General features: G+C 40.6%; 5 protein-coding genes and 17 non-coding genes across 22 annotated transcripts; 7 read left to right on the top strand and 15 right to left on the bottom strand.

Moving 5' to 3' along the window:
* Window positions 1-1,841: 1,841 nt before the first annotated feature.
* TRNAF-GAA (transfer RNA phenylalanine (anticodon GAA)) lies at window positions 1,842-1,914 on the bottom strand. Its single transcript has one exon. It is a non-coding gene; the product is annotated as a tRNA-Phe (tRNA).
* A 1,269-nt stretch (window positions 1,915-3,183) lies between these two features.
* LOC101123333 (olfactory receptor 2B11-like) lies at window positions 3,184-4,128 on the bottom strand. The gene has a single exon (XM_012101076.4). It carries the CDS (start codon window positions 4,126-4,128, stop codon window positions 3,184-3,186), a length of 945 nt encoding a protein of 314 aa, XP_011956466.3.
* Window positions 4,129-10,268: 6,140 nt separating this feature from the next.
* On the bottom strand, window positions 10,269-10,342 carry TRNAT-UGU (transfer RNA threonine (anticodon UGU)). The gene has a single exon. It is a non-coding gene; the product is annotated as a tRNA-Thr (tRNA).
* A 3,655-nt stretch (window positions 10,343-13,997) lies between these two features.
* TRNAL-AAG (transfer RNA leucine (anticodon AAG)) lies at window positions 13,998-14,079 on the bottom strand. Its single transcript has one exon. It is a non-coding gene; the product is annotated as a tRNA-Leu (tRNA).
* Window positions 14,080-17,957: 3,878 nt separating this feature from the next.
* On the top strand, window positions 17,958-18,030 carry TRNAM-CAU (transfer RNA methionine (anticodon CAU)). Its single transcript has one exon. It is a non-coding gene; the product is annotated as a tRNA-Met (tRNA).
* Window positions 18,031-20,786: 2,756 nt separating this feature from the next.
* TRNAT-CGU (transfer RNA threonine (anticodon CGU)) lies at window positions 20,787-20,860 on the bottom strand. The gene has a single exon. It is a non-coding gene; the product is annotated as a tRNA-Thr (tRNA).
* A 499-nt stretch (window positions 20,861-21,359) lies between these two features.
* On the bottom strand, window positions 21,360-21,431 carry TRNAA-AGC (transfer RNA alanine (anticodon AGC)). The gene has a single exon. It is a non-coding gene; the product is annotated as a tRNA-Ala (tRNA).
* A 7,129-nt stretch (window positions 21,432-28,560) lies between these two features.
* On the bottom strand, window positions 28,561-35,860 carry GPX6 (glutathione peroxidase 6). Its single transcript, XM_004019052.5, has 5 exons — window positions 35,676-35,860; window positions 33,198-33,351; window positions 31,250-31,367; window positions 29,975-30,074; window positions 28,561-29,227 (listed from the first exon to the last, which is right to left on the bottom strand). The coding sequence occupies exons 1-5, from the start codon at window positions 35,760-35,762 to the stop codon at window positions 29,021-29,023; spliced, it is 666 nt and encodes a 221-aa protein (XP_004019101.4). The 5' UTR covers window positions 35,763-35,860; the 3' UTR covers window positions 28,561-29,020.
* Window positions 35,861-54,079: 18,219 nt separating this feature from the next.
* GPX5 (glutathione peroxidase 5) lies at window positions 54,080-62,752 on the top strand. Its single transcript, NM_001267883.1, is given in 5 exon segments — window positions 54,080-54,160; window positions 56,967-57,120; window positions 60,042-60,159; window positions 60,640-60,739; window positions 61,852-62,752. Coding segments are annotated over 5 exon segments (660 nt in total). The 3' UTR covers window positions 62,059-62,752.
* A 3,526-nt stretch (window positions 62,753-66,278) lies between these two features.
* On the top strand, window positions 66,279-66,372 carry TRNAI-UAU (transfer RNA isoleucine (anticodon UAU)). The gene is made up of 2 exons: window positions 66,279-66,316; window positions 66,337-66,372. It is a non-coding gene; the product is annotated as a tRNA-Ile (tRNA).
* Window positions 66,373-69,243: 2,871 nt separating this feature from the next.
* Window positions 69,244-69,316, bottom strand: TRNAR-UCG (transfer RNA arginine (anticodon UCG)). The gene has a single exon. It is a non-coding gene; the product is annotated as a tRNA-Arg (tRNA).
* A 5,230-nt stretch (window positions 69,317-74,546) lies between these two features.
* TRNAT-UGU (transfer RNA threonine (anticodon UGU)) lies at window positions 74,547-74,620 on the bottom strand. The gene has a single exon. It is a non-coding gene; the product is annotated as a tRNA-Thr (tRNA).
* A 2,907-nt stretch (window positions 74,621-77,527) lies between these two features.
* SCAND3 (SCAN domain containing 3) lies at window positions 77,528-98,107 on the bottom strand. Its single transcript, XM_004019051.6, has 4 exons — window positions 97,095-98,107; window positions 85,420-85,567; window positions 81,615-83,110; window positions 77,528-79,670 (listed from the first exon to the last, which is right to left on the bottom strand). Exons 1-4 carry the CDS (start codon window positions 97,512-97,514, stop codon window positions 77,754-77,756), a joined length of 3,981 nt encoding a protein of 1,326 aa, XP_004019100.2. The 5' UTR covers window positions 97,515-98,107; the 3' UTR covers window positions 77,528-77,753.
* Window positions 92,851-92,923, top strand: TRNAK-UUU (transfer RNA lysine (anticodon UUU)). The gene has a single exon. It is a non-coding gene; the product is annotated as a tRNA-Lys (tRNA).
* Window positions 98,108-100,416: 2,309 nt separating the features above from the next.
* Window positions 100,417-100,488, top strand: TRNAQ-UUG (transfer RNA glutamine (anticodon UUG)). The gene has a single exon. It is a non-coding gene; the product is annotated as a tRNA-Gln (tRNA).
* Window positions 100,489-106,590: 6,102 nt separating this feature from the next.
* TRNAS-GCU (transfer RNA serine (anticodon GCU)) lies at window positions 106,591-106,672 on the bottom strand. Its single transcript has one exon. It is a non-coding gene; the product is annotated as a tRNA-Ser (tRNA).
* Window positions 106,673-107,202: 530 nt separating this feature from the next.
* Window positions 107,203-108,166, bottom strand: LOC101102096 (small ribosomal subunit protein uS2). Its single transcript, XM_012101057.4, is given in 1 exon segment — window positions 107,203-108,166. A coding segment is annotated over 1 exon segment (882 nt). The 5' UTR covers window positions 108,093-108,166; the 3' UTR covers window positions 107,203-107,210.
* Window positions 108,167-110,869: 2,703 nt separating this feature from the next.
* On the top strand, window positions 110,870-110,941 carry TRNAA-AGC (transfer RNA alanine (anticodon AGC)). Its single transcript has one exon. It is a non-coding gene; the product is annotated as a tRNA-Ala (tRNA).
* Window positions 110,942-113,359: 2,418 nt separating this feature from the next.
* Window positions 113,360-113,431, bottom strand: TRNAA-UGC (transfer RNA alanine (anticodon UGC)). Its single transcript has one exon. It is a non-coding gene; the product is annotated as a tRNA-Ala (tRNA).
* Window positions 113,432-117,149: 3,718 nt separating this feature from the next.
* On the top strand, window positions 117,150-117,221 carry TRNAA-UGC (transfer RNA alanine (anticodon UGC)). Its single transcript has one exon. It is a non-coding gene; the product is annotated as a tRNA-Ala (tRNA).
* A 2,938-nt stretch (window positions 117,222-120,159) lies between these two features.
* TRNAT-CGU (transfer RNA threonine (anticodon CGU)) lies at window positions 120,160-120,233 on the bottom strand. Its single transcript has one exon. It is a non-coding gene; the product is annotated as a tRNA-Thr (tRNA).
* Window positions 120,234-125,812: 5,579 nt separating this feature from the next.
* TRNAA-AGC (transfer RNA alanine (anticodon AGC)) lies at window positions 125,813-125,884 on the bottom strand. The gene has a single exon. It is a non-coding gene; the product is annotated as a tRNA-Ala (tRNA).
* Window positions 125,885-131,605: the final 5,721 nt, after the last annotated feature.

Below are 131,605 nucleotides of genomic sequence, written 5' to 3'. Positions count from 1 at the left end.
GTGGTTCATGGGGTCACAAAGAGTCGGATACAACTGAGCAACTGAACTGACCTGAAAGAACTACAAACTAAATGCTAAAATCTCTGTTAAAAATGAACTCACAGTGCCAAATGTTGCCGAAGATTATAGAGCAATGGAAATTTGCATACACTGTTGATAAGAGTGTAAAATTGGCAACACCATTGTTGGGAAATTCTTTGCTATATCTACTGAAGTTGAACGTGTGCATATTCTACGACACAGGCGTTTCACTTTTAGTTATATTGCTGCCAGCAGTGTATATATATTTACATATGAAGACACACTTTAGCTGCATTTTTTATAGTTCTAAACCAGAAGTGAAGTCGCTCAGTCGTGTCCGACTCTTTGCGACCCCATAGACTGTAGCCCGCCAGGCTTCTCTGTCCATGGAATTCTCCAGGCAAGAATACTGGAGTGGGTTGCCATTTCCTTCTCCAGGGGATCTTCCCGACCCAGGGATCGGACCCAGGGATCAAACCCCAGTCTCCCGCATTGCGGGCAGACGCTTTAACCTCTGAGCCATCAGGGAAGCCCTTACAGCAATCCAAAAGTCCATTAACAGCAAGATGAATACAAAAATGGAAGTTTATTCATAAAATGGTATGAATGACGAAAGTGAATGAACTACAGCTACAAGCCACAGTGATAACTTTCACAAACGTAATGATGAATGAAAGAAACCAGACACAAAAGATGCGTATTTCATGATTCCATTTATATCAAGTTTAAAACAGGGAAAATGAATCTCTGTGTTAGAAGCCACAACAGGGAGAGAGAAAGGAATAGTTAGGGAGGGAGCACAACTGGCGTCTTCTGGGGAACTGGTAATGTTCTATTTTTCGATGCTGGTGGTAGTTGTGTGGGTGATTTCACTTCAGGAATTTCATTTAGCTGTATACCTAAGATTTGTGTACTTTAAAAATAGATATACCAAATTTCAATAGTTTGTATTTTTTAAAATCAAACCATTTCTACAGATGAAGAAACTGAGAAATGGATTTAAGTTATTTTTCCTCAAGGTTTTTAAATATTATTATTATTACTGAAAAATATTGTCATTACTGAAGTTTAGTGAGTTTAAGGACACTCCAACTCAGGAGTTTCATCAGTTCTCATTCTCCAGTTTCCTCTTTTCCTTCTCCTTATTCTATTCCTCCCCTCTTAATTACCACTAGACCACTGTATCTCCAGGTTCTCATTTTGTTCCTTGCACCTGTTATCATTCAGTCATCCATCGATTCACTGATCTTTTAGCAAACATTCATTAAGAGTAGGTACATGCACTTTAGGACTCAAAATGCCATGACTTTATTTAGGACTGAGGCAGGCTGTTGATTGCCCACTAAGTAAGTAGCTCCTTTTTATTAGATATCAGAACTCGAATTTTTTATCTGTGTCCATTGGCACCTGGAATAAAAAATTAACTGAGCAATGAAGTTTGGAGAGCTTCCTAACTGGTGACCGCACTGAGATGCAGGAAAGGCATGCCCTGAAAGTGAATGGATGCTCTGCCCACTGCTCCTCCCTGTCATATCTTGCCCTATGCATATCTTGAATTTGGCTATCCCTGAGTTATATTTTTTTATAATAAATTGGTACGTGTGTGCTAAGTCATGTCTGACTCTGAGATCTATGGACCATAGCCCTCCAGGCTCCTCTGTCCATGGGATTCTCCAAGCAAGAATATGTTGGTTGGGTTGTTGGAGTGGGTTGCTGTGCCCTCCTCCAAGGGATCAAACCGATGTCTCTTAGGTCTCCTGCATTGGTAGGCAGGTTCTTTATCACTAGCGGCCTGGGAAACCCCAAAAAAAGTGCTTTTCTGCCAAAACCTGGGATTGAACCAGGCACCTTTAGATCTTCAGTCTAACGCTCTCTCAACTGAGCTATTTCAGCCCCAAGATAAGTTGGTAAAAGTATGTAAAATGTTTCTTTGAATTTTGTGAGCTGTTCTAGCAAATTATCAAATCTGAGGAGGGAGTTATAGAAGCGCCTGACTTTATAGTTGGCTGGTCAGAAGTACAGGTGGTCTGAATTTGTTATTGGCTTCTGAAGTGGAGGTATGAGAGCAGGTAGTTAATTAGATGTGAGCTGAGAAAGAGGGTGGGGGCAAGAGCCAGGTGACTGGAAATGGTCCATCTTGTGGTGACAGGAGTCCTAGAGGCAAAGAAAGGATGCAATAGATGGGAATTTCTGGTCTCTGAGTGTCACCTTTTGCTCATTATGCCCTCATTACAATGAAGTTAGCCTTACAGAAAAGAAGCACCCATTATGTACTGACACCATGACACTTCTGCTCAAGACTAAAGAGGGGTGAAAAATCCCTCTTGCCCTGGGGAAGGTAGAGTTGGGATGAAAATCAAGAGATTTGACCTGAAACCCCTGCCTCTTCAATGAATATTGTCTGTGCAATCATTTTCACATTCCATATAACCAGCTTGCCGAAGGACCTCAGAGCAGCTGCTCACCTGATCCTGCCCATTCTCCCTCCTGAGAATGTACTATTGCTTAACAAATTCTCACTTTGCTTTCTCTGTCTCAATTCTGAATTCCTACTGCAACAAGAAGAGAACCTATTCTCCAAGAGTAAAATTTTGTGGAATTGAGCCCTTAATCTGTGAGATCTATGCTAACTCTGGGTAGTGTCAGAATTAAATTGAGGGGGCTTTCCTGGTGGTTCAGTGGTTTAAGAGTCCACCTTGCAATGAAGGGGACACTGGTTCCATCCCTAGCCTGGGAGGACCCCACGTGTCCAGGAAAACTGAGCCCATGCACCACAACTAATGAGCCTGTTCTCTGGAGCCCATACTGAAGCCTATGCACCCTGGATCCCGTGCTCCACAACAAGAGAAGCCGCTGCAACGAGGAGACCTCTCACTGCAGCCAGAGAGAGTAGCCCCCACTTGCTGCAGCTAGAGAAAGCCTGCACTGAGCAAGAAAGACCCAGCACAACCAAAAAATAGAAGTGAACTGCAGGACATCCAGTTGGTTTTAGAGAACCGGTTATTGTGGGGAAAAAACCCAATGTGTTTGGTATCAGAAGTGGTAAACACAACACACAAAGGTGTTCTTAACTTGACTTTTGAGCATGATTTTGATGGAACATCTATTTAAAGGAGGATATATTTCACGTTATTGTTGAGCTTTCCTATTCAGAATAAAGCGTCATATTCTCTTGGACAAAATGGCCCTCCTCAGAAGTCTCCTCAAAGCTCCTTTAACATCCTTGTTCCTCAAGGTGTAGATGAATGGGTTGGCCATGGGAGTAATAACACAGTAAAACAGCGTCAGAACTTTGATAAGGTCTTGTGGGCTGTCCCCTGAAGGCTGCATATAGATGTAGATGCCAGGGCCATAAAATAAAGACACCACTAATAAGTGCGAAGAACAAGTGTTGAAGGCCTTAAGTCTCCCATCAGCAGAAGGGATTCGAAATACAGCTTTTGCAATATAACTGTAAGAGACAAGAATCATAGAGAGGGGACCCATTATCAGGAAGGCGGCCACCACCGCTAAAGTAAGCTCGTTGACTGTGGTGTCCACACAAGCCATCTTAATTAGACCAGGCAGTTCACAGAAGAAGTGGTCCAGTTCTTGGTTCCCACACAGGGGCAGCTGGACTGTGAGTGTGGACTGCAGTAGTGAATTGGCCAGACCAATGAGCCAAGCAGTGCTGGAGAGCTGTTGGCAGAGCTTGTGGTTCATGATTACAGGGTATCTCAGAGGCTTACACACAGCCACATAGCGGTCTAAGGCCATGGTGCCAAGCAGGACACATTCAGTACAGCCTAGCCAGTGAAATACATAGGCCTGGGTCATGCAGCCTATATAAGTGATGTTCTTGTTGGGTCCACCTAAGTTGAACAACATTTGGGGTACAGTTGTGGTGGTGAAACAGAGGTCCAGAAAGGAGAGGCTTGTGAGGAAGAAATACATAGGACTTTGGAGTTGGGAATCTAGTTGGGAAACCAGAATAATAGCAATGTTTCCCAATAGTGTGAACATGTAGGAGGTTAGGAGGGCAAAGAAGAGAGGAACATCCAACCATGGATATTTGGTAAAGCCCATGAGAATGAAATCCTCTGCAAAACTTTCATTCATGTGCTTCATTGAATTTTGATGGGAGACACCTGCTAAAATGAAGAAAAAGAAGGATGACTTTAAAAACCCTGATCTGGGACTTCACTGGTGGTCCAGTGGCTAAGACTCAGATATTCCAATGCAAGGGGCCTGAGTTCAACCCCTGATCAGGGGTTGCCACAACTAAGACCTGGCATAGCATGCATGAATGAATGAATGAATAAAAACATATCTTGAAAAACAAAACCCGAGTTGGCAGAAGTTTTGACGATACCAGGGGAAAAATTATACCTTTATGGGGGAGCAATGAGTATATCCTCAATAGAAACATTAAGGAATATAATAATTAAAATTAATATTAAAAGTCACATTTGAAAAAATCCTCTCAGTAGAGAAAGTGGCTTCATTTCCCCCCCCGCCCCCCAACCCCACCTCCCACCCCCCACCCCCGCCCCACCCCATATCAATGCCCTATGTGATAGGTTAGTGGACATTCATCACTTGTGTTGGCTCTTCTGTATGATTAAAGAAGCCACTGGGAGGCGGTCTTCTCCTAGCTACCTTGCAGCTAAATGAGTGTACGACCTAAGAGGTGGGGGCTTGGGTAGGTGCTTAGATCACGAAGGTAGAGCCTTCACGTAAGGGGTGCTCTTATAAAAGAGAACCCACAGTGATTCCTGTTCTTTCCACCAGATGAAGTTACAGCTATAAGGTGCTATCTATTAACCCAAACGTGGGCTCTAATCAGACACTGAAACTGCCAATGCTATGATCTTGGATTTCCCAGTTTCCAGAACTGTGAGATAAATGTGTAAATAGGTCCCCTGGTCTCTGACATTTTGTTACAGCAACCCGAATGGACTAAGACATACGTCATCAGGGAAATGCAAATTAGAACAACAATCAGATTCCACTACACACCTATTAGAGTGCATGGAATCCAGAACAGTGATGCCAAACGCTGGTGTGGATGTGGTGGGAATACAAAATGGTATAGCCACTTTGGAAGACAGTCTGGCAGTTTCTTACAAAAGTAAACATACTCTTAATAATGTGATCCAGCAATCACACTCCTGGGTATTTACCCAAATGAGCTGAAAACTTATATCCACACAAAAGCCTGCACAGAAATATTTGTAACAGCTCTACTCATAATTGCCAAAATTTGGAAGCAACCAAGATGTCCTTCAGAAGGTGAATGGGTAAATTAACTGTGGTACATCCAGACAATTCAGTGCTAAAAAGACACAAGCTGTCAAGCCACAAAAAGACAAAGAACTTCGAATGCTAATTACTAACTGAAAGAAGCCATCTGAAAAGGCAACACAATGTACTGTACGATTCCAACTATCATACAGTATGTTTGGAAAATGCAAACCTATGAAGATAGTAAAAAGATCAGTGGCCAGTGTTTAGGAGGAAGGGAGGGATGACTAGGTAGAACACAGAGGATTTTTAGGCAATGAAACTACTCAGTATGATATAATGGTGTATGCATGTCATTATACATTTTTTCAAACCCACAGAAGGTACAGTACCAGAGGGAACCATAACATAATTATGGATTTGGGGTGATTATGATTTCCTGGGTAAGTTCATCAGTTGTAACAATTGTACCACGCTGGTGAGAGATGTTGATAAAGGAGGAGGTTGTGCACGTGTGGGGAGTAAGGGTTATATGGGAAATCTCTGTACTCTTGCTCAGTTCTGCTGTGATAGTAAACTGTTCTAAAGATAAAATCTTAAAAATCCTAATACTTCCTTACTGAGTGGGATGCAGAGTAAAAGGAACAATTCTCCTCATGGCCCTCTCCGCCAAGTAAACAGGGTTAAGATTGCTGCAGGCTCTCCCAGGGCAAGAAACACTACAGATCCTTGCTAATTTGGGGCAGAAATTTGCAGACAGTATACGAGAATGAATTCTGAGATTGTTAGACCAAAAAAATTAGATATGAATTTGTTATCATTGTTACCTTTACCAGAGAGGCTTGTTTCAATTTACTGCCTGGAGCCATGGGTATGATTTTAATTTTCTTTTTCCTGTTGTTTTAGTTAACACTAAAATCTGGGTTTAAAGGGTCCCACCTAAATAATGTTGACTTGTCAGAATTCCCTTAGCATATAGTAGAAGGACCCCGAAGACATGTGTGGGTTATGTAATATTTGCATTAACTTGATTGATGAAAACAGACTGGTGATGAAGACAAGATTTCTTGTAATGTCTCCAAAAACAAACAAAAACAACAGGAGTTGTACAATTTGATCATCTATGAGAACTGAGAGATTTATTTTTTAGGTTACAGTTCATTACATGATTCCACTGTGGCTAATGTTTATAGGGTTGTGAAAGTGTATACACTCCACGGTGATCAAACCAAAAAGATATAAGAGGATCTGGAGAGTGAAGCATAGATGTCTCTCTCTCACTCTCACTTTTGCTCTCTCTTTGTTATGTAAGGGTTACAAGTTCTCATTTTTTGTAGTAAGTAATAAATCATATTTAAAACTAAAAATGCAGATAGAATAAAAGCATGTTATTAAGAAATATGGGTAAATAGAAGAAAACACTAAGTTATTAAAAATGTGTTACCTCAGGAGAATGGGAATTGAGAGTGAGAAATGATGAGGAAGGGAACTGCTCTTTTTCATTGTAAAATACTATTTTATTTTTTGAACTTTAAACATATATGTCTTTAATATAGAAGAAAATTAAGTATGAAGGAACGGAAGGGATCTGAATATTTACCCATGATGGTGAAGGCACTGGAGGGATATACATTATTGGAAAGCATGGAAAGCACACATCATCAATTACTGCAGCACAGGGTACACAATGTGAGGTGGTGGAAAATCAAGTTGTAAAAACAGCTTGGGTCCAGGATATGGAAAATCTTGAATACTAGGCAAGGAATCTAATCAAATTCCTTTAAAAAATGAATTTTTAACATTCATTTAAAAAAAAAGAAGAAGAGGTGTGAAATGATTAGAGCAGCACTTTAAAACATTTATTATGACTGAATAACTAGGGACTCAAAAAGAGACCGGAAGCTGGGAAGTTACTACAAGAGTCTATGGGAGAGAGTCTGAGAATGTTAGCTCTCATAGTGGTAGTGGGAATGAAGAGCAAATTAAGAATGTCGGAGAGAGGAAAGAGCAGAAAGAACGTTTGAAATTTCAATCTGAGGTGCTGAAAGAATGAAAATTCAGTTAACAGAAAGAAGCATGTATATGAGAATTGATAGGAATACATGATTTAACCAAGAAAAGAGCTCAGAAAAAAAATAATAAATTTAAAACTTGACCTATAACAATTGGCCCTGAAGATCTATTCACCAGAGGATGGATTCCTGCTTCACCCAGACACCTCTAGTTCAACTTGACCAACTGCCCATTTATAAAATATCATACAGCTACCTGAATTCATGACTAGGATGGTTTGTTGTGGCCCTTTAACTACCAAGGACAGGGACACAGATAGAAAGTGGCAGAAGCAGAGACAATGGAGTATGTCTCCAAAAAAGATAATAGACTATATTTGCCAGGAAGTTCATTCATTTGAGTAAAAAATGGCTGAAAACCAAGATCCCATTGCCCCCACTCCACTTTGCAAATCCTCATTTTTGTTAACCATTGGTTGTTTATATTTTTGATCCTCAAATTTATCTTCAGAGTACTGGCCTTCATTCATGCATTTTAAAGCAAAAAGATAAAAATTTTATTACTGAGAAATTCTTTCTGATCATTGGGGTGTAACAAAAATGACAGTATTGGTCTTTAGAGAATTGCTTTTTGGTGGCTTGACCTGCCTTCTGACTCCTCCCCATCTCCTAGACAATTGGATTTTGTTGGAAATAATTCTGGGATTAACATAATTTTGAACAAATGACAACCATTGGTCTGGCATAATGAGAAATCATTTAGCTCATAGAGGTATCTTATCCTGCCTGATCTTGTCCAAAACTCAGAACCTTCATTTTCTATCTCAAAACAAAACTGAACAAAACCCAATATCATCTAGGATGGTATGAATAGAAAGAGACATCACTAGAACTTACCTCTTCTTATTTGAATTTGTATTTAGGAGATGTCTTTAGCTATAGAAGTTTAGTCAGGAGAAAGGTTGCAAAAGAGTTGGATCCCAACAATCCTGAGAGAGGGAAGCAAATATGATAAGGTCAGGGCTTCAGTAAAACTCACTAAGGGTCTCGATATGCAAGTAGGGTGAATGTGATTCTGGAGGCATCGAATAATCTGTATTGGTTCCAAATTTGATTTAAAAGCAGATAAAACCAGTTTGCATCCAGTGTGCCAGTGATCCCATAGGGGCTGTCATTGGTGAATTATTCTCCTTGGAGATACTGTCTATCTTTTGTTTACACTTTTGGTCGCAATTGAAGGTTGCATCAGTTCTTCCACTCATTAATTCCATCTTAATAGGGCTTCCCTGGTGACTCAGACGGTAAAGAATCTGCCTGCGATGCAGGAGACCTGCGTTTGATCCCTGAGTCAGGAAGATCCCCTGGAGAAGGGAATGGTTACTCACTCCAACCCATTCCAGTATTCTTGTCTGGAGAATTCCACGGACATAGGAGTTTGGCTGACTACAGTCCATGGGGTCACAAAGAGCTGGTCATGACTGAGACACCATCATTTTTCACTAGCTGAATAATACACTATGCTTAAATCTAAAGAATCAGGGCATGAAGAGAGCATGTCCAAGGCAAAAAAAAACAAACAAACAAACAAACAAAACCAAAACCAAAACCAACCAAATAACAGAGCCTAGGAGATGGAGAAGATTAATTCAATTTGTCTATATGGTCTGCTCATTTTTTCATGGAGAACCTCCTACATAGACTTCTGAGGTTTTATATTTTCCTCCTCCCTAAGTTAAATGCATTAAGCAACTGTTCACTGGGCTGATTATCTTCCAGCAGAAAACAGAAAGTTATCTCAGGATCCCTAACCAATAGGACTAAGGATTGAGATCAGTCTAAGTTGCTTAATTTTATTTAGCTCTGTGGCCAAAAACTTCATTCTTGACTCTAATGAAATTAGAAGATAGATATCATGAGAAAAGCATGGATTCCAGAATTAAATCTGAATTTGACATTTAATTTTGTCACTTTGTTACCATGAATATTATTGAATTTGTTTCCTTATCTTCAAAGAACTGATTATAACACATATTTGACAGGATTGTTGGGCTAGTTAGATGACAGCATGTCTGGAAACTCTTGGAATGTAGCAGACTTCCAATAATGGTAACTTGATGATAATGAGAGTAAGCAGATGTTCATGAATCAGTACAAAAGTGCTAATAGTGTACAAAAGTGACCTCACTTTCAGTTCTGTTGTGTGTGCAATATTTCAAGCTGGATACTTGCAAATGTGATTCACTTACTTCAAAATCACTTGGAGTGCTTGTGAAAAACACACATCTCTGGGACGTCCACCAAAACAGAATTAAAACCTCTGGGGATGAGTTTTAACTAGTTCCCAAGGCAATTTAAATGTATATTGGGCTTGGGAATCATTGCATTATAGAATCATTTTGTTGTTTTCTTTTTAATTATAAAGTTAAAGGTCAGGTTCTAGAGGGGCCAATTTATGTATTCCCTTTGGGACTAAAGCCCTTCAGTGAAGACTGAAGGAATATAAGCAAATGTAAATTACCATTATTATAATGTAGTAATATTTGGAAAATCATATATAAAACAGATAACATAATGCTGAGTTCCCTAAAATCACTAATAAGTTGCATGGGAGCTCAGAAATAGGCTTTAAGAGTTGGTACAGTTTTGTCACCACCCTCTCCTCCTCACCTCCCAGTAAGAAATGAGAGGACAGGGAAAGATGAAAAACAAAAGGCCATTTTCTTTGTTTCCATAAAGTGACCCACCATCTTCTCTTCCAAGCTTTGTTTGTTTGTTTGCTTGTTTCTGGCTCCAACCCTGCAAGGATGAACCCTCATCTGCATTGGAAGGGCAGTGTCTTGAGGCTGGAACGCCAGGAAGTCCTGCCTTTTCTTTAGAACTGAGAATTTTTGCAGTTACAGCTGCTTCTGCGTGATTGAATCAAAATTTACAGTAATACCTAGTACACTGAAGAATTAGAAGCAGTGGGGAGTTAATGAAGAATTTGGGCCCCAATGAAGAAAAAAAAAACAGAGGCCCCACTGGGATTCGAACCCAGGATCTCCTGTTTACAAGACAGGCGCTTTAACCAACTAAGCCATGGAGCCCGCACGTAAACCCGCTTTATACTCGGTCTGTCCTCACTGTGAGATTAAATATTCTTGAGGCAGTTTGTGGGATTTAGAGCAGTTTGCTGTGAGAAAAGAGACAAACTTCAAGAAGACGTTTTGCTTACTTAGACGCGCTGCAGAACAAGCTGGAAAAGTTTCGGGCAGCTTGAATGTTGGAACCAACAGGACTTCAACTAATTCAATGGGAATCGTCAATAAAAGTCGGAGCTACTCACTTTTTCCAAAAGGGATACATTCTTCTAAAAGCAAACTTTGCTGTTACTGCACCTCGACTTTTGTAACTGAGTTTCTTCATTCCAGTAACCTAAGTGACGGGCTCTAAAAATGGAACTCCACTAACGGGTCTAAGCCCGTTAGACCGCCGAGTCGGGGCACCTAGCGTTCCTACACGTTTGCACTCAGCAAGCGGTGACTTGAAGGGGAAGGACCGCGAGCGGAGAAGGCGGCTGAAGTGTAGAGTTCAGCTAGAGTCAGGCACATCGCTCTCTAAAAATCCAAAAACGCCAGTGTCAAGGTGGTTGTAAAGACTCAGATCACACAACCACAGTTGTAAAGCCCCTCGGAATGCTGAACGGGGAGAGGGCCTAACGGTCCCCTGCGGACCACAGAGTGTTCACTGGATCCAGGTACCATACTCCTTAGGTGGAGAGCCTTACAGTTCCAGAGAACCACCCACTGAACCCTACCCACCAAGGGCCCGCTTTCCAGGGCAATAGGTCCTCAAGTCGCAAAGAAGGCAACGCCTTCTTCCCTCTAACCAGGTTCCTGCACTCTGCTATGACCCGCCCTTCCTTCTCCCAAGTCGCAACCCCGGCGGGGACAGGCCGAGATCTAGGTCTGAGGTTAGTACCCTGATCGTGACTGCGGTCCACCTGAACGTCTGGAAGGCGACAGAGGTAGCTGACTGGGGGGGATCGTGGTAGGATAAAGCAGGTGAGGCTAGCACATGGGCCTCTGATATTCCCAAGGGTAGGAATCAAAGCTCCTATTTTGTACAAAGGAAGCAGAAAAAGCAGTCTATTTAAACAGACTACAGAAGTTTCTTAATATGTTTTGGAAATGAGAAAAATGTTTAATTTAAAGCCCTTTTTGGAGGTAGTGTGGGAGCCCTTCTAGGATGCAGAATTAAGTCTCTCATTTCTTTAGAAACATGGGTTCAGACCCCACTGCCATATCCCAGGCCCCACAGGGCCGAAAATGGAACCTAATAGGCTCTTCCTTAAAAGCTAAAGGAAAACTCCTGCTTCCGGAATTAGTTTAGAGAAGAGTTCTTTCACCGAGGGCAAGTAGCTAAAGGTGTGGGGGTGTGTTTGTGCAGCTCAGTCGTGTCAGACTCTTTCTGACCCTATGGATTGTAGCCCACCAAGTTCCTCTGTCTATAGGATTCTCCAGGCAACAATACTGGAGTGAGTTGCCATTTCCTTCTCTAGGGTGGGAAACCTTCCTAATGCAGTCCTTTCCTCTGTCCTAGTTCATGGAGTTTCTCAGAGACATTCAAACTAAAGAATTACAATGAAATAATATTTTCTATCAAGCAGACTAAACAAAAGTAATTGTAGTAGTGTTGCCTATTAGCACTTGCAGTCATTGTATGAGTTTCCTGTGGCTCCTGTAACTAATTACCACATCTCAGTAGCTTTAAAGAACAGAAATTAATTTCCCCACAGTTCTGGAGGTCGGAAGTCCAAAGTCAGTATCACTGGGCAGAAATCAAGGTTCTGACAGGGTCATACTCCCTGTGGAGGCTGTAGGGGAGAATCTGTCTTTGTCTCTTCCAGCTTCTGGTGGCTACCAGCCTTCCTTGATGTGTAGTTGCATTTCCTCTGCTTTTGTATTCACATCGTCGTCTGTTCCATAATCTCCCTATGCCTCTCTCCTTTAAGAACACTTGGCATTGTCATTCAAGCTCCATCTGGATAATCCAGGATGAATTCCCCATCTCAAGATCCCAAACTCAATTCCCTCTGCAAAGACGCGCTCATTTTTATTTATTTATTTATTTTGCCATATAAGGTAATACTGACAGCTTTCAGAAATTAGGATGGAAATATTTTTTGAAGGATCATTTTTTCAGTCTGCCCTACAGTAGTAACATTCTGATTCCTCCACCTACAGACAAGAGGTTAACTGGTTATAACCTCAGTTTCTTTCTCTTAATAAAATAGGAATAATAATATGAACTTTCTTATATATTACTGAGAATATAAAAGAACTATGACAATATCTGGGGCTTTGTAAGAATTTAATGGCTGTTAATTCTCAATGTCACAGCAATGTTCTATGTGGGTCATGGTGTCAAGGAAACAAGCCCTTCCTTGGCTCTCTGGGGATAAATTAGTAACATTTAGGAAAGACTAAGACAAGAACCACCAAAATTACCATCACACATATTTAATTTAGCAACTGTATTTTCAGAAATTTCTATAATACACACACTTATGAAATGCGGATATTATTTATTTGTGTTGTTTATATTGTTAAATGTGGCTTGTTAAATAAAAATATATCCATAACATGGAATATTTTTGAGACAAAAGAAAAATAAGCTATTTCTATGCTGATATGGAAATGAAGGCTTAAAACTCAACATTCAAAAAACGAAGATCACAGCATCTGGTCCTATCACTTCATGGCAAAAAGATGGTAAAACACTGGAAATGGTGACAGATTTTATTTTCTTGGGCTCCAAAATCATTGAGAATGGTGACTGCAACCGCGAAATTTAAAGACTTTTGCTCCTTGGAAGAAAAGCTATGACCAACCTACACAGCATATTAAAAAGCAGAGACCTTACTTTGCTAACAAAGGTCCCTATAGTCAAAGGGTTTTTCCAGTAGTCAGGTATAGATGTGAAAGTTGGACCATAAAGAAAGCTGAGCACCAAAGAATTGATGCTTTTGAACTGTGGCGTTGGAGAAGACTCTTGAGAGTCCCTTGGACTGCAAGGAGACCCAACCAGTCCATTTTAAAGGAGATCAGCCCTGGGTGTTCTTTGGAAGGAATGATCAGAAGCTGAAGGTCCAATACTTTGGCCACATGATGAGAACTGACTCATTGAAAAAGACCCTGATGCTGGGAAAGATTGAATGTGGGAGGAGAAGGGGATGACAGAGGATGAGATGGTTGGATGGCATTACCGATTCAATGGACATGAGCTTGAGTAAGCTCTGGGAGTTGGTGATGGACAGGGAGGCCTGACGTGCTGCAGTCCATGGGGTCGCAAAGAGTCTGACAGGACTGAGTGACTGAACTGAACTGAACTAAAGGCAAGGTGCAATAGAATAGATTTGAAAAGTGCAAAATATGAGAAAAATAATAGGCTTCTTCTGGTTTGTAAGCAAAAAGCACACCTTTAACTTATCATTCCTTATATGTTTGCATGAGGAATCAGAATCCAGTGCTGGAGTGGAATGAAGTAGGATGAAGACTGATTTTCAATTAAAACACCCTAATAACTATCAACCAATTTCTTCTTATCTAATAACTTACTATCAAAGTTCTGCTTATTTCTTATTTTTGTTTATTTCTTAAATCTGTAAGAACATTTCAAAACCAGTTGACATACTCTCTTCCGTAGAAACTTTTAAAGGGGTCAAACGACTGCTTTAAAGAAGTGGGTCTGCAATAGAGATGGCAGCGGTGGGATTCGAACCCACGCCCCCGAAGAGACTGGAGCCTTAATCCAGCGCCTTAGACCGCTCGGCCACGCTACCACGTAGGCACGCTGCTCAAACTTCTTCTTAGCAGTTGAAAAGACTTGCACAAGCCGGTGTTATTTTCCTAGCGTATTTTCCCCCTCCACATACAACTCTGTCATCTCATCCACGAATAAAATCCGCAAACAGGTTCCTACTTAGGGAGATTCACATTTGCCTTCTGTGCTACTTTTCTGATACTCGAAAGTAAAGGGAGACGCAGCCAATGCATAACATCCCTCAAACTCGAAGTCATAAACTCGAATTAGTCATTAAAAAAAAAAAAAAAAAATTAGAAATCGCCGGCACAGCACCCACCGAAACTCGAGATGCAGAGATCAGGAGTCTCCAATTTGTCAACTGCGTTTGGGAGTCAGCAGTGGGAAGTGATTTTTTATTTCTTCACCAGAAAACAGAGACGCTCTTCTCCCCGCTCACACGGAACTTGGGTCAGAGTTTGTGTGTCTGTGTGATTTCTTACTAAAGAAAACAACCGCGCAAACCGACCTGCTTTTCGCTGAATGTGATCATGGTCTTAATTTACAAAGCTCAGGGAGGGGATCAGTTTGCTTTCAGTACGTGGTGTAGCATACTCTCCAAGCCCAGAGACGACTTGTTCTACCCGCTCCAACCTCATCTATGCGAACTTGGCGAGTCCCCGGGTCTCCTCCCCCACCTAATCACTGTCTCCAGACCGCTCATCCTCTAGCTGAACAGCCTGATCCATTATATGCTGCACCGTTTAAGTGAGCCCTACTATGATCAGGGGAAGTGGTGTGTAATTCTTCAAAAGGTCTGATTATATTCTATACAGGGAAGAAGTGGTCTTTTTTTTTTTTAGAAAAATGAGATTCAGTTCAGTTCAGTTCAGTCGCTCAGCCGTGTCCGACTCTTTGAGACCCCATGAATCGCACCATGCCAGGCCTCCCTGTCCATCATCAACTCTCGGAGTTTACCCAAACTCATATGCATCCAGTTGGTGATACCATCCAGCCATCTCACCCTCTGTCATCCCCTTCTCCTCCTGCCCCCAGTCCCTCCTAGCATCAGGGCCTTTTCCAATTAGTCAACTCTTCCCATGCGGTGGCCAGAGTTTTGGAGTTTCAGTCTCAGCATCAGTCCTTCCAATGAACATCCAGGACTGACCTCCTTTAGGATGAACTGGTTGGATCTCCTTGCAGTCCAGGGGACTCGCAAGAGTCTTCTCCAACACCACAGTTCAAAAGCATCAATTCTTCAGTGCTCAGCTTTCTTCACAGTCCAACTCTCACATCCATACATGACCACCGGAAAAACCATAGCCTTGACTAGACGGACCTTTGTTGGCAAAGTAATGTCTCTGCTTTTTAATATGCTATCTAGGTTGGTCATAAGTTTCCTTTCAAGGAGTAAGCATCTTTTAATTTCATGACTGCAATCACCATCTGCAGTGACTTTGGAGCCCCCCAAAATAAAGTCAGCCACTGTTTCCACTATTTCCCCATCTATTTCCCAGGAAGTCATGGGACCAGATGCCATGATCTTCGTTTTCTAAATGTGGAGCTTTAAGCCAACTTTTTCGCTCTTTCACTTTCATCAAGAGGCTTTTTAGTTCCTCTTCACTTCTGCCATAAGGGTAGTGTCATCTCCATATCTGAGGATATTGATATTTCTCCTGGCAACTTTCATTCCAGCTTGTGCTTCTTCCAGCCCAGCGTTTCTAATGATGTACTTTGCATAGAAGTTAAATAAGCAGGGTGACAATTTACAGCCTTGACGTACTCCTTTTCCTATTTGGAACCAGTCTGTTGTTCCATGCCCAGTTCTAACTGTTGCTTCCTGATCTGCATATAGGTTTCTCAAGAGGCAGGTCAAGTGGTCTGGTACTCCCATCTCTTTCAGAATTTTCCACAGTTTATTGTGATCCACAGTCAAAGGCTTTCTATATTTTTTAGTTAAAGAGAAAATGTATGGAAAAGTATCAAAGAAAAGTGCCGGAGAGCAATTTGAAAGTAGAGACTAGTTAAGATATATTCAGTCTACTACTATTGCTGACATCACTAAATCCGTGATGGAAGAACAGGGATGTTTTTTAAAAGTAACTGAAATAGTTTGTGAAATATTTGGGATCTTAGGGTAAAAAGTACAGCATTTTGAAGATAAACTTTTGTTATAAAGTTGCTAAAAGAACTAAATTATGTAGAATTTTAATGAAGTAATCATGTAACATTTTATCAATAATAAAATATTCCTGTTCAGTAGAAAATTGAAATTTTATCTGTGATTGTTAGTTCTGTAAAATCACAGATGATAACCACTCTGTCACTACACCTTACTAGCACAGGGCTTGGCACATCATAGGTACTCAGTAAAATTTTAGTCAGTTGTATAGTACCCATACATTAAGGTAGGGGTTTTCATCCAATAAAAACTTAACTGAAACCATACAATGTACCAGTCACTATTTTAAGTTCTGGGACGGGAACGGTGAACAAGGAAAATACAAAGTTGATGCCCTTGTCGAGCTTATATTCTAGAAGAAAAGACAGACAATAAATAATGCAGGACGCTGGGGTTTGACCCCTGGATCAGGAAAATCCCCTGAGAAGGGAATGGCAATCCAATCCAGTATTCTTGCCTAGAAAATTCCATGGACAGAGGAGCCTGGTGGGCTATGTAGTCCATGGGGTCACAAAGAGTCGAACACGAGTGACTTCATAGTAGTCATAGTTAAGTGAGCCCAAGTTCTACTGCTTCTCATCTACTGAGTAGCCACAAGCCTATCGGCAAGTCACTTAAACTTATTTGGTCTTACTTTTATCATATGTAAATGATATGACAATAATAAAAGTTGCCTACAGTGATAGATAGATGGCCACTACATGTAACATACATATAAGAGTACCTTGCCCGTAATATGCACTCAGTACAGTTTGCTATCATCATTTTTTGTATCATTTATTAGTATTCATTGAACAACTTTTTTGTGTGTCACATTCAGTCTTTTAAATAATACTGTGAAATATCCTATTTTACAGATAATGAAGTTTTTAAAAATTGACATATTCTCAGAAAAACCAAGTGAATTATTTTTCCTAACTTAATAGATGGCACACACAAGATTTACACTTCAGTCCTACAATATCTATTTTAGGATGTTTTTCACTTTGCCAGATTGAAATCCAGTGTATTATTTCTCCATTTTCAATCATCTCACCTCATTTCTTCCACCTTATCTCGCCTCTGTTTACATTATTCTGGACTTCTAGCCAGAATAGAAAGGCCTTCAGATCATGGACTTGGTCAGACATGGATTTTAAGGGGAATACTGGCAGACGAGAAAGATGCAGAGCTAGATAAGGAGACTCCAGCTTCGCCCTCAGCAGAGCTAAGCATATTTCTGTGTCCCTCACTGTTTCAGTCTGGAAATCTTCCTGCCTGTGGACCCAACTCAGGCCCCTCGTATGCCACTTTCTACACGCGTAGTTGTGAAGTAGGGCACGGTGAAATCTAGTGAAGTCTGATGTCTGCCAGCAGTAAGTGGTATTTAAAGCATGTGTGTGTGTGTGTGTGTGTGTGTGTGTGTGTGTGTGTTAGTCGCTCAATAGTGTCTGAATTTTGCCACCCTGTGGACTGCAGCCCAGCAGGCTCCTCTGTCCATGAGATTTTCCAGGCAAGAATACTGGAGTGGGTTGCCATTTAAAAGCATTGTGGGAGAAAAAATTTCACCGTGTTGCATATTTATTCAAGGATGAAATACTGAAATAATTTTGACCATTGTGACATACTCAGAACAACAGTAAATATGCCACAGCACATACTCTTATCTTGCACTGTTTGAAAAATATAACTTCTCAGAAAATTTGTATAAACATGAAAGAGAATCAATACTTCTACTGAAACCTTCTTGTTTCAGAGCCTTCTTAGCGCAGTAGGCAGCGCGTCAGTCTCATAATCTGAAGGTCCTGAGTTCGAGCCTCAGAGAAGGCACAATAGTTTTGTCACTCCTACAAACTTGCATTTGAGAAAGAAGCAGGGTAACAAACAAAATTCCCTATCCCACCAATCAAGTTCTGTGGGAAATCTAGGCCCCAGGACTAACTCCCAGCCAACATGATGGGATTATAAATGGAGCTGTAGTCCTTCAAGAAGTTTAGCTGATTTCTGAGAAGGAAATGGCAACCCACTCCAGTGTTCTTGCCTGGAGAATCCCAGGGACGGGGGAGCCTGGTGGGCCACCGTCTATGGGGTCGCAGAGTCAGACACAACTGAAGCAACTTAGCAGTAGCAGCAGGTTCCTTAGGCAGCAAAGCAGTTTTTCAATATGTTGCCTATAACCATATATCTGGATTAACTGTCTCTTTGCTGCACTAGAAAATTAGCAAAAATTTATCACCTTAAAATAGCATAAATTTATTATTTTACAATCTGGAGTTCAGAAGTCTGAAATGGGTCTTTTGGGGTTAAAATCAGGGTGTAGCAGAGCTGCCCTCTCTCTAGAGGTCTTGGGGAGAAATCACTCCTTGCCTTTTCTAGCTTCTAGAGGATGCTCCTATTCCTTGACTCATGTTCACATCATTCTGACCTCTGCTTCTGTTGTCTCATCTCCTTCTCTGACTCTGACCCAGCTACCACCCTCTTATAAGGACACTTTGATTACATAGAGCCATCCAAATATCCAAGATAATCTCCCTATCTCCAGATTCTTAATCACATTCCTTTTGCCTGGCAAGATAACATATTCACCACGTTTTAGAGATTAGGAAATGGGCATCTCCGGGTGGGGGGTGCGAGACATAATTACACCTACCATAGTCTACCTGCTGGTCCCCAAAGATTCACACTTGTGCCACATGAAAAAAATATTCACCCCATTCCAATCTTTCCCATCTTAACTCATTTCACCATCAACATATCTGAATCTTGTCCTTTCAAAACTTCCAAATATCATCACCTAAATCACCCAGATTTGGAATGAGTGAGGCTCTGTGTATAATCAATTCTTATTTCATTTTATTGATTGCTTCTTTATGTGCTATATATCCTTCTAAAATATTTTATGTGTATTTACTCCACAAGTCCTCCCATTAACTCTATTAGGTAGGCTTATTACTATTTCTCTTTTATACATGAGGACAGTGATGCCCATTGAGAGAAAGCAATTTACCAAAGCTCCCGTAACTAATAACTGGAACAGTTGAGATTTGAGTACAGGCAGTGGGAACTAGTTAAATAAGTGAAGTGAAAGTGAAGTTGCTCAGTCATGTCCGACTCTTTGCGACCTGTGGACTGTAGCCCACCAAGCTCCTCTGTCCATGGGATTCTCCAGGCAAGAATACTGGAGTGGGTTGCCATTTCCTTCTCAAAATGAACAGAAGTGAGATCCAGGCATTGTTGGGGGGAGGGGCATCAGTTTTCTATTTAATATTGCTACTCAAGTTCTTAGAGTAATAATAGTAGCCACTTCGTAACTATTTCTCATTGAAAAGTTAAAAAATTAAAAAGTTAACATGTCAGTGATTTTATTAAAGAACAGATGACACTCTGTAGTCCAGCTCTATCCTATGTTGTCCTCATACTCTTACATTGCTTTATTCTTCTCCACAGATTTCATCAGTATCTTACATGCTTACTTATTTTATATATTAATTTCTTTATGTTTCATGTCACCCCCAGCAGAATGTGAGATCCGTGACAGCAGTGCTTTATGTTAGCTTTGTTTGCTACTGTATTTCCTGCCCTTAGAAATATCCCTGGGGTAGTTACTGGAGGCAGGGATGAGGGGTGGCAGACAAAATGAGTGAACGTGGTCAAAAAGTACAAACTTCCATTTATGAGATAAATAAGTCCTGGGGATGTAATGCACAGGTTGGTGACTATAGTTAACAATATTGAATTGCATATTTAAAAGCTGCCAGGACAGTAGATCTTAAAAGTTCCCATAATATGGGGAAAAATGTAACTGAAAATAAAAGGAAAGGAAGACAGAAATATGCCTGGTATATAAAAAACCAGCAGCTTACATTGTTGAATTAATTGGTGAATCAATAGGAGACAAAAAGACAAGGAAGCTCCATAAGTCTTTGGGGCTGAATCTAAGTTCCTTTAGATATCTGGCAGAATTCTCCAGCTTGCTCTTTTCACAGCGACTTTGTCCTAGCTCTAGGGTGTTTGTATCTAGGACATTTTTCCTTCCAGTTGATCATCATTCCTGAAATACTCTAATGTTTTCCTTAAGAGAGCATGGGAATATACTATTCTTCCTCATGTTCCCTTCAAAATGTCAAGCACGACCCTGTAAACATCCTAATTTTCCTTTGTAGCTAGTAATAGATTCATTGTTCATTATCTTATTTAATGAAATCAATTGTAGAGCTAGAGATTGTTAAAGTCTAGAGAGATTTATACATATTTTCTGTCTGGATACTTCAAACAGTAACACACTGTAGGTGATCAAAAACATTTTACCACAGTTTAACACAAAACCTATTTGAAAAGTGATTGAGATATAAAGTCACATGCAGTATTAGGTGGTTTGCATTTGAATTGTCATCTCCTAAGAATTTACTTCTTTTTAAAAGTAAGGAATCTGAAGCAGTTGCAATCAAACAACCTGTAACTGTATCTGATAGAGGTCTAGGGCTGTTAACTTTGGTTGAGAATTTGTGGAGGATTAGTAAGAAGACACAGTTAATTAGCCAAAATAAAATTTTTAGGAATTTGCCCTACCTTCAAGCAAAAAGGCAAGGCCCTACTGGGAGTCGAACCCAGGATCTCCTGTTTACGAGACAGGCGCTTTAACCAACTAAGCCATAGAGCCACCTGAGCATCTATAGGAGAGTTAAATCTACCTCATTTTACTTTGCTCCAGTAGGGAGCAGGGGTGGGGAGAGCCTAAGGAAAAAAAAAAAATACACTACCCTGTAGTTGGCTCTGAGATGAATTGAGAAAGTAGCATTGACATATATAAACACTATCATGGGTAAAGTGGGAAGTTGCTATATAACACAGGGAGTCCAGCCTGGAGCTCTGTGATAACCTAGAAGGGTGGGGGATGGGAGGTGGAAGGCTAGGGGGAAGGGAGGGAAGTTCCAGAAGGAGGGGATATGTATATAATTACGACTGATTCACATGGTTGTACAGCAGAAACCAACAGAATATTGTAAAGCAACATTCTCCAATTACAAAAGTAAAAGGTTGACAAATAAGTTTGAGCAAATCAGCACGAGTTATGAGTGAGAAGTTTCAACAGGTAGGAAAAACGAAAAACCATTTTGAGTAGTACTGACGAATCGCTACACAAGAAGCCAAGTCCTAACTGGAGGTGCCGGGGATTGAACCCGGGGCCTCGTGCATGCTAAGCACGCGCTCTACCACTGAGCTACACCCCCCACAATGTCACCTACTTTGTGGAAAATGTTTAATGGCAATAGCTATCTGCATTATTTTTCAAGAGCCCTAGTCTAGTACAACTCAGCTGTGTTCTGGAGAATCTTGTCCATGCATACGCCCTCCTCACATGAAGCTCTTGGCTCTACAAGAGTATGAAGAGCTAGAAACTAGAGTAACATCTATCGACTTGCAGTGGTTTATTCTGTTCTACTCTAGGGATATAGTTGATTTAAGGAAGATTCCTTACAACCTTAAAGAAGAAACTATTGCTTTGAAGATTATAAATTTAGAGCAATGTAGTAACAAAGTAACTAGGGAGGAAATTTGTAAACTAGGAAAGGTCAGTTAAGATTTCTGTTTTACAAGCCACTGATAAATTAGAAATCTGAACAACTTGTTTCTAGACAAGATGATTGAATTACTGGGTGTGAGTGAGGAGGTGGCCAGTATAAAAAGATCCCCAGCTTTTTCTCTGAGGATGATAAAGAGTGGTTATGACGTCTTTCAAAGACCCTGGGGACTTCCTGAGCTTAAGTTTGACCTGAGAGACCAGTGCCCAAACAAACTACTCAGACACTTGTTGAATAAAGTTCTAAAATCTCATGTATTTTGGCTAGAGTAAGACTCCATACAGTCACTGTGATTTCATTCATAGAAAAATCTAGGGCCATTTTGTGATCATCAATGTTGCCTGAAAGACTGGTGAGCTAGAAGATACAAGTAACCACAACATCTTAAAATAGGGCGATTATCTCTTGATTGCTGTCATGGCTCCACTGTTTGAATGGGCAGGAAACTTTGGGAGCAGTGACTGAACACCAGGAACTGATCACAGATTCTCTGCCTTGTAGAATACGGTGGGAGAAAGCTGCTGCTGCTGCTGCCAAGTCGCTTCAGTCGTGTCCGACTCTGTGCGACCCCATAGACGGCAGCCCACCAGGCTCCCCCATCCCTGGGATTCTCCAGGCAAGAACACTGGAGTGGGTTGCCATTTCCTTCTCCAATGCATGAAAGTGAAAAGTGAAAGTGAAGTCGCTCAGTCGTGTCTGATTCCTAGTGATCCCATGGACTGCAGCCTACCGGTATCCTCCGTCCATGGGATTTTCCAGGCAAGAGTACTGGAGCGGAGAAAGCTAAGGGAACAAAAATGTAGCCAATGGTTTCATTGGGATGATTTTTTCTTTCATTGAAATTACCTCAAAATCCCTTGTTCTTCTCTAGAGAGAACATACATTGCTTTACCCATCAAACTAGAGGAACTGGGGTGAGTGTTTCAACTTTTTTCTTGTTTTATGCCATTTAAGTGATTGGTTCCAAACTTTTCTCAAATCTAGTAACAAGTACACTTGAACTGAATCAAGATGTCTTCTCCCAGTGAGTAATAGATGACGCTGACAAAGTAATGCTCAAAATCCTTCAAGCTAGGCTTCAGCAGTATGTGAACTTCCAAAACTGAGGAAGTTCTGGAACTTCTGAACCAAGAACTTCCAGATGTACAAACTGGATTTAGAAAAGGCAGAGGAACCAGAGATTATATTGCCAACGTCCGTTGGACCATAGAAAAAGTAAGGGAATTTCAAACAAAACATCCACTTCTGTTTCATTGACTACACTAAAACCTTTGTGTGGATCATGACCAACTGGAAAATTCTTCAAGAGATAGGGATACCACACCACCTTACTTGCCTCCTGAGACACTTGTATGCAGGATAAGAAGCAACAGTTAGAACTAGACATGGAACAATGGACTGGTTCAAAATTGGGAAAGGAGTACATTAAGACTGTATATCATCACCATGTTTAAACTTATATGCAGAGTATTTATCATGCAAAATGCCAGGCTGGATGATTCACAAGCTGGAATCAAGAAATATCAACAAAAGCTATGGAAAAAATATAGCTTTGTCTATAGGGACCTTTGTTGGCAAGGTGATGTTTCTGCTTTTTAGCAGGTTTGGTTGAGGTTTGTCGTAGCTTTTCTTCCAAGGAGCAAGTGTCTTTTAATCTCATGGCTGCAGTCACCATCCACAGTGATTGTGGAGCCCAAGAAAATAAAATCCTCAGATATACAGATGATACCACTCATGCAGAAAGCAAAGGGGAACTGAAAGCCTCTTGATGAGAGGGAAAGGAGAGTGAAATAGCTGTCTTAAAATTCAACATTCAAAAAACTAAGATTATGGCATCCAGTCCCATCACTTCATGGCAAATAAATGGGGAAAATGTGGAAAAAGTAACAGATTTTATTTTCTTGAGCTCCAATATCACTGTGGATGGTGACTGCAGCCACAAAATTAAAAGATGCTTGCTCCGTTGAAGAAAAGCTATGACAAACCTACAGTGTATATTAAAAAGCAGAGAAATCAGTTTGTTAACAAAGGTCCCTGTGGTCAAAGCTATGGTTTTTCCAGTAATCATTTACAGCTGTGAGAGTTGGACCATAAAGAAGGCTGAGCCATGGAGAATTGATACTTAGGAATTCTGGTGCTGGAGAAGACTCTCAGGAGTCTCTTGGACTGCAAGGAGATCAAACCAGTCAATCCTAAAGGAAATCAACCTTGAATATTCATTGGAAGGACTGATGTTGAAGCTGAAGCTCCAATACTTTGGCCACCTGATGAAAAGAGCCAACTCTTCGGAAAAGACCCTGATGCTGGAGAAGGGCAAGAGGAGAAGCAGGTGACAGAGGATGAGATGGTTGGATGGTCGCATGGACTCAATGGACATGAGTTCAAGCAAACTCTGGGAGATAGTGAAGGACAGGGAAGCCTGGAGAGCTGCAGTCCATGGGGTCACAAAGAGTAGGGCACCACTTAGTCACTGAACAACTATCCGGTTGTTGGCTCAGTGGTAAAGAATCCTCCTGGCAATGCACCAGATGGGGATTCCATCCCTGGGTCGGGAAGATTGCCTGGAGAAAGAAATGGCAACCCAGCCCACTATTCTTGCCTGGAAAATCGCATGGACAGAGGAGTCTGGTGGGCTACAGTCCATGTGTTTGAAAAAGAGTCAGACAGGACCTAGCGTCTAAACAATTACAATCCAGTTGTTTTTCTTTTGCCTTCCGAAACTATGCTGTACTATGCCAGCTCTAGGGAGAAGCTTCACTTTCTAGAACGTGTTGAAGGCAGAAAAATAGGACAGCAACAGTAGTAGGCAGCTGGAGCATTAGACAAGGATATTTCTGTTATCCCAAGGAAAAGAGTCACAGAAAGTCGCGGCTAGGAAATAAGTGATAACGACTATTAATATATGTATTTTTAAAAATATATGTAATCTAAAACAACAACAACAACAACAACCTTCAAGGATCTGCAGGAAATAACGGACCATATGTGATAAAGTAACTCATTTGAGGTACCTGAAGGTGCCAGACTGGTGGGAGGAGGAACCTGCATCTTTCGGGTGGAGCCGAGGGGCTGGACCCAAGGGCCATCTTCCTTCAGCTACAGGTGTCAGCCCGTGCAGTTTCTCTTCAAATCCCGCGCTGTCATTCTCAAGAGCACAGTCAAAATCTGTCGTGACACCTTTCCACCCGGAGCCTTTTGAGACGGGTGTGCAGGTGGGAGTGAGGGAGGATAGGGGTCGGCAGGAACCTCGGCAGCTTCCGCCTCAGGAAATTTGGTGAGCGCTTGAAAAAGTCCAACCCGGAAAAAGACTGTTCACTTCAGTTCCCCCCGACTTCTTGTCCTCCTGTTTCTCTCGGACTCAGGTAGTCTTGAAAATCAGCTCGTAGAAAAGGTAAGGCCTTCTCCCCTCTACCATCCCTGCACCCCGCGGCGAGCCCCTCCCCGGCCCCGGTGCCGTCCACCCTCGGTCGCATCCCCTCCCACTCCTGGGGGGCGCGAGCAGAAAGCCGGCCCAGGGGGCGCTGCGCACAGGTTCGTAGCTGCGCGTCCCCAGCGGGCCCCGCGTGGGAGCTGGGGCGGGTCTGGGGGCCCCAAGGACAGGCGGGAGCTGAGACGACTGAGGTGACGTGGGCAGGGAGGCCCGGGACAGGGGAGGAGAGACCCGAGGAGCGGTCCAGACTCCGTCCTTAGGGTGGGAACCCGCAGAGCCCGGGTGGGTACGAGGATGCGCATCACGGATCCCAGCCCTGAACTTTGGGAATTAAGGCCATGAGCGTATTCCGCGAAGAAGGGAGTCTGTCGCACAGATGTTTCTTTCCATATCTTTTACAACAGGTTCTTTAAAAGGTGGGGCCTCGAATTCCAGGTGGTTAGAGATGAGGCAATGGCACCCCACTCCAGTACTCTTGCCTGGAAAATCCCATGGGCAGAGGAGCCTGAAGGCTGCAGTCCATGGGGTTGCTGAGGGTCGGACACGACTGAGCGACTTCACTTCACTTTCACGCACTGGAGAAGGAAATGGCAACCCACTCCAGTGTTCTTGCCTGGAGAATCCCAGGGACGGGGGAGCCTAGTGGGCTGCCGTCTCTGGGGTCGCACAGAGTCGGACACGACTGAAGCGACTTCGTAGCAGCAGCAGCAGAGATGAGGGGGCTGGGAGTGGGGAGGGGAACTCTTCTGTTTTCCTGTTGCGGACAAGAAATGTAACTTCTTTTCGCTGACCCCTAAACTCCCCCGGCAAACCTGAGACTGTTCTCAGGGGCGTCACAGTTCCAAAGCCAAGTCTCATTATCCTCAGCTCCATCTTCTTCAGAGAATTTCCTTTAACCTAGGGGAGCCTGGTGGGCTGCCGTCTATGGGGTCGCAGAGTCGGACACGACTGAAGCGACTTAGCAGCAGCAGCAGCAGCAGCAGCAGCAGGGGAGCAGTCTCACATTCGTTATTCCTCTGGGGTCGGAGGGAGAGCCCATAGCCAATGATTGATGGACATGAGTTACAAAAGTCCATCCCTCTTCCTTCACGGTGGAAATAATTATAGTGCAATTTATCTGAAGCTAAACTCCATCAGAAATTGCATCCTTACATCTCTCTTTCCCCTACCCTATCTTTATTCACTGGTTTCCTTTAGACTACTCTCTCAATAAATTATGTGTACCTGAATCCTAGTCTCAGCTTCTGTCTACTGGGACCTGAAGCCAAGTCAAGGAGTATTCATGAGATCACAGAATTCAATGTGCTGTGGAAGAGACTTTGGCTACTCTTTATCAGGTTTGGGGAATTCAGCTTCCAGAACTACCGTGGGGACTTTCAAAGCCTATCACACAGTCCACAGGGAAAATACCACATCTCTGCAGCATCTCTCATGGGAGAGACTGTATTGGGGCCTTACTTCCAGGGATGGGCTGCTTAACAAACTGGGAAAGGACAGTTTGAGAAGGTCTGAGTCCTGGTTCTCTGGGACTTTAGAACACTGTCCCCAGGGACTCTCCTCAAAGGTTTTGTGATTAGCAGAGCCTTACCATTCTAAATGCCTGCTGGATGGTGTGTTCTGGTAATAGATTCATGTGACCACACTGGTTTTAGAACCAATTAGCTCAGGTCTTTCCATTATAGATAGTATGAACCTCTGGTTCAAAAAAATAAAAAATTCACAGCAGTAGTAGTGCCAGTAATGAAAATGATGATCACCATGATAGTCACAGTCAAGTTTTAACTGCTGGCTGTAACAGACTAGAGTTCCTGAGACCCTCCTGGGCAGTCTGCCCCTCCCAGGGGCTTTCTCTGGGGCTAAGATCTGTTACATGGATTGGCGAGGAAGGGAGAAGTGGAAAGTTGTATCTCTTGATCTTTTCTTTTTATAAAGACTACCATCATTGTCATCAGAAGCAGTATTCTGATCAGGACTGCTGCTTTCACACCTGTCTCTCACCTGCCCTCATCTCCCAGTGCAAGGGAATTTTTTTTTCATTTCTCTGGTCTTGGCTATCCCGCAAACAACCTCTCTTTTTTCTCTTCAGGGCCAGCCACTGGAGGGCATAAGGGGTATGACATCTGGACTTTCCAGAGCAGTGGCAGGATTGAAACCTCCTAGACACTCAAGTGTAACAGACTCAGGTCAAGCCACAGTTCTCTGCCTTCATCATTTTAGGTCTTCACTGTGGAACAGGGGATGTTGCTCCCCTGGGGCATCCACTTTTGTCCAACTAGTTTCCTGGTTTGGGCTGGACCAGTATCTTGAGAGGATTTTATACATTGTATCATCCCATTATCCTCCACCCACTTCCTATACCTTGAATATTCTGATCTGAAAATAGTGACAGATTTGGAACCCTTCTGAGGACTGTTCAGGTCCTTGGGGTTTCTCAAGAACTGCAGAGATTTCAAGATAACTAAGAAATGAAGCACACATTTTTCAACACCACTGGTAGCTGGTTCTGCAATCCTGTCACTGCCCTAATAACACAGTGCCCAGTAAAAGATGGATGGTGTCTCAAATCCTGTGGGTTATGACCAAGGACAGGCTTCTCAGGTGGCTCTGTGGTAAAGAATCCCCCTGACAATGCAGGAGATGCAAGAGATGTGGGTTTGATCTCTGGATCAGGAAGTTCCCATGGAGTAAGAAATGGCAACCCACTCTGGTATTCTTGCCTGGAAAATTCCATGGACAGAGGAGCCTGCTGGGCTACAGTCCTTGGGGTCTTCTACTTTTATGTGTTTTTAGATTTTTAATAGCGAACAGAAATTAATTTCGTAAACAAAAATGTATGCATATTTGTTGAGAGAGAAAGAAGATTCAAGAAAGGACTCCCCAGGGGATCTGAATGAGGAAGTACAGGGGGCTGACTCCAAGAGTTCCGTGTTCGTGTCACAGCGACTCTGTGCAGCCAGGCCCACCCAGTGATTTTGGATGAGCCAACAAAAAGGTCTAGAGCACTTATGAGAAAAACAAAATACTTAAGAGCTAGGTGAGCTAGATACTTAAGGAAGCAGAAATAAAGTGAGAGGAAGAAGTGGTATGACTCCACACATAATATAGGACTGGAAAAACACCACGGGAAACCAGCTGCTGCAGAATTCTTTTTAATTTGAGACAGTGATAAGGATGAGTTTAAAGGGTGAGGAGAGAAACCCATCATTTCGAATGAAGGAACATCCCTGCCCAGGTGCCATGACCTGAATGCACTAAGGGACAGGCACCAAGGAAGGTTCTGGTTGGGTCCTGCCCACAGGGGCTTTGGGACCCACCATCATGGAGATGCCCCTCCGCTCATGTGAGATGAAGTTTCTGCTCTCACTCTGCCTTCAGAGATCCTACAAGAGAACTCAGAGTGTCAGGGGACTAAATGGAAACTAACTAGGGAGAGGAAGAATTTAACAATGCATGCCTGTCTTGGAGGAGAGAAGAGGCTATTAAGGAGATGCTGAGAGTCTTGCTGCCAGTTTCTTCTTTTCTTAAACCTTCAGCCTTGAGAAAGGATGGACTTCTGAATATTGCGTTTTTAGGGATATGGGTAGTCCCAATCTATAATATGATTTTCCTTTGGAATGGAGTGGAAAAAAATTTGATATTTTGAGATCAGAGAGTTGAGAGACAGGTTTACTTTTCCTTATTTGTCTCTCTCTGTCTCTCTCTTACACACACACACATATTTGGGCTGAACAGGATGGTTTGGTCAAAGATGGGATCCTTAAACATGTTCTTCAGATGGGAGGCAACTTCTGACCGTGTCTGGCCCTTCCTATTCGCTTCTGAACTGCTTCAGGTACTCCAGCATGTCTGATTTAACTGTGCTGACTGAAGCCCGGTGGTACCAACGCATGACAGGGACACCATCAGGCCCCACTAGAAACTTCTCAAAGTTCCAGCGAATGTCATGGACCTTCATGGGCTCCCAGAAGAGCTGACTTGATGAGCCCAAAAGATCAGAGGTTGGAGGGCAGGAGTTCTGGAGCAGAGATAGAGAAATTGACAATGTTTTTTCTGTTTCTGTGTGGTCTCGTCTTATCCCCACCCCTAGAATGTCTACTCAACAGTATGTATTTCAGTATATTAACTAATTGACATGCTCCTAATGAACCATAGACATTTCAATACATCATTACCAGTACAATCAAAAACCAAGAGTTAGTATGATAGCAAATAGAAAAGTTTATTCCTTTCTCTGTTTCTCCCTCAATCCCATGATTATATCATAGTGCTTCAAAGAAAGACTATTGTTTTTTGGTTTTGGTAAGTCATAACACTTCTAAAGCCTCAGTTTCTTTAGCTAAAAAAAAGGGGTCCTTCTGTTGTGGGTTTCTGTGGTTCTAATACTCTGTGACCCTCTTTATTACCTATTTCTGTGTTTGTCTCCCTCATTAGATATGATTTCTTTCAAGGAAGAAATTATGCCCTATTAACATTTGTTAACTCATTGTATAGCACAGTTCTTGCATATAACTAAAGATTTGATAAATGTTGAATAAATGAATCATTACCATTCAGTAAGAAAAGTTAGTCTATATTAGAGCAATCATATTTATATGTTTCCATTACTTGAAGCTAAAGCTTCACAACAAATATTGCCACCATCCATGAACTTATCTGAGAATTTCTTTCCAAGGAGCCCAAACTCAATCCTAGACTTGAGCCCCGTGCTTTCAGGGCATTGTTACCTACCTGACCAATTCTTCCCAGGTTTATCCTTACTTACCTTCAGGAAGGTAAAGACCTTCTGTTCTTTTTCTCCATTCACATCCCCTTTCTCAAAGAGCTGAAAATTGGGAACAAAGCCACCACCTGGACGTACATACCTGCAATGAAGCAGAACAATCCTGAGACCATTCAAATTAAGAAAAGGGTGGATAATAATGGCCACCACAATTTGGCCACAAAGTAAAATTAGAGATAAAGAAAGAGAGGTTGTAGACAGGGAAGATGAGGAAAGAGTGGTCCTTGGGAATCAGGACTTCATGCATGTGCTTTAAGGAGCCAATAGAGAATTCCAAGAAAATTGGAAGCAGGATATTCCTCAGCCATAAAAAAGAATGAAATAATGCCATTTACAGCAACATGGATGGATCTAGAGATTATCACAGTGAATTAAGTGAATTAAGTCAAACAGAGAAAGACAAATATATGTTATCACTTATATATCAAATCTTTAAAAAATGGTACAAATAAACTTATTTACAAAACAGAAATAGAGTCACAGATGTGGAAAAGGATCCTATGGTCATGTGCTCAGTCCTATCAGACTAAGTGCTACTACATGGACTCTAGCCCACCAGGCTCCTTTGTCCATGTAATTTTCCAGGCAAGTATACTGAATCAGGTTGCCATTCCCTTCTGCAGGGGATCTTCCTGACCCAGGGATCAAACCCAGGTCTCCTGCATTGCAGACAGATTCTTTACCGTCTGAGCCACCAGGGAAGCCCAATGTTACCAAGGATAAACTGGGAGATTGGGATCGACATATACACACTACTGTATATAAAATAGAAAAGTAATAAGGACCTGCTGTATAGCACAGGGAACTCTATTCAATACTCTGTAATGACCTATATGGGGAAAGGATCTAAAAGAGTGGATATATGTACATGTATAACTGATTCACTTTGCTATACATCTGAAATTAACACAATATTGTAAATCAACTATACTCCAATAAAAAGTATTTTAAAAGAAAATTGGAAAGCAATATTTTAAGGTTAAAATTCTTGATTCATCTCTATTTCCCAGGTTTTCTCCTTTTTCATGTGCTTCTTTTTCATTAGATTTCCTGTAGTCTTATCATTAAACAACTCAAAGGTAGAGAGAATTGTTGAGCACTACCAGCAGGGCATAACTGAATTCAAGGCATCAAAATGATGTTCTTGAACCAGTTAATTTGTCAATCACCCCAGAAGTCTCCAGAATGAGAAGCTCTAGGTGGAATGTGGAAGGAAAATTCTGACACAGTCTCGCAGGGTCCCAAGCAGGCACTTACTTGAGCCCCATAAGGATCTCTGAGTTCTTTGCTGGCTCTTGTTTTCCAAATTGGTTGCAGGGAAAGCCCAACACAACTACACCGAAAGGCTTCAGCTCCTCCTGTAGTGCATTCAGTTCTGTAAGCAGAGGGAGAACAGCATGGGTAGCTCTGTCTTGAGCAGTAAAAGCAGTATCTGTCTATCTCATGAATAAGCCGAGGACTATGAAGGGAAGGGTTCAAGATCACAAAGTTGGAGGAAACAGAGCAAATGGCTAGAACACAGATTTCCAGAACACATCCAAACAGCTGCCTTTTTTCTTTTGCAGAAGTTCCCATAAGTGGCTCCACTTCGTCATCCAATAGGAGCCCTTCTTTAAAAGCACAGATTGCTTAGACTGTTGTATTTGTGTGTGTTGGGGGCGGTCCCGTTTGATTCTGAAGAGAAGTCAGATTTGAATGCCATTGCCTGCCTTAGTTGATTGATCAAAAAATGTTTTAAGGAATGGCAAACAAAATGGACATTCTATCCCCATCCTCCCACCGTCTGCCCCATGGTGAGACAATGCTACACTCCAGTCACCCTCCCAGGAGCACTCTTTGGTGCCCTAACCTGGGAGTTATAGAGGGAATCAGAGAAATGCTAAGTCTAACTCCAGAGCATTCTTTTTGTCAGTTCCAGTGACCTAAATGCTGCCATTTCCCTGAAAGACTCATTGGGATTCTAAGGCTACAAACTCCAGACTGCTCTTTCCCACTATCAGGAAGCTTCCCAGTGTCTGTCTGGACTCGTGCCATTATTTCCAACTTCAGCGATTTTCAGTTCAGATTTACTGACTTCGTGACCAGCACCAGCCAGTCATAATCAGACTCAGCTCTATCTGCTGGCATCTCCTCTTAGCCTTCACTCCAATTAAACAGTGCATAGATGGTAACTACGTTTCCTCTTCTCTGCCATTTGGAAGTGCCTGCAGAACCCAAGGGTATTTTTCCAGAGGCCCAAAGGTCAATCTTCTCTCCTGTTACCAGAAGTTACTAGTGAGAAAGATAAAATTAGCCCCTGAAAGCTAGATTCTGGCCTGGGAGTTATAGCTAGAGCTTGTTGTTCTCCTCTTGACCATAAACAGTTTCACAGATCAGTATCATACAAGTGATGTTTTACCAGACAAAACATGAACATTTTTCAAATCACAAAAATGACCAAGTATCACCCTATTCTTACCAATCTAAGTGACTGCTGTTTGTTTATCCTTGCTTTATTCCTCCTACTCTGTAGATGTGATTAAGATACCAATCATTCCACTGTGCCTGTTTCCTCATTTCCTGACAGCATCCAATCCAGAACCAAGCTTCAATCCCTTGACCCCCTCCCCAAATCACCTAACACAAGCTCAGATCCTCAGATAAGTCCTTTCTATTAATAACATCTTCTTACTGAGAAGCCCCATGGTTCCCTACAATATATGTTTTCCCTCAGAACATTGAGCAACAAATTCAAATACAGATACATTCCTGGTGGTCTTTGCTAAATCTTTGGGAGAATCTTAGTTCTCAAATCCCAAGATAATTCTCCTAGCATTTCTAAGGAGCAGAGCAGTGACAGGATATAGAGGATAGAGTCACATGATCACCTACCTTCCCCCAGCCTCTTGTTTCCTCCCAGTAACAAATTAGCAAAACCTTCTGGAGTTAGGACTTCCCTGGTGGCTCAGATGGTAGAGGGTCTGCCTACAATGCAGGAGACCTGGGTTTAATCCCTGGGTCAGGAAGATCTCCTAGAGAAGGAAATGGCAATGCACTCTAGTATTCTTGCCTGGAAAATCCCATGGACAGAGGAGCCTGGTAGGCTACAGTCCATGGGATCACAAAGAGTTGGACACAACTGAGCGACTTCACTCTCACTTTCTGGAATTAGACTATGGCCATCTGACAAAGCTAGTTCCAAGAGAGTTGAAGCATGAGTTCTTACCTGGATACTGAGCTGTCAAGCCTCAATAGGTGGCCACATTGACAAACAGGACATGCTTGCCCGCATACTGCTTGAACTGGATATACTCCTCACCATTGAGGGTGAGGGCTCCATACTCATAGATGGTGCCTGTCACCCCCTTATAGCAATCCACCTGAAATATAACAAAAATAACCATAGTGATGTGATTATAAAGCAAATGATAATCTCTAACATCTGTGGACTTTTTGAAACTCTAAGAACTGAAGAAAGCTTTGGAAGTAATATTCCAAGTAATATTTTTAGTTATGGCTAATGCCACAACTGGGACTTTCCAGGTGGTTCAGTGGTAAAGAATCCGCCTGCCAAGCAGGAGACTCGGGTTTGATCCCAAGAATGGTAGGATCCCCTGGAGAAGAAAATGGCAACCCACTCCAATATTCTTGCCTCAGAAGTCCCATGGACAGAGGAGCCTGGTGGGCTATAGTCCGTGAGATCACAGAATTGGACACGACTTAGCGACTAAACAACAATGCCACAACTAGAATTTATATCTTTTAATTTAAAATCTTTTTTTGCAATGGTGGGACAAGCACTTTGTAATCATCTTCCTATTCCTGGAATCTTTATACAATTTACTGCCATCCTCCAATTGACAGTTTACAGTTTACCTGCACTCTCTTCCATATCCTAACACCCCATTCCAGTCATCATATCTCTTCACAAATATTTTTAACAGATTTTGGCAGAGTTTCTCACAACAGAAATATGTTTTACATAAATTTCTCATCCATATGTTCTCACATTGTAGTTTCCTTCCCCCAGAGCCCAGCAAATAACTTGTTTCTCCTCTAGATCCCAGAGGCATTTTCCAAAGCTTTGCCAGTAGGGGCTTATTGGTGCCTACAAAATTCATCCTCAGTGCCCTTTCTTATCTCTGTGTAAAATAGGAAGCAAAGGGAACAGACTTCCTACCTACAAGCATGGCAAGGGAAAAAGCCGACAGGATCTGGAACAAAAAGCTAAAATGCCTCAACAACTTGTGGCTCTCTTTATCATGTATGGATGCCACCTTGTGAACTGGCATGTAGAATCCCAAGAATACTGCGGCTTGGAAGAGCCTGATCTTTCCTTCTTGGCTTTCAGTTCCGCTCCAATTTGCTTAGGTCTGTTTGAAGAGATCAGGGTACCCTAAAACACAGCCTTTTACTCACAAGATAATATTCTACAGCAGAAATTCCACACCCAATCAGGCAGCAGCTGCTGACACAGACGTGGATGGCCCTCAATGGATGCTGGTTTTTTTTTTTTTTTTTTTTTTTTTAATTTCAGAGAAGGGAGATGATCTTACTACAGCTACCAGTCTTGATACTACATTTATAATAGATTCATGTTATATACACCATTTTACACTTCACATGAACCCAATAATAGAGCACTTAGAGTGTAGTTTAAGGACCTGCACAAGTATCATCTGAGAACAAATTAGAAAAGCAAATTTGGACGCTACTAAAACCTACTGTATCAGAAGCTTTGGAGGTGTGACCCAGTAACCTGTGCTTTAACAAACTTTGTAGGTGATACCTATGTGAGTTGAAATCTGGGGATCACTGTACTAGTTTCTCCAACTTTTAGAGAGGAAAGAAAGGGGTCAATAAAAGATATCTAACTGGCTTAATGTCACAGTGAAGCTGTGGTTTTGAATGAATATGCCCGATTTTAAACTTAAAAGTTGTTGCCTCAAGTCATTTACTTCAGTGGCCACTTTGCATCCTAAGACACACATACACACCTTTAACAGGGTGCTACTGACAGCAAATGTGGACATTTTTCCTGGGGTTGCGGGGAGCATTGGGTGATTTGGAGCAGTACCAAGACTTAAAAGCAAAGATCTTACTCTGATCTCAGCTCTTGCCACATCACTTCCCCTGAAATTAAAATCAGCAAGCAACTCTCCTTGCCTTTTGCCTTTTATTATTCCCTGAAAGGAAAAAAAAAAAAAAAAGCCCCTTTTTCCTGATTCTGGAACTCCTTAGGGCACATTTCAGCACCAGCTTCTTTTTCCACCTGCCCTAGGGGTTTCAGCTTCTCCAAGAGCTGCCAGTTCAGCCTCCTTCTCAATACAGTTACTGCTTCACATCCCTGTTTCCTGGACCTGCAAGATTGACCAGTGTTCCAGACCAGGGTGGAGGGGATGGGTTGTGGGCTATCCAGCGGCCACCGGGGGCAAGTGGCAAAACAGAACGCAGGGAGAGCAGCCTTTATCCTTCATCCACTTTTCCACTTTCTGCCCAGTGACCCACCAGGCTAAAGACAGGCAGGTTAGGAGAGCCTCTGCCTCAGAGAACAGCAGTGGCAATGGCAGATGTCAGTTAGGAAAGGCTGGGGAGATGGATCTCATCCTTCCTAGGAGAGAAGAAGGGAGAATTCCTGGCTTCCTTGGCAGCCTAGTTTGCCATCAGTGCTGGAATCCACCTGGGTTCCCTGCGGGACACTTACCTTCATCTGTTGCTGCTTCGGAGTCAGCTGAGCTAAGCTGACCAGGAGCAGTGGGAAAAGACAGGAGGCCCAGAGCTGCAGGATCATGGCTTGAATTAGGAGTTCCAGGCAAGTCTCAGATCCCCAGGGATGTCAACCCCTTTTGAGCTCCCGGCAGGGACCAGTTTGAAGATTTGTCCTCCAATCACAGAAAAGTATTAACACACAGGCAAACCTCCCTCTACCCTGCGATCCCTCCCTCTTCCTCTTCTTCCCTCTCCCCAACATCCACCTCCCCTCTCACTGTCCCGCCCCAGACCACAAGCCCTGAAGGCTCAGTGCACCCAGTACCTCCCCCTGACGGGCCACCCACTGGTGGTTCTGGCACCTGTATCCTAGCAGGTAAAGGTGGAGGCTTCCCCCTTTGGAACTTGAAATACCGTCTCTACCTTCTCCAAGTGCCTGGCAGTTCCCAGGTGCCAGCTCTGCACCCAAGAAGTAAAGACACCACCACTGAATCAGAATCCGCTTTTTAAAATCAAGATTCTCGTGTAATTTATACGCAAACTAAAGTTTGAAAAGCATTGTCCCACATGACTATTAATCCTTTTTCCTGTCCCCTCAAACTTTCATCACTTAGTCCACAGCCCACTGTATTTTCTAACTATGAAGTCCAGCTGTGGGGGCCTGAGTGTCTAAGATACTCTTGAACCTGTCCCCTGGAGAAGGGCTTGCTAATGCAGGAGTAACACAAATGATGGGTACACATTCACAGGGCAAATTATCTAGCAGAAAGCTCTAAAATATGAGTTAAAGAACTTCCCTGGAGAAGGAAATGGCAACCCACTCCAGTATTCTTGGTGGGAAAATTCCATTGACAGTGAAGTCTGGCAGGCTACAGCCCATGGGGTCGCAAAGAGTCAGACAAGACTAGGTATGTAAGCAGGAGAATCCTCCTTGGTTGCCTTGGGCTTGACTAAGCTTCATTCACTATAAATAATCATCTCTACCCCCACTTACTCCATAAAACTATTTCCAGTAAGGCCCTAAAAAGGTAACAATCTGAAATTTGTTGGGAAGCATTAATATTTGAATTGGTGAAGAGTCAGAGTTATTTCTCCCACCCATCCTCACTCCCCTCCAGCTTTTCTCTGACAGCCCAGCTTTACTGAACTCCCGTGTTTATTGAAGTGATACCCTCTTCCTCTTCAGTTCTAAGCCCTTTTACATCCAGTCCCTTCCATCTGCCCTGCCTCTTCCAGGTTCACACAAAAGGCTTTCTCTGCTCCTGAAACTGAAGTCTGGATGGGGTTGAATTCTCATGAACTCTGTTGGAAGATAAGCTTTCTGTTATCTCAAATTTCTTCTCTAAGACCTTTTATAATCTGTGGCCTGCTCGCTGATATCCGATCCAGCCAAGCAGGTCCTCAGGCATTTGGAGCAGCCATGCGAAAGTGTCCTCCTCTTGACACAGGCCTACACACATTCAGAGCTCCTTGGCCTCTCACCATTCTCATTTTTAAAAATGGCTAAACCTTAGACTATGATATATACTGATGGTAAGGGTATTGACTAGCTCCTTATCTAAGAAAAAGTTAATGTCTCTGTACCTTAGTTTTCTCATTTGTAAAATCAGGGTAGTAACAATGTTTACCTCCTAGCTCTGCTTTGAGAATGGAATGTGATTCTAACTGTAAAGAACTCAGCCCAAGGCCTGAAACATTTAAGCGACTATTTTTCATCCATATGTTTATCTTTTTGCATGAGAAAACAGAAGCTCACAGAGAGAGTGACATCTCAAAGGTCACAGGTTAGTAATGGTGAAATGAAAGCAAACTCTTGACTCTTACCGCAGAGTCCTCACTCTAGTTCCACATGGATCATCAATTGTTGCAACTAAATCTTCACTGTCTGAGGTGATTTATATTTGCTCTTTTTGCAATAACTAGCCCCTGAGTGGTGAGGAGACACTTCAGAAGAGACCTTATCAGTAAGTCAAATGGTCTAAAATCCCAAATGCCCAGGTTTCTATTCCAATATTCCTCATAAGCTTTTGAGCACTTTGGGTCCTGGCCTTTAACAACAAGAATCGAAGGTACAGAACACACTGAGCAGGAGGAAAGGAAGCAGACGTGGTCCAGTGGCTAAGAATCTGCTTTCTAATGCAGAGGACTTGGGTTGTATCCTGGCTGGGGAACTAAGATCCCACATGCTGTGGGGCAACTAAGCCTAGAGGCCAAAACTAGAGAGCCCACTCAGAACAACAGAACTAGAGAGCCCGCTCAGAAAGGTCCTGCATGCCACAACTAAGACCCAACACAGCCAAGTAGATGAATATTTATTTTTAAAAAAGAAATGACTGATGCAAGAGCAGAGAATCTGTATCAACCAGATTTGTTACTTCCTTAATTTACTACAAGCCCAAAGTCTATTTAGATTTTTCACTAATTAAGCACCCAAGCCCAAGTTTCTTTGTCCTGTCAATTTCTCACAAGTTTATTGTCTCTGTCTGAAAAGTATAAAAGCTGCCTGCTTTGACCACTTCTGAGGACACATTTCTATAAGACCTCCTTGCATACAAATTAAACTGCTGCTTCTCCTATCAATCTGTCCTGGGTCGCTTTATTTTATTAGTCCAGCCACAACCATTCAAGAGGGGTGGGAGGAAGGTTCCTCCTCCTCACACTTCCCAGAACTTTTCCAGTCTCTTCTTCTACACCCAGGTTTTATTCTATGACTTTTCTAAAGGTCTGTTTTGTTAACATCACTCTTATATTAAAAATAATTTGATTCCTCCCTAATTCTTACACTTTCAAGTTTAAATTCTCCCATGGAGCACTCACCCTTCCTGATTTGACATTAGTTAAAATTTTCAGGTGTATCCTTCCCTCCATAAATGTTATGTTTCTGGCAGATTGAACTGTCTTCAACACTCAAAATCCATCTATTTAGGTACTGATTCTTGACCTTTTAGGTAAAATCAGGGATAGTACTTTGGGTAATTTTTGAAAGATTTTTTTGATATATGAATTACATGTTTTTATTTAAAATGATGCAGTGCAATTATTAAGCAAGACCTCAGAGGCCTGAGTCACAAATCAGGGTTCTGGGAAGCTTGACCAGGCTTTGAATTGGACTCAAAGTCAGTCTTGCTACCTTTCTCAAATAGCCTAGGTAGGGCTAGGGCAGAAAAGACTGGGAGATTCAGACCAATTTGTCTCAACCACTATTTCTTTGACCCAGTCAGGATGAAGCAGTTTAGATGGCATAGGATTCTTAAGAAATGATTTGTACAAGGTTACAGGATGTTACAGGCTGAGTTATATTCTCCCCAAAAGATATATTGAAATCCTTCCTTGCAGGACCTCAGAATGTGACTTTATTTGAAAATAGGATCTCTGCCAATGTAATTAGTTAAGATGAGGTCATAACTAGAGCAGGATGGGCCCCTAATCCAATATGACTGATGTCCTCATAAAAACTTGGCTTTGTAAAGGATGTCCTGTAAATGGAGACAGAGCTTGGAGTTGTGCTGCCACAAGCCAGGGGATGTTTGGGCTTAGCAAAAGCTGGATGAGGCAAGGAGGATCCTTCCCTGCAGGTTTCACAGGGAGCATGGCCATGGTGACTCTGTGAGTTCAGACTTCTAGCCTCCAAAACTGTAAAACTATCCATTTCCATAGCTCTAAGCCACTTAGTTTATGGCACTTCCTTATGGCGGCCCTAGAAAACTAATTCTTGCAAGTAAGTTTCAGTTCAGAGATAAGAACTGAGTTTTCTCTGGTTTCTGACAAGCTTCATCCATTGCCTTATGTCTACCCCACATTCACTATAAAGTTCTTTCATTCTCAGTTTCTTTGGTCATAAAGGAAACAAGATTCTTTATTACTTCCACACAAGCCTTCATTTTACTTCCAGAATGAAATTACTACTTTATTAACCTGAATCTCAACTTAGACATTCAAGCCTATGCTTGATTCTGCCTGAAATATTCTTCTGATTTACTTTATCTCCCTATGTACATGGGCCTTCCTCTCAGGACTCTAGGGATTTTCTTCCCTGCTTTGCAAAGGAAAGACAAAGACTCTCATTGCAGATTTGCCATAATTTTGTAATACCATCCCTTTCGTATTATAAATAACATTTTCATATCTACCATCTCATCTTGCCCTCACTATCAGAGCAGAAATTACATAGGGGAAGCAAACTTTCCTCAATTGATAAATGTAAGATTTAAAAATAGAGAGTCACTTAACTTCAAATCTAACTATTTTTGTCTGTTTTAAAAATCTCCTTTGACTTCTTTAAAGTCATTAACTACACATATTGGGGATTTGAGTGTGTAACAGGGAAGAACAAACGTGACTCCGTATCGAATCTATTTCTTTAAGTTCTAGACTTTGCACTCTATAGCTAATTGCCTCCTGCCCAGCCTTGCTAACTCTGTACATATGCATGTTAATCGTAAAATGAATGTGGCCTATAGCTTGAAGTATAGAGGATAGTCCCCTTCCAGAAACTCTGCCTCCCATGCCTAAACTTTAAAACTTTTGCTTAGCTTGTAGGTATACTAATCATTAGAAAGATAATTTTCCCTTGCTTGGTGACCACTCATCCACATAGAGATAAGGAGTTGCAGAACAGGAAATAATATCCATTTTGTTGAATATTTATAGTTGCAACATGGCCAGCCCTATGTGGAACAACTCAAAAACAAAGGATTACCATGTCACCTTCAAGATCTGGCAGGCACCAAGGAGTCTGCAACAACTCATCACCTCTTGACCTCTCTTCCTCCCATTTATTTCTCTTTGTGGCATAAAAGAAGCTTTATTCAAACTGAGCAAGAAGAGTTCTTTAGCACATTAGTCTGCCATCTTCTTGGTTTGCAGACTTTCTAAATGAAGTCTCTGTTCCTTGCTCCAACACCTTATTTCTTTACGGTTTGGCCTGCTGTGTGATAAGCAGTATGAGCTTGGACTTGGTAACAAGATGAATGATGGTATGCTATATTTCCCTTTTTGTTACATTTTTATCCATATTTGTGTCTACTATTGCTCCATCCTTGAGGACACCTTGGATTCAGGCTGGCTATGGGCCTAATCCTGAGTCTTCGTTAAGGCACCTGGCCCTGAAGCAAAGTACTCCTGTAGGCTCTGCCCTTATTGTCAAAATTTCTACCTCATCTGCACCAAGAAATAATTCTAGGGTCTGGTGAAACAAAAGGGATAATGTGTAAAGAAGAATGTGTACTCTCCCAGGTAAGGCCCACGTCCATTATTTCTACCGTAATATACCAGGGAGGTGCCACTGCATCCATGCACAGCCATGGGCATCTGAGACCCCACAGCACCCACAGGAGCCAAGCAACTCCTTTGGCCTCAGAATCAGACATCCCCACAGGTGTAGTCCCAAAGCTTCTGTGACTCAGGCCTTGTTACTCCCACAGAAGGAAAGACTATGGCCATCTTATCAATACTGCAAACCACAATCCAACAGTTAACCTGGGGGTAGGGGAAAAATGACCGCCTTCATACTCTTTCACATTTAATAGTCTCATCTTTTAGGAGATTCAGTTCTCTTGCTCATCTAATTGGACCAATTTTCACCTTGAGAAGACTGAGGAGTGGGAATATTGATCCAGAAAACTCTTAAAATTTTAGTGCTCAAGTACTGCAGTTTCCTTATTCATGTATGGAAAGGCAGAGGCCCAGAAACTGGAGTGATTGAAACTTCTGATCTGGGAAAGCTTCATTCAGTGGACCATGCTTGGTCAAGTGAGGGGTAACTGAAAGAAGTGGGCCAAGCTTGACTTCTCCCATTTGATTTTTTTTTTTTTTCCTCACTGAACCCATGGCAGGGAATCTGAGAATCTGTGCCCCCTGCAGTGGAAATGAGGAGTCCTAACTCCTGTACCACCAGGGAAGTTCCTCCCATTTGTTTCTTACTTACAACTGTTCACCACTAGCTGGTAGGTTCCTGCACTTCTCAACTGATCTCAGGACCAACTCTGTCTACTCCCTGAACAGCCTCAGGAAGAAAAGTCAGTAGAAATGAGAGATGCTAGGAGGAATTTGGTCCCAAAGATAGAATGGGGAGGGGAGGGATAAAGAGAGATGGGAGATAAAGGAAAAAAAGAGAGGGGGAAAGAACAAAGTATGAAGGAGAACTAACATGCACTGACTCCCATCAGGCATATTTATACAGATTTTCTTAATCATCACCAGTATAACCATAAGGTTAATATTTTCTCCATTTTATAAATATGGATATGAATACAGAGTAGAAATAGTTAATTTTCCTAACATTGATGCCAGATCAGTGTCAGACTGGCACTCACATTCCAGTGTGTTCTGATCCCAAATCCAAACTCTGTAGTAGCCTAAATAATCAAAGCATCCAAAGATATCATATTTTAATCCCTGGAGCCCGTAAATGTTATTTTATATATTCTATCAGCATAGATTTTGCTGATGTGATTAAGTAAAGGATTTTGAGATGAAGGGATTATCCTGGATTATCTGGGTAGGCCCTAAATATGATCACATGTATTCTTAAGAGGAAAGCAGATGGAGATTTTACTATAGAAGACAGAGGAGATGGAAGCTAGAGGTTGGAGTGATGCCAAATAGGAGTCACAAACCTCCTTTTCTGTTTTCTATAACATATTCCTTATTTCCTTCTGATTTTTTACCAGAAGCATACTTGAATATCATATTCCTACCAATAGTTAATTCAAAGCATTCTAGACTTTTCCCATCAGGTATTTCAAAATTATTCCAGCCTCAACCCATTTGCTAATTCTAAAGCCACATCAATGTTTTTGGGTATTTTTTATAGTAGCACCCTGCTTTTAGGTACTAAAATCTGTATTAGTTCCCTTTGGCTGCTGTAAAAAGTTACCAGACAGCTGATGACTTAAAAGAGCAAACCTTTGGTCTCTCATAGATTCTAGAGACCAGAAGTCCAATGTCAGTTTCACTGGACGAAATCAAGTGGGGCCTCTGGGGGAGAATCTGTTTCTGGCTTCATCCAGTTTCTGGGGCTTCTGGCTTTCCTTGATTTGTGGCTTGCATCACTGTAATCTTTGCCTTCATGGCCACATTGCCTTCTCTTTTTCTGTCTGTAGTCTAATATTTCTCATAAAGCACTTGAGAACTGGCAAGACGATAATGGACTACTAAGCCAATTGTGCAAAAAAAAAAAAAAAAAGAAAAAGAAACTAACACTATTAACATTTATTTTCTCAAGAAGGGCCAGTATCTCTGCAGGTAGACTTGAGTTTCTGATATGAAGCCCTCTTGTGTCTAGGGGGTCTGTGATTCTCCAGAGATCAATTTGGTGTTCACCAGTTCAATTCGATTCTGACACCAACTCCCAACTCTTCACAGTTTAAAGGTCCAGTTTCACAAGACTGCCCCTACTTCAGGGACCCATTGTAAATTCCAGCCTGGGGGCATACATCTACTAATTCAGTTCAGTTCAGTTCAGTTCAGTCGCTCAGTCGTGTCCGACTCTTTGAGACCCCATGAATCGCAGCACGCCAGGCCTCCCTGTCCATCACCAACTCCTGGAGTTCACTCAAACTCACGTCCATCGAGTCGGTAATGCCATCCAGCCATCTCATCCTCGGTCGTCCCCTTCTCTTCCTGCCCCTAATCCTTCCCAGCATCAGGGTCTTTCCCAATGAGTCAACTCTTTGCATGAGGTAGCCAAAATATTGGAGTTTCAGCTTCAGCATCAGTGTCCTTCCAATTAACACCCAGGACTAATCTCCTTTAGGACTGACTGGTTGGATCTCCTTGAAGTCTGAGGGACCCGCAAGAGTCTTCTCCAACACCACAGTTCAAAAGCATCTATTCTTCGACGCTCAGATTTCTTCACAGTCCAACTCTCACATCCATACATGACTACTGGAAAACCATAGCCTTGACTAGACGGACCTTTGTTGGCAAAGTAATGTCTCTGCTTTTGAATATGCTATCTAGTTTGGTCATAAGTTTCCTTCCAAGGAGTAAGCGTCTTTTAATTTCATGGCTGCAATCACCATCTGCAGTGATTTTGGAGCCCCAAAAATAAAGTCTGCCACTGTTTCCACTGTTTCCCCATCTATTTCCCATGAAGTGATGGGACCAGATGCCATGATCTTCGTTTTCTGAATGTTGAGCTTTAAGCCAACTTTTTCACTCAGATCAAGAAGCAACAGTTAGAACTGGACATGGAATAACAGACTGGTTCCAAATTAGGAAAGGAGTACACCAAGGCTGTATTTTGTCACCCTGCTTATGTAACTTCTATGCAGAGTACATCATGCAAAATGCTGGGCTGGATGAAGCACAAACTGGAATCAAGATTGCCAGGAGAAATATCAATAACCTCAGATATGCAGATGACACCACCCTTATGGCAGAAAGTGAAGAGGAACTAAAGAGCCTCTTGATGAAAGTGCAAGAGGAGAGTGAAAAAGTTGGCTTAAAACTCAACATTCAGAAAACTAAGATCATGGCATATGGTCCCATCACTTCATGGCAAATAGATGGGGAAACAATGGAAACAGTGACAGACTTTATTTTTCTGGGCTCCAAAATCACTACAGATGGTGATTGCAGGCATGAAACAAAAAGACGCTTACTCCTTGGAAGAAAAGCTATGACCAACTTAGACAGCCTATTAAAAAGCAGAGACATTACTTTGCCAACAAAGGTTTGTCTAGTCAAAGCTTTGGTTTTTCCAGTAGTAACGTCTGGATGTGAGAGTTGGACCATAAAGAAAGCTTTTGACTTGATGCTTTTGAACTGTGGTGTTGGAAAAGACTCTTGAGAGTCCCTTGGACTGCAAGGAGATCCAACCAGTCAATCCTAAAGGAAATCAGTCCCTAATATTCATCAGAAGGACTAATGCTGAAGCTGATACTCCAATATTTTGGCCACCTGATGCAAAGAGCTGACTCATTGGAAAAGACTCTGATGATGGGAAAGATTGAAGGCAGGAGGAGAAGGGGATGACAGAGGATGAAATGGTTGGATGGCATCACTGACTCAATGGACATGAGTTTGAGTAAGCTCTGGGAGTTGGTGATGGACAAGAAGGCCTGACGTGCTGCAGTCCATGGGGTCACAAGGATTCTGACATGACTGAGCAACTGAACTGATATCAGGGTTTCCCCAGACCCTTTCCTCACTTTCGATAATTGACTAGAATGACTCCCAAATTTTGGGAAATTACTTTACTCAGGTTTACTAGCATATTGTAAAGGATATAACTCAGGGACAATCAAATGGAAGAAAATGCAGAGCAAGGTATGGGGGGGTATGCGGATATCCCTCTCCAGCTATGTCATCCTCCCAATACTTCCAGGGTTTATCAACCAGGAAGCTCTCAAACTCTGTCATTTAGAGTTTTTTTACAGAGCTTTCCTACAAAGGCATGATTGATGAAATCAGCGACTATGAGTAATTGAATCTGTTCTCCTGGCCTCCATTGCCTGGAGGGAGGGTGCGGCTGGACGTTATAATTCTCTAATAACGACCAGGTCTTCCTCTCTATGGCAAATATAAGCTATAACTCAGCTATGACAAACCTAGACAGCATATTAAAAAGCAAAGACATCACTTTGCCAACAAAGATCCATCTAGATAAAACTATGGTTTTTCCAGTAGGCATGTACAAATGTAAAAAGGGCTGAGTACCGAAGAACTGATGCTTGTGAACTGTGGTGCTGGAAAAGATGCTTGAGAGTCCCTTGGACTGCAAGGAGATCCAACCAGTCAATCTTAAAGGAAATCAACTCTTAATATTCATTGGAAGAACTGATGCTGAAGCTGAAGCTCCAATACTTTGGCCGTCGATGCAACAAGTCAACTCATTGGAAAAAACTCTGATGCTAGGAAAGATTGAAAGCAAAAGGAGAAGGAGGTAGAAGAGGATGAGATGTTTAGATAGCATCACCAACCCAGTGGATGTGAATTTGAGCTACCTCTGGGAGCTAGTGGAGGACATAGGAGCCTGGTGTGCTGCAGTCCATTTGGTCGCAAAAAGTTGCACACAACTTAGCACCTGAACAATAACAACAAAGTAAATATATTATGAAGACTGTGTAAACATATTTCTCTTTATATATTTAAATAGTAATATCTATCTACGTTCAAATATACCAGTGATGTAACATATAATTATATAATTTGTAAAAAATTAATAAACAGAAGCCTCAGTTAAATAGAGCTAGGAAACCAGAAGGGGGAGCTCTCACATTCTGTGGCCACAGCAGAGCGAGGCAGGAAGAAGAAAAACTTTTCTGGCAATTGAACTCAGCCAATGAAAAGCCATGGACTCTTCATTTACTGTAGCCCTTCCAACTTCCTTTTCCCTCTATAAGAATTGATCTCTTTTCCATGCCTGTGGGTACTTGCACGTGGCTTGCCATAGTTGCAGATCCTGAAATGCAATTCTTTGCTCATCTTGAATAGACTCATCTTTGCTGGAGAAGTATCTGGCAGCCTATTTGTTTCAGAACAACTCATATTTTAAACTCACAGCAAATTAAAAAAATAAGAGACCTTTTCAACCTGATAAAGAGTATCTAACAAGTAATCATTACGCCTTGAAATAATGTTCAAGGAAAGAATCTCTGTTACTACTTTAATCCAATGTTGTATTGGCAAAACTGGACAGTGAATTGAAGGCAAAAAAAAAAAAGGAAATTAAATGTACAAAGATTAGAAACAAATGAAACTACTGTTAGCATACCTTGTAAAAGTGAGAGTCAGTCAGCTGTCTCCTGCTCTAGACTCTGTCCATGCGATTCTCCAGGCCAGAATACTGCAGTGGGTAGCCATTTCCTTCTCCAGGAGATCTTCCTGACCCAGGGATTGAATCCCAGTCTACCTGCATTGCAGGCAGGTTCTTTACTGTCTTAGCCACCAGAGAAGCCTACCACCTTGCAACCATATAGTTTAAAAAGAAACAAGCAATAAATTATTACGTGAAGTTAGCAAAGTTGTTAGATAAAACATCAATACAAATTTTATTTATATTTCTGTATATTTTCATAACCATTTAAAATAAACCTAATATTTATTTATTTTAATTTAATTAAAATAACATTAAAATAATCAAATATCTACTAGTAAACTCAACAAATGGAGAAGGCCATGGCACCACACTCCAGTACTCCTGCCTGGAAAATCCCATGGACAGAGGAGCCTGGTGGTCTGCAGTCCATGGGGTTGCTAAGGGTTGGACACGACTGAGCGACTTCACTTTCACTTTTCACTTTCATGCATTGGAGAAGGAAATGGCAACCCACTCCAGTGTTCTTGCCTAGAGAATCCCAGGGATGGGGGAGCCTGGTGGGCTACCGTCTATGGGGTCACACAGAGTCGGACACGACTGAAGTGACTTAGCAGCAAACTCAATAAAAGATGTACTAGATCTTTATGATGAGAAATATGTCTCAATTGCCACAATTTTCAAGAGCTCTAGGTTAATTTTGAGGTATATCATTAGGAGAGTAAATAATGTAAAAATGTCAATTCTACCCAAACCATTTTATAGATTCAGTACAATCTCAACCAAAATCCTAACAGACATTCTTGAAGAATTTGAAAAAGATGCTTAAGAAACTTTAGTGTATTTTAAAAAAAAAAGAAACTGAAGTGTAAATGGTCAAAAACAGTCAAGGGATTTCCTGGGTGGTCCAGTGGTTAAGAATTCGCCTTGCAATGCCGGGATCATGGATTCCGTCCATGGTCTGGAAACTAAGATCCCACATGCTGCAGAGAGAATAAACCTGTGCACCACAACTGCTGAGCCCTCGTGCTCTAGAACCTGTGCTCTGTGACGAGAAGCCACCTCATGGAGGAGGCCACGAACCCCAGTGAAGAGTAGCCTCCTCTGTCTTTAACTAGAGAAAGCCCACACACAATGATGAAGAGCCCCTGCACCACAACAAAGACCCAACATGCCAAAACATAAAACTAATAATAATAACATTTTAAAAAATAATCAATGCAAAAAAATAGACACTTTTGAAGAGGGTGGGAGAACTTTATAAAATATCAAAATTCATTTTTAAAACTGCGTGTTTAAAAGCTACATTAAGCATTAGTTTAAGGATAAACAAGTAGAACAATGGGAAGAAATAGAGAGCTCAGAAATAGATTTGTGTCTATGAGGACTCTTGATTTAGGACAAAGCATCTGCATGTGCGCGCTCAGTCGTGTCCAGCTCTTTGCAACTCCATGGACCGTGGCCCGCCAGGCTCCTCTGCCCATGGAACTTTCCAGGCAAGAACACTGGAGTGGGTTGCCATTTCCTACTTCAGGGGATCCTCCCAACCCAGGGAACAAACCTTCGTCTCCTGCATTGACAGGTGGATTCTCTACCACTGAGCCACCTGAGAAGCCCCCTATCATAAAGTACAATATAAAGTAATAGAAAAATAAAGGATGGTCTTTTAATAAACAGTGATGATTCAATTGGATATATATAGAAAAAAATTAGAACTTTATTTCTACCTTAAACAGGCATTCATTTGCAGTTGGTTAAATCCATAGATGTGAAACACATGGATAAAAACGGCTGATTGTAGCAATTGTATTATAACATTTTCCATGAGGAACTTGTGCATCCACAGATTTTGGTATTCATAGGGGCTCCTGGAACCAATCTCTGGCAGATATTCAGGGATGACTATACCATTCACAAAATTCCAGCCCATCTAAGTCTTCAACTTCACTGCCAAAACAAGAAATATAGGCACACCTTGGAGATACTGTGGGCTTGATTCCTTCCAGACCACTGCAATAAAGTGAGTCACATAAACTTTTTTGTTTGTTTTCCAGTGGGTATAAAAGATATGTTCATATTATACTGTAGTCTATTAAGTGTGTAACATAAACACTGTGTCTAAAAAACCCCAAAACCCAATTTACATGCTTTAAAAACTAGTGTTCTTTGAAAAATGGCACCAATAGACTTCTTCAATTCAGAGTTGCCACAAACCTTCTGTTTATAAAAAATACAGTATCTGTGAAGTGCAATAAAAACAAGGTCTGCCTGTGTAAAGGAAGAATGACACTTTGAGGAAACAATGAGACACAAAAATGTGGGATATTTATCAGGACAACAGAACTTCCATCTTCAAAAATGCCATAAAATAGAAACTTAATGGGACTGTTCTAGACTTAAAAGATATGAAGAAGACATAATCAATATCAACACATGAACCTTGAGTGAATCTAGGTTTGAAAGAAAAGTTATTTAATCCATTTAAGAAGTATTGGATAAATTGCTTATTCTAAACCTGATCTGACTGCAACAAGGATAGAGACTGTTGTGGGGGCAGAGCTGTGGATGTGTCTAGCCTTGGCCTTGTGACTTGGAGGAGGCAATCTCTCCAATTTACTGAGCATCTTCTTTTCATGTATAGAGTTGTGGCCTGAGAAACATCACCCATAAGACACATCAGAGCTTAAAATTTGTAAAATTTCTGTTTTCCTACTCTTGTTTCCTAATAATCTAGGGGTAATAACTGATCAAATCAATTTTAAGAGTGTTCAAAATCTCTGAAAATCTAAGAAAATAAACTAAGAATGTCAGCCTTAGAAGGGACTTTGGTGATGTATTTTCTCAATGTCCCAGAGTTCTGTTGAGTTGTTGGTGATGGATTGCAGTGCGTGTTGGTGATATGGGCATATTTATCTTTTCTCTGGGAGCAGCAATGGCCTGAGACACAGATTGGAGAATTTCCAGGTAGGAGGACATTTGAGTTTGAGTGGTGTGGGTTATTCCAATTCTTGTGGCTGTGCATGGACACAGAGCTCTCTCTCCCACGCCTTCCCCCGGCCCATTAAGGCAGGGGTAATAGACAAGAACATCACTCAAGGGCGTACACATCCTTCCTCTCACTGCCTCCCCATTCCAACCTCCAAGAAGCAGAGTTCTTCCTGTAGCAGGTTGGAGGCGGAAAGCTTGGCACGAGTGACAGACCCTTCAGAAGCCTGGGTGTCAAGGCCAGCTGTCTTAGTGAAGGCCCAGGGCCAGAATCAGCCTGGACCAGAGGTGAGCTTCCTCTTCATGATTGAAGAAGGAGGCCAGAAGGTTAAAAGAACAGTGGTCTCTCTAGAACCTCCCTCCTTTTCCAAACATATATTTTATGGAGAATTGAACCTAGAGTGGAGAGACAAGTGGATTTGAAATAACTCAAGTTTACAGTCTAGGTCTATGCTATTAATGAGACTTTACCCAAGTCACTTTCCCTCTTAACCTCATTTTTCCACTGAAAATCTGAGCAAATAATGAAGGCCAGATGAAATCCTTGATGTAAAAGAGATTTGTCAACTACGAATTCCATGTAAACGTGAGCAATATAACTTTAAAATGGCAGGCTTAGGATTAGACCCTATGCTTCACGCTTGTAAGCCACACTTGCAACCCAAGAAAATCCTAGAGACCTGAATGGGGATCTCAGATGACAATGAAGATTGTCTAATTCAGGGAAAATATCCAAGTAAAGCTAAATGATGGACAAAAATCTCTAAATCATATTTGGGTGGTTGTAGAGGCTGTGATTGAATCTGGGTTGAAAAGGTGGACTACATCTCAAAAAAAGTTTAACATTATTTCCTCTATGATCAAAGAAGCTAACAAAGAATCCACCTGCCAATGCAGGGGATATGGGTTCAGCCCCTGGTCTGGGAAGATTGCACGTGCTGCGGAGCAAGTAAAGCCTGTGTACCACAACTACTGTGCCAGCATGCTGCAACGACTGAAGCCCACGTGACTAGAGCCTGTGCTCCGCCAAGGAGAGGCCACTGCATTGAGAAGCCTATGCACCCCAACTAAGAATAGCACCCCCCCTCCCCACCGCAACTAGAGAAAGCCCAGTTGTTTTACTCATGTAGCAATAAAGAGCCAGCACAACCAAATCAATAAATAATGATAAATGTTGACTCAAAAAAAATGAAACTAACATAAGAAAGTTAGTGTTGATTTTCAGGTAGGATTAAGTCATTAACACAGGCTAAGACAGAGAATCTGAAAGGCTTTATTTCAGTCTTTAAATGGCCACCCAGTAGTTGCGTGACCTTTGGCAAAAAGTTATCCTCATAAGAAATCTACCTCAAGGAAATATTGGAGTCTGATTAGGAAAAATAGGCAGTTGTTGAGATGTGTGTTTTTTTTTTAATCAGATCTTATTGAGTAATTTAGAGAGATCTTATTGTGTAATTTAGATCTGGACTGGTTTTCAGACTTAATCTGTGGCTCAGGTCTAAACATTTCTACCTAAAAATCTTGTTTGGTAAAAACTAATGAATTTGCTTTCTTGATCTTTCAATGGAAATAAATATATAGATAATTTGGGGCAAGGAAAATGGAATCCCTGAGTAACTGGCCTCCAAGATCAAGAACTTAAATCCCAAGAGATATGATTCAGGGAATGGAAAGTATTTAGCTTGCCTGAAGACTGAGCTTATTGAGAGTGAAGACTGAGAAGGAGGCTGAGATCACAGGAGAATTTTGGATACCATGCTGGAGATTCTGGGTTTGATTCTATAACAAATTGTTAGCCTTATTGGCTCACTATCAGTGGAGAGATATCATGAGACAAGAGTTCAGCAGCTCCAGTGGCAGCAGGGGGAAGAGAAGAAAAGCATTGAAGGGGAAGAACTTGTAATAGGGAAGACAAATAGGAAATGGCCTCAGCATTCCGGAACGAAAATATCGTCAGATAGACTACGACAGGAAGAACCCCTCATGTAGTTCCGCCTGCTGAGCTTGAGCTCCTGAACTTTTCCTTCTCCTGACTGGAGCTCTTATTTCCAGGGAAACTAAAACAATGAGACACAGAGATGGGAAGGCAGAGATTTTAGGCCCCTTGATCTGATCTGCACACTCAGGAGGAATTATGACGAATGGGTCTCTTCTGCTCTAGGAGTTAGTTATTGTGTGATGAGCAAAGAGAATGTAGCTAATAAAGTAAGGAATTTATAACAGCAGGAAAGAAGCAGAGTGTAATTCTACTTTGGATAAGTCAGTTTTTCTATCTGAGCATCAGTTCCTTCATCTGTTAAATTAATGATGGGTATTTGCCTTGGGCTAAATCCAGTGCTAGCTGTGACTGGACAAAGGCAGGAGGATCTGTGGGCAGGAAGTAGGAAACCTGTATAGCTGCCCTCAAGGGCTTTAGGAGCTCAGTAGCTGGGCCAGCAGTCATTGTTTTGGGCTCCTCCCTCTAGATTAGAGGCCTCTGAGAAGAGATCAGAAATCTGGGATAACAAAAAGCCTCTGTTTTCATGAATGCCCAGACTCCACCAGCAGCAAGAATTAAACCCTACTCAGACTTCAGTTTTAAGGAGGCGGAGGCAGCTATTTATGGCTGGGCCTGGTTAAAAAAACAGTAAGCACTGGAAAAGAAAGCTTTTGTTGTTCAGTCACTCAGTCGTGTCCAGCTGTTTGCAACCCCATGGACTGCAGCACGCCAGGCTTCCCTGTCCTTCACCATCTCCCAGAGTCCGCTTTAAAGAAGACTTTATCATTTCAATAAACGTGAGAGTTAGTAAAGCTGAGCTTTCAGTGCAAATCCTATGGGAGAAGGAAGATTGGGGAGAGTGGTAAAGACAAATCTGATCCTCTGCACCCAATCCAAATATTTTTCAGCATCTCTTTGTTAGTTATCTCCTTAGAGCACAGTTAGTTGCTAAACTCACCCTTTTAATCCCACGGCACTAGGAAACACATTAATCTTTGTTTTAGTCATTTTGCCTTCTAAGTCATCAGACAACAGTTTTACCAAATGTTTTGTTGCAACATGACAAGACTGCCAACTTTTCAGTCTGTAGTAACTGTTACCTTGCCCCTCTTCCTCTCTGAGAGGTAGGAAAATGGGATTGGATTGGGGACAAAAAATGTTTTTAATTAATATAAGAAGAGAACCATTGCACAGCCTAATGATGATATAGTGCCATAAATTTAAAAGTGTGATTAATTCAATCCTTTAAATCTGAGATCCAAATTAAAAAATTAATTTTTTAAATTTCAAAGAGGTAATATACAATATACAGATATTTCAAGAATAAGAACAATATGCATATTAAACATATTTCACCTATAGGGAGAAGCGAGAAGTTTGAGTATGAATATAAAACAAAAAGGGGGACCTTGCAAGAATAAATAATCATGAATTTAGGAGTATGATTAACTCAAACCTTAGCACTAGAGGCCCAGAAAGTAAATCCATACTGTAGATAAGAGGGAGAAAGTTATTGGTCAGCACCTCTGCCATGAGGTTTGTGGGAATTAGATATATGTTATTTATGTGAGAAACTCAGCAATTCCAAGTGCTCAAGGCCTGTTACATAAACTCATCTATTCAAAATTTTGGCTGATACTATTGAGCAGTGGTTAGAAACTTCTGCTGAATGGATGGGGGTTCTTAGGATGGTTGAGAGGCAAAGCATTTTTATCCTTAGAGGAATGTGAGTCTCACTTCCATTATCCTTCTTGGGCCCTGGGGCTTTCAGGAGATTAACAGAAGTGTTTGCGACTTCCAGTACATTTATAATCATTTCAAAATAAAAGAATTTTTAAGTTATTTACTTAAAAAAAAAAGTATTTAAAATGGCAGATTATCCTCCAGAAATTTTGTGGCTATTACTTTCTGCCCTCACCTGGAGTATACCAGACTGACACTTAGACTGGGTACCTCCATTCCTTTGAACTTAGGCCAATCTGATAAATGCAGAATGCAACTTTTCTTGTTTCTATCTCTTTGATTATTGGCAAGGGAGAACACTGTATCCTACCACAGATTCCATTTGGTTTACTGTCTGGTGCCCAAGTTTCTCTTGGGCTGCTTGGTTTTTCTTACTGACATAAGCATGTGAAAACATTTACTGTATAGTGAACATATTAATGTGTAAAGATTTTTCCCTTCTTCAGGCTCAGTTTCCTTCTAACTCTCTTAGACAGATCACATGTGATCCATTCTTTGATTTTTTTTTTAAGCCAAATAATAATATTAGGAATAGTATTTGGAACATCCATGTCATGCGTTTTCGCATTGACTTTACTGAGATGTCTGGGGGACTGCATCTGCACCTAGACATGGCTATCCACTCAGAAAAAAATAGACAATAGTCTTGAAAGAGTGTGGAGTGCTTGCCCTCACCTTTTCATAATTCTGCCAGAATTTATGTGAGTCCTAGGTCCTCATTGCACTAATGAGCGCTGAGTGCTCACTGGGGTGTGTGTAGGTGAGGATGTGGTTTGAATTCTATGTCCTCTTGCCCCACTCACACCCTAGAAATCCGTGCTGCCCTATGATTGGCCTACATAGGCTTGGGCTTGTCCCTGGCAGAGTATCAAAAGGTTACTGGGTGCCCAACAACCTCAGACTCTCAGACCAGTGATCGGAAGATACTATCATGACTGTACAGTTAAGGGCCTCTTGTCTTTTTCTCCTTCTCCTAGCTGGCTTTGTGCAAATAAATTACAGTCTAGAGAAGGTAAGTGACTTCCAGAGAGGGTGGGACAAGGTTCAAAGGTGGAGTCTTGGGTCCTGCTCCAAGATCCCACCCTCAGCCCTTCTTGTAAGGCTCTGACCTCTGCTTCCTCCCTCTAAACATTTCTTCACTTCTCCTCGAATCTTCTTCACTTCTATGGTGTTCCTTGAGCTGAATATGGGTAGGGACAAGAGAACCCTTTTACTGTGGTCCTTTCTCCTCTTCTTCTCCAGGTAGAGGTTGCCTGGACATCCTTCTAGCCACGCATCAGTATGCATCAGAGCTGGGTCTGAGGCATGAGCTGTAGTGGGCATCACAGTGAGTGGGGATTAGGGTTTGGAGGAAAGTTTGAGTTGAGTCATCTCAGACACAGCTAAGCAGGAAACATATGAAGAGGTGGAAAAATGAATGTGGAAGTTTTAGGGATGGATAAAATCAGAGTTATCAGAGAAACATAAAACATATGGAAAAAAATAACTGGAGGCCAAAATAATTGGATCTGAAGTTAGAAGTCTTGAATTCTGGCCTCTAATTCATGGCTTATTGATACAATAAAAAAGTTGCCTTATTGATAACCATGTGTATGACAATGGCAGGGGCAGTTTAGGAAAGAACAACAATAAACTAGAAGAACCAGAAGCAAAAAGCAATCAAAAGGTAGGGGCAAGCAAACTCTCATTCACATAATGGGTTATCATTTTTGGCCTTAGACAAGTCACTTCACCTCCATTAATCTCTGCTTTCTCACCATAAATGTGTGTATAAGAGGATTTACCCACTTGTTCACCCAGTTATGGGGTGGGAGGGTGAGCAAAAATTATTGTGCATATGATGTGGTCTATAATTGCAACTCTAGTAAGATCTTCCTTCCTCTCGATTAGATAACCTCTTGAGTGATTTTCCTTATTTTTGAAAGTTGAGATAGTGTTTATGCTAACTGGTGCTGGCTACTTGGGTGTGGAGACCCTTGGCTGTAGAACTTACTTAATAAAGGCCGAGTCTGGAGATATTTGAGACATATCACGCAGACCTAAATAAACGTGAAATAACAATGAATATCAGTAGTAAGCTGGACTGAACCTAGAGGAGTCTTCAAGATCAGAGTCTTAAGGCCATGCATTCTGGTACCCAACATGATTTTCAGGAATTTTCAGCACAGTAGCAAAGGCAGGAAAAAGGCAAATTCTTAAAAATGTTTAGCTGGGAACCAGGCATAATGGAGATAGGAATGGATACTCTGATATAATGTTCTCTTTATATATGTCTCAGTTTTGCTGGTGTGTATTTGTGCATGCATTTAGGGAAAGGTGCAAAAGCCTGCATAGAGAATATGCCTCTCTCCCCAGGAGTAAAAGCTAGGTAGCTAAGTGTGCTAGGGATACAATCAGTGGTAGAGTTTGGTTTGGTTTTGTGTTGGATCACTGCTTTAGGTGGGGCAGATGGTGTCTGATTAAAATCTATTATAGTCCTTGCATTTCCAGGGAGTCTAGTTTAATCCTAGTTTAAGTCTGGACCTTTCTTATTAGATTATATTCTTCCCTCCTTTCTCTGGACACAGTACCTCTCTGCCTTTTTCTGACTGGGTGGTTTGGATGTTAGCTTTCTTTTCATATTTTGGGATTTTACATTCCCTATATTCCAGAACCCATTTATAGCAGCTTCCCTGATATAGAGAAGGAAATCAGGATGTGCTGGTGAGCCCTGTGGAGTCAGCATATTTGGGGTACTGCATGGACCCTGCATGGATAAAGACAGAGGAGAGATAAGATGAGATCTGCCTGTAGAAGAATTTAACCTAAGGACAGGCAATGAAAATTTCATGCTGAACTCATTTCTATTATGTGGAACTTTGCTCAAATATGTTCCACAGATTGGATAAAGATTAAGGTAGATGGAGCTGGTGGTGAAGGTAGATATTAGATAGCTAGAGCATGATGCGTAAGGAGTTGGGCATGTGATAAGTTGGATGCTGCCAGACACAGTTTGGTGACCTACTTACAGATGGATTTTTGAGCTCTGAATCTCTTTTCCTGGCAGCTACAAAAAGTTAGAATTTCATAGTATTGGCTTATAAGACCATCATATGAGTAACCGTGCATTGAGAGAGAAAACTACTCAAGGTAGGAGTAATATTACATTCTAGAATGTTAAACCTGGAAGCCTTTCAGGATCTAATAGGAATCTAGACAAATGTCTTCATTTTTACCAGTGGGGAAACTGAGGGCCAAGGATGAGAACTTCCCAGGATCACAAGGAAATCTAACAATAGAGCAAGCTTCTGATTCCCAGGTAGAGCTCTTTCCACTCCACCATGCTGATGAGTGGGGCAGGAAGTCAGAAGACCTCGGGAAAGTTAAAGAAGTAATAAGGCTATCCTGAAATACTTGGGAATTAAAAACCTTCTCTTCACTGTGGGAATCCAGGCAAGAATGCCTTCAACCAAGAGACAAGGGGTAGCTTCATTTTCAGAGAAGCAAGAAAGGCAGTATGCTTTTCAGTTTGACTCCACTTACTTCCAGGCCATCCCATTCCAGCTCATGAATCTCTGCTTTTTTCCATTTATCCAAGCAGTTCCTGGTATTTTACCTCTGCAAAGATAATAAAGAGACTTGACTGCCTGTTCCTCAAAAATACCATTGCCTTTCAAGTCACAAGACCTAGTTTCAGTCTTGTCATTGACACATTAGATGACTCGTATTTGTTTTCTGGATCTCAATTAATATATGTATTGTTCTTTAAATGGTTTGAAAGATTATACTGACATTAGAAATTATTATTACTAAAATTATGATTTTTTAAAATCTTCCAGATGGATTGCTACAAAGATGTGAAAGGCACCATCTATGATTATGACGCTTTTACTCTTAATGGAAAGGAACACATTCAGTTCAAGCAGTATGCGGGCAAACATGTCCTTTTTGTCAATGTGGCCACCTATTGTGGTCTGACAGCTCAATATCCTGGTAAGAGTTCATAGCTAAATCTCCTTGGGACTAATTTTCCAGCTTGTTATATTTTAAGTCATATTGGTATTATATTCTAATTTTAATTCTATATATCAAAACAAATACTCACGATCGAGTGACTTTATTCCCTAATGTCAGGAGTCAGCAAACTATGGTCCACAGGGCAAATCCAGTCGGCCTAATTTTGTAAATAAAGTTTTATTGAACATAGCCATGACCATTCATTTGCAGATTGTCTATGGTTGATATTATACTGCAAGACAGAGTTGAGTAGTATGAGTGTTGGTGCCAGAGGTCATCTGAAATGACTAATCTAGACCTTCACAGAAAATGTTTGCTGACCCTTCCTACGTCCTGCCTCTGCTTTGCTCCTGAGATTTCCAAGAGAACCAATAATGTATTTGAGAGCAGCAGCCTCTCTGAAGATTCAAGTCTTCTTGGCAAATACAGGAGGTAGGATTGATGATTTTGAGACTTTTCCAGGTAACTTACAAAGACAGGGAAAAGAAAAAATGGCTTTATCCCTGGAGCACATTTGACTGGAGTGAGGGCTGGAGAGGCGACCATAAGAGAGGCGAACGCTTCCTCTCCAACCTCAACACCTCCTTTAGGTGTAGATTTCTCCCCTCTCTGTGCATTATTCAGGGTAGAGTGTTATCTTTCTCATATCTTAGGCCATTTTGATTAAAAGCCAATAAATAAAGAACAGGACTAATTTTTATCAGAAATAGATGCCTTTCTTATATTTGAACTAATAAGAACTTCATTTTTAGGTTTTTCATTATTATATTTTGAATAGGTACTGAACTATATTCACAAGGCTCAAAATTAAAGTAATAAAAAAGTATAGAGTAAAAAGTCTTTTCATCTGTTTCCCTTCCCTTCTGATGATCAGTATTATCATGTTTACCAAATATATATGTATTCTTTTTTTTACTTTTCTACCAATTGATGACATATAATAAATGATGATGATGATAGTCAGTAATGTCTGACTCTTTTTGACTCATGGACTGTACCTGCCAGGCTCCCCTGTCCATGGGATTCTCTAGGCAAGAATACTGGAGTGGGTTGCCATTTCCTTCTCCAAACAAGTAATAAATACAACTTGCCAATTGCTTTTTAAAATTAATAAGGTACCTTGGAGTTCGGATCATTTCCTCCTTCTGTTTTAAGATTGAATAATATTCTATTGGACCATACTTCATTTTGCCAGTTATAAGGATTTTAAAAATCAATTTATTCAGTTCCAACTCTTTATGTAATAGGTGCAAGAACTGGGGAATAGTTTCTCAAGAACTGGAAGACAGGTTTCCTAATTAATAGTCTGTTTCCTAGAGGAGTTATTATCTATAGTGACTAAAGACAAGAGGGGAGGATGTGAGGAAAAGTACTTAGGAACCATGTGGAAATAGGAAAGCAATCTTATATTGCAGAGAATAAAAATGAAAGGACTTAGAGGAGATATCAGTTGACACTGTTGCCTGAGCAGACTGTTCAGTTAGGGAGTGGTTAGTGTTTGTTATGGAACTGAAGATGTTTGGCTCACAAAGGGTGAAAAGATGATTATAAAAGTCAGGGGAAACAAACTGAAAAGCTTGAGGAAGAAGGCAATTGGAAGCTTGTGTTTTGGTATATCAGTGAGGGTTTTTAGGTAGAATGCGTCTTTAACATGCTGAAGATTGTTAAAGAACACCAGAAAGCTCAACTTGAAATTTCTCTGCTTCTTTTTGCCCCTGTCAGATTTACCCCCACTCCACCCAGGGTGAACTAGCCTGTGAAGAGGAGAGAAGTCCATTCTCATTGTGCATGTCCCTTCCTTTAAAAAAAAAAAAAGATTCAATCTACCAATTAACCAATCAGGGAAGGCAAACTGATAGTCAGTGATGTTTAAATGTGGTTTTGTTTAAAATTAAAATGAAATTAAAATTTTTGTTTTTAAATTGTGGTACAAAAAGACAAAATATAAAATTTACCATCTTAACCATCTTTTAAGAAGACTGTTCAGCAGTGTTAAAAATATTCATTGTTGTAAAACAAATCTCTAGAACTTTTCTGTCTTGCAAAACTGAAACTCTGTATCCATTAAATAACAGCTCCCCTTTCTCCCAGCCCCTGGTAACCACTATTCTACCTTCTGTTTCTGTAAATTTGACTACTTTAGATACCACATGTATTTATCTTACCTACAGTGTTTGTCTTTTCATGACTAGTTTATTTTACTTAGCATAAAGATTCATTCATGTTGTAACATGTGACAAAACTTCCTTCCATTTTAAAACTGAATAATATTCCATTGTATATGGATATACCACATTTTGTTTATGCATTCATCCATCAGTGGACATTTGGGTTACTTCCACCTCTTGATTTTTATGTATAGTGCTCCTGTGAACATGGATGTGCAAATATCTCTCTGAGATTGTTTTTCAATTCTTATGCATATATGCCCAGAATTGGGACTGCTGCTTTATGGTAGTTCTATTTTTAATTGTTTAAGAAACCTCCATATTATTTTCCATAACAGTTATACCATTTTACAATCCCACCAGCAGTGATCTGGTGAGCTTTAGAATAGTAAAGATGACTGGGGAGCCACCTCAGAATAATGTAAGCAGAAGAACTTCTGGAAAGGAATCTGGGCATCCTTATTTTTAAGAAAAGGTCCCATCTGGTTCTGATGTGCTGCAGATTTGGGAAATACTGCATTATAACAAAGGGCTTTTGTATACATGTCTGGAGATCTAGTATCTCATTTCAGCCCTGCCATGAACAGTCTTTCTGACTTAGATATTTTTCCCCTTTTCCTGGACCTCTGTTTTTCCCTCTGTAAAATGGGTATTTCCAAGGATCACTGTCTATATACACAAGGCAGGCTCTCTGGCCAGGCCACCATATTGTCCATTCTCTACACATAGAACTGAATGCACTACAGGAGGAGCTGAAGCCCTTTGGCCTAGTTGTGTTGGGATTTCCGTGTAACCAATTCGGAAAGCAAGAACCAGGAGAAAACTCAGAAATCCTTCCAGGACTGAAGTAAGTGCATACTTAAAACCCTATAGAGATCTGTCTCTGTCTACCTTTTTTCCATTTCCAGAGGCACTTCCATGTTGGGGACTTCCAGGATGGGCAGTGGGTTAATGGGCTTGGGGTACCTACTAACTGATTTTAAATTTGGCCTTCACTGATGTGAGTCTGGCTGTGTCAGAGATGCTTTCCCCTTCCCTGGGAAGTGAGACATGGATGGATGGTGGAGGAATGCGAGTACAGAAATAGCTCCTGGTGTTGCTGGTACAGAAACAATACAGATGGGAGACAGTGACAGCATGTGGAATAGAGAAAAATCAAGTGTCAGGGAGCCCAAAGTTTACCAACTGCCTTACTTCCCCTTCTCGGCCCTGTTTTCTATATCTCCATATCTGATTCCCCTTTTTCGTAACCTCAAATCCTGGTACCCTATTATAATTTTCTCTCTTATATTCTGGAGCTTCCTGGGAACATTATGGTTCATTGCAGGTACGTCCGTCCAGGAGGAGGATACGTACCTAATTTCCAGTTGTTTGAGAAAGGGGATGTGAATGGTGAAACAGAGCAGAAAGTCTTCACCTTCTTAAAGGTGAGTTAATTACTGACCTAAGCTGCTTCTTCCTTAATATTCCTAATGTAGAGTCGGTGTGGTAGAAACGGACGCAAGGGCTCCTGCCTGGAGGAGGGGTTGGACTCTTTGGAAGAGATCTCCTTATAAGCATAGGGACTAGGGTTAAATTTGTTAGTATCTGTGATGCTCTGGCTTTGTGGTACAAAGCATTGTGTAGAATGCCACCTTTCACTGGGACCATTCTCTTTTGTTCATTGACATTCATTCATTCAAGGAACATTTGTTGAGTGTCTGCTATCTATAAGGCAGTTTGCTAAACAATAAGGGTATAAAAATAAACAGACGCTGTCCCTGTTCCTTGATGAGTTCATACTGGAGAAGACCAAAAAAAAAAAAAAAATTGGCAGATGTAATACAACGCAATAAGTGCCTTTTATGAAACACTGGCTCTTAGACACAGAGAACGTGAGAGCTGAGAAGGGCCCCTAAAGATGATCAGAGTTCAGTGTCCTTAAATGCGGAACTGTGGGCCAAGGTTGACCCATGTTGAGATTTTTATATATACTCAGTAAACTGAAAAAACAGGGCAATGTTAGGAGGGTTTCATAAACATCAACTGATTTATAGAGCTGCCCATTATTCTAAGATTAAGACACATATGTAATTTATTCTTATAATTATCTCTTTAAAACTAAATGAAGTAATGGTGTTTTAAAATTTTTCTCTTATTTTTCAAAACGAAACACTGGAACTCCATATTGGCCCCCAAAAGGTATTTTCAAAAGATGACTGGCCCATGGAGCATCAAGATCTAGGAAACCACATTCTAATCTGTTCCCTTTGTAGAAAAGGGAATTGAAAGCTAGAGAGCTGACATATCTCATTCATAGGAACAGGATTTTGTGATGGGGTCACAGGGAGAGATAGAAAGAGGAAATAGACTTTTGCTATAATATCTACAACTTTCTTGGTAGTTAGCATGGTTGTGATTCAGAGAATATATTAAGAATCATAGGAAATGAACATATCTCAACATAAGAAGAAGTGGAGTATCTGTGGGTGAAAATAGCCTGGATCATCCATGAGCAGAAATGATTCCATCATTTCTTTTTTCCATCTCTCTGCTGCAGCAATCCTGTCCTCACCCTTCTGAGTTTATGGGCTCAATCAAACATATATCCTGGGAACCCATCATGGTCCGTGACATCCGCTGGAATTTTGAAAAGTTCCTAGTGGGACCTGATGGCGTCCCTGTCATGCGCTGGTTTCATCGGACTCCAGTCAGTACAGTCAAGGCAGATATTCTGGCATACATGAAACAGTTCCAAACCAAATAAGAAGATCAAGTTGGGGGCAGGAGCCATCCTGCTTCTTTACCTGAAGACCTGTTTAAAAACAAAATCTTTTCTCTACATTCTCTTCGCTCAGTCATGTCCAACTCTTAGCGACCCCATGGACTACAGCCTACCAGGCTCCTCTATCCATGGGATTTTCCAGGCAAGAGTACTGGAGTGAGGTGCCATTGCCTTCTCCAATTCATCCATGAGGATAGATCAATTTGCCATGATATCCTGAAAAAGCATGTTCCTACACATTCTGAGTCTTCCTTCTCTCTCTACCCTAAAGGTGTAGAATTGACAATGCGGTGAATAGCCATACAATTTAAGTTCTACTTCATAACATTTGTCTTCCCCTAGGAGAAACATGTAAAGTCAATTTCCAAATATTTTCAGATCAGTCTTTTTCCATGACACCCCACCCATCCCTGCCTCCACTGATCTGTCACTCTTTTGTAGGAGCCCTAGATAGAGTGGGAGCAAGAAATTGCCTCACATGAAGGGAAGAGTATCTCCATGATGGTGGCAGTCAGAGCCTCTTTTTAATTCAGACCCTACAAAAACTTTCCTCTGTCTGATCTTTAGTGTATTCAGAGTATGACACTTGGTCAGAGCATCCTTTGAAAGATAGGCTTTCCCTTCTCAACCCTAGAACCCTTAGCTTCAGAACCAGCCCTGCAACTATCTCCAATAAAATGTTTCCTACAGCATCTGGAATCACTGTGGTGGTTTTCAAATCCTATCCAGAGCTCAAACTCATTTTCTCTCTCTCTTCTTCCTCACTGTGACTGTCACAGATGGTGTATTGACTAAATACCTGGACCCTTTGGATAGAAGATTTACCTTCCTAGATCCTTGGAAGGTTGTTACCTGATGACTCTCAACTGTCATCCCTTTTTAGGAATTGTCTCAGGTCAAGGTCACATTTCATTTCCAAGGGCAGCCTATATCTAATTATTGGTCTATGAGAGGTATAACAACCAAGATCTGACTTCTCAACTTGGGACACATCTAAAGGGCCATTCCAGTGGTGGAGACCCCCAGGAATAGGCAAATGCCCTTCTGCGCTTGCACTGCAGCCCAGTTTGTTCCTCTGACAGATTTTGATTCTTCATTGCTTCTCAGGTGTTCACCCTGAGATAGTGCCCCAGTAAAGTTTCTGAATGCAAATCCCCATTTTGGAGTCTTTCCAGGGAACACAAAATACAGTAGTTGGTAAAGCATCTGAGAAAGAAAATGCCAAGATGAGTTTTTTGGTTGGTTGTTTGTTTGTTTGCAACACCCATGCAGCAAGTGGGGATATTAATTCCCTGACCAGGGATGGAAGCCATACCCTTGAAGTGAAAGTGCAGTGTCTTAACCACTGGACTCCAGGGAAGTCCCTAAAATGAGATTTTTGAAGTTGGATTATCTATCTGGTTGGCAGTAAAGGGATTAGTGGAACACAGCCACTAGCACAATGTAGCAATTTTTAAAACTTTCACCCAACTTGAACTGAGATGCTATACCAATGGATATGCAAAAGCAGATGTGATGTATCAGGTGCTTGATAAATATGGGAGAGATGGTAATAATAATGTAATAGAATTCTTCAGTGGAAGAAATTGATGCCTTGGAGAGAGATGATTAAATGCTGAGGATGATATCTCATCAAATAAAGTGAAAGTCACTCAGTTGTGTCCAACTCTCTGGGACCAAGGTCAGAATACTGGAGTGGGTAGCCTTTTCCTTCTCCAGGGGAATCTTCCCAACCCAGGGATTGAACCCAGGTCTCCCACATTGCAGGCAGATTCTTTTACCAGCTGAGTCACAAAGGAAGCCAAGTAGAGGCTAATGTGAAAGCCAGAGTCTCCATAGGAGGGTATAAAAAAACTCTCATATCCTGCAACTCAAGGGCAAAAAAAGCTAAGGTTCAGCTCCAAGATTTAATCACAGGAATAGTAGGACTCCAAAGTATGTTAAATTCCCAAACCAGATTATCTTCTGTGCCTAGGTCATGGCCTCAATTGGAAAAGAACAGAATATTGAGACATTGGATGGAGACATCTGGTGGGATGCATTGTTGTTGCTGTTGAGTCGCTAAGTCATGTCTGACTCTGCGACCCCATGGACTGTAGCCTGCTAGGCTCTTCGGTCTATGGGACTTCCCAGGCAAGAATACTGGAGTGGGCTGCCATTTTCTTCTCCAAGGGATACATTAGAACATCTAAATCTCCAGATTTCCCAAGATCCTTTCAGCTTTTTAGAAGTAGCCCAATCCTCCTTACCAAGGGTTAGTTAGTCCTTCTTCCTTGAAGACAATGCAGAGATCTCTCCTCTTCCAAACACGTACCTCTGCTACACATTCAGCATCCTTCCATACACAACTAAATTCTAAGTGTTCTGGATCAAGGAGAGTAGAATGCAAAGTTAGTTGATGTAGAATACACTGATACTAGAGCATTCTCCCAAAGTACAGAATTTTTATACACTGGCAAGAACTCAATGTACTGTTAGGATTCTCCTGCTTAAAACAGCAAAAGCTCTCACTAAATGTGGTAAGAATGCCAGGACTCTTGACATTGATGGCAGAAGGAGGGATCACAAATTCAAAGAAGTGGACATGCTAGAGTGGATTTACCATGTAATATTGGAAAACCCACTGGATGAATTGGTAACAGGAGAGCCAAAGGATATTCTGTTGGGGGTAGGGGGAGGCATGTGATGGGACAGGTACACTACCATTACTAAGAAGCTCCATGGTGACTGTCCTCTATTGGACTTGTGCTGGTGATACGAGATTCTGCTACAGAAGTGGCTTCACTGACAGCAATGGGAATTATAGGATCTTGAAGCAATTCAGGCCAGAAATAGCAGCACTGAGCTGGTCAGAACCTGGTCAGTGTATGCATGTACATGCGCCAGGTGTGGTGGGCAAAATTCATGTAATGAAAGACAATTTCAGAGAGGTAGCCACCTTTGTAGAGTGTTGAGACAGTTAATAAAATACAGCATCCCTAGAAACAAAATAGATGGGCAGCCAACAAGCATATCACTGTCTACACAGAAGAAATCAAGGATAATCAGAAGACTGAGGGTAGCTGCCCCAGTTAAAAATACAATCACAATACCTTGCCCAGTTTCTGATCATAAACCAGTTTTCAGATCTGACATCTTGGATTAAAGGGAGAAGCCAATTCCTGATGACCCTGCAGTGCCACTGAAAATATATAGAATATAATTCCCCCATTTCTTTCCTAAATGGACTTGCTAAAGAGAAAACCCCTCAAATCTCAAGGACTGTTGGAAACAAGGTCCAAGTGAATATTTATATGGAAAGACCCAAAGTGTCATCACGGCCCCTCTGTTAAAATGGAGGTAATGGGGGTCGGGTAACAAGTGAAGTTGTGGCTCACGTCTGGTTCACAGTGTGTCAGGATCCATACGGTGGGAGTTTCTTTTGTCCCAAAATGTATAACTAGAATGAAAAATCTTGAAATGAACCACAAATATAAACAATATATTTCTCTGAGTGTGAGACTTCAGAAAATTTTCAAGTTACCACCTTTTTGTTTTTCTGCATTTCCTTAGTCTGTATTGCATTTAATATAGTTTATTTAAACTTAGTACATTTAAAACAGTGCTTTTTCTAAAGGAAATATTAGCTCTCCGAATGTTTCAGGATAGCAAAGTATTTTAACATTCTTAAGTTAAAAAACAGTGACTGGGTCGGTGTGGGACGGGTGGCATCTGAAGCAGAGGGAAAGTCGGCCGAGCGGAGGGCAGAGCCGAGGCAGAGGTGATGCAAGAAAGTAGACCGCTGAGATGATAAGTCCCCGGGAATTTGGAGCAACGAAAATGCACTGTGGTCACACAGACGGAGTACACACTCCTAAGTGGAAAGCTTCCTGCCTTTGTGGAACCAATGTAATTTTTTTCCCACATTCAAATGCTTTCAAATAAGTCTGAACTTAGAGAAGCCGTGGGAATATGAGCGGAAAATCAAGATGGAGATGACTGCGACGCTCAACCGAGGCTGCTTCTCTGTACTGTGGGGGAAACGGCGGCAGATTGGCTGATACCAACTGATCAAAGACTGCTGCTGTGAATTGCATATCAGATTCAAAGAGAAAACCCCGTATCAGAAGGCGCCATTTTATTCATAATATTGACTACCTTAAACAAGTCTTCATCTGTGAAAGTATATTCACTTACACCTCCCCAAACCCCTACCTAGTGGAGCTCCAGTGGCGCAATCGGTTAGCGCGCGGTACTTATAAGACAGTACACTTGTGAGCAATGCCGAGGTTGTGAGTTCGAGCCTCACCTGGAGCAAATTTTACTACTTTCTAGCCGTATGAGACAGGTTAAATTTGAGGTCCCCACAAAGAGATCAACGGTTGGGCTTGACATTCTAGAGCTTGGTTGTGGGTTGTCTTAAAATTCTGTTTACAGTCGTGCATGGTTTAAGTACCATCCCGCTGATTTCGGTGTCTTCCTTCTTCCGACACGTTGGCAATTTAACTTTTGTCTCTTGCCAAGACTGTTTCACAGTAATAAACTACGTCTGATTTGTCAGTTATGTGAAATGTGGACGATCTTGGTTTTTAAACGTATCTCAGTAGAAATTTTCCTGTATTTGAACCTGGTTTCCTCAGTTTCTCCACTCATCGGGGCTTCCTCTAAGGTGCTTATTACTCTTTATAAGTCCATGCTGCCTGTAGATATATCAGACACTCAGGAACTCAGCCTCAGAAAAGGAGTTGAACCAGGAGTCTGTGTGTGGGTCACTTAATCTCACCCTCTCGATCTTAAACATTATCAGATTCATCCTGAGACAAGGACATGGAGTTCTCTGGCTTTACAAAAATTTGTAATTGTACATGTTTAAATGCTCAGCACTATCAGTGCTTTTTCAGCTGCTGCTACATTTTGGAGCGCTTACATTATCCCTGGCCCCACCCTGAGCTGCCCACCAGGTAAAGAAAGTGAAGTCGCTCAGTCGTGTCCGACTCTTTGCGACCCCATGGACTGTAACCCACCAGATTCCTCTGTCCATGTGATTTTCCAAGCAAGATACTGGAGTGAGTTGCCATTTCCTTCTCCAAAGGTAGGTTCAAAACAAGGTTCACAGACCAATTCAGATTAACACTGGTAAAGAAGTGGTAATGGATAATTTACTTACCAAGATATATCAATAGTGGCTATTCACAGTGTTGTTTTTAGTGTTAAATGAGATAACAAAACATTGTTCGATTGATTGATTGTTGTTGTTCAGTCACCAAGTCCTGTCACAAATTCCCACTATGCATGTCCCTTTGGAATGTGATCATGCAGCAGCTACCATAAAGAGGTGGAGTCTATTTCCCTCCTTGTATGTGAGCTGACCTTGTGATTTGGCCAATAGAATGCTGTCCTAATGATGTTGTGGGAGTTTCAATATTAGGGTTCAAGAGCCTTATAACTTCTCCTCTTGCCATCTTGGGACCCTGAGACATCATGTGAAGAAATCCTACCTAACTTCCTGAAGAACTGAAGATCATGTGAAGAGAGAGTCTCAGTCATCCCAGCCATTCCACATGACACCCCAGACAGTGAGTGGGAACATTTTGGACCATCTAGTCCCAGTCAGGCTGCCAGAAAACTGCAATCAATGAGTGACCACAAGCAAAACCAGCAAAAGAATCGCCTAGTTGAGCACAGCCCAATAACTGACCTGCCGAATTGGAAAACTAAGTGTTGTTTTAAGTCACCCACAAAATGTGGGTGAGGTTTGTTACAAAGATGTAGATGACTGACATAAGCATTTAGCATGGAATTAGAATCCATAACAAGCAGATTGATTTAGTGAGTAAAATTACCCATAAAGAAAAGCCCAAGTCTAGACATCTTAACTGCTAAATTCTGCCATTTTAAAAAAATTGATATTATTTCTTTACAAACTCTTATAAAAATTGGAAAAGGAAGCCATTATTACCTTGATGCTAAAGTCACACAAAGACATCATGAGATAAGAAAACTACAGACCAATATCTCTCATAAACATGGACATAAAAATTCTCAACAAAATACTAACAAACAAAATCCAGCAACAGATGAACATATTACAAAAAGGCCTGAGGAAACGTTTGAGGATGGTGTCTGTGTTCATTATCTCTTTTGTAGTGATGGTTTCATGAGTTATACATATGTCAAACTATAAGTTTAAATACATGCAGTTTAAGAAAATTTTGCCTCGATAAAGCTGTTAAAGAAGTACACTCACGGGAAAAAATCATTACAGCATTCGGCATGAGCAGTTGTGGATTTTTTTTTTTCTCTCTCTCTTTCCTATACTGTGGAAGAGCTGTGTCTGGTTAGATTTATTTCTTCTTTTAATGTTTTAAAGAAGTTCGTAGCAAACGGAAGGACATGTAATTTTCTCAGTAGGAAGACTTGACAACTAATTCAAAATATTTCATAGTTTAAGACCATTCAAAATTTCAATTCCTGCTTGAATCTAACTTGAGCCGTCATATTGTTATATGAATGTGTCCATTACGCCTAAATATTCAAATGTATTTGACCACGTTCTTTCCACTTGTGCAGAAGCTCCCTCTTCATTATAATTTGCCTGACTGGTCTCTTCTCATGGTTCCAGGTTTTTGTTTTAACCCTGGCTCCTCAGATCCTGCTTAACGTTCAACTGATTCATCCTGCAACGTGTGGGAGAACCCACAGCTGGTCTCTGAGAACCCACCGAAAGACGGCGCTCCTCTCAGGTGGCATCCACGTGAATCAGGAGCCAGCTGCTTAAAATATGGCAAGTTTTCCTGTCGAAAGGGGGCGCCATTTAAACTGACTTCCAAAAAGCAAATCAACATTTTCAGCGTCAAAGTACAGAGCGGCACCTGAAAACCAACGGAAGAGTCGTACGCTAAAATAAGATACGTCCAGACACTATCGGACGGGGAGAGCAGAATTCCTAGACATTCGTGCCTTGTGGCACCCACCTCACTCACTGGGTCCACCCAAACTCCTGGAGGAGGCTCCAAAAGGCCAAGGCGCTTTTCGCAACCCCAACACCTGCGTACCTGCCTGACCAAGGACTCCTTTAGTACAAAGAGAAGGCTGGCGCCGACCCCACTTACTGAATCACTTATAACCAAAGGGAGATTCTGGGACAGTGATATCTGGGTAAAGGTAGCCGGAGTGTGAAAAATGAAACAACCACGAAGGGATTCGAACCCTCAATCTTCTGATCCGAAGTCAGACGCCTTATCCATTAGGCCACGTGGTCCTTCGCTCATAAGGTGAAAGAAAAATTTACAAGTATTGAGAATCTGGGCTATTCTTGTTAACTGCAACTCATGAAAAATACCTTTCCCATCAATTTTACTTAAAAGGTGGTGTCATTGGTACAAAACCCAAGTAACTTCTTTTAAGAAGTTATGGTTAGAGACTAGGGCAAAATGGAAATTCTGCTTTTCTCCAAACTCCTACCCTTAGCCTGACACCAAATTTCTTTTCTTGACAAAATTTTACACTTGCATTGTAATGGCTCTTCAGTCGGTTGATTAACCTATTAAAAAAAAAAAGAAGACGAAGAAGCAAAAAAGGATTGAAATGTCTTTCTGTAATCACGGCTACAAAGGCTCGATTTACCTTCAGAATGAAGACAAAGTCAAAATTAAGACCCTATGGGAATAAGTGAAAATTACAAAAAAAAAAAAAAAAAAAAGACCGCTCCTGGCATTCTCTCAGCTGGGCGCTCAATCCTGACAAGACGTCTTCAATTAGGACTGAAATGAGAAGCGTCTTCCTAGGCCTGGCCCTTCTTGGAAACCGCGAAGAACAGGCCCACTGAGTACCCTCCAGGGACACCTTAGTAAAAACCCCAACGATTGTACTTACTGAGCAATTAGAAAATGTCCCTCCTTTTGTGCAGCCACTGGGTTGCGGGGTTGTGTGACTGAGAGGGAAGGAACCATTCTTCAGGTTAGAAAGGTTGGATTTTGAGCCATTTTGTTGTAGTTGTCTGTTTCCTTTCCAGCTCATTTCCCACAGCCAGTCTCATCTCAGCGGATCTCGACCCCCCATTAGTGATGGTGCGGGCGAGGAAAGCACACGGGTGGTGGGAAGGCACGCGGGAGGCCTGGAGGAGTCACTCACACCGCCTGATTTGGACCCTGTTCCTGAGGGGTGGGTGGGCGCGGTGAAAGCAACTCAGCTGGAATCAGAGGCATTTGGGGGGCCTCATTCCCCATTATTAGGAACTGCGAGGGCCTGATTTTGGTCTTCATCCAACCTGCCTTCTCAGAGCATTCGGGCTCCCCGCCCCAAAAAGTTTAGGCTACACAGATTTTTCACAATTTAGAGATGCTAGAGAAACAGCGTTTTCTCAAAAGCTTCTGAGCACCCTGCAAAGGCTGCTCTCTTTTGCTTTCTTTCCAGGAAAGCACCACCCCAGTTCTCTGGGCTACAGCAGGTCAAAGTGACAGACTGTCTGGGGTCTGTCCTTAACCCAGCCTCCAGTAAGCATTTAGGAACTGAAATCTAAAAGATGAGAAAGGTTAGCAAAAAATAAAATAAAAAGCAAAAGAAGAGTATATCCAAAAGGTGGATTAGAATGTGCAAAGGTGTAAGAAATTTTGCCGAACTAATTTGAAGTTTTAAATGAAATCATAACAAAAAATCAATTAAATTTCACTAAAGAAAAAACAGCAAATATGAATAGTCAGAAACCATTAAATTAAACAATAAATACTCAAAAATTTTTCCCACAGAGAAAACTCCAAACCCAGATATTTTAATCTGAAAGTTCTATAAAACATTACAGGGAAAATAATTTCAGCTGGACACAAATACTTCCAAATATAGTAACAGAAAGAAGCCTCTCCATCTCATTTTATAAGCCTACTTTCATCCTAATGAAATCAAAGCCAGGAAACATGAAGAAAGTAAAGGGACAATGTTTACCTCAGTACAGGGAGAAAGAGCATTGAATAAATTTCAGTGTCCACTAATGAAACAACAATCTGGAAATAGAAGGAAAGTTTTTTAACCTGATTTTTAAAATACAAAAATAATCTGTGGAAAACATAATACTTAAAGGCAAAAAATTCAAAACATTCTGTTTGAAATTAGGAACACATGAAGTAAACCAGAAATTACCACTTGTATTCTCTGCCAGAAAAGACCCTGATGCTGGGAAAGATTGAAAGCAGGAGGAGAAAGGGACAGAAGATGAGATGGTTGGCTGGCATCACCAACTGCATGGACATGAGTTTGAATAACTTCCAGGAGTTGGTGATAGACAGGGAAGCCTAGTGTGCTGCAGTCCATGGGGTCGCAAAGAGTCGGACACGACTGAGGAACTGAACTGAACTGATTCTCTACTAGACAAAAGGAAAGCAAAAAAATAAAAAGCTGTGATGACTAGAAAGGAATCAACAGAACTGACTTTTTCTTTTTAATAGATCGTATTGGCAACCTACTCCAGTATTCTTGCCTGGAGAATCCCATGGACAGAGGAGCCTGGTGGGCTATAGTCCATGGGATCACAAAGAGTTAGACACAACTCAGTGACTGAACACACACACATACATATGCTTATGTACAAAGATCAAACAGAAAAATTATTATAAATAGTGTCAGAGTTTTACCACATTTTCATGACAGCTATAAAATTTTAGTTATATGCAATAAAGAAATATCTAGAAATCATACAAAATGAGATATTATGATAATATTTCAATAACAAGGAAACATTCCAAAACAAATACAACATGGTTTCATCTATAGAAACTACAAACTAAGCATATTAAGTAATCTATTATGTTAAATACACATATATTAGAAGTAAAGCTTAAAAGCAAGAGACTGAATGGGAGGGAGGCTCTAGAGGGAAGGGATATATGTATACTTAAAGCTGATTCATGTTGTTGTACAGCAGAAGCTAATACAAAATTGTAAAGCAATTACCTCCAATTAAAAAAAAAGAAGAACTAAGGACTCAGCCATGTGCATGAGAAATCTTGGGAATAAATTATCCAGTCCCTTCAGAGGGCTGCATCCAGTTCCTGGCTGAAAAATTAACTGCAATCCCATGAGAGACCTCCAAGCCAGGGCCACCCAGCTAAGCTGCTTCTAGATTTCTGAGGCACAAAAATTGCTTGAGAATAAATGTTTATTGCTGTTTTAAGTTTTTTTTTTTAAAAAAGGCAAGGGAATGATAATCACAAGCATTAATATAGTTTTTATCTCAAGTGAGAAAGAGATGTGGAGTCGGGCAAATGGAACTCATAAAATAAAGGCAATATTCTCTTTCTTAATTGGTGGCTTTTTCTTTTTAAATTATTTTTAATTGAAATGTAACAAACATCCAGGAAAGTGTACAAACAGAAGCATATACAGAATACTTACATTTATGTAGATGTATCTCTGAATATATATGTATGTGAGTGAAAGTCACTCACTAGAATACTGGAGTGGGTAGCTGTTCACCTCCCCAAGGGATCTTCCAAACCCAGAAATCGAACCCAGGGTTCCTGCACTGCAGGTGGATTCTTTACCAGCTGAGCCACCAGGGAAGCCCTTATATATGTATATATAAATGTATATATCACTGAATATTTACAAAGAGAACATGTCTATGAACTCTCACTCAGATCTTCTGTTCCAATTTATTGCCACTATTTCTATCAAATTGAATCAAGAATTAAGTTTTGTCACCTAGGTTATCTGTGTCAAGAAATACCAGAAGCCCCTCTCATGTGCCTTCTAACTACTTTCTTCTTAAGGGTAATCACATTTTGGACTCTGATATCATCTGTTAGCTTTGCACATTTTAAATAACATATAAATAGAATTTTACAGTATGTACTCTGATGTCTGGCTACTTATGTGCAGCACTATGAGGTTCATCCATGTTGTTGTATTCAATGATGTTATTTGTATTTATATATATACAGTCATACACATATATAATCATATTGTATTAATATGCCACTATTTATCCATTCTAGTGGTTGATATATGAGTTATTTTCAGTTTGTGAAAATTGTGAATAGGGCTGTTAGGAACACTTTTATATATGCTCTTCTGTGGACTTGTATACAGATTTCTATTACAACTGTAATTTAATTTCTATTAAAACTGTAATTTAGAAATTGACCCCATTTTTTATATTTGCTGACAGCTTTCAAGACCCATCACTCTCACATTTAAGCCAGCCCATAAGAAAGTGCTTAAGCTCTCTCAGAGGGAAGATCAAACCACGCTAGTCCTGGTTCTCACTTAGGAATCTTCACTCCCCTCTCCACTCCACAACCTGGCCCCTAACCCTGTAAAAACCAAAGCCCATCACCTCTCCTTGCTCTTATTTTTGGAGTTACCTGAGAGCCTCCCTTAGTCTCCCCAGAAAACTTCATTATGTTCAAGATAAATGTTTTCATATCTCCCTGGTACATACGTAGCATTATCGATCTTGCCATTTGAATCATTTGGGTATGGTGACCATTTCATTTCAGCTGATTGATTGCAAGATGGATGTGCACTCATGAATGGACTTACAGAGTCACAGCAAGTGACTTTACTACACTTTTTTTAGCAAGCAGCATATATGATTTCCATATATCTGTAATTACATGTAAGGGAAATGGACAAACTGAAAATGGGAAAAAATAAAATATGACAAACTAGATGAAAAGATAGATGAAAAGCAATTATCCATAACCAAACAAACTCAGCTGGTGAATGCAAGACTCTATTTCAACTCTATTTCAATGCTATAGAAATGCTAGTGCCAGGTGGGCTAATGAAAAAAAATGTTATGTTGATTCAGGTTTTCTTTTGTTTACAAAAAGTTTCTTTTTTTAATTGAAGTATACAGATTCTATGTTAGCAGTTGCACAATATGGTGATTTGATATTTCTATTACAAGATAATTACCATGATAACTCGAGTTACCATACAAAGATATTACAATATATATTTTTTTACTGTATTCCTCATGCTGTACATTTTACCTTAATGACTGATTTATTTTGTAACTGAAATTTTGTGCCTCTTAATCTCCCTTACTTATTTCACTCATCCCTCCACGCCCCTCCCCTCTGACAACCACAGTCAATCCATGCTGCCCAAAGCTGTGAGAATGTGCGTATTCAACACCTATCAGACCCCTCCCTGGATGGGGACAACCATCCCATAATGGAAGTGAAGCATGTTTATTTATTTCCCCAGAAAATGACCTTCTCAAGTTCACTTGCCTTTTTGTGACGGAAAGAAGAGGGTCGCAGAGATTTACAATCATTCTTAGCGGTCTGCCTTTTTCGGGATTGGGAGGAGGCAGGGGGTTGGTACTTCCGTGAGGGGAAGATAGGTTTGTGATCATTCTTAGGGTTCTGCCTTTTTCGGGATCGGGAGGAGGCAGTGGGGTGGTACTGGAGTACTGAATCAGAACAGAACAGAACTGTAGTACTGAAATCTTCATCTTTTCTCAGGGATGAAGAAGCAGCGTGCAAAATAGGCCCTACTGGGATTCGAACCCAGGATCTCCTGTTTACAAGACAGGCGCTTTAACCAACTAAGCCATAGAACCAGACAAAGTACAACATCCGAAAAAAACTTTAAATCAATCTTCTTTGTTATTTTGAAAACTATCCAGATCTTTTCCAATCTTATTTATATACAGGTTGTGCCCATTTCAGAGACTGAACAAAGGGCTTGACAATGTGATGATTACTATGCCTCACAGCGACATAGAAGTTAAAATGAGGCCACAGACACCACATCCGAGTCCTGAATTTGAGTACAAATATTGTAATACATTATATTTCTATAGCACTTTGGAATTTACCAAAATTTGCCTCTCTGAACATCAAAGGCAACCCCAAATACTGAGCATATTATCATTCCTATTTTATATTCAACTGCAAAAACGTTTAAAGATTTGTTCAAGTTTGCAAAGATAGTGAAGAACTTGAGTTAAGACGAACTCATTTTCTGATGCTAATTCATTACCATCTGAGTCACCAGGGAAGCCCTCTGATGCTAATTAAACCATATTGTCAGTACAGCATTTTCGCAAGCTGCAGAAAGAAACAACCCCAAGAATCATGGTAGCTTATAGTAACACACCCTGCTCCTGCTATTTGTCTACCATGACTCCACCCAGGATGAGGAAGCCATCTCTACCGGAAACATTGATGGTCTCTTGACAAACGAAGAAAAAAAATATGGCAAATCAAGAACTGTTTCTTGGTGCCCAAAAGTACCATATCAATTCTGCTCACATTTTATTATCCAGAGTGAAATAAGTCAAATCTGGTATCTGTGGAGTGAGGCAGTACAATCATATCCCAGGAAGAGGCACTAAATACTTTTGAAAATAATAATTTTTCACAACTACCATCCCATAGAGTCTTTTGTGAAACTCATAACTTTTTTCTTTTAAAAAAAATTATTTGTCCATCTCTTCCTTGTCTGTGTTGAAAATGTTCAATTTTGTGGCTTTTAAGTTTTTAGTTTCCATGATCCAACATCGGCTGGACCATGGAAAAAGCAAGAGAGTTCCAGAAAAACATCTATTTCTGCTTTATTGACTATGCCAAAGCCTTTGACTGTGTGGATCACAATAAACTGTGGAAAATTCTGAAAGAGATGGGAATACCAGACCCCCTGACCTGCCTCTTGAGAAATCTGTATGCAGGTCAGGAAGCAACAGTTAGAACTGGACATGGAACAACAGACTGGTTCCAAATAGGAAAAGGAGTACGTCAAGGCTGTATATTGCCACCCTGCTTATTTAACTTCTATGCAGAGTACATCATGAGAAACGCTGGACTGGAAGAAACACAAGCTGGAATCAAGATTGCCGGGAGAAACATCAATCACCTCAGATATGCAGATGACACCACCCTTCTGGCAGAAAGTGAAAAGGAGCTAAAAAGCCTCTTGATGAAAGTGAAAGAGGAGAGTGAAAAAGTTGGCTTAAAGCTCAACATTCAGAAAACGAAGCTCATGGCATCTGGTCCCATCACTTCATGGGAAATAGATGGGGAAACAGTAGAAACAGTGTCAGACTTTGTTTTTTTTTTTTGGCACCAAAATCACTGCAGATGGTGACTGCAGCCATGAAATTAAAAGACGCTTACTCCTTGGAAGGAAAGTTATGACCAACCTAGATAGTATATTCAAAAGCAGAGACATTACTTTGCCAACTAAGGTCTGTCTAGTCAAGGCTATGGTTTTCCTGTGGTCATGTATGGATGTGAGAGTTGGACTGTGAAGAAGGCTGAGCGCCGAAGAATTGATGCTTTTGAACTGTGGTGTTGGAGAAGACTCTTGAGAGTTCCTTGGACTGCAAGGAGATCCAATCAGTCCATTCTGAAGATCAACCCTGGGATTTCTTTGGAAGGAATGATGCTAAAGCTGAAACTCCAATACTTTGGCCACCTCATACGAAGAATTGACTCATTGGAAAAGACTCTGATGCTGGGAGGGATTGGGGGCAGGAGGAGAAGGGGACAACCGAGGATGAGATCGCTGGATGGCATCACAGACTCGATGGACGTTGAGTCTGAGTGAACTCCGGGAGTTGGTGATGGACAGGGAGGCCTGGGGTGCTGCGATTCATGGAGTTGCAAAGAGTCGGACACGACTGAGCGACTGAACTGAACTGAACTGAAGTTTTTAGTTTGGGAAGCATGAGTATCAGTTTGTAAAGATAAGCTGGGCTAATGTGGGCATTGTAGAAATTCAGTCAATATAAGCTATCATTGCTATGTATTTGGGATGGGGAGTAGGAGAAAAGATGAAAGATGAAACCGCAGTTAGTTAAGAAGAGTAAGAACAAGGTAGTTCTTGACAGCAGCTGTACACCCAGATATACTCTCATCTGAGACTGTGACTGACTACTTTGCATATGGCTAATAGTAAACACTATTAATAGTGAACACTACCACAACAGATGGCAATCCACTCCAGTACTATTGCCTGGAAAATTCCATCGACAGAGGAGCCTGGTAGGCTACAGTCCATGGGGTCTCAGAGTTGGACACAACTGAGCGACTTCACTTTCACCACAACAGAAGATAGAACATTTCATCATCCCCCAGAATTCTCTCCGCAATATCTCACTTTTACTACTGTATTCAACTACTGTTGAATAACCATGATACATTTTATTCTGTGAAAGGATACATAGGTTTTTTCCCACTGAATTTTTATAAGCATTTGATGGTTTTCCCCCAGTTTACCCACTTAAACACTGCATCTAAACATGCACCTACAAAACAAACATCATCAACTTCCAACCAAACCACCCACTATCAGTTTTACAAACTTAACATCTCACTGACACCCACCCTTGCATTCAAATTCTAATTCTCCCCCTTGAATTCACTTCACTGATCAAGTCTGCCATTTCAAAGAAATTATTCCCCATCTTGAAGTCATTCTTTAATTTTAATAAATTAATAAAATATAATGAAGATACATACAATAGACAAGACCAAAAATTTTAATATTAGAATGAACAGATTTAAAATTACATCCTAATAAATATAACAAATTTGACAGGGAAAATAAGAGAAGTATAAAAACTGTACACTTTAGTGTATATATAGGCAATTTATATACAGAATTGCTAGTTTAATCAAATCTTTTCATAGTTCCATAATGCCTATATGTATACTTTGAATTAACACATTATAAATCAGTATTTAAAATTTTTAATGTGATAAGTGAGCTTGCTTCTTGCTCGTTAATTTGTCTAATCTAGGTTGGATTGATGACAATGCTACTCTCAAGGGATAATGTATATTTAAACTGTTTCTATGTTTTGTTTTAATAACACTTAAGGTAGAGAACCCAGTCTCACAGAGGTATGTTGAGGGGAACAGAAGAAGAGATTTTAAAGCAATCTCAGCAAGCTCGGGATATTCACTTTTAACTTTTATCCAAAATGAAGCAAGTGATGCTGTATTTTCAAAATTCATTTTCAATCCTTCATCAGTAGCCAGCTTCAACAACTTATCCTGTAGGATTATAGTTAAATTTAAATTATCTTTTGATGAAAGAAATGGATTTTGTATCCATGAATTTCCTATGCGTGGATCTTCTTTTGAAGGAAAGTACAATTCAAAACAATCTAACAAATTTGTAAGATGTTCACTGACAACTTTTCGTAGATGTGCAATATCAAGATCATTACCTACTTCATTGATAACTGTTGTTAAATTATGGAACATGTCATAACAATCTGTAGAAACTCTTTTTTTCCAAGCTTTTAACTTTTGTTTTTGTCCTTCAATCTTATCTGCCATTGAAAAACATGTTGCGTTCTTTCCTTGCATGCAAACATTAAGATCATTAAAAATACTGAAGATATCAGATAAATAAGCAAGTTTGGCAATCCAATTCACATCTTTGAAAAGCTGGGACCAAACTGGCTTTTTGCTTTGCAGAAATACTAAGAGTTCATTTCGTATTTCAAACAATCTTGATAGAACTTTTCCCCAGGATAACCACCGTATTTCAGCATGCAACAACAGTTGCTTATGATCAGCTTCCATATTATCACACAATAAAGAAAATAATCTTGAATTTAATGCATTAGATTTTATATAATTCACAATTTTTACTATGTCAGTAAGCACGCTGTTCAGTTCAGCTGATATTTTTTTCATAGCAAGACTTTCTCGATGAATGAAGCAATGTGTTATTTTACATTCTGGTGCAAGTTCTTTAATCTGGTTAATCACTTCAGAATGTTTTCCTGTCATTGAAGCTGCACCATCAGAACACACTCCTACACAAAACTTAAATTCCAAACCACATTTGGTGACAACATAATTCTTCAGAGCTTCATACAGTTCTGAGCTAGTTGTGTTTGTTGGTAAAGAGGCTGAAAAAAAGAATTCTTCCTTTATGTCGTCATCATGTTCAAACCTCACATATACTAAAAGAATGATCATGTTAGCAATATCTCTGCATTCATCAAGTTGCAATGAAAAATACTTGGCTAGTTTTATTTGTTCTATGAGTTGGTCTTCCATATCATTCGCCAATTCCTGAATACGCCGAGCTATGGTGTCATTGGAAAGTGGTACTTGAGCTACCTTCTTTGCTGCAGATTCACCCAACATTTCTAAGCAAACTTCTTTGATGCAGTCCTTCACTAGTGTCTCAGCAATTGTGTATGGTGTTTTAGACTTAGCAACCGGAAGCGCTACTTTATAAGAAGCCCTCAAAGCACTAATGTTTATGTGAGAAACATTGAAAACATGCTTTGGTTGGCTTTTCAATTCATTACTCTTTCTTTCAAAGAATTCTTTTGGTTGTGAACTTATTTCTTTATGTTTTGAATATAGATGCCGCTTAAGTTTCGATGGTTTCATCGCTTCATTAGCCAGTACATCTCCACAAATAATACACTGTGGTTTCAGCACTTCACCATCAATTATGGCTATGAAACCAAACTCAATATATGAGGGATCATACTTCCGAGTAAAGCTAGTATGAACTCTTTTGGTTTTCACTCCCTTAAGATGACTTCCATTGTTACCATTCCTTTTGCTACTATTGCCATATTCAGAATAGGTGTGTCTTTTCTTCACAAAAAAGTCCAGTGAAGCTTGTTTTGTCATCTGCAAATTAGAATTAAAAATAAGCAATACAAATTTTACTTTCCTCTTTATTAATAATGTTAAACTAAAAATTGAAAACTAGGCTTGCATCATCAAAAAATCTACAAGTAATAAAAGCTGGAAAGATGTGGAGAAAAAGGAACTCTTCTTCTACACTGTTGGTAGGAATGTATATTGGTACAGCCACTATGGAGAACAGTATGGAAGTGCCTCAAAAAACAAAAAATAGAGTTAATGTATGATCCTGCAATCCCACTCATGGGCATATATTCAGAGAAAACTATAATTCAAAATGATACATACACCCCAATGTTCATTGCAGCACTATTTACAATAGCCAAGACATGGAGGCAACCTAAAGGTCCATGAACAGATGAATGGATAAAGACGATGTAGTACATATATACAATGGAATATTACTCAGCCATGAAAAAGAATGAAGTAATGCCAACTGCAGCAACATGGATGGACCTAGAAATTATCATATTCAGTGAAGTAAGCCAGAAAAAGAAAGATAAATAAATGACATTGCTTATAAGCGGAATCTAAAAACAAGATACAAATGAACTTATTTCCAAAACAGAAAGAGACTCACAGACATAGAAACAAATTTACGGTCAGTTACCAAAGGAGAAAGATGGGGGAGGGATAAATTAGGAGATCGGGATTAACATATATATACTACTATATATAAAATAGACAACCAACAAGGTCCTACTGTATAGCATAGGGAATATACTAAATATTTTGTAATGACCTATAAGGGAAAAGGAGCTGAAAAAAGAATGGGTGTGTGTATACAATATGTATATGCATATATGTATATATACATATATAAACTGAATCACTGTGCTGTATACTTGAAACTAACATAATATTATAAATCAACTGTACTTCAATTTAAAAAGTTTTACAAAACCAGGCTTGATTGAAAACATAAAATGATTTTAAAATTAAGTTATAAAGATAAGTAAATGTTCACATTTTCTCAGTTTTATACAATTCTGGGTTACAGCTGACAAGTTAAACAGCATATCACACATTTTAATGTGAACCTATTATACTTGACTAATTTACAGCTGCTATCACATGTGATTCACCTTGAGAGTTTAACATCAAAACTGAATATTCTATTTGAAAAGATGAGTTCATTAATCATGTGCTTGGTATCAGCAATGTTATATTGTTGTAATTTCCAAGTACTCTCAATATGTGTACTTACCTCATTATGAACTAGTATGACAGTTTGCAGACCAGCACTGGTCTGAAGAACAAACTCTGAATACTACTGGCCCAAATCATGTGTAACCTTCATATTTCAAAACACTAACTTGAACACATATTAGCTCTACTTTATAAAACCTAATGATTGAAAAATCTGTTTGGCCTTATTTCACACTCTGCATTTTAATCAAAAAACCAAACTTTCCCAACACAAACTCATGTCTCCCAACCAAATTTCTCATTCCCTGCCTTCTTAAATATTTCTTCACTTGACCTGAGATGCCCTTTCTTAGCTTACCTCTCCACCCAAACTTACATACATACAACTAAAACAATGTAACAGTAAGTTCATCTGTTCCCAAATTTATCCATCTGTAGAAACATACCACCAGGCATACCATTTGTCCCCTGGATCCTAGCTTTCTCATCCCCCCAAGAAATGCTTGACATCAGAAAAAAGAGATATTACTGCTGCTCACTTCAGAACAATAAACAAAGCAGCATCCAAGGTTATAACTTTCAACTTGAAAAATGAGTGGAGGGAGGACGTTAAAAGTAATTGACCTTTTTTTGGAGAAAATATATCCAAGATGGCCATCATTGTGCTTTAGTGTGCCATGCCAAAACTTTCTCACTCATCATGATCACAGTAAGGTAGAAAGAGGCTCTTGCCTTGCTTTGATCCACAACAAATTCTTTGATCTACACTCAAATTCTTACCCAGTCTCCTGCTTTGTCTGATGAAAACGGTGTCTCTGATGGCTTTAACATTTTGAAAGGTTGAACAGTGAAACTTCTTGGAACCTCATCAGGCTTCCTTTTCATTGTAGTGGTCTGGTAGCAAAGACTACAAGTTATTTTGTTACAATAACCATCAGTCTCACGTTGAGAGGGCACTCCACAGATTGCATGGATGTTTCTACAACATGATTCACAACTATTAGCACCTATGCATTCTTTTCCACAACTTACACATGATAAAAAATTCATTCTGCCTTCAGGAACAGTGTTTTGGGCTACCTTAGGAGTAATAGAAAGAATCTCTTCAATATCACTACTATCTGTTCCAATCTCAATGTTTTCTTCATGCTGGGCTCTTGCAGTATTTTCTGATTCTTTATCAGCCTGTTCCAATTCATTTTCTGTGTTCAGGCTGGCAACAAGTTCTTCAGTTGACTGAGAATGAGAGAGCCCCAGTTTAGCTTCAGAGCTACATGCACCCTCACATAGAGTCTGTTGCATGCGTCTGTGATGGGGTTGATTTTGGGTCATTTGAATAAACCACAAAAATTCAGCCCAGTGTGATGAATTATTAGCTTGCATCCAGGAGATAATCCGATTTTGGATATCCTCATTAACTTGATTTATAGAACTTAGGCTTTGACAGGCCTGAGGATTCCCATGAACAATTTTAAGTTCTGGCCAAATATTACTAAGTTCACTGACAATCTGGCTTGAAAATTCCCTCCCACTGTCAGACTGTAGAACACTGGGTGCTCCAACAATTGTAAAAATATCTAAAAGAGCACGTGCAACCTCTTCAGGCCTTTTAGATTTTAACGACCGCAAAAAACTCAAGTTTGTGCGAAAGTCTTGATAATGCATGATAAATTTATACTCTCCATCAGGATTCAACTGCATGTCTATAAGATCCACTTGGCATCTTGAGTTAACTTCCTTAATTGATTTTGATGTTAGAACTTTCTTGAGTTTTGAATTTTTCTGTTGGCATGGTTTGCAGAGTGTCAAGTATAGCATTATAACTTCTTTTGTGATGTTCTTGTATTTTGCTTGTAACTCTTTTTCCATTCGGGTACGTCCGCCATGTCCAATACTGAGATGTGTATCATGCAATATGTCAAATAAGTCCTCACTATGTAAATAAAACCGTATTTTATCTGTTTCCCCATTTATAGCCTCAATTAGCTTCTCATGACCTTGTACAATGATCACATCAAATCTAGCCAAGCGCCGGTAGTCAATTGATTCTTTTTTTTCCTTAGCCTTAGCTTCTTTCACTTCCCTGATTAATTGACAGTACTTTGCTTTAGAAAATATCTTGGTGTTATTACTCTTGTTTTCCAGTAACACTGCTAAGCTTCTGAAGAACTTTTCTCTCATGTTTTCTGGTTCGATTTCTGCTTCATTAGTATCTAAACTACTAAAGTTATCATCACCCATGCTTTGAGACATCATGGAAAGCCACAAGAATGACCCTAAAATATAAATGAAAAACCAATTAGAATATTTGGGAATATAATCTAAATACCACATTGCCCAAATAACCACTAGAGCTTGGAGTAGAAGTAGATATGAACACACAAGAAGGGCAGCACAATTTTGATTAAGAAGTCTACCTTTGGAGGAATAAAGAGAGGTAGCCAGGAACAAAAAGTTCTGATAAAGAGTAGAAAGCCAGGTTATGACTTTCCAGAGCAGTATTCAGGGTTAACCTTAAAGTAAAGCACTGTTTTATGTAAAACAGAAAACAAATTGATGTTATTATTTTCTCATTTATTTATTAATTATATAAAAACTGGTTTTTGGCTAGAGAAGTCTCAGAAATACAGTAATAGTTTTTTTTTTATATAGAATGATAGTTTCTTACTTAATTAATTTACTTATTTTGGCTGCATCCAGATCTTAGTTACAGCGTGCAGGTGGGACCTTTTGTTGCAGCACCCAAACCTCTAGCTATGTCACAAGGCTCTGGAGCCCACAGGTTCAGCAGTTCCTCCATGGCATAAGGGATCTTAGTTCCCACGTGGATCTTAGTTCCCTGACCTCCACTGCAAGGGGACTGGACCACCAGGGAATGGATGCTTAACTACTGACCATCAAGGAAGTCCTAACAGGTGTTTTTGTCTTTTTTTTAAGTCTCAGGCTATACCACATTTTGTTTTATTCAGTCATGTTAGCTGGTATAGCAACATCTGGGGCTTAAGTTTAAAGATCGTATATTTACATCAGCTCCCTTTTGGTGCTTGTAAAGCTATAAGCCCAATATAAATACCCTTACTACTGATTTTGATAAAGAAAGAGCAGCAGATGAACCTGAAGTAGTGAAAAATCTCTGGCTTAATGTAACATAGTAAAATAAATGTTTAGACTATTCATAATAATAAAAACATTTAAAATCAAATTTGGCTAGTCTTAAGGAAACTATTTTGAAAAAATAAAAAAGAATAATTTGGAATTAGCATATAACCTTGAAAGTCCTATAGATGCTTGGAAAAAATGCTTTTTCTCAAGTTGTTTGATAATTAGTATACCAAATATTGAACTGGTAAATTGAAATAATTCTCAAATGTTCATAATTTCCAAAGCTTCAAAACTGTGTGCTTTGGCCTCATATAACTCTCAATTGTTCCAACAAGACCTTGATCATTTAAGCTTACAGTGAGTTCTCCTTTCTTGAAGATATAATTTATCAATAACATAAACTAGCACTCACTGTTTCATATGTACAACTGACAAGACTATAAGTTTCTAAAGAAGCAGGGATCACTTTTCCTTCTAGTATTTCTTCCACTATTTAACATTTTATTACAAAGAAAAGTGTTGGATAGGGAGTTCCTTGGTGGTCCAGTGGTTCAGACTTGGTGCTTTCACTGCTGAGGTCTGGGTTCAATCTCTGGTCAGGCAACTAAGATTCTGCAATCAAGCCTTGGGGTGCAGCCAAAAAAAAAAGTGTTGGATAAAAATTTGTTAATTAGCTTTATAATGAAGTGACAACACTCCTGAAAAGTGCTATTTCAAAATGTGACTGAAAAGACCATTATATAGATGGTATTTATTTCCACACTGATACATTTTGTATCATGCTATAGAGCCATGAACATAAAGGAAGGTAAACAAGGATAAACCCAGGAGAAGAAAGTAATATAAGGCAATGTAAACGAGAACCAAGAGAATATGAGCTTCAGAAATTAGTACAATCAATATTAGTAGGTCTATGATAAGCAGAAAATATGGAATTGCTAGGGATGTAAGAAAAGAAAAAGTGATATTAATTGTACTTAGGCCTTTTAGAAAAAACAGGTGCTCCAGAACCAAGCCAGCCTGCACCACTGCCTCTACCACAGATTACACTGTTAATAGTCCTTAGATCTCTAGTGGACATGAACTTCAGAAATTCCATTTTCTTCAGTCGGATTTCTAAGTAATATTTCCAATCTTAAATAGCCATATGTAACAAGAATTGGGGAGCAGAGGCTATAGAAATGGGACTCATGGCTATACTGACAAGTGATCCACATTTATATACAGAGGCATCTCTGATTTATCTATCCACAGGTACTTAATTCCATTGCAAGTTATCCATGAAAAATACTGTGTTCAATTATTTTTTACATTATTGTTTGATTGCTTAAGTTCATTAATAGCATTACTCTACACTGGTTGACCTTTCCTTCAGCTATATTCAATAGAAGCTTCAATGGAATAAAGTTTGATAACCTTTCAATGAATGGGCCCTTCCCTCTCCCAAATCTCATACTCTTTCCAAAGACTAAATTATCCTCACCATTATCTTGAAGGAGGTGTGACTCTGGAGATTCACATTCCATTCTGTCTTCTATAGACTGGAGATGGGTACCTAAGGACTCCTTTGCAGTATCTAGGAAAGTCTTTTCTTCCATAGGAACTTCTTGCTCATATGTGCCCTGTGGGACCTGGGGATAAATAGGTACATTTGGAAATTAATATAATGTTAATACTATCACTGCATAAACCATAGCGAAACCTTAAAACATTTTTCTACTGAAATGGAAAGGATGTAAGAAGAAAAAGTCTTCACTGAATTCTTAAGAGGAGTGCTAGATAGAGTAAAAAGAGAAATAAAAAATACTAGAACAAATAAGGTCAGAGCCATACAACAGAAATTGGACAGGAGTTGATATGCAAACCTATGGTTTTTGTTTTGGGGACTAACAATGGAAGCACATTAAAGGAATAGTCCCTAAACTGTGATAACTGGGAGAAAATTGTAAATGAGTTTCAGTAGGAGCAATTTAAAGTAAATATTTGGGGTGAAATTATCTAATAATGACTAATGAACTATTTAACCCAGGAAGAAATCGGACAGTTGTTTTAGACCAAATGTGGAAAACATTAGCCCACTGTGTTATGTATGGATACAGGGGAAAAAGCCAATCAAAATGGGTAACTGTGTTGGGTGAAAAGAAAATATTATTTTAGCCTTACACCAATCATCTAGTACTCGTGTCATAATTAAACTCACCCTATTGTCTCCAAAATATACAGTTGATTCTTGGACAATATTGGCTTGACCCTTCAGGGGTCTATCTACAAAGGAATTTTTTTTTTTCCAACAGCAAATACTACAGTACTACACAATCCTTGGTTGGTTGAATCTGCACATGCAGGAGCAGATCTGGAAGAACGGTGTATAGGGATGCAGGTCAAGAAGCAACAGTTAGAACCAGACATGGAACAACAGACTGGTTCAAAACTGGGAAAGAAGTAAGTCAAGGCAGTATACTTTCACCTTGCTTATTTAACTTATGTGCAGAGTACATCATGGAAATCCTGGACTTGATGAATCACAAGCTGGAATCAAGATTGCTGGGAGAAATATTAACAACTTCAGATATCCAGATGATACTACTCTAATGGCAGAAAGCAAAGAGGAACTAAAAAGCCTCTTGATGAGGGTGAAAGAGGAGAGTGAAAGTTATTGTCACTGACTTTAAATAAACACTGTCTTTAATATAGAAACATGTTTGGGAATCCCTTGGTGGTCCAGTGGTTAGGACTCAGCACTTTCACTGTAATGGCCTGAGTGTGACTCCTGGTTGAGGAATTAGGAACCAAGACACTATGTAGATAAATACACACACACAAACACACACATATAAACATGTTTACCTCCAAGTTATCTATATGGCACTGTTTGTGACACATTTGCTTACCATATTCTTTGGAAACCAGAAGTAAGAACATATTTAAGGCTCTTCATGGGAAATAGATGGGGAAACAGTGGAAACAATGTCAGACTTTATTTTTTTGTGCTTCAAAATCACTGCAGATGGTGACTGCAGCCATGAAATTAAAAGACACTTACTCCTTGGAAGGAAACTTATGACCAACCTAGATAGCATATTCAAAAGCAGAGACATTACTTTGCCAACAAAGGTCTATTCAGTCAAGGCTATGGTTTTTCCAGTGGTCATGTATGGATCTGAGAGTTGGACTGTGAAGAAAGCTGAGCACTGAAGATTTGATGCTTTTGAACTGTGGTGTTGGAGAAGACTCTTGAGAGTCCCTTGGACTGCAAGGAGATCCAACCAGTCCATCCTAAAGATCAATCCTAGGTGTTCATTGGAAGGACTGATGCTGAAGCTGAAACTCCAATACTCTGGCCACCTCATGTGAAGAGTTGACTCATTGGAAAAGACCCTGATGCTAGGAGGGATTGGGGGCAGGAAGAGAAGGGGACAACAGAGGATGAGATGGCTGGATGGCATCACTGATTCAATGGACATGAATTTGAGTGAACTCCAGGAGTTGGTGATGGACAGGGAGGCCTGGCGTGCTGTGATTCATGGGGTCTCAAAGAGTTGGACACGACTGAGCAACTGAACTGAACTGAGTGTTATTCCTCCTTCAGCCTCTATATAAGTTGATATATTAAATCTTTGTAAAATATAATTCTGTGAATCAGTTGTCATAACATTCAATAGGTATGTCTATCTGGACTGTGTTACAGTCTAATATCTGATTCTGCTAAGTCTAGAAATGATAGTGGACAATAAGAAAATCTTGTAATAATCCAGGAAGGTGGTTAACAGCCAACTGTTTGGTACAGTTTGTTATCAGTAATCTAGATTGTTTCTGTCTGGCCTTTCAATAATTTTAACATTGTTATTTGTGTTATCAGCTTACTATAGCTTTTTCTTTAAATAATGTCTTTGCGTATAAATTTACCAGATGAAGTCTAAAGCTTCAGTGCCATTCACAAAAAAAAAAAAAAAAAAGTAATAAAACTTGTGTTACAATGTGTGGTACTATTTTAGTTTAGGAGAGTTTTCATTGACTTGTAGATCTTTTACTCACTTCTACACATGGATCTTTGTTAGTCATGTAAGCAACAAGTAAACTGGGAGGAGATGTGTTAGGTAGATTCTATTCTATTCTAATGAAAATAGGTACATTAATGAAAATAAGTATTCAACAGCCAATAACTTCCCAAGGCCGTCTTAAGAGAATAGCAGCCTCTGGGACTAATCACATCTCCATGGTTAACTCTAAAACTGAGTAAGAATGAAAGTTAAAAGGAGAGGAGGAGCTGTTACCTCCTAAGAACCAGAATTCTGATTTATAGTTATTTAATATACCTTAATGGAGAAGGCAATGGCAACCCACTCCAGTACTCTTGCCTGGAAAATCCCATGGATGGAGGAGCCTGGTAGGCTGCATAAGGGTTGGACACGACTGAGCAACTTCACTTTCACTTTTCACTTTCATGCACTGGAGAAGGAAATGGCAACCCACTCCAGTGTTCTTGCCTGGAGAATCCCAAGGGTGAGGGAGCCTGGTAGGCTACCGTCTATGGGGTAGCACAGAGTCAGACACAACTGAAGCGACTTAGCAGCAGCGGCAATATACCTTAAAGTGAAAAGAACACAAATGATTCTACAATTGGAGGCTTTGAGTATGGCACCTGACTCCAATTCTTTAAGTGTGCCACTTACAATGGAAGTAGCTTGGCCATTTCACATCCCTGCCAAAACCACTCTCTTGCAAATAGCCCTGTAGAAGCCATATTGCACTCAAATAGAACATTTCAATAGTTTGCCTTGCCAAATATTCTTAACTTGGTTAATTTTTAAAATTTCCCTCACTGGGCCTTGGTTTTACAAAAATAATTTCTCATTCACATGACATGTAGAATCTAAAAATGTGCATATAATCAAGCACCCTAGCCTATTGTGCAGGAGACATCAAATGAGAAATAAATATTTTTCTGAATATGATTTTTACGGTAAGTAATATAAACTTAAAAAAAGGTGTATAACTCATAAATGTAGAACTCATTGACATCACAAAGTGAACTACTCATTTAAAAAAACAGAACTTTAACAGCATCTCAGAAAGCTACTTGTGTCTAACCCTCTTCACTCAATGTATCTACTACTCTGACATCTATCATCAAAGATTCATTTTCCTTTTTGGACTTTACAGAAACAGAATCATAATATATACTTACTTTTGCCTGGGTTCTTTTGTTCAGCATTATATTTGTGAAATTCATCCACATTGTTGAATGTAGCCCTTGCTCATTCATTTTCATTATTGTATAGTATTCAGTTATACAAATACACCATGATATATTTATCCATGACAACTTTTAATGGACATCTGTGTTGTTTAGAGTTCTTGGCAATTATAATAATGCTGCTATACATATTATTTTGCATGTCTTTGAATGTGTTCCTGTAAGATATATACCTTGTAGTAGGTTTGCTGGACCATGGAGTATGGTTACACTCGGTTGACATTTTCAAAACGGTCATAACAACTTATTCCTATCAGTAGTACACAGGCATTCTACTAGCTCAACATCCTTACTCAAATTTGGTCACATCAACAGTGGTTACCAAGTTCATTTTAATTTGCATTTTTCTGGTCACTGTGTGCATTTGTGCTAAGTCACTTTAGTCATGTCTGACTCTTTGCGACCCAATGGACTATAGCCAGCCAGGCTCCTCTGTCTGTGGGATTCTCCAGGCAAGAATACTGGAGTGGGTTGCCATTTCTTCCTGCAGGGGATCTTCCCAATCCAGGGACTGAATCCACATCTCTCACGTCTCCCGCATTGGCAGATGGGTTCTTTATCACTGTGCCATCTGGGAAGCCCAAAACAGACTTGCCTCAGGTCCCACCAAAATTTGAACTTGGATTCCTGGATTCAGAGTTCCGAGGGCAAAATACTGTCAGAATTATGAACGCTAATAATTCATTTCACCAAGCAGAACAAGATGCTCAAATAAAGTCTAGTAAAAGGTGTCAGCGGATATCAGTATTCTGTGGGATGGCTTGAAAATTTGGGTCCATGAATACTGAGCCCAAACTGCACATAAACCAGAAAATTCCCAAAGGAAACCGTCACTGATATCTGAACGAAAGCCAAGATGTATTATAACATTATGGTGGGATTTAAGGAATTTATGTGTCATGTTCCTTTTCCCCAAGCTGGACACCATGTTATAAACTTACTTCCTCTTCTTAGACAGAACAGAGTATATAAGAAATCAATTTTCTTTTAAGACAAAAATTCATAAATGGTTGAGCCATTTCCCTTTGGTAAGTTTTTCCCTTCTCTGGTCTTAAGAATAAAAGATCTTATATAGATTTCTTTATATAGTATAATAGCATGCATCTCAGTTTGCCTAAATCTTTCCATAACTGAGGTAAAGGAGGTCCTGGAGGGAAAGATATAAGTCATCTGGGAGACAGGGAAACCTATTTATAATTAAACAATTTTATCAATTCTGTAAAGTTGGTATAAGCACAACCAGAACAACTCAAGACATGAAACAAACTATAAATATGGCTTATTGTGATGCATTTATCACTGATTCCTCCTCCTCCACAACCATATACCCACACACATCTAGCCTCTTGATTCCTCTGCATTTCCATTTGAGAGACCAGTCCAAGGCAGGTGGGCCTGGTCTTAGAAGGAATGGGAGGAATTACATTCAGCATTTACCGCAGAAGTGTCAAGGGTGCCTTTGGATGGCAAAAATAAATTACAAAGGTGAAATTACCTCAAACTGGTTATGACAGTCATTTGTCTTTCACTATATAATCATTGGCCTAATTCTTAGGAGAGGTACTTTAAACTTGAGAGAATATGAATCTTATATGTAGCTGACCATCATAATACACAGTTATTTAAACTTGACACCCTGCAATTAAAGTTATTTTTATAAACCAAAAATTTCAATGAGGTTAATTTTTTAAATACTTTTTAGGAATTAACAGCTTGTATCTATTTAAAATGTACAATCTTTAAATGTGTGCATGTGTCATTTTAAAATTCCAGAATAATAGATTAATACTTATACCTTCCCACTTACATGTATTTCATTAAAAGAAATTATAGATAGGTGGTGATGACCATGGCTTTCCAGGTGGTGCAATGATAAAGAATCTGCCTGCCAATGCAGGAGGTGCAGGTTGATCCCTGGGTTGGAAAGATCCCCTGAAGTAGGAAATGACAATCCACTCCAGTATTCTTGCCTAAAAAATTCCTTGGACAGAGTAGCCTGATAAGCTACAGCCCATGGAGATGCAAACAGCTGGACGCGACTGAGCACGCGCACATGGTAATGACCTTAGGGAGGCAACTAAGAAAGAGACGAAGGTTTTCTTGATTTCTGTAAGGTAATAAATGTGTTTTGGTGCTGAAAAATAGGACGTGCTCAATAAATAATTGACTACACAGCAGATAGTATTTTAATTGTTTTTCTAAGTCGATGGTGATTATTTGGGGTCATATTTCACTTAGTTTTTCAGGCTAATAAAATTAATTAGTAGTATATGAATGTGTGTCAGCTAATTATAAAAAAGTTGATCAGAGGTGTCCTTATAATCATGGGGGAAAAATCCTTAACATTTTTGTATAAATTATGTACATATAATTAATAAAGTTGATATATTAAGTTCTGTTTTGATAATATTTAAAATACATACTCTAAATGTAAATAGCCCTTTTAAGTCATTACAAAGTGTTGTACACTGTAGTTATTTTCTATTTATAGTTTACTGTATCTTCTATGCCTGAAATGTTGCAGGAACTAGACATCCTGGAGCCTTAAGGGCTATAAAAATTCTTCAGGGTGGCGGGACAGGGAGCTTAGGAACATGCCTAAGGCTCTGCATAACCTGCTGAGCAGCTCCCAAAACTTGACCCTTCACGGGCAGTCCCCCGCAGTTTACTCAGGAATAATTTTGGAGAAGGCAATTTCCATTGGTAGGCTGCAGTCCATGGGGTCGCTAAGAGTCGGACATGACTGAGCAACTTCACTTTCACTTTTCACTTTCATCCATTGGAGAAGGAAATGGCAACCCACTCCAGTGTTCTTGCCTGGAGAATCCCAGGGATGGCGGAGTCTTATGGGCTGCCGTCTATGGGGTCGCACAGAATCGGACACGACTGAAGCGACTTAGCAGCAGCAGCAGCATATAATTCCTAGATTTTTTTTTAAATTTCTAATAAGAAATTTGGTCATAAAATAGTGGAGTAAATATGGCTGTATTCATTAGAAATTCATGCATTTCTCAATTAATTATAACACCCAACTTACAATGGCTTAAACAAATTGGGGGTTATTTTTGTCATATGCTAAGAAATCTAGAGGAGGGCAATTGCTGGCACTGATTCACATACCTAACAGTTGTCAGGGACCAGAGCTGTCTTCCTTCATAACATGTTGGTGGTCATCCTAACATTTGTCATTACGTCATGGTCACAAGATAGCCACCATAGCTCCAGACATCACATTGGTGTTCAAGACAGGAAGTGGGAAAAGGCAGAACTAAACACATCTGTGCCATTTTATAAGGAAAATATAAGCTTTCCCAGAAACTCCTAGAAAATATGCTTATTTCTCTTTGGCCCGAACCATATTGCATGGCCAACTCTAGTACAAGGAAAGCTGAGAAGCATTTAATTAGGTACATAGCCAACAGTTAAGTAGATAGCTTCCCCAGTGGCTCAGTGGTGAAGAAACCCTCTGCCAATGCAGGCAGGAAACACGGGGAAGATCACCTGGAATGGGAAATGGCAACTCACTCCAGTATTTTTGCTTGGAGCCTGGAGAACCCCATGGACAGAGGAGCCTGGCTGGCTACAGTCCATAGGGTTACAAAGAATTAGACGCATGAACATGAAGACTATGTCTGAGCCCCTAGCTTTTCTAAGAGAGCCTGGATAGCTCAGTCGGTAGAGCATCAGACTTTTAATCTGAGGGTCCAGGGTTCAAGTCCCTGTTCAGGCGTTGCTCTAGAGTGTTTTGGGAAGCTCAGTCAGTAGAGCATCAGACTTTTAATCTGAGAGTCCAGGGTTCAAACCCCTGTTCAGGCTTAAGTGAAAGTCCTTCAAACCTGTCCAACTCTTTACAACCCCATGCACTGTATAGAGTCCTGAATTTTCCAGGTTACAGTACTGGATGGGTAGTCTTTCCCTTTGGGCATAGATTTTTAGGCTCCTCAGTGGGTGGCTCAATGGTAAAGAATTTCCTGCAGGTTTGATCCCTGGATCCGGAAGATGCCCTGGAGAAGAGAATGGCAATCCACTTCAGTATTCTTGCCTGGAGAATCCAAAGGACAGAAGAGCCTGATGAGCTACACTCCCTAGAATCACAAAGAGTTGGACACGACTGGAGCAACTTAGTGTAGCCAACATGAAGTATTTTTTATGGAAGAAAGAAGGGGTGTACAATAGATACTGGGCTGGCAGTTAAAAGCATTTGCAACAATGGCATTTTCCCCTTCCTTCAGAAATCACACAGAAACAAAACAAAACAAAAATAGAAAAACTTTTATGCAATTATGCAAATTTGACATTTAACCCTGAGTCTTGTGAAAAACTTTCCAATATAATCAGAGCATAACCCTAAACATTACCCAGTATTGACCAAAGACAAAGTCCTACCAGAAGAGGAAAATTTTAAAGTAACAGGTACTTGTTAAGGTGGGGGGCGGGGGGAACAATAATACTGTTTATTTGAAACAGAAAAGGTGTGATGGCTAGAAGAAAGAGACTGCCTGAATAGGAATCTATGCAATAATATATGAACCCATGAAACATGCTTTCTGTAAAAGTATACAAAAACTAACAGGATTTATGGAGAAAATAAAGTTGTAGGGTAGATTATTTAAATTCTACATAGCTTTGTCAGGAGACATTAATAAAACTACAGAAATTCCAGCAAAATTACAAGTTTAGACAAAAAGACAAATTAGATAAAAAATATTAAGTATTTAAAAAATATTAAGTATTCTAAGGATTTTTACCTTAGAAAAGTGATGGTATCTTGTTAGAAGTATAAGGAAAGGGTGAGGCAAGGGTCAAGGGATATCATCATCAGAAGTTCAGATGGACAAGCATTTGCACACTTTCCAAGAAATGTAGTGAAACTACAAAATATATAATGACAGTTCTGGCTCATCATCTTGTTTTTATTTTCTGACACTGGCTTATAAAAAGTTATTTAGTTTTTCCTGCTTAAATATTTTCCTTCTTTCATAAAGAAGCTATTTCATGGTTCCAAATAGGACTTTATGCCATGAAGTGAAATCCTGCTGCATTCTACATTGTAGTCAAGTTATCGTCTATCTACTGCAACTACTGCTCTATCATACTTAGAGCAGAAGATAACTGAGTAGAAAGCTGAGTAGTACTTGTGGGGTAGATTGTCTAACTGTATCATCGTCTTACAGACTTCCACTTGAGCCTCAGCAGCTAACTGTTGGAGCTCTTGTATACAGACAGCTTCTGAATGAGACTGCAGCAGTTCCTCAATATCTCCACTCAGCTTTTTAAAATCCAACCTCCTCTGCAGAAGTAACGTAAGTTGCTTTGATTTAGCGGAGCTCTTCTGAAGGTTCAAAGCCTTTAGAATCATAAATTAAATCAGGGAGAAAAATCTTTTTTTTGGCCATGTCAAGTCTTAATCGTGGCACTCTCTCTCTGTTGCAGCATGATGGCTTCTCTCTAGTTGTGGCGTGCCAGCTCCAGGGCACATGGGCTCTGCAGTTTGCTGAAAGCGAGTTCTCTAGTTGAGGCCCGCAGACTTTGCCGCCCTGTGCATGTGAGATCCTAGTTCCTTGACTAGGGATCAAACCAATGTCCCCTTCATTGGAAGGTGGTTTCTCAACCAATGGACCACCAGGGAAGTCCCAGTCAGGGAGAATCATACCATACCCCAGGCAAGTAGGCTTTTGTGACATCATCTCAAGCCTCTATAATAATAGCAATTGCAAGTTTAATGCTTTATCAATTCCAGAATTCAAAAACTGTGTGTGCATCATCACCTGATGTAGATGCAAAAAACACCTTGAATGTTATCCTTAAATAATAATCTTTAATGATTGCGATCACAACCTGATTAGAGGGCTGAAGAAAAGTAGTTATATTAGGAGGTAAAAGAGAACTTTAATAGTTGAAGAAAGTTCATCAACTGTTGGAGGATGGCTTAGTGTATTACTGAGAATTACAAGAATTTTGAGAGAAAAGTTGTTTGTTCCTCTTGAAATATTTTTTAAAATCATCTACAAAACATCACCTAGAAGATAAGTAAATATCTGCCCTGCCATCCAACCTTTCTTGTAGACTTATAATACTCAGGCTAATCTTTACATTTATTTTTAAAGCTTGTAGGTTGGCAGAATAATAAATTACACAGGCTTTAGATTTAAATTCCTACTGGCATTTGCACCCAGCATCACCATCTTAAATACTGGACCTTCTGTTTCCCCCTTCAAGATACAGGCCCTTGAGATCACTTGCTCCAACAGAGAGTGGTTCCATCAAAATCAAAAACCTGATCTAGGTTATATACTTCTTTGTCAATCAAATTTCTTAACACTGGGGGAAATGTCTTTTCAGCTTCTTTGCACTCACAGCTTCACCAGAGAGCTAAATATTGTGGCAATCATAGCAGTTCTTGAAGCCACTAAACCAGCCACTATTTGCACTAAATGAAGGCACTTCTGCACTTTCTTCTTAAGGTCATACATATTGCTAATATTTTCTCTTTAATTTTAAGAAAGGCTACTTCTCATTGCTTCTTTCTTTGGCATAAAATTCAAACAAATGTTCCATTTCTTCCATTTCCTTATGCCTTGTTCTAACAAATTTTGTAGCAATTGCAGCTGTTCCAGCTAGATAACTTTCTTTTATTTTCCCAGCATTGTCTCTAATTGTTTGTAAAGTTGACTCTTCTATTTCAGTTGTATGTTTTTTCATTTCTTTCAAACCATTTTACAGTTTTGAGCTTTTATTTGTTAAATCTTTTCTTTCATGCTTACTAGCAAAAATTTTATCACCAGCACACTTCTATGGCACTTGCAACTCCCCCTTGCTTGCTCATTTTCTGGAACACAAAAAAGTTGAGTAAAGATTGCACCAAAATGGGAGGAACTATGCACATAAGTATTTCTAAAACAGAGACTGGGGCCAAGAGGAAGGATGTGGAGGTGAATGGGCAGTATGTACATACTGTATGTCTTCACAACTTGCCATGCTAGGCTATACTTTGCATTCAGCTGCTCTTACTTAGGTGGCCCAAAACATCAACTTTCATGGAAAACTCATACATGAGCCGACACAATTTCAGCATTACATTGACTTATTTCCCTATTTATCAGACTCATATGAAAGATTTTGCATTCCAGAAAAACATGTTAACAGATCATAAAATGTTAAAACGTTCTATACATATATAAAACGTTCATATTAAAAAAAGAGTTCAGATAAATGTGTGGATAGTATCTTACAGAAATGGGAATGTTTGGCAATACCCATAATATTTTAAAATTACTGTCATAAAAAGCACATATATGCTCTTAAAAATAACCTCTAGTGTGTTGGACCTCACATACCAACAACTCCAAGTACTGAAAAGTACCTAGAAAATGATGCAATTAATCTCTTCATTGTACAGATGAAGTCATCAAAGTCCAGAGAAGGTGTGTACCTGAGGTTACACAGCTAATTAGTGACAGAGCCTATTATAGAACCCAGATGTTAGGATTCACCATTTCCTGATATTTCCATTAAATGAGGCTACTTCTCTATTTGTTTCTCCTAGAAGGTATTCCTTGTATTCTTACACCGATTTGCTTCCATCTATGGTCAAAGTAGTGGGCATCATAAGAAGAGATAGCTACTTTTATCTCACAGTCACTAAATAAAATATACTTTCTATTCACAAGCACTGGACCAAGGTTTCCCATTTGGTATCCCGTTTCCTTATTAGAATCAGCTACCACCAACATAAAAATTGTTATCCCAGAAGCATGAATCTATTCATCTATTCCAGTGATCAAATGATAATGCCCAGAATTCAAATTTGCAGCAGTCAGTGTGAAGTGAACTCCACTCACTCCACTTTGGACCCACAGCACTCAAATTCTCCACAAAAGATGGCACCTCCAATTTCTCACCTGCTGTCTAGGTTCATCAAGCTCCCTCTCCAAATCCTCCAGCACAGTCACCACCTCCTCGCCACTCTCAGGATGATGCTCCCGTACCCAAGCCTGGAGCTCCTCAGGCAGGATGGTCAGGAGCTGTTCCAGCACCAACAATTCCAGGATCTGCTCCTTTGTGTGTGTCTCTGGGCTCAACCACAGACGGCAAAGTTCCCTGAGTTGGCTCAGAGCCTCCCTGGGTCCGGGAGTCTCCTGATAGCAGAACTGCCGGAAACGTTGACGAGAGAGTTCCCTGCTATAAGACAAATTCTTCTGTAGGAAGGATGCCTGATCCCAAATAGGGTCCTCTTCTTTAACCTTTATTTTGATAATCTCCCCTTGTTCCTCTGAACCGTGCCCAGCCAAGGCTGGGATGGTCCCGGGGGCTGCTGCCATCCTTAGCTTGGCCTTGCTCCAACAAGGATCTAAGGAGATGTGTGATTTTATTTGAGGTCCCCACCCAGTCTTTGATCAGGAAAGCTTTTTTTTTTAATAAGAAAATCCTGTTGACACAGACAAATTACAGACGCAGCTAAATTTTTTTTTTTGTTTAGGTGAAAACAGGTTAGTTACTTGATCAATTCCATTGAAAGTGAAGCCATTCTCTGACAAGACCGGAAATTGTGAGTTCAGAACTATTTACTAAAGCTTCAGGAGCACAAATTGAGCGTCAGCTTGCTTGCGAGACAGAACACTGAGGAAAGTCTGGCCCTAAAGCCTGGGTCTACTATCCCCAACAAGAAACCGGCGCTCTGAGGCCCAGGCCCGGGATAGAGGGAGAGGTAAAGGGGCTCTTTCCACCCCGCTAGCAGTCGGCGGGGAAGGCCCGATTGTTGCCGCGCAGACGCCCTCTGCCCTCCGCCACTTCCCCCTCAAAGGAGCTCGGACTGTCTCGAGCCAAGCCAGAGAAGTGGGCAACAGGCGACACTCCCGGGCGAGGCGGTGGCTCGTCTCACACACCCGCCTGAGGCCCCAGCTCGTTCCAGCCTGTCCCCGGGAGCTGCGCTCACTTCCGGTCCGCTCTAGGATGCCAGGTGGTGCAACCAGCTCGGTGGTCGTGGTAAATCCGAGAGGTGAACACAAGCTGTCAAGTGCTCTGTAAATTGTACAGAGACTTAACTCCCAAGTTACCCAGTTACCGGTGAAGAGTTTCACCGTGTGAGTAGAGCTAATGAGGGGACTGCTCTGGGTTTTCTTGTCACGGTGATAATCTGTCGCTGCACTAAGACCTGCAGCACTCATCGCCGCGTCCTAAAACAAAAGCAGAAGAGCATCTCTGCGCGATTGCCCAGTTAGCGAATTCGTAGACTCCACTTGGCCTTTTCACGTTAATGTGGGCCACTGTCTTCTTTCCCAGTAGCCATAATTTAGCTAACTCGAAAAGGAAATGTAAAATCTAGCTCCTTCTTTCCCTTTTATAGATGGGGGGGGGGGGGGGGGGGGAATCAAGATCCATATAGGGAGCTTACCCCCTAATGACAGCAATAGCTATTCCTGCTACTTCTGGCTCTGTGAGCCATGCTGTTAACAATCCTGGAAAACAGGCCTCAGAAAACTAACAAGGAAAATCTGGACGTGTTTTCAGAGTCTAAGAAGTCGCTAGAGTTGGGCGACCAGAACATTCATACCTGGCTCAAGCTCCTTCAGACAGTGTGCTCTGCCAGGCAAGGTATTCAAAGAATGGATGTAGGTGAACAAAGAGAAAACTCTGTTTCAAGAGGAAGAGGCTGAGGCACCGGTGGATTCTGCTGGAGGTCTAAAAGCCCAGGAATCATCGCAAGTGCCAGCCTAATTCCTCTTCCACCTCCCCACTCAATCTGCCCCCCACGGCCTGGTTAAGAGCACTCAATAAATAATAGATGCCTGAGGAATATTTGTTGAATTGCTGAATGTCTTCCTTTCCCATTCTTTTTCGTTCTACTTTGATCTCTATTAGTTACTCACATTTTGGCATTTCTGATTCAAGCGACTTTTAAGAATCAGAACGTTTCTTTTAGAGATCTTGAAATCAAAACTTCTTACCCTTGAGATCTGTAAATGTCCTGAGTGAGTCGCTAAAGTCGATGAAATTGTATATGAAATTTTGTCCATGTGCCCAAGTCATCAGAACCTCAAAAGGACTGAGATCTCCCCATCTCAGTGTCTCATTTTCCTAGTCACTATTAACATGTTGCATTTATCTTTGGTGGTTTCTCCCTAACTGTTAATCCCTTGCAGTCAGGGGTTCTGTCTTCTACTCTTTAATTTTCTGCATCCTCTGTTCACCACCATGCTGAGCACAGTAGGCAGTCAGCACAGAGTAAACACAACTTCTAAGTTCTCTACTAGAGGGCATTAAATTCTTTTGGTACATTTTTCACTTTTAATTACTGAAGCAATTATATCTCACAAAAGGGAACAGGACAAAATCTTAATCTATTTAAAACTGAGTGTATAAATTCACAAACTGTGACAAAAATTGAGTCATGCTATATATTACATTTCAGCAAATTGCTGAGTTTTGCTTGGTAGTCTTAGACTAAATCTCTCCCGAAACTGCCAAGCCAACATGTGTACCTATATCAATCCCATTCTTTTTAGCATATTATTTCTATTGAATGGATAGGCATATTTTCAAGTTTCTGATACTAAAAAATATTACAATGAGCATCTTTAGATATATTTTTAAATTTTTTATATTTTTATTTCTGTAGAATGGCTTTTTAAAAGAAAAATTGCTGAGTAGATTATTCTTATAGATATTGCCAAATTGCTCCTTGGAGCGGTATTTATCATGTTTCACTAAGGGCGTCAAGACCCCTCTCGAAGGCCCTGGAAGGTGTCGCCCTTTATGAACATATATTTTTGTAAAACTTGTAAAAGTATATTGTAATGGAAATTAGTTAAGACTGCAGCCTCTTTTTCCTCCAGTTTTCCCTCAGATACATCATATATGTCTTGGAGTAACTGTATCTAATTTTGTGTTGAGAATGTCTATTCTCTCTCTTAAAAAAAAGACCCTTGTGTTCTTCTTAAGAAACTCGTGTAAGTTTCAAACTTCACAAAACCTGGATCCGCCTCTGCTGGTCTTCTGAAAGTTAATTTATGCTCCCAACGGAAGCAGAAGAGAGAGTGGGTGAATTGTCTCGAATTATATTGTGCCCATTGCTTCTTCCCCAGCAGCAATAAAGCATCAGATTTCATTATCAGCGTGGACTCAAAGAAACTTGATCTAACTCGACTGGGTTGAAGCTACTGAAAACCTACTGTGGAGGGAATATTTAACTATAATTGCGGACGGGGTCTTAACCTCTCGGTTGGTCCCATGGTGTAATGGTCAGCACTCTGGACTTTGAATCCAGCAATCCGAGTTCGAATCTCGGTGGGACCTCTCAGGGGAACATTTTATAGTTCGCGTCGGAACTGGAGAAAAAGTGTTCGCCTGCTTTACACAAATGTGGTCGTACTGGATTCTCCTACTCTGTTCGAATCAAAGTACCGAATACTTCACTTGGGAAGTAACAGATTCTTTAAAATCAAGCTTTCCAAGCTCATAAAGTTCAACAGCAGGGAGGCTGAGTAGAAATGGTTTCGATTCCCAGTAACCTCACGAACTTCTCAAGGGCCGCGCGGACCGGCTCCAGCAGTGCCAATTCTTTGATGCAGACAGCATCTCAAAATCTCCGAGGTACGAAGGCCTCCTCGCCGCCGCGCGGGCTCCTAAGCCGAAAACCCCGCGTACCAAGGAGCTGAGCCTCGGCCTGGAGCGCGCTTTCTTCGCTGTGACACCCATGCCCAGGGTCACTTCTTATTCCCTCTTCCCTTTCCCATTTCACCCAGACAATTCACTCTCGTCTGTCTTCTCTCATTCCTTCTCGTTCTCATCATCCACCCCAAATGCAAAGCCCGATGGGAAACTCCTCGAAAACTTGCAGCCGCGGAGAGCGCGGTCCCTGCAGTCCAAGCAGAAAAACTCACCTCCTGACCGGTCGCTGGCCTCACTGCGCCGGGAGCAGGCGTTCCCGATTCATTACAAAACGCCCGCATTTGAAGAGAGTAAAGTGCACAGAAAGTGTTGCACGCGGTGGAGGGGCCCGGAGAGGAGCGTAAATTCGGGTGAGAGAGACTGCAGGTGAGTGGAACGCCCTTTGCCTTCGCGTTCTCCGCGTGTCTTCCCTCTTCCGCCTATTGGACCCGCAGGAAATGGAGCGAAGCTCTGATCCAGACCTCTTCGGAAAGTGCCAAACACCTGCAGCCGAAGCACCCAGGAAACAGTTTCCTCGAGCAGAGCCTCAGAGACAAGAAATGTCCCCCTGAAAAAGTACTCCGGGTGTAGACCGGAATCAAGTTGGAGATAAAGCTAATCAAACTTGGAAAGACCGGTTAGCTCTAGGAAGACACTTACTGTGCCGTTAGAGACAGAAGGGTGGGCATGTGGGAAGAAAGATTTCCTTCAGCTGGACCGTAACTAAATTAGAAGACAGGTGTCTATGTTCTATAGAAATTAACCTCTTCTATGTCATAAGAGGCAACCTTTAAATCCAGTGATCTGTTTTCAGGTTCCTTCTTGCTTCGACATTTTAATGTTCTCATATGTTGCAAACTACCACACAATTGCACTCATTTCACACTCTAGCAAAATAATGCTCAAAATTCTCCAAACTAGGCTTCAAAGGTAGGTGAACCAAGAACTTCCAGATGTTCAAGCTAGATTTAGAAAAGGCAGAGGAACCAGAGATCAAATTGCCAACCTCTGTTGGATCACCGAAAAGCAAGAGAATTCCAGAAAAGCATCTAATTCTGCTTCATTGACTACACTAAAGCCTTTGACTGTGTGGATCACAACAAACTGTGGCAAATTCTTCAAGAGATGGGAATACCAGGCCACCTTACCTGCCTCCTGAAAAATCGGTATGTGGATCAAGAAGCAACAGTTAGAACTGGACATGGAACAATAGACTGGTTCCAAATAGGGAAAGAAATGGGTCAAGGCTGTATATTGTCATCCTGCTTATTTAACTTCTAGGCAGAGTACATCATGAGAAATGCTGGGCTGGATGAAGCCCAAGCTGGAATGAGGTTTGCCAGGAGAAGTATCCGTAACCTCAGATATGCAGATGATACCACCCTTATGGCAGAAAGTGAAGAGGAACTAAAGAGCCTGTTGATAAAGGTGAAAGAGGAGAGTGGAAACGTTGGCTTAAAACTCAACATTCAAAAAACTAAGATCATGGCATCTGGTCCCATCACCTCATGGCAAATAGATGCGGAGACAGTGGAAACAATGACAGACTTTATTTTCTTGGGCTCCAAAATCACTGCAGATAGTGACTGCAGCCATGAAATTAAAAAATGCCCCTTGGAAGAAAAGCTATAACCAACATAGACAGCCTATTAAAAAGCAGAGGCATTACTTTGCCAGCAAAGGCCCATCTAGTCAAAGCTGTGGTTTTTCCAGTAGTCATGTAGGGATGTGAAAGTTGGACCATAAAGAAGGATGAGTGCTGAAGAAGTGAGGCTTTTGAACTATGGTATCGGAAAAGACTCTTAAAGGCCCTTGGACTGCAAGGAGATCAAATCAGTCAATCCTAAAGGAAACCAATCCTGAACATTCATTGGAAGGACTGATGCTGAAGCCGAAACTCCAATACCTTGGCCACCTGATGCAAAGATCTGACTCATTAGAAAAGGCCCTAATGCTGGGAAGATTGAAGGCAAGAGGAGAAGGGGACGACAGAGGACAAGATGGTTGGACAGTATCATCAACTCAATGCACATGAGTTTAAGCAAGCTCCAGGAGATGGTGAAGGACAGAGAATCCCGGCATGCTGCAGTCTACAGGGTTGCAAAGAGTCAGACATGACTGAGTACCTGAACAACAATATGTAACAAAAAATTCAAATCAAGTCCTACTCTCACCAATTACAATAACTCACTGAACTATAAATATTTCATTGACTCTTTATGAATTACTGTTGGTTATGCAAGACTCTGTAACAAATTAAGGTTACTAAGTTTATGAAAACAGATTCTTTTGTTTCCCACTATGGACACTTGACTGTACCTCCACTTATATGATCTGTTATGATGCTAATTACAGGGGGAAATAACATTTCTGCTTGGGGTGTGCCTTAGCAGGCATGCTCCTGTTTTCTTTCCACCTTGTTGATGCTAACATGATCAAAAGTACCCCCCTAAAATATTCTCTCTCTTCTGAATTAGCCTGATAGCCTTCCCCATGTAGGAAGTTTCTAACTGCAGCCCCTCCAGCCTCTCCCATTTCTAGCCTGTGGTTCTCAGACATCTACAGCAGTGACATAGTAACCCAAATAGACACCTTCCTGGAAATGACATAACAAAAGGGAGAACCACTTCATCTCAAACACTGACAGAATTTAATGATGTAATCATTATGGCCATATCTAGCATCTAGGACCCATTTGTTGTAGCTCAAATTCATTAACTCACATGTCATTCAAAGTCTGTAAACTACAAGTAATGAAAAATACCTGGCTGGAGGACCCAGACTCAAGAGAAAGCCAATTAACAGCTGCTATAGGGAGGCAGAATCAGTAACAGATACACAATAGACTGGGAGAACACATGGATACTTCTGCGGGAATCTTACCTTCAGGAAGCTGAAGGAATCCCTGTGGATATTAACAAGAACTACCTACTTGACCAAAATTGTGTCAAGCTTCTCTGAGACCTCTTACAAACCATCCTTGGCCTTCCCAGCATTTGGGCAAGAATCTTGCTTAGCCAGTTTATCTAGAATCCCCCTCAGCATCCTTGATATCCAATCAAGCTCCCCTTCTCCACTCTTGATATTTAATCAAATTCTTTTTAGTAATTTTCCACCTAATGACTCCTTACTCTGCCCCTTCGGCTATAAATCCTCAGCTGCCTCTCTTGTATTCTAGATTGAGTTCAATCTTCCCTACTGCAACAGCCTTAAATAAAGTCTTCCTTGCCCATCTTCCTTCCTTCCTTAACTTCATCCAGTGCAATTTTTCTTTGACAGTTGCCTCAAAGAACTTATAGACATATCCTAGGAAAACTGCTCTTTCAGAAAAAAGATTTAATTCAGGATTTGAGAATACAATCAACATAGAGAATGTGTCCTATGTAGAGGACTGAATGGATTAAAGAGCCAGTTTCCTGAGGATATGAAACAAAATTTTTACTTTTTCCAAGATATGAGAATGTGACTGGGAACACTGATGGCAAGAGCAGCTTTCCTCGGTTGAATATTTACAGAAATAAAGAGAATTCTGGCTGATTGAATGTAATACATATATACCTCAACCAGATACGAGGCTTTAAGATCAACATGAAAAACATCTGGGTGCTTTATTAAATTACAGATTCCAGAACACATTCTCTGACATCATAATTTAATAGGTCAAGAGTGAAGCCCAGAATTCTTCATTCGCTACACACACTTGAAGCAGCCTAGAAATCATACTTCAAATTGTTTTCACCTTAAAAAAAATCAAAATTCAAATTAATTAAAGCAAAGAATATTCTATTTTTAAAAGTATAACAAATATTTTGTTGTAATGAGAGAAATAAAAATTAAATTATACTGCAATATCACTTCCACCTACTAAAATGACAGAGAAGCCAAAGTTGGCAACATCGAATATTGGGGAGGGTGAGGGGAGCAAGGACCTCAGACATTACTGTCTGGAGTGGAGATTAATAAAATTCCTTTAAAGGGCAATTTGGAAGTATGTGTAAATATTTCAAAAGCATATATGCTAGGGCATATAATATGCCTTTTTTAAAATTTAATCTTACAGTGTTACAAATACACACATTCAATTTTACATATATATAAGAATAATATAAATATCTATAAATAATATTATATATTATTATATATAAATGTACAAAGTTATTCATTTTAGCACAGCTTATAAAAACAAAAGATGGGGATGGGGAACCTAAATGTCCAATAGAGGTCTGGTTAAGTAATATATAGTAACCCATATGTTGAAATACCATACATCCTTGGAAAAGAATAAACTGTCACTTTTTGTGATGATATGGAAACCTCTCCAAGATACATTGATTAAGGGAAAGAGGAAAGGCTCAGACTAGTGTGCATAGTATGTTATCATTTGTGTTATCTGAGATAAAAAGCTATATTTATTTCATGTGGTATATATTCATATATGCTTAATATGATTCTGCTGCTGCTGCTGCTGCTAAGTTGCTTCAGTCGTGTCCAACTCTGTGTGACCCCAGAGATGGCAGCCCACCAGGCTCCTCCATTCCTGGGATTCTCCAGGCAAGAATACTGGAGTAGGTTGCTATTTCCTTCTCCAATGATTGAGAGTGAAAAGTGAAAGCGAAGTTGCTCAGTTGTGTCTGACTTCGCGATCCCATGGACTATGCAGCCCACCAGGCTCCTCCATCCATGGGATTTTCCAAGCAAGAATACTGGAGTGGGGTGCCATTGCCTTCTCCGAATATGATTCTGGAAGAGATAAAATGGCTATTTGTGGGGAATGTAATTAGGTGGTTGGAAAATAAGAATGGATGCAAAATTTTGCTGTATAGATTTACATATATGTATACCTTATATATTTATAAATATTTTAATAATTCTAAGTTAAACTGTATTTCATATATAAAATTAAATATAATGATTTTATAAAATAATATAATATTTTATATATGTATAAAAATACTTTCCCCCAAAGTTATGACAAGGTGGAGATGGAGATCACAAGAGAAACTGCACAATACTGACTTTCTTCTCTGTTTTGCTAATGGAGGAATCCTTGGATCTAACAGGAAATATTCTACTGGATGTATTTTCAGTTTTGTCTCTAAGCAGGTTCCTGCTCTTTTCATTAAAGCAAGAGATCCTTAGTAATGGTTAAGTAGTCTGTTGGGGAGGGAGACAGTTTAAATTAGCAAACTTTGTGAAATATTGCAGTACAGCTAAAAATAGGCTGAAAATTTCCTACAAGAACAACATATAATAATTTATTGTGTATACTTCTGTGGATGATTTTAGGCAATGTTTTTCTATATCCCTCAGTTAGCTGCTGCTGCTGCTAAGTCGCTTCAGTTGTGTCCGACTTTGTGCGACCCCATAGACGGCAGCCCACCAGGTTCCACTGTCCCTGGGATTCACCAGGCAAGAACACTGGAGTGGGTTGCCATTTCCTTCTCCAATGCATGAAAGTGAAAAATGAGAGTGAAGTCTCTCAGTCATGTCCAACTCTTTGCGACCCCATGGACTGCAGCCTACCAGGCTCCTCCGTCCATGGGATTTTCCAGGCAAGAGTACTGGAGTGGGGTGCCATTGCCTTCTCCTCAGTTAGCTACTCTTCCTCAAAAAAGTCCCTTGAGGAAGTTGCCATTTCGGGTGATGCCAAACACCATTCACATGGCAACTAGAAAGCTACTTACACGTTACACTGTTCTCACACAGCAGCTGTTCTAAAGGGACCAAAGAAGTCCAAAGAGAGCCTCACGACGAGGGTGGGATTCGAACCCACGCGTGCAGAGCACAATGGATTAGCAGTCCATCGCCTTAACCACTCGGCCACCTCGTCTATTGATAACAGAGTAAAAAAATCATGCCTTCATCACTACAGTTCTATTCTGGAGCACTGTATCAAATTGCCTTTTTTTTTTTTTCTTTCTCTTGGTTTAATCCTGACTCAATTCATGTGATCAGATTTTTAAGAAACATTTCACAGCAACCATAAAATTGAAAATGACACTTAGAGTGGTCCAGTTACTTGGTATTACAAAATGACCAGGTAAAACCAGTACACTTCGGTGCTTAAACACCTAGATCCTTGTTGAACACAGGAACAAATGAACACAGCCAGGATTTCAACCCTGATTTGTTGTTATGGCTCCAGTCATCTGCCATGTTTTCTCCCAGAGACTAGGGTCCCTCGGCCGCTGGACTCTGAAGTGGAAGGGCCGAATTACCTACATCCTGATTAGAACATGTCCCAGGATACCTGTTTTCTGGGAAAGAACTCGAAACAATAAAGTTTGTCTCTGTGATTCTTTTTTTCTTTTAGAAACAGTTTATTTCCATCAACCAGATTCCCATTTTGCAAGTTCTACAAGAACAACTTAGGACCACTCGGTGGTGGTTCCTACCCATTCCGTGGCCTGGGCAGTGGGGGCTGCAGACCAGTCTTCAGTGGAAGGCTGAGCACTCCAGTCTTCAGTGGGGAACTGCTGAATGGGCACGGAAGGCACCTGCACGCCTTTGGGCCAGTCTGCCACCTCAGGCTGGGCAGCCGTGAACTCTGGAGCTGGAGCGGTCCATTCACCCTGAAACTCCTCCTTGGTCACAGCCTTCTCAGCTGCTGCCTGCTCTTCCTTATCAATTTCCTCAGGATCTCTGTAGAAGTAGAGGTCCGGCATGACCTCCCACGGGTGTTCTCGGGAGACGGTGCCACGCATGCGCAGGACTTCCCAGGCGAGCATCCACATCAGACCCACTGAGTGCGCTCCCTTGTTGTTGCACCGGATGGCGATGTCCACGTAGCGCAGAGGAGAGTCCGTGTTGCACAGAGCAATGGTTGGCAGGTTAACGTAGGAAGCTTCCGTGAGGGGCTGGTGGTCAGCCCTGGGATCGGTGACCACCAGAAGCCTCGGCTCCCTGAAGGCGGCCTGGATCTGGTTAATGAAGGTTCCCGGAGTGGAGCGGCCAGCGATAGGAGTGGCTCCAGTGGCAGCAGCAAACTTCAGCACAGCTCACTGGTCAGTATTCCTAGAGGATATGACACTGACATCAGCCGGGTTTTCAATGGGGACAATGGCCCGAGCGGCCAACAGAAGCTTCTCCCAGGTCCTCTTTAGATTTATGATGTAGATGCCATCACTTTTCCTTTTGTAGATGTACTGTTCCATTTGGAAGTCAAGGTTGATGCCACCTAAGTGGGTTCCTGCTGCAAGGAATTTGAGGACATCCTCCTTCATTTGCAGGACATCAAGGGCTCCGGACATTGTGAAAGCTTTAAGTTATGATGGGAATTCAGGACAACGCCGTATGTACCCCTCTCTGGGTAGCACCGAAAGCTGTCTCTGTGATTCTTATGTTTGCTTCTGAAATACGCTGGACTGCTAAAAAGTCGCCATCATTTCTGCCTCGTTACCTTCTCTGGGGCTTGGCTTTCATCAATCTGTGACATACAGCAACCAGTGAAAAGATGGTTGGACAAAAGTAGAAAAACACAAGCATCCTGCTGGGCCGTCTTAGTTATAGAGTAGATTGGAGTCTTAGAGTGTGCAATTGATTGCGGCTGCCACAAACACCGAGAAGGGCCAGGAAGGGAAATCCTTGCTCCTGTAGGAGCCAGGACACCTGCCTACTGGTTGTGGTTCTGTCCCACACACCATGCGGCCTTGGGCAGGCCACTTCACCAGTTCCATACCCACTCTCTCTGTCTCACCTCCACAATTCTCCTCTTTCTCCCGCAGGAGGAAGTTGAACTTGACAACTTCAAGTAAACCAAGTATCAAGAAACGCTTCCACTCATTGGGATTCATCTTCTTTCCTATATTTAGTGCAGAATTTTGGAGATAAATTTGAAAAGACTCTGACATGCCAAAATGCTGTAGCTCTTCCTTCTCATGAAATCTCTGCTTTGGATCTTAACTTGTGGCAAGGGTTACCCTCTTCTTTCCTTCTCATGTCCCTTTACTGAATTTCATAGAATCTTCAACATACAACATATTCTGAACAAAACTACAGGTTTTGGCCCATAAGGAGAAAGTCAGTTTCAGCTCCTCCACTTCTCTGCTCTTCTGATACTAAATATTCACCCCCACAGTTGTATTTCTGTTGCTACCTGGTTTCAGGATAACCTCTCCTCTGCTGATCCAGGTCAGCTTTCTGCAGTTCTTGCTCTCAAAGTCTCCAGCCCTCAGCCGCTCTAGGTAAGACTCCCACATCTAGAGCTCTATGACTAATCACCCTAACCTGCTCCCCACGCAAAAGCCAATAAAGAGGCAAGGTTGGAGAGAAGGAAAGTTTTGGACGCCAGCAAACAGTGGGGTACGGTCTCCTGCTCAAAGGCCAACTCCTCACCACTCACAACCGGTGGGCAAGAGCTTTTATAGACAGAGGGAAGGGGCTACATGCAGAAACAGCACAGTCAGCTCTGACAGTCATCTTGGAATTGGTCATCAGTGGTTTGATCAGCGTCATCTTGATTGTTTTAAGTACAACTGATGTTTAGTTCTAGGGCCAGTTTGTTCCCATTTCCTTGAAGCCGATTCTTGGAACTCTGGAAGCTTATGTCATGACTATAGTCTGATCATCATGTAGTTAACCTCTCCACCTATTGGGGGTTTCAGTATCTACAAGACAGCTCACAGGATGTGGCTTAGAATATTATCTATAGCCCTTGAGAAGGAGCTAGGAGTGCTGTTGCTCAGTCTTGTCTGACTCTTTGCAACCCCATGGACTGTAACCTCCTCTGTCCATAGAATTCTCCAGGCAAAAATACTGGGGTAGGTTGCCATTCCCTTCTCCCCAGGATCTTCCTGACCCAGGGATTAAGGCCCTTTTAATGACTAGATAATTATTATTTAGTCTTGTTGGACTCTTTCCCTTTGTTTCTGCCTTTTTTTCACTTCTCTGAACTTAATCTTTGGCTAAAGATTTTCCAAAGACAAAAGGCAGGCAGAGGACATGGGGGACAAAGACTATAGGGTCTTGTTCTATTTCAAAGATGTATTGCAGCTTACTTTCAAATGGGAGAGAGAGGAAGAAAATGATAAATCAAATGGGGTAAAATAGCAATAGTCACTAACTCTGGATAAAAGGTATATGGTTATTTGGGGGGTATTGTTTCTTTCTTTTTCTTTTTTTTTTCAAAAATTTAATTTGTTTGAAATTGTTTCAGAGGGAGAGAGAAGAGAGACTGCGCTGGACGTGCCCGAGAAATCGAAGTCTGTGAATTGGGGCCGGGCTCACTCTTTAAAATATAGGAGACTCTCCCCTTTCCTAAATCATCCGAGGTACTAATAATTCTTGATAGCTCCCTGATTCCTAAAGGACTGGTCGCGGATAAACAGAAGCCAGTCCTGCCTTGCCTGCTTACCTTTTGTTCTAAGCAAAAGCCCAGCCCAGCCCAGCCCACCCTCGGCCAAGCTCGGCAAAGCAGGAGGACGCCAGAGATTTGCACGAGGTAAATGTTGCTCCTTTGGATGACCTGGGCGCCTACGTGATGCCAGGCACCCAAGCTCATGCTTCCAATTTGTCCTAAGCGATCCGTCCAGGACACCGTGAGCTCTCTGGGATGTTCCCTGCCATCACCACGAAACGCGGGGGATATATATATATATATATATATATATATATATATATATATATATATATATATTTGGCTTCCGGAAACGCGGATGATTTGAGGGTCATTGTTCCAAGGAAGGTGGTGCTGGCCGCCGGAGCTGGAGCTCAGCAGACCCGGACCCGCTTTGACTCCATCTCTGCTGCCTACTCCTCAGCGGGTACCCCGGCTGCCCAGGTACCTGCTTCGGTCTTCTGAAGCCTTGCAGGTGGAAAGGGCAGGAATGGAGGTTGGAGAGTAACAGATAACAGATGGTCTCTTTTCAGCCTCCTTCCTTTAGAATTTCATTCTGTTGTTTTCCTCTGAGGCCGCTGCGCAGTCAATTTCGCAAATGGGCATTTCCTAGGCAATATACTACATCTTTGAGAAGCAAAGGAATAATGATTATAAATCACGAAAGGAATCCAGGGAAAGCTGTTCGCAGCTGGGGGTGTAGCTCAGTGGTAGAGCGCGTGCTTAGCATGTACGAGGTCCCGGGTTCAATCCCCGGCACCTCCACCAGTTTTGAGGGAGATGTAGTTGTGATCAAGCCGCTTTTCCTCTCGTCTCACCCTTTAACACCGGGTATCTTCTTTCATTCCGTTTTCTATCTGTATTGCCTTTGTGATATCCAATTTCCGCCCCGAGACTACTACTACCACCAGAAATGTCCAAGCGTTTTTGAAAGATAATTGGCCTAATTTCTTTGGAATCCAAGTTGAAAGCAGAACAGAAGAAAGCAGAAAGATCAACAAGAGACTCACTTTCATTCACGTTCTCCTGAATTCACTTTCATTCACTTTCTCCTGAATTCTGAAGCGTTCTTAGAGCAGAACACACACTGGAGGTGGAATAGTAGAAAAATATCATTTATTTCTTCCTAATGAGCATCTGACCCCCCACCCCCACCCCCCGCTTTCTTTCTTCTGTTGAATCACTTGATGTGGAAGCAGTGGTCCTCAGTTATAACTGCAGGGTTCTATGCATAGGGAAACAATAAAGTGTTGTCTGTCATCCTATGTGGTGCCTTCCAAGCCTCAACTGAATGACAGATTGAATGGAGACTGGCTGCTTCAATGAATTCAGACCATTGCCACTTTGCTAAGATTGAGAGTGTGAGAGGTCAAGCATCTAAATATCTCCTGTTGAAAAAAATTCAATCAAAATAAATGACATGGGCTCATTTCAGAAATAAATTTGAGTGAAACATATTTCACTTCTACTTTCACAACACAAACAAATATCCCACTGTGTGTCTTAACCAACCTAATAATCAGGGCTGATTTGCTTAGACCAGACCTAGTCTGAAATACTGGCTGAATATATGAGAGGCAAACAACAACAACAACAAAAAATCAGTTGTCCCTTTTAAACGTGTTAATTTCTAGGAATTAGTTTTTATTCTTGAAAATAATTCCATACAATATTTTTTAGTAAGTTTTTATGATCTGTATCACCTATTTAAGTCTTTTCAGGTATATTTGTGGTCACATAGATTTAAGTTTTTCCAAGGATATCTACTGCCTGTACTATTTTAATGTGGTAATGGAGGTACTAATCAAGGCATTTAGCATAAAACAGTAATTAGAGGAGTAACTAGTAGATAGGAGGGGATAAAGCTCTCTGTTAGGATTATATACCTAAAAACAACTCCTCAAAACAGAAAAGCTACTACAAATGGACAATTTAGTAAAGAACCTAGTTGCAAAATAATACACATACTAGTGTTCTTAGATCCAGGCTTTAGAGGATTTTGGTTTTTGATTCATTGTTTTGAAAGCTGACAAATGAAGGAAAAGAATCAAGTATTTATACCATCTCTCTTATCTGGAGTATACTTCAGGATAAGCATACAGTTGATGAGGGAAACTTTTTCTCTGTAGAATAATCACTGCTAATACATGCAGAAGGAATTATAAAATTAGATTCAACATTTTGCAACTGATATTGCTTTACTGTATCTAGGTCACAATCATCAGTGGCTGCTACAACCATGAGATAAAACTGGATGAGGGAGCTCTAGAATGCATGGAACAGGCTGACAACCTGAAATCAATGATCAATTTCTCATCACTAAAAGTGAGACCAGTACACATCATATGCCTCTTTCTCTAAAAAATATTTGTATTATTTATTTGTTAAAAAAAGTCCAAAATTGAAAATTAAAAATTTAGTTCTCAATATATATTTATGCTTTATATTTTATATGAAATACATTTTAATTTTTATTTTCATCAAAGAATGGCTTGTATTTCTTTTTAAAAAAATTTTAATTGCGATAATTGGCATAAAACACGATATTAGTTTTGGTTGTATATGGCTTCTGTTTCTTGAAAATCACTGTCAAGTATAGTTTCCTTTTAGCTTCATTGAGGTATAATTGACAAAATTGTAATTATACAATTACAAATTGTAAAGTTGTAAAATATATTTAAAGTGTAAAACCTGATGATATACATAGAATTTTCTTAATAGGGAAGAGAGAAGTTTTGCATTGTTATTATTTCTTATAAAATTTGATCATGTCAGTAATCACTGTGGAAGAGTGGAATAAAAATGCATCATAAAAACGTAACAATGACTTTTGGTCTACTAATAGGACAACCAGAGTGGAGCAAATACGGAAGGCTAGTTTATGAATGTAGCTTTTTTTCCTTCAAAACCAGCTTCCATAATTGAAAAAGTGTTCTAACCTCCCTTGAGAATTCTCTCTGCCTGTGCTAATGTCTTTTCTATGGTATATATTATTTAAAAGCAACTGTTCTTGATATATTGGAGCTGCAATCCTTATTAAGCAGGGGTGGAGGGGCTTTGAGCAATACTTTCTCCGTAACTCAATACACTTAACTTTAAAAGAGTCCATTATTTATGCTTCAGCATTAAACTTTTTAAGGATTAAAGGGTGAGAAATCAGCTGAAACCGTAGTTCAGCTAAAGTGGAGATGCCGGGGATCGAACCCGGGACCTCATACATGCAAAGCATGCGCTCTACCACTGAGCTACATCCCCACAACTGAAGAAAAGTTTTTCCTTTGTTGACCAATAGTGAATACGGTTTACGCTAGACGTTCTGTGTGCTCCTTCAACCTACACTTGTAGAAACATAATCAGGTAGATTTAAAAAATACTTATTAAATAATACTATCCATAGATTCTTTGTACTTTCCCTTTATATTCTTCGAATTTATCACGACTAATCACGTAGATTTGTTATTTGACTAGATGTTTCCTTCTCTAGCAAGATAGCTTCAATAGGGCAGAGCCTGTACTGTTCTCTCTCGTAGCTCTGTATCAAGCCCTTAGCATAGAGCCTTGCAGATAGCGGCCACTCAATAAAGAGCTGAGAGAAATAAATTACAGGCATATTCTGTTCAGGATGTATGTTACAGAACAGAGAATCTTCCAGTGAAGTGTGTGTGGGAGAGGAGGATTCACAAATATATATACAAATGATTTCAGTATGACAAGTCCTCTGGCAAGGAAATGCTTATGTAACTAATGGCAGACACAAAGTATACCACATTCTTGGCCGGAAATTGATGGCTTCAGGAGTCTTGAAAGACAAGACTTGGCCAAGAGTTGTACTTGAGGATCAATTTGGCCTTGCAGGATAAGTGGCTGTTCTCACATTTCCACCATAGTTCTAGGCACTAGTGGAGCATGAAGGCCAAAGTGCCCGGCAGCAATTTGCTCAGGCTTGTGGTGGGACTATGTCGGCCAACAGACCTAAGGCAAGAGTTGCAGGTCTGAGATGCATTAGTTGATTTTATTGAATTTACCCTTGGCAAACAGCCACAGAAAAATGAGATCCAGTTTGTCAATGGATGGGACAGCCCCAGCCTCTCAGTGACACTGAGATATGGATAGTGGACAAGGTACTGACACAGTGTATTTAATAATTCTGCTGGAGACTGGATGGGTTAGATCTAACACTGTGGACTTCCAAGCTTCAGAACTGCCTCTCTCTGGTGCAAATGATCACTGCGCTTGTTGGAGCAAATCTTTGAGCATTTTTCAGAATTGTTCACAGTCACACCTGCCAAAATCTGTCCTCCTGTTTTTCATCAACAAAAATATAGTCCTTGCTCTCTTTCAGAGGTTTACTTTCAGCATTCAGAGCGCATATTAGGCAGATGAACATTCCTTGCCAGGCCTGTCTACGAATTGGCTTAGGTTGCTCCATTGACTTTCTGGTGTTACTCCTAGCATTTGGAACTAGGTCACATCTCCAACTGTGCCCCTCCTGCCTCTCAACCCTGCTCTTTCCTGCCTTGACTACTGTGCAGGGCATGGGCACACCTCCTCAGCTTCCATCCCACTCTTTCCTCTTGTTGCAAGTTCCTCGGCTTCACCTGGTTTACCTCCCCATGGAGGCCACTTCTCTACCATTGGAACCAATCTTGTTCTGTCCCAGTCAAGGTGTTCCTGGGGCCTCTGGAGCACTGGAAATCTCCTGGGAAATACCCAGTGCAGTGATAGTGCCCTACCTCTTCCCCAAATTCCTCTGGGTCCAGCTGTGTTGGCAAGAAGGGAGGGTAGGATAACCTATACTTTCCAAGACCTTGGGAAGGTCCCAAGCAATGTGTTCACATTGTACATTTGAAAAATTTGCATCCATGAGATTTTGCCATAATCAAGGGAGACTGATACACCGGCTGCCACATCCAAAGAGGCAGCAGGCGTGCAAATGATCCACTTCCCACCCAGGTAAGCACTGAGGAAATTGTGTGTTGGATGTATCTCAGGAAGTGTGTCAGGGCCCCAGTATGGAAAGAATGGACACATTGGTGGCTCTTATTCCAATCCATGGAGAATGGTGGTGCCAGGCAATTTTTAGTGGTAGAGTGATTTTTCTGGTGAATTGCAATAAGGAACAAGCCGCAGATGTGATAACTATTACACTATTGCCTAACAGTCAATGTTCCCAAATTCTTAGAGGACTATCCTCCCAGACTTGAGCAGCGCCAGGTCTAAATGCCTAAAGGGTTCCACCTGCAGACTGCATTGACCAGCTTAGAAGATGCTAACCTTTGTGCTTTTGAATCCAGTTTGTGATGAGTATCAGGGATTCCAATTACTCCCCACGAAAGAGGAATTCTTTGTAATTTTGGTCAAAAACTGAGTGATTTAGACCATTTCTCTTGTTTCTGATCTATTGGAGGCTGAATAGTTAAGTGAAGTGTTGTTGAGGTCCCTTCCTTCTTTCTTTCCTTCGTCCCTTGTTTCGATCGGTAGTAGAGCTTGTTCTCATGCATGAGATTTGAGTTCAATCTCTGGTGTGTCCAGGTGTGTCCCATTGCAAAATAGCCTTTACCTGTAGATGTGTTTTATTTAGGCTTTTTGCTTTTGTTAACCTATTCTTACTCATCTTATCTTTCTTTCTCCTTCTCTTCCTATAGCTGGTGGCTATATTCTCTAATGTTCAGAGGCTTTCAAAAATCAAGAGAAATTTTCTGCTGTTTGTAATTAGTATACAACTCATTCAGTTTTAAAAATTAATACTTCTATTCACATACTATTTTCACAATATATGAGAAGCTAAGTTAAAAAATTTAGATACCCCATACACGTTTAAACATTTAGCATCAAGCTATAAAAATTCATGCCTAATATGTTAAATTATTTTATCTGTAAATGTTTTTAAATTTTTTCTCTCACTTTATTACAATGAAGTTTAACAGTACAGAAAAGTTACATGATCTTTGTGGATTTATTTTATCTTTAAATGTTGGAAACATCTTACTACTGTGTTATTGTCATAGTATACTAATGAAGCATTCATCAATACCTCCCAACAGTGCTTCTCAAACTTTAGCATAGATCAAAATCACCTCTAGGGTTTTTAACATAGATTATTAACTCTGGACCCACATTCCCAGAGTTCCTGACTCATGGGTCTGTGGTGGGTCTTAGAATTTGTATTCTTAGCAAGATCCCAGAAGATACTGATGCTGCTGGTCCAAAGACCACACTTTGAGAAACACTGTCTCACATTGCAATCTGTTTCTAAAGTGTTATAGCCTAGATTTACATTTGAATCTTCAGCATCTCTCTTACGATTTTTTATTTCACAGGATATAAGTAGGTTTCCTCACCCAATCTACTAAGTAGGATTTTCCTTCTTGGACCAGGCTGAGATTTATATGCGTACCGACTGTGGATAATTCCAAGCCTAGAACCTGAGATTGAAAGCAGCTTTCAGGGTGGCTGTCTCACAGTTCTTCCCCAGATTACAGTTTGGCTTTGTACTTTGTTGTGTTGTTGCTATTTAGTCGCTAAGTCATGTCTGACTCTTTTACAATCCCATGTAGCCCTCCAGGCTCCTCTGCCATGGGATTTCCCAGTAGTGGGCTGCTATTTCCTTTTCCTTTGTACTACAGCAAGAAATGTCCCAGTGCTTTGCTGTAGTCATCTATGGTTCTTTCTTTTTTTTTTTTTTAATATCAGTCTTTCCAAAAGGCCCTTGACCTGAGTGACTTTTATGCATGGTCCTGCTGGGGTAAAAGCCAATTTTACAGTTGCTTGTTTTAAACTGGGCCTTGTCAGGTTCAAGAGAATCTGAAGGCTTTAATGACACTGATTTACATAAAACATCTTTCCGACATTTAAGTCCTCTAAAATACTTGCACAACAACGTAAAATACACATATATTTTTTTAATGCGGAAAGTTGACCGCATATGTTCATAAAGAAAAGTACCTGGGAGCCACACCACACTTACGGGTTTGGGGGTGTAGCTCAGTGGTAGAGCGCCTGCTTTGCATGCATGAGGCCCCGGGTTCAATCCCCGGCATCTCCAGTCTGTTACTGAGTATTCACTCTGTGGTGTTTTTACACGCTGGATAAACAGACAAAGTCGTTCTTCGCACTTTGGATATTTCTGAGCAATTTAAAGTCTAAGTATTACTCTGCTGAAAAAAATATACCTTGCTTCGACCGCCAAAGTCCCATAAGACTGATCCTATAACTTTCTTTTGGAGGAGGTGAGAAGTGGGAGGGGTCAGAGAGCAAATCAGCCTGAGACAAAGACTAGGTTGGTTTCCACTCCTGTCTTTTTTTCCCAAAAAACTCTTTGACCTTTGTCACAAGAGCTTCTGTCTTAGTAGGTCATAAACAAACATTTTATTTCTCATTCCATTTTAAAAGAGATCATAAAAGTACACTACTGGTATCAGTTCAGTTTAGTCGCTCAGTCGTGTCCGACTCTTTGGGACCCCATGGGACTGCAGCACCCTAGGCTTCCTTGTCCATCACCATCTCCTGGAGCTTGCTCGAACTCATGTCCATTGAGTCGGTGATGCCATCCAACCATCTCATCCTCTGTCCTCCCCTTCTCCTCCCGCCTTCAATCTTTCCCATCATCAGGGTCTTTTCAAAAAAGTCGGTTCTTCACATCAGGTGGCCAAAGTATTAACGTTTCAGCTTCAACATCAGTCCTTCCAATGAATATTCAGGGTTGGTTTCCTTTAGGATTGACTGGTTGGATCTCCTTGCAGTCCAAGGGACTCTCAAGAATCTCCTCCAATACCACAGTTCAAAAGCATCAATTCTTCAGTGCTCAGCTTCCTTTATAGTCCAACTCTCACATCCATACATGACTACTGGAAAAACAACAACTTTAACTAGACAGACCTTTGTTGGCAAAATAATGTCTCTGGTTTTTAATATGCTGTCTAGACTGGTCATAACTTTTCTTCCAAGGAACAAGAGTCTTTTAATTTCATGGCTGCAGTCACCATCTGCAGTGATTTTGAAGCCCACGGCCCCCTCCGCCCCCCAAAAAAGCCTGTCAGTGTTTCCACTGTTTCCCCATCTATTTGCCATGAAGTGATGGGACCAGATGCCATGATCTTAGTTTTCTGAATGTTGAGTTTTAAGCCAACTGTTTCACTCTCTTCTTTCATTTTCATTAAGAGGCTCTTTAGTTCTTCTATGAATGAAGCAGGGCAAAGGCTAATAGAGTTTTGCCGAGAAAATGCACTGGTCATAGCAAACACGGTCTTCCAACAACACAAGAGAAGACTCTACACATGGACATCACCAGATGGTCAATACTGAAATCAGATTGATTATATTCTTTACAGCCAAAGATAGAGAAGCTCTATACAGTCAGCAAAAACAAACCGGGAGCTGACTGTGGCTCAGATCATGAACTCCTTATTGCCAAATTCAGACTTAAACTGGAGAAAGTAGGGAAAACCACTAGACCCATTCAGGTATGACCTAAATCAAATCCCTTACGATTATACAGTCGAAGTGAGAAATAGATTCAAGAGATTAGATCTGATAGAGTTCCTGAAGAACTATGGACAGAGGTTTGTGACATTGTACAAGAGACAGGGATCAAAACCATCTCAAGAAAAAGAAATGCAAAAAGGCAAAATGGTTGTCTGAGGAGGCCTTACAAATAGCTGTGAAAAGAAGAGAAGCAAAAGGCAAAGGAGAAAAGGAAAGATATACCCATTTGAATGCAGAGTTCCAAAGAATAGCAACAAGAGATAAGAAAGCCTTCCTTTGATCAATGCAAAGAAATAGAGGAAAACAACAGAATGGGAAAGACTAGAGATCTCTTCAAGAAAATGGGAGATACCAAGGGAACATTTCATGCAAAAATCAGCACAATAAAGTACAGAAATAGTATGGACCTAACAGAAGCAGAAGATATTAAGAAGAGGTGACAAGAATACACAGAAGAACTATACAAAAAAGATCTTCATGACCCAAATAATCATGATGGTGTGATCACTCACCTAGAGCCAGACATCCTGGAATGAGAAGTCAAGGGGGCCTTAGGAAGCATCACTATGAACAAACTAGTGGAGGTCATGGAATTCCAGTTGACCTATTTTATCTCCTAAAAGATGATGCTGTGAAAGTGCTGCACTCAATATGTCAGCAAATTTGGAAAACTCAGCAGCGGTCACAGGACTGGAAAAGGTCAGTTTTCATGCCAATCCCAAAGAAAGGCAATGTCAAAGAACGCTCAAATTACCACACAATTGCACTCATCTCACACACTAGCAAAGCAATCCTCAAAATTCTCCAAGCTAGGCTTCAACAGTACGTGAACCATGAACTTCCAGATGTTCAAGCTGGATTTAGAAAAGGCAGAGGAGCCAGAGATCAAATTGCCAATATCTGTTGGATCATAGAAAAACCAAGAGAGTTCTAGAAAAACATCTACTTCTGCTTTATTGACTATGCCAAAGCCTTTGTGTGGATGACAACAAACTATGGAAAATTCTTCAAGACATGTGAATACCAGACCACCTGACCTGCCTCCTGAGAAATCTGTATGCGGGTCAGGAAGCAACAGTTAGAACTGCACCTGGGACAACAGACTGGTTCCAAATCAGGAAAGAAGTATGTCAAGGCTGTATATTGTCACCCTGCTTATTTAACTTCAATGCAAAGTACATCATGAGAAACACCGGGCTGGAAGAAGCACAAGCTGGAATCAAGATTGCCGGGAGGAATATCAATAACCTCAGATATGCAGATAACACCACCCTTATGGCAGAAAGTAAGAACTAAAGAACGCCTAAGTAGTAGATCCATAGGATAGACCATTAGTAGAGAGCCTGAGAGTCATTGAGAATACAAGTGCAATGAGAATCGGTTGTGGAAATAAAAAGTTCCAATCAGTGAAGTTGATCTACCTTTAAAGATGGTATCAGACTAAAAATTCTTTTTGATTGTTAAAACTAAGGGTTCAACTTTTGAGATGAAAAACCAACAGGCCCCGCTGGGATTCGAACCCAGGATCTCCTGTTTACGAGACAGGCGCTTTAGCCAACTAAGCCACAGAGCCAGCTGTTTGATAGCTCCAGCTTCCTTTCTGATCAAATGCTACTCAATTAGGTGAAGAGCTGTGTTAATTAAAGTTACTACACACGCCGTGGATAGAAGAGACCGGCGGCTCCATGAAGTCGCAGAGTCAGACACGACTGAGCGACTGAGCACACACCCACACTGCTCACTCTCTTCTCGAATAAATAGACCTTATAGAACAGACAGAACCGCGATGAAGACTCCTGGAACTTAAGCAACAAAACACTTACTTGCTCTCGCACCGTAACGGAGAAAATGTACTGAGAACAACCATGGAATGGGAAAGAGTGGATACGAGCTGATTATTCTTTGTGCAGGAAGGGGCTTCTGTAAGTGAGGCCAGAGACGCTCTTATATTTCACCGGATTGTAGTAACTTAGAATCCTCAAGTGAGTGAAAGTAGAGTGAAAGGCTCTTCTAGCAAAACAGGTCAGTTAGAACTTCAGTCCAATTGATGCCATTCCTGGTTGTTAGGAGATGGCACACTTGCGCACTGAAAAGCAAAACAAACAACCCCAAACTTCAAACACATTCAGACTCTGCTAACAGCTGCCAGCTTGTGCTCGCTCTTGCTTCGGGAAGCAGGAGACTGTCAGCATGGAGGTGGTTAGGTCAGAGCTCACTTAACGGTTTTCTGATTCAAATCCCAGGAGCCTTTGCCAGCCGGAGGCTGGGGAATGGCCTCCTTTCCTGCAGCTCCTAGAAGGCGCACAGACGGAAAATACTACTGGCTTGGCTTTGGGAGGCATCAGACTCTTTCTTCTCTATATTGCCTTCTTCAAATGGATGTTCTTTAGTATTAGTGTTTTCCACATGGACCCTCAACTTGTAGGAGCTAAACAAACATTAACGGATTGTACAGTCACGAAACTAAGAATCCATTCTTAAACTGTGAACTCTTGCATCATGATTTTCTGCCTTTAATTGGAGTAAGACCAGTGCTGAAAGGGAGTGAGTTTAACTTAGCAGATGCCACTGTGCATCTACCCAGCTTCCAAGGCCTCATCAAAATACAAAATGGAAGGACTGCAAAATTCTTTATTTAACCACGTAAACGCTGAAAGGAGCTCTGAATGATAAGACCTTTGAATCCCAAAGTCTTATTGCTTTTTTGAGTCAAATGTTCTGATATTGCCATTTTGTATCCTATTCAGAATGTTTTTGATGGCTCAGATGGTAAAGCATCTGCCTGCAATGCGGGAGACCGGGGTTCAATCCCTGATTCGGGAATATCTTCTGGAGAAGGAAATGGCAACCCACTCCAATACTCTTGCCTGGAAATTTCCATGGATGGAGGATCCTGGTAAGCTAGTCCATGAGGGTCTCAGAGTTGGACATGACCGAGCGACTTCACTTTCAGAATGTTTTTATAGTGAATATAAATGTTTCTTGCTAACCAGGATAGTGATTTTAAAATCTAATCTATACTAACAAACTTCCATGATTAGGACTACACTTCTACTCCATTTATAGTTACTTTTATATTTTCTGAGTTTGGGAAACAACACCTTTAGAATACTAATGGGCTAGGAATCATGGTGTTTCTGAATTCCAGGTAGCTGAATTGTTTACGATCTGGACTAGGTAAATTTCAGTCACAGAAGTACTGTTGGGAGGACAGCATTTAAGGTAAAGTATCTTCAACAAGAGTAATATTACTTTGAACCTACTATGTGTCAGGTATTGAAATCAGCTCAGTTCAGTCGCTCAGTTGTGTCTGACTCTTTGCGACCCCATGAACTTCCTTGTCCATCACCAACTCCCGGAGCTTGCTCAAACCCATGTCCATCAAAATCAGTTCTATGGATACAACTAGGTACAAGATGGCCACAGATGATAGAAAACAAAACAAGAAATTTTAATGAATGTCAAATATCATAATAAAAGAAGTACAAGATGACAGACGAGCAGCTAACAAGGAGGTGTCAAACATACCAGACATAATAAAAGGGGGGAAAAATAAAGACAATGACTTGGAATAGTGACTTAAAATTTCCTCACCTTGTGGAACAATCATTTCAAATAACTTAGAATTTATCCTAAAAGAAAAATTGGGGGGAAAAAATAGGACCCTTTGAGGATTAAACACAGGGAATTCTATGTGAGCAGATTAGCTTTTCCCAGCACAATTTTCTTCTGGCTCTTCAAGGTTGTTATTAATTTTTAACTTTTATTGGTGAATAGCTTATTTAAAATACCAAAAAATACAAATATTGCATTTTTATGCATCTAGCACGTTTTTTACTTTGTTCATTAGAACAAAAAGTTAATCTTTTTGTTGCCACTTGTAGCAACTGTGAAATGGATATTCCAGTCCCCTTATCTAACCTTCCTCTCCTTTGATCACCTCATACTATAGGAATTCAAAACATGATCGTCTGATCGCCTTCCCTGAATATTTAAACTCTCCCAGATCTCCCACATTTTCCTGAGGTCCTGTGTCCAGATTATGTCTTTGTGAGGAGAAGTGCTCTAGTTGGTTTCATTCCCTTCATCTAGTGTGCTCTCTCTTTGGATCTGAAGGGCCAATATAGATAAGAAAAAAGAGAGACTAGCTTTCTTTTCTACTTACATACCAGGACATATTTTATTTCAATTACTGAGAGGTCATTAGTCACAATTTAGGATTAAACTATGCAAGGATTGCCCTCCACTACAGTGTAGGTCCACTGGATCTCATTCCCCCGAGAAATGAAATGAATAAGGTGTGTTCTTCACTAAATGACCCTGAGTTCACATCTACTTTTCTCTAGCCATAAGACTGTGCAGAAATTACTAAATGGAGTCAAACTCAGGGTAGGCTCAAAGAAATTTCATTACTGGTAAATAAAAGGAGTGTTTTTAGTCTTTTACTTCAGTGCTAATGTATAAAGATCCACAAATAGATTTTCCCCAGCCTTCTGCTCTGTGTGTTCTTAGAAAATAGCTCCGTTTTTTTTTTTTTCTCTATCTTTGTTTCTTTTAATATTATTTGGGAGAAAAGAAACCATACAGAATATGAGATCTAGTTTTACCTTTTTAAAATAGTCTTCGCTATTTTATATTGTTGAAACCATTATTACTTTCCTCTTAGGGACCCAGAGTCATATGATAAATTAAAATAAGACTTGCCTTATGAAGTATTAGCTCCAAGTTGTCAATATCAACTCCTCTTTCCTGAGGTAATTTTATTTCAGAAAATGTAGTGCCTTTCCTTGCTTTAAGTCTAGGTCAGAGCCATTTCAAATCACAGATAGATATCCCTCAATTTAAATTTTGGGGAGGAAAGCTTATAGTATACTTGTTCTGTCCTGGATGGCCCTGAATTATTAAATGATCCACTTTCTTCCCAGTAATGAACTTTGCAAACACAGGGATCTCAGGAAATAGCAGTTCTCAGTTCATAGTCCTTGAACAACTGTGGTAGAATAATAAAAAAAAAAGAGACAGAGAAGTGTTTTTCTCTATTTAGCAGACTGCTATGTGAAATTAAGTTATCACCCCATCTGCCCTTGACTTGGCCAAGCTGGGGACTACTCATGTATCTATGACCACCTCAGTCACTAGTGGTGTCTCTAAAATAAGGTTAGACTGAGAAAGGGATAAGCCTGCAAGTCTACCTCTCATACGTCTCGTCCTACCTTTGTGGATATTTGGAAATAATTTAAATAGAGACTTTCTAGGCCAGCAGTTCTCAACTGTAACTGCATATTCAAATCACCTAGTGATCTTTTTGAAATGCTGGTGTCTATTCCACTCTCTGGACAAATTAAACTAGAACCTCTCAGTGCAGAATCCAGGAATCAGATAATTTTAGAGCTCTCAAGGTGATTCCAGTGTGCAGCCAAGTTGGAGAATAACTGCTTCAGGTTGAAAGAAATTTATGAGCTCAGGGAAACTGTATTGATTATCTTTCCCCATCCCTTCCATCACCCAGTGCACATTTTACCTACCAGATAAAATAATTTAGTCAGGACACTGTTGTTAAACTGCACCTAAACCTTTTTTATTAGTTAAATTAAGGAGGGTCTTTTCATGGGTTTGGGATAGAGAAATCTTAAAAAAAAAAAAACAAAAACAACCCACCTTTGATGGAGTAGGTGACCTGAAGTGACAACAAAAGCAGGTAGTCATTACAACTCAAAACTGGTTTCTAGGCAGAACTGTTGATATCTCACAACTGCTAGCCTTGTCTGTGGGTATATGGCACACTGAAAATGGGACGAACAAGGAATGAAATAGTTTGTGAACTATTTCTTTATTGATGGCTTAGCTGATAAATGCTACGACTACTATTTTAAGTTTGTCCAAAGTGTTCTAATATCTTTAAAGCTGTGTTGGAGCTAAACTATTGTAGGCCTGTAATAAGTATTGATAAGAGCAATTGTTCAGTAAATAACAGCAGAGAATGATTTAGCTAACAGAGTGCAAACCTCAGTGCACCACACTTTCAAAGGCCCATTTTAAGATCCATTCTTTAATCTTGTGGTTTTTTTCTTAGTCAGGAAGCACAAGCACTAGATTCACCCACGAACGACAGACCAAATCATTAGAGACCAACAGAAAGGATGGTTGCCCTTATTATCTTTTTAAAACTGGACCCTTGTACCTCTAAGAACTTGGAGCCCTTGACCACAGCCTCCAAGAGCCACATAGAGCTGCCCAGAGGCCTCCCTGAAAAGTAAACAAAAGTACCGAAAATGTGTTTTTTTTTTTTTTTTTTAATTTCCTTCATTTGCTCATGTGACAGGGTGTCACGAATTGGAAATTGAGGCAAAAGCACCGAGATCCAAGAAATGCTGCATTCCAAAGGGGACTAGCCCTTCACCAAAACAAAGGAGCTGGCCAAGGAAAGTCCTTACCCACATGAATGGTATAAAAGGGCTGGGTTTAGGAAAATAAGTTGTTTTTTTTAAAGAGCGTTAACGTTTTTAGAATCAGTGAGGTAAATTTAGAGACTACAAAAGAAATCAGTATAGAAGGAATTAAATCCACACTGGTATGAGCGCCGCGAGCTCACTGGCAAAACGCACTGAGGGGAAAACGTGTCTGTAGCAAAATGTTTCACTTTCACTCCTTTGTGTTCGATTTCTGAGAGAACTGTCACGTTTTGAGAAGCGAAACGTATCCAATGCTTTCACAGCCTGGGAAGAGTTTCTTTTCTTTCTAGAGAGCTTCCAGTGAAATCCATCTTTCTTATTGAGCCTCTAGGTACGAAACCTGAGTCTGGAGCTACCATCCCATCCCCCACCCCAAACCCCAGCAGAAAAGCTAAGTGAAAATCCTAAATCTTCTAATTTAGAGTTTAAATGGATAACTGTCAACCCCCGCCACCCCCGCCCGCAGCCATGGAATAGCGACCAGCGTCATTTCTGATTTCACTTTGTGGAAAACATCTCTAATCCCTGCTGAGGACGGAAAGGAATAAAATTTTAAAACGTAAACATTACTAGCATAACCCGAGCAAAGTATAAGTACCCGGCGGCAAGAACGGTTAATCTTTAGGTTTTACAGGAATGGACTGTGGCCATTCCATCCCTTGGAGAGATGTATTTCCGGAGCTGAAAAGAAACAAAAGCTTGGAGATGCTGGGGATCGAACCCGGGACCTCATGCATGCTAAGCATGCGCTCTACCACTGAGCTACATCCCCACTCTAACTAACTGGCCTTTTCTAAACTATCTTCATGAAATAAAACAAATTTACATTTTAAATTATTTTGCTATTTTCTGAAAGATACAATTCCCACCCTTGATTTTATAGTACTGTATTACCAAGGAATTCCGATTAGCCTGTGTCTTGCAGACATTCAGAGACTGATGAAGATACAATGAGCTCGGAAATCTGAGTAGGCAACAGCCTCCCAGACCTTTCTTTCCAGAGCCCTTTTCTCTTTTGTCAAAAGATGTGTGAGACAAAGGAAAATTCCTTACAGGAAAGATAAAAAATAGTTTGCCAATGACTGTCTTTAATTATGAAACCTACCAAACTGTCTTCAATTCTGCATCCCATTCCTGGACTCCAGAAACCGCTATGCAACTATTCTTAGAAAACAGGGAGCCAATGAAGGTATTTCTGTTAAAAAAGTAAATTCCTTCCACTTTTAGCAACTGAGAGGACTGAAAGGTGAAGATGTTGGTTTGCTTCCTGCAGCCTTCTGATCCTCATTTAATTCAAAGAATACACATCAAATTCAGGGAACATGAATCCTCAGATCTTGCTCTGATTCTTCAGAAAGAAAAGCCAGAAAGTAAGAGATTTGTCACTTCTAACACTGAGGCAAACCCTCTGCTTTCATGGTGCTTATCTTCTGCAGAGTGAGTGGTTCTTTAGAATTCAGACCACTCTCTCAACAAGAGATGCAAATCAAAGTTTTCTCCCGCCTAGTCCCCAAATACAAAAACCTGTGAGCCAATCTGGAAGAATGAATAATAATGTCAAATAGAAACAAAAGGGAGACTGAGGATACAGCATGCTTACAGGCGTGGAAGTGTATGTAGTTCAGAATGGTTGGAACTGAAACGACCAAGGCAGAGAAATCAGCTTGACAAGATATAATCAGCATTTCTCATCCTTTCACCTTGCTAAGATAACCTAAATTTTATTCATATAGTAAGAATTTGCATAAACCATGAATCATCTGAAATAATTATGGTTTTTTCATTTCCTTTTGCCAGGGATTGTTTTCATGATAGTGCCATGACCCTCTGGTGGGTAAGATGCACTAGGCAATCAGCCTAAAATTTTTGGAATTTTTTCCTTCAGGATAAAAAGAGAAACATGAGAGATGAACCACACATCTTAGTTTAGCATTGATATTTTATTTTCAAGAAAAGTTTTCTGTAACAATCTGGAAGCTTGAGAGAAACAGATTAAAATTACTTTTGGGGGGTAAATAATGATAATTCCTTTACGAGAAATGTAAAAAAAGGCTTTCTGGAAATATTAGTTTTCTATTGCTGAATAGCACTCCAAAATTCACAGCATTAAAAAAACTGATGCTTATTATCTCAGATTCTGTGGGTCAGAAACTCCACTGTGGCTTGGCTGGGTAATTCTGGTCCCAAGAATCTCCTGAAGTTGAACTCCAGGTATGAACAGTGCATGCAGGGCTCTGGAGCATGGACTGTGTCCGGGGGATCTGCTTCCCACATGGCAGATTCACATGTGGGTAGAAAGCCTCAATTCCCCCTCATATATCATGGTGACTGAGTCAAGCAGGAGAAGACTGCACAAGGGTGTGATTACCAGGAGGTAAGGATCCTGGGGAGGAGGGCCATTTTGAAGGTTATCCTTAATTGTGTATCAGTATTTATTACAATACCTGATGTAAGTAAATTTGTGAACTAGTTTTTAAAAAGTAAATGTGTGGATGGATAGACAGACAGATGCTTGCATCTCTGAAGGAATAAACAGGAGGACACTTTCAGTGGCTACTTAAGAGATTTAGAAGTGAGAAATCGTGAAATTTGGCTTCAATCCTCTTAACTCCATTAGAAGAAATGGAAACTGTATAAAAATGTATAAATTGTCAAAACTAACATAAAAAAGTTATAGAAAATCTGATTCAATATACAGCCATTTAAAAAACGGAATTTAAACAAAATTTCCAATCAGAGACAAACTTACTGGCATGTTCTATGAAATCTTAAAGGAAACAATAACCTCCGTGTTGTGTAAAATATGCCCCCCATGCACAAAATGGGAAAACTATAAATTATTTTAGGTTAGCATAATATCTATATCAACACCCAGTGGAGAAAATATAAGAAGGGATAATTATAGGGCCATTTTAGTAATAAGCACAGAGGCAAAAATGTCTTAAAAAAGAGCAAACAGACTTCCAGTTTCTGGTTCCATATATAAGATGCTTGAAAGTCACCACTTCATTCTGTCAAGAAGGAAAATATGAACAGAGTGAAAAATCAACACCTCTCCTAGAATTTATAAGAGAGGTGAGGACACAGGGCAACTGGCTGCCCCCAAGACTGGAGAGATATACAGGTGAATAAAGGGAGTCATGACTTACCTGAGCAGTGACTCACAAGTGGAAACCACAGGAAGAACCAATACCTGAACTGTTGATGATTTGCTTGAGGACCCAAGTAGGCAACTCTGATCACTAAAAACTTCAGGGACACTGAGTCACGGCTTGGGCAGGGTAGAGGTGGGGTCTCCACATTTTTGTGTGATTTACCCCTAGGACTTTGACCAGATTCTCACATTAACCATCTAAAAATCGGGGGGTGGGTGGGTGGGGTGGGGCGCACGTAATTCCTTCATTCTTCCAGCAGAGGGGGAAGAAGAGGAGCCACATTGAAACATACCAGTGCTATTGTTCTTAACAAGGCCTGATTTCTAAAGAACCCATTTAACCAGACCTTAACCAGCTGGGGTTTTGTCAGAGCCTAATTTACCCAGAAGAAGGGAAATACTCAATTCCAACTGTCTCTAGATTTTCACATGAGAGAAGGAAAAACCCACTCCAGCATCCTGTAGCTATCCTGTCCCACCTAAGAGTGAGAGGAGACAAAACTGAGAAACAATCATGAAGTTCACCAGCCAGAGACAAAGGGTCAATAAAAGACAGACCTAATCGTAGGTCTATAGAAAGCATCTCCCCCAGCACCTCACCACCGCATTACTAAATTCCTGTTTATCCTTTTATCAAGTACACCATGTTGGGCTATCCAGAAAAAATTACAAAGCATATCAGAAGGCAAATAATAATTTGAAGAGACAGAGCAATAAAAGAACCAGTTCAGTTCAGTTCATTTCAGTTCAGTTCAGTTCAGTCGCTCAGTCGTGTCCGACTCTTCGCGACCCCGTGAATCGCAGCACGCCAGGCCTCCCTGTTCATCACCATCTCCCGGAGTTCACTCAGACTCATGTCCATCGAGTCCGTGATGCCATCCAGCCATCTCATCCTCGGTCGTCCCCTTCTCCTCCTGCCCCCAATCCCTACCAACATCAAAGTCTTTTCCAATGAGTCAACTCTTCGCATGAGGTGGCCAAAGTACTGGAGTTTCAGCTTCAGCATCATTCCCTCCAAAGAAATCCCAGGGTTGATCTCCTTCAGAATGGATTGGCTGGATCTCCTTGCAGTCCAAGGGACTCTCAAGAGTCTTCTCCAACACCACAGTTCAAAAGCATCAATTCTTCGGCGCTCAGCCTTCTTCACAGTCCAACTCTCACATCCATACATGACCACAGGACAAACCATAGCCTTGACTAGACAGACCTTAGTTGGCAAAGTAATGTCTCTGCTTTTGAATATGCTATCTAGGTTGGTCATAACTTTCCTTCCAAGAAGTAAGTGTCTTTTAATTTCATGGCTGCAATCACCATTTGCGGTGATTTTGGAGCCCAAAAAAATAAAGTCTGATACTGTTTCCACTGTTTCCCCATCTATTTCCCATGAAGTGATGGGACCGGATGCCATGAGCTTCGTTTTCTGAATGCTGAGCTTTAAGCCAACTTTTTCACTCTCCTCTTGCACTTTCATCAAGAGGCTTTTAGCTCCTTTTCACTTTCTGCTATAAGGGTGGTGTCATCTGCATATCTGAGGTAATTGATATTTCTCCTGGCAATCTTGATTCCAGCTTGTGTTTCTTCCAGTCCAGCGTTTCTCATGATGTACTCTGCATAGAAGTTAAATAAGCAGGGTGACAATATACAGCCTTGACATACTGCTTTTCCTATTTGGAACTAGGCTGTTGTTCCATGCCCAGTTCTAACTGTTGCTTCCTGACCTGCATACAGATTTCTCAAGAGGCAGGTTAGGTGGTCTGGTATTCCCATCTCTTTCAGAATTTTCCACAGTTTATTGTGATCCACACAGTCAAAGGCTTTGGCATAGTCAATAAAGCAGAAATAGATGTTTTTCTGGAACTCTCTTGCTTTTTCCATGATCCAGCAGATGTTGGCAATTTGATCTCTGGTTCCTCTGCCTTTTCTAAAACCAGCTTGAACATCAGGAAGTTCATGGTTCACATATTGCTGAAGCCTGGCTTGGAGAATTTTGAGCATTACTTTACTAGCATATGAGATGAGTGCAATTGTGTGGTAGTTTGAGCATTCTTTGGCATTGCCTTTCTTTGGGATTGGAATGAAAACTGACCTTTTCCAGTCCTGTGGCCACTGCTGAGTTTTCCAAATTTGTTGGCATATTGAGTGCAGCACTTTCACAGCATCATCTTTCAGGATTTGAAATAGCTCCACTGGAATTCCATCACCTCCACTAGCTTTGTTCGTAGTGATGATTTCTAAGGCCCACTTGACTTCACATTCCAGGATGTCTGGCTCTAGATGTGTGATAACATCATCATGACATGGCAGGAATTTAAAAAAACTATGATTAAAATGATAATGGATCTATCTAATGAATAAAGTAGCTAGTACGCAGGAACAGATAGGCAATGTAAACAGAAAGATGAAAATCCTAAAAATACCAAAACAGAAGAAATGCTCAAGGTTAGAATACATAGTAATGGAAAGGAAGAGTGCCTTTGATGAGCTTAGTACAATAGACATAACTAAGGAAAGACTCTGAACTTGAGGATGTATCAGTAGAAACCTCCAAAACTGAAAAACAGAACAAAGATGGGCGGGGAGGGGGGTGGTACAGAATATCCAAGGGCTCTAGGACAGTCCAAATATATATATATATATAACATGTGTAATGGGAATACCATAAGGAAAAGAAAGAAAGAAATAGAATATTTGAAACAATGACTGAGAATTTCTCCCAAATTAATGTCAGACAGTAAACCACAGATCTGGGAGGTTCAGAGAGCACCAGAAAGATAAATGAAAAAAGAAACAACAACAACAACAAAACCTACATATAAGCATATCATTCTCAAACTAAAGAAGATCAAATATAAAGAAAATAATCCTGGAAGAGGTCAGAGGGAAAAAAAATCTAGACTATAGAGGAACCAAGTCTAGTGACTTACATGTGACTTCTATTAAGAAACTATGCAAACAAGAATAGATTACAGTGAAATATTTAAAGAAGAAAGCCACAACCTAGAACTCTGTGCCCTGAAAATTTTGAAAAATGAAGGAGAAATAAAAACTTCTCAAACAAAAATGGAGGGAATCTGTTCCCTGTATACCAGTCTTTTAAGAAGTGTTAAAAAAAGTTCTTTAGAGACAAGAAAAATAATAGAAACTCAAATCTTCATAAGGAAAGGAAGAATATCAAAGAAGGAATAAGGGAAGGTAAATAAAAACTTTTATTTTTCTTAGTTTAATTGATCTGACAGGTAAGTTTGTTCAAAATTATAATAGCAACAATGTATTTGATTATGAGATTATGGCTATATTGTATACATATGTATGTTTACATGTAACTAAAATAAATGATAG

The sequence above is a fragment of the Ovis aries genome, chromosome 20 (genome assembly GCF_016772045.2).
Source record: "Ovis aries strain OAR_USU_Benz2616 breed Rambouillet chromosome 20, ARS-UI_Ramb_v3.0, whole genome shotgun sequence".
NCBI lineage: Eukaryota > Metazoa > Chordata > Mammalia > Artiodactyla > Bovidae > Ovis > Ovis aries.
The sequence above is the reverse complement of the archived record's forward strand: the minus strand, read 5'-3'. Positions and strand labels throughout refer to the sequence as shown.

Excerpts from the sequence above, each read along its gene's own strand:
- LOC101123333 (XM_012101076.4), bottom strand. The coding sequence starts at position 4,128 with ATGAAGCACATGAATGAAAGTTTTGCAGAGGATTTCATTCTCATGGGC.
- SCAND3 (XM_004019051.6), bottom strand. The coding sequence starts at position 97,514 with ATGGCAGCAGCCCCCGGGACCATCCCAGCCTTGGCTGGGCACGGTTCA. Across the intron at positions 85,568-97,094 it reads TTGATGAACCTAGACAGCAG|GTCCCACAGGGCACATATGA; the intron begins GTGAGAAATTGG and ends ATTTATCCCCAG. Across the intron at positions 79,671-81,614 it reads CAGACAAAGCAGGAGACTGG|ATGACAAAACAAGCTTCACT; the intron begins GTAAGAATTTGA and ends TCTAATTTGCAG.